The 131,003-nt window shown below is 43.6% G+C and overlaps 1 protein-coding gene across 2 annotated transcripts; it reads right to left on the reverse strand.

Annotated features, from left to right (window-relative positions):
- Positions 1-27,654: 27,654 nt before the first annotated feature.
- Positions 27,655-108,252, reverse strand: ITIH5 (inter-alpha-trypsin inhibitor heavy chain 5). Of its 2 annotated transcripts, XM_082450567.1 has the most exons (15): positions 108,065-108,252; positions 98,947-98,991; positions 87,652-87,815; positions 86,614-86,715; positions 84,538-84,788; positions 70,465-70,634; positions 66,970-67,086; positions 47,419-47,587; positions 43,930-44,239; positions 42,331-42,887; positions 39,669-39,722; positions 37,577-37,693; positions 36,479-36,856; positions 34,560-34,865; positions 27,655-32,820 (listed from the first exon to the last, which is right to left on the reverse strand). In XM_082450567.1, the coding sequence occupies exons 1-14, from the start codon at positions 108,152-108,154 to the stop codon at positions 34,576-34,578; spliced, it is 2,814 nt and encodes a 937-aa protein (XP_082306693.1). In that variant the 5' UTR covers positions 108,155-108,252; the 3' UTR covers positions 27,655-32,820; positions 34,560-34,575. The 2 variants fall into 2 exon arrangements, with proteins under 2 accessions (XP_082306693.1, XP_082306692.1); XM_082450566.1 differs by lacking the exon at positions 27,655-32,820 and having other exon boundaries at positions 33,223-34,865.
- Positions 108,253-131,003: the final 22,751 nt, after the last annotated feature.

Consider the following 131,003-nt stretch of genomic DNA (forward strand, 5'->3'; position numbering starts at 1 on the left):
AATCCCAAGAGTGTGTAAAACTAGGTGAGATGGAGAAAAGGCATGTTCACTTTGCTGCTTAGAATCAGATCTTTCTGTTGTTCACACGTAAGATACTTCTCATGATTTTTCAGTTTCCAGAATCTAGTAGATAATACACTTTTTTAAAATTGTGCTTTAAAAAATATGACATAGGGCTTCCCTGGTGGCGCAGTGGTTGAGAATCTGCCTGCTAATGCAGGGGACACGGGTTCAAGCCCTGGTCTGGGAAGATCCCACATGCCACGGAGCAACTAAGCCCGTGAGCCACAACTACTGAGCCTGCGCGTCTGGAGCCTGTGCTCCGCAACAAGAGAGGCCGCGACAGTGAGAGGCCCCCGCTTGCCGCAATTGGAGAAAGCCCTCGCACAGAAACGAAGACCCAACACAGCCAAAAATAAATAAGTTAATTAATAAAAAAAGTGACATTCTTTAGCTTTGCAATAATATTAAAAATATATATATATGACATAAAATTTACCACTTTAACCGTTTTTAAGGGTGCAGTTTGGCGGTGTCAGGTATATTCACATTGTTGTAGGGTCTGAAATTTTTTAACTAAAGAAATAAATAAATAATAAGCCTAGGCTGTGAAAAAGGTTGAAACAAGAGAAAAATCACTAGAATTTGCAGCAGAGTTACGTGAGTGCCTGTGATTTCAAAGTTCAGGGGAAACCAAAAGAGGGAACATCACTTATGGATGAGAATGAAATTGAGGGTCTCTGACGTCTGGAAATGTCCTTTCCCTAAAAGATTTTGATCGCAACAATAGCCTCAACTCTTTCTCACAGCCCACTCCCATCTAGGTTAGAAAATTGCTGCGTTTTTCCAGCTCCCACAAGGCACTTTCATGCTTGGTAATGAATCGCATCTTTTACTCAGCAGTAGAAAATAATTAGCGCCAGGTGGTATAAGCCTGGATCAAATCAGTCAGCATCAGGCGGGTCAGAGGTCTCTCAGCGGCTCACCTGCTCACCTTTGTACCATGGAGAGAGGATGTACCTATAGATGATCCAAAGAGTGTAGCTCTACTTCGAAGAAATGAAATGGGAAATCTATTAACAGTGGAAACAATATAGCTGTGCGTGTCATCTTCGGCCATGAGACAATCCACTGTCCTTTCTTCCTCTTATGCTTAATTTTCCCTTGGACTCAGGATGCCACACGACAATCATCCACTAGATGGCGCCATCCATCTGTTTATCTGTCAGTGCGCAGCCCTTCCACTGGGTTGAATCCAGTTTTGAGACTCGAAAGCTAGAGGGCAAGATTTCCTCAGAAATGACTTATCAATTAAAAAGAAAGTAAAATAAAGACCGCTTTGAATATAAAATGCCTACAAGGGTCCCAGTCTCCTAGCTGCAAGGCTCGGTTTGCCGCAAGGAAGCAACTGACGCGAGGGGGTTTTGTAACAAAGCCTGGGTGATGCCTTTCTGGAGGTGGAGAGAAGGCATCAAGGAAAGAAGATAAGATTCCATGGAACACCATTTCTAAGTTTCAACAAATGTTGTGGCTACCTGGAAAATGCATCCTAGACCTGTGTGCTTCATTTCACCTGACTGCCCACCAGGGCAAGAGGGTTTGGGTTCCCTCCTCCCTTGAGCCCGGGCTGTCATCTGGAAGTCATCAAGCCACTTTGGGAAACATTTGATGTCACTTCTGTGAATGGCGCTCAAGTTTCCAGGCCCTTCCCTGGGTTTGAGCTCCAAGGGCACATTGGCAAGAGGAAGAGAACATTTCCACACGGGGGTGTCCTGGCAGCTCCAACCACAGGGTGGGCTGGGCCTTCTGTCCGGTCCCTGGCCTTGACCTCAGCTGCCCTGGCTCTTTCCACGCTTTTCTTCTGACTCCCTCTGTCCCCTTCCCCTCTTGTCAGTCTCTTGTTTTTTTGTGACCTCCGACCAAAACAGTCTGCCACTTTCTTTTCTTTTTTCCTTTTGAAAGTTTCATCACAATTTATTATTATTATTATTAAAAACTAGGATCTGATTATTTCAGATTCACAAAGAACTGGACGTGTCCTTGGTGGGCTATGATTTACCACACCCTTCGGTGCCCAGGACCACCCCTCCACCTGGCAGTGGGGGCAGGGGGCAGGGAGGCTGGGGAGGGGTGGTCCTCCCTGTACTAGACCATCAGGCTGATGAGATGCAGGGTGACAGCTCTCCCCAGACCACCCCAGGGTGCGTCCACTTGCATTAACGTCAACATTGGGACGCTGATGCCTCGTAGCTCCTCAGGAAGGCGTCTCAGACGTGTTCCGGGAGGAATTCAGGCAAACAGGCCGCCCACCCCCATCCTGTGTGGCCTCACACACATTGCCGCTCCCTCGGCCCTCTCCTCAGCTCTCCCACTCCACCCCCTCACCTCCATCTATCTGAAGTGCCTTTACGGTAATTGTGACATTCATTGGGCAGACATGGCCTGAGTTTTCTAAAAGCACTCATCTAGGGTGCTTTCCAAAAGTGATTTTATTTTTTAAGTTGAACAAGGGAGGGTGTGGGGAAGGGAGGGTGAGGTTTCCAGCCTCAGTAGCACCACTGGAAGCGTTCATTGACTGTGTTCATTTTATTTAACCAAAAAGATGAGAGAGAGAGGGATGATTGATAGATTAGATGGATGGATAGATGGATGGATAGATTATGGACACATAGATAGATCTATAGACAGATAGATGATAATGATGATGAAGATAGATAGATATGATGGATGGATAGATAGGTGATAGATAAGTGGAAGATGGATAAATAAACTTTATACTCCACTTTATTTTTCATAGCTACAAAGGTAATCCAAAGAAAAGACACAGATAATTTATTAGATAACTTCACAGAGAAATTCTATTAACATATTTTTGGTAAAACAAGCTATAGAGCCTCCTCTGGTTCGCTGCAGGGATGTTGCAGTGTTGGGATAGCCATGAGCTCCGTCCACGGAGAAGGTGGGCAGCTGTTGGGAAGCAGGAGGGCTTTTCTCTGTAGCAACAAAGCAGAGTTAAGAATTCAGAAGCAGAAGAATAAATACAGCATTTATTCTGCCTTTGATGGCAGAGGTCCTAGGACGCTTCCAAGGGATGCAGTGTGTGTCTCCACTGCAAAGAGCCCTTGGGGTGCGGGCTAATGTCCTCCTGTGAGAACTATTCTTTGACCCAAGCGTGCTCTGTAGGTGGACTCTTGGAAGAAGAGAGGAGACTTTGATGGGAGGGCTTTACTGGTAGAGTTCTGGCCGTTTGGTTCATAAATGAAAGTATTCAACTTGAGGTCACATTAGAAAATGCTCTGGGACTTCCCTGGTTAAGAATCCCCCTGCCAATGCAGGGGACACAGGTTCGAGCCCTGGTCCAGGAAGATCCCACATGCCGCGGAGCAGCTAAGCCCATGCGCTACAACTACTGAGCCTGCGCTCTAGAGCCCGCAAGCCACAACTACTGAGCCTGTGTGCTGCAACTATTGAAGCCCATGCACCTAGAGCCCGTGCGCTGCAACAAGAGAAGCCACCGCAATGAGAAGCCCGTGCACCACAACCAAGAGTAACCCCCGCTCGCCGCAACTAGAGAAAAGCTCACACGCTGCAACGAAGACGCAATGCAGCCAAAAATAAATAAATAAATAAATAAATGTATTATTTTTTTTAAAAAGGCTCTTGTCAATTTCTCTAGCGGTCTTAGACACATCCTGGGACTTATGCATCCCTCAAGTCTGCATAAGTGCCCTGAAGAAGCCACTTTAAAAATAACAATGATTAATTAAGACCAGGTCCAGCCAGTCCTTCTGCTTTTTAAAAGGATCCCCCAAACAGCAGTTTGTTATTTTATGGATTGGTGTACATACAATGGGCTCACTTGATTACAATGCCACATGCTTTGAATATTTTTACTGAAACTGATCAGGCCCCAGGGAGATGCTCAGTGATTGGGGGGGTGGGTTATGCAAATGCCCCCCCAGGGGAGAAACGGAGATCACTTCAAAGGTTTTGATCTTGTGATTAATAACAATAAGAAAAAGGACTTTACACAGTTACAGGGTAGGTTCAGGTCTTTCTTCTTTATGTCCTTGTTTACAACTTTTCCTACCTCCGTGAATCTGAAAATATTGTGGTGGAATTCTGATTTTTCTTTTGCCTTCTCTTCTAGTGGAACATTTTAAGGAACCAAAGGAAGAAAGACGCGCTTGAGAATCTGGTCGGTTTTGACCACTTTTCATGTGTATCTAAAGAAGATGAAAGTTCCCAGTTTCCAGAGCATTTTCCTCAATGATAACTTGTAATCATATTACTTTTTTCTCCTGGATATTCCAAGCATGACCCATTTGGGGGGTATTTTTTCTTAGTTTATATAATAACCTCTAACACGAAATATGTTGTTATTCCTTTTAGCTACCACACATGGAAGTCAAATGAGATAAACCAAATATTTACCAAAAAAGCATAAAATTATTTCAGAAATACATTTGACTTTAACTTCATTTTATTTTTAAAAGGCCTTGGTTGGGTATATGGATGTTTTCCAGATTTTTAGTTTATCCAACTGTCCTACCAATTTGTCTGAGGATGTTTCTTAAACTCTCCATAATTTCCTCATTTTGCAAAAATAAAATGGATGACTTATCATCAGAGTTATCGTGAATGTAAATAAAATATTAATATCATAATTTAATTCTTCCATTGAAGTAATTGGGACAAACATCATAATGTATAAAGAACTGTAATATATTTATATTTGATGCCCATCTCATTCATTTCTAAATGTTTGCCCATATGAATAACGTAGAATCAAATGCATTTGCAAAGGTATGATATAGAACAGTACAGGGTAAACTATAATGGTATAATAAAATGATGAGATTTAAAGAAACCTATTTCTCGGTTCTATGATACCTGAAAGCAAATAACAAGAGCCTTTTTCATGCATCTCACCATCTCCCTATAACATCTTGTAGAACAAGACCCTAATCTCTGTGCGCATACAGAGTTCTCTAAAACGTGCCATTGTCTTTGCAACCATAATTATTGAATTTTGTCTACAAATAAATATGCATAATATAGCTAATTGTCACTAATTGCTGTACAGCTGGAAATGGGTTCTGGCTAGCAGTTAGCCATGCTGAGTGAATCTAGGATGGATATTCAGTCTGTCTGAGCAATCACAGCACTTTTTTGCCAAGAAAACCTGATGTCATGTTGATGGGCTCCTCCTTTTTTCTGCCATCCTTACTTCTTTGCCTGATAGCATTTCATATTAAATGAACACGTCTTTGGGAAAACAGCTCAATTCATTTTCACTGGATATGCCGCACTGCATTTTGCCTTTGATCTGTGAAAACGGATTGGCCAGTTTCTTTGAAAATTGTTGGCTAGATGGTGGTTGTCGGAAATGAGACAGGGTAGCATGATAGCACTTGATTTGACAGGTATTGCTTGGTACCTATCACTGCCCACGAGACCCTGTGCTGGCGGCAGGCCGTACAGAAGTTCATTACTTTCTGCCCTTCGCTCGTGGCTTTGTGAGAAACACAGACATCTGGTTCTCCTGCCCTGTTAGACCCTGGGTCCCATCCTTTTCTGTTCGTCCCTAAGTGCAATCAATGACTCAGCCCTCTTCCCTTTTTAAATGCATTCATTCATTCATTTGTTCTTTTGACACATCTCTACCTGGTCCCTCCACATGCCAGGCACTGCGCTGGGTACCAGGAATAGAAGGAATTGCAAAAGCAGCCCTGATTCCTGCTCTTGAAGCTCACACCTCATTGGGGGAGAAAGATGTCCGTCAAAGAATCGTCCTGAGCACATGTAACGTTGTAGGATGGGCAGTGCTGTGAAGGGGAAGGGCAGTGGGTGCTGTGAGTCATGTGAGCATAGGGGTGATAGGGGGGCACGGGGCTGGGATCCGAAGGTGGAGGAGGGACTGAGAAACGGGTGGTGTGACCAGAGCGGAGAACACAGGATGGGAGAGGAGAGCAGAGTTTGTGCAAGACCAGAGGAGAAAGGGGCCAAACCATGGCAGGGCTGGTAGGAATCATTCTGGATGGGGCGGTGACTCACTCAGGCTTGGATTTTGTAAGGACGTCTCTGGCTGCTGTGCAGTGAACACGCTGATGCACGCCTTGCTGGAGGTTATAACCCCAAAGGATTCGTGATGGCTGAGTGATCGTGAAAGGGCGCTCGTGCCTTGGTGCCCAGTGAAAGGCACTGTGTTGTGTGCCCTTCCTCACCAATCAAAGGGGTCAGAATTTGCTGGACTGGTCTTTACAATTCATTTTCCAGAAATAGACAAATAGCTCTGGGAATGAAGTGAGTTCCAGCGGAACAGTAAAAAACAATACGGATTTTATTCATTCTTTTGTTCATTATCTGTTCTGAGAAGCTGTGAAAACATGGCAGAAGAAAATAATATGGTGGCTTCCCGCACTCCTTATTACCTTGATAACTATTCTCTCCACAAGGGCAGAGACCAAGTTTCTGTTGCCTGGAAAGAATGGTGCTCATGTTTTTTAGCCAAAGAACTGTGGGAAAAGACTGGATCGTTTCAATAAAATGGGATTGCCATATAGAACTGGCCGCCAATATAAAGCCTTAGTTTTTTTTTTTAAGCCAATGAAAGAGAAGCCATGTTTCCCACTGGGGAGACCCGTGTATGGGTCTTTTTTGACGGGCAAAGCCTACGAGTGTGGGTTTAGCTTGAATTTTTTCGAATTTACACGTTTAAAAGGAATTTTCAGTAGGAAATAGATGGCCGGGTGATTAAGAACTGTGGCGGTGAAGCCATGTGTCTCTGAGCCCTGGAGTCTCAGCTCTGGTCACATCCCTTAGCCTGGGAGAGCCTGTGTCCTCTCATCTTTAAGGTGCAGATTAGAAAATGTACTTCACTGGATTGTTCAGAGGCTTAAAGGAGAAAACGCCTCACGAAAAGCACAAGTTCTGGCACACGGTAGGCCCTCCATGGATGCCGGTGAGTCTTACTTTGAATTGGAGAGGATCCACCGGAATTTCTTCAAGTCTTTGTAACTTTCTAGAAGGCCACTTTAACAGCCCATAAAACCAGTGTGACAAAGAGTGAGTGGGTATCAGTTGAGTTCAGGGAGGCCACCACAAATTATCCAATCCCCAGTCAGGGATAGAGCTGGAAGTACCGTCTGAAAAGTGCTCCCTTCATGGGGAATAATATTAAAAATAGATTCATCTCAGTGCAAATCTTATCACAAAGAAGGACCAAACTGACTTAGGGGGAGTAGTAGGGTGCAAGGCATGCCTTGTGCTGGTATGGACGCAGCCGAATTCGTGGAGTCCCAGCTGAAACCGCATGTGGCTTTCCCACTATGACTGCACGGCAGCTCCATGGTGGCCCGTTTCTGTGCTGTGACTTTGGGAGGAGTTCCTGGAAACTCAGCCTAGAGCTTCTTCAATTTCTTCAGTCCCACTGAGGATCCTGGGAGTCACGTAATGCCCGGTAATAAATCCTTCTCTGCTTAAGCTCACCAGAATGGACTGTGCTCTTTGCCAGGGAACCCTGATCAGTGTGGAAACTCCTGAAACCCCTACTGTTAACACAGGAGTTGCAGGGATCCCACAAAAACCTTCTGTGAGAACCCACACTGCGGGGGGAAAAGGCTGAAGCTTTGAGCAAACAGAAAGTTGACGCCAGTGTCTCTTTCTCTGTTGCAAAGATTAAATCCTCCAGAGCTGGATTGCATCTGTCACTCATTGTACTCTCCAATACCAGTGGGAATAATCCCGACATTCCACTAACCAGGGCACTAATTTCACTCCAGCCCATGTGCAGCATTGCATTCCCACAGAAGCACCTAAGACAAAATTCGCTGGGTAATTAAGCAAAGAGGAAAGGAAACAGGAGATGCTAAACCCACACTCGTAGGCTCTCCATGCCAACCTTAGCATTGCTCTCCAACGCCAACTTTCTGCTGTTCTGGGAAGGACTGTCTTCTCACAGAGGGCACTGAACATTTCTCTCTCCTTCTGGCTTCTGCCATCCTGCCATCTTTCAACGTTCAGCCACATCACCTCCCATGCCTTTCCTGGCTGCTCTGGTTCACAATACCCTCTCCCTCCTCTGAACTTTTACTCTCTATATCACTGGCAGAACCCTTCGTATACTTGCTTCTATTATGAGTTGACTTCCTTGTGTGTATGTTTACCTCTCGACTAGATACGAACACTTTGGCATCTCTTACACTGCTGAACACAGAGCAGGCATGCAATAAATGGTTCTTGATTAGATTATACATTCATTACATCATGTAAAATTAGTCTCCATGGGTTACATACCAACATGGAAGAAAGCTGCAGCCCCATGACCTATTTAAAAATCTGACATCTCATCTGAGTGCTGCGTTGTCCTGCGAAAACAAGAAAATAAATGTCAGATTTGTCTTCTTGCTTCTCTGATCTTCCTGCAATCCTGACTTTGTATTTCTGAAGATGGGAAGAATTGGATGTTTCATGATTGCTTGGAATTAAGCATGAAAAGCACTAGCCATGTAACTCTGGGGTGGTAAAAAAAAAGAAAGAAGCTGGGAAGGGTCAGAATTAATGGAATCTGGGGCGGGGGCACTCCTCACTGACTCCCTTTGTGCGGGAGGAGAGCAGATGGCCGGAGGATGGAAGAAATGACTATTTCAACTTGCTCCAAAAACTGGGAGTGGGTGGGAATAAAGTCACTGTCAGGCCAAGTTCATGCTGGTTCGACTTAGGGAAGTCAGTGATGGTGAGCCTTGACATTCATCTGTTTAGAAGGAGTTTAAAGGTCCTTTCAACAAAATCATCCAGCTCTACCTAATGTTACACTTATGAACTTTCACAGGTAATTTCCATTGACTTATTGAGGCTTAGTTTTCTCTACCGATGGAGGGCTACGCATCTTTCTTAATCTGAAAGCCCAATGGGGAGAGAATATGTATTTGTTCTCCTTGCATCTCTTTGCTTAATAACACTGCTCCCAGCTGTCTTCTGTTCTTGGCAGAGGGGGCAGGGCAGAACCACCCTCCTTGGGACTTGGAGGCTATGTCCTGATTAGAAGTGAGAAACAGACCACGGGCCGTGCTTCGCAGGGGTGGGCACCCTGGAGGCAAGAAGGAGAAGGACTGGGGGCCTGGGACAAGCTGTAGCCAGAACGAGCTGTACAGGAACGGAATGATCACATCACTTAGCCAAGAGTGGATCATCCAAAATTCAGCCCTTCTTTGTTTAGAATATAATGTGCTGCTTTCATGTCAAGTTCCACTTTTCCAGTTATGTTCTACCTGTTTAATTCTACAGTTGCTCTGTATTTGCCTAAAGCACATGCCAATTTGTGGCAGGGAAATTTGCCCTGGAAGCACATTAGTTTCAAGGATGGTGCAAGTTTGTACCAGGTTTCCATTCACAGATAACAGATGTTTTTTTTCTCCATCCTTAGTTGACAACTAACAACTATGTGATTGATTAAAAGGTGAGAAAATGTTTATTCTAATATGCTAGGCAACCATTTCACTCCCTCCCTATTTTTAAAGCAAAGATTGAGGTTCCAGGAGAAGCCTCATTTTATTTTTTTGCACTTTTGAGGATAGACGCCTGAGGGCAGAGACAGTTGTTCTCTTAGGAATAAACCCCATGGAGTGTCCTACAACACTGTGCAAATAGCGTATGCCTGGCTGGCTGGTGCTGAGCACTCAGTAAGACCATGTACAAAGAACAGGATGAAAGTCTGACATAAATTCTCCTCCTTATGTAAGGATAAAACTATATGTTATATTCCAATGAAGGATGAACTGAAGCAAGTCATGGGTCTTTTTTCTTTGTTTCCTGTGACTGTCTCTATAGATATGGCCCTTGGGGTAGCAGTCATTCATCATCCAAAGGACATGGAGACTTAATTCCTCCCTAAAATAAGATTGATTCTGAATGTGGCTGGTCCTTTGCCGTCATGTCTTAGACACACATCCAGCCGGCCATGGAGGCAGGCGTGGGGGATGTTATCTGTTCTGTTGCCATGACACCAGGCAGTGTTTCCATAACACAGCCTTCCCACTTTCTGGGCAAGCCAACTTGGACCGTTTGCCCTGCATGATGCTAGTCAGGCTGGAAAGGGATCGAGGGCCCTTGGGGATTGCTATTCTGATTTGTGCGTGTGAAAGTTTAACTGTGGCTCGAGCCAGGCATGTACATAGGCACAGGCTCAAGAGCGAAAGGGGGTGATCCCGGAGGAAGACACGGAGTTGCTTGGAAGGTATTAAATGAACACACTGTCTCTGCCTTCCTTTCCTGTGCAGGGCGAGCTGAGTGTCTCAGCTGCAGGGGTTTGCATGTCCGTGAGATCCGGGTAGCTGCAGAGAGCAGAGAAAACAAAAGGTGAGGAGGGGCAGAGAGCTAATGACAAGGGGGACATGCAAAGGCGAACTTCTGCAGCTTCAAGATTTTAGCCTTTTCTACAAAAGAACAAAAAGGGATTCGGGAATGTAATTTAAACTTGAGCTTAAGGAGAGCTTTTTGTTTCTGGGAGGTGGCAAAACACCCTCCATCTGGGGCTTGTATATGTCACGGAGAGGACGGATCCCCTCCTGTCATAAACGGAGCATGGTGAGTGTGGCTTGGAGTCTACATTGGGCTCAGATCGTACTTAAATAAGCAATTTTATTGGAGTAGCAAGTATCCAGGGAACAAAAGTCACTAACTGCGTTTACTCAGGATCAGAAAAAAGACTTGACTTGGGCCGAGAGGTGTCCTCCTGCTGGTGACTCTGCAAGGAACGTCTATGAAGACGGTCAGGCCGCTGTCACGGGCAGGCATCCCCTTCTCAGCGAGCCAGGGTGACCTTTTCCCCAAGTTGGCCCCATCTCACCATTCCTCCCTCAGTCCTGGTTGACTCCATCATCCATCCAATGGAGAGGAAATCTGAATATTTTGTCCAAGCTCTCCCATCTGGTAAAGTATGAAATAATTATATATCTGCTTTTCTTATCTTCCCAATTAGACAGCAAGTTCCTTGAGGACCGACTTCTCTTTTACCCATGTTTGCACTCCTACTAACACGTTTGTATTTACGTAATAAGCACGTGGTAAATATCTGTTTACATCGTGTAAGTCAAATAGCTTAATGCTTTCAGTATCAACTCCTAGGCAATGGTACCATTTCCAAATCCCTTGCCTTACCAGGAATTTTTTGGTGACCATATAGATGATTTTTTCCCCCATAGTACCTGACTCTTCTTATTTTTGGCTGTGTTGGGTTTTCGTTGCTGTGCAAGGGCTTTCTCTAGTTTTAGCGAGCGGGGGCTACTCTTTGTTGCGGTGTGCGGGCTTCTCATTGTGGTGGCTTCTTTAGGCGCACAGGCTTCAGTAGTTGTGGCACGAGGGCTCAGTAGTTGTGGCTCGTGGGCTCTAGAGCACAGGCTCAGTAGTTGTGGCTCACGGGCTTAGTTGCTCCACGGCATGTGGGATCTTCCCGGACCAGGGCTCGAACCCATGTCCCCTGCACTGGCAGGCGGATTCTTAACCACTGTGCCACCAGGGAAGTCCCTCTACATGTGTCTTTACATTGGATATTTTATGCACGACAGTGTGGTAAACACATTATTTCACTGAAATCTCACTGTCTGGGTTCATGCATATAACTCACATTCCTAGAAACATCTTTTTTTTTTGTAAGAACACACAACATGGGATCTACCCTCAACAGATTTTTAGTGCACAATACAGTATTGTTAACAGTGTACAGTGTTGTACAGCACAGTCTTAGAAGTTATTCATCTTGTGTACCCATTGGCAACAACCATTCTACTATCTGCTTCTACTTTATTTTTTTAAAATACGGAATGCTTCATGAATTTGCATGTCATCCTTGCACAGGGGCCATGCTAATCTTCTCTGTATCGTTCCAGCTTTAGTATATGTGCTGCCGAAGAGAGCACTATTTTAATTTCCTTATAGAAGTGGGATCATGCAGTGTTTGTCCTTCTGTGACTGGCTTATTTCACTTAGAATAATGTTCTCAAGCTTCATCCGTACTGTCACAAATTACAGGATTTTATTGTCTTTTTTTAAGGCTGAGTAATAGTCCATTGTATGTGTACATCACATTTTCTTTATTCATTCATTCATCAGTGGACACGTAGGTTGCTTCCATGTCTTGGCTATTGTGAACAATGCTGCCGTGAACATAGGAGAGCGTATCTCTCTCTGAGATCTGGAATTTAATTCCTGTGGATATGCATCCAGAATTGGAATTCTGGGTCATACGGTAGCTCTAGTTCCAATTTTCTGAAGAACCTCCATACTGTTTTCCATAAAGACTGCACTATATTGCATTCCCACTAACAGTGTGCAAGGGTTCCAAATTCTCCACATCCTCACCAGTACTTGTTGTCTTTCATTGCAGTCGCTGTTTTGATAATAGTCATCCTAACATGTATGAGGTGATATCTCACTGTGGTTTTAAGTTGCTTTTGACGGTAGTAGATTGGGTGAGTAGTTTGACTCTGGCCACTTATCTGCTCTGATGAGGTCCCCTATATAAAGGGCCTGACATACTGCCCAGTGTACAGGGGATCTGTAAATGCTAATACCTTTCCTTTCCCTGCTATGAAGAACTTAGCAACAAGCACGGGCAGAAAGTAGAGCCTGGAGCTTTGTGCTGGCTCTGACTCTGCTGCCTTGCTTAGGTGACCATCAGGAAATCATGTGCTAGTTTCCTTCATCTGCTAAGAGGGAGTGATGGCTGGTTTTGCACAGGAATAAGATGCTTTATTTAACACACTTTGTGATCCCAGAAGAAAAGAGTGCTCAAGACCCCACATTATTTCTCTATTGTTAATAACAAAATAAACGTGTGTCTGGTACAGGGACCCACACTTAGCAAATAAGCAGTAAAATGACCAAGTGAATGAACAAATAAAGCACCCAAACTATCAGTGTAGTGACATGTCATTTTTTGGCCATCTGGCTTCTATGGGCAGAAGCCCAACTTTTGGCGAATTCGCTTTGAGTGGTGTCTCCCATGTGGAAGTGTCGGAGGGCTTTATTTCTCGGGCCCACATTTCCACAAGCTGAATCGGAACGCTCTGTACTCCCTCTCTTATTTTTCTTTCTCCCCAGGCATCTCCCAAGAGGAGCTTGTTGGGAAGACAGAGTCTTAGGAGAGGATTCAGCCTTGGTCCTTTTTGCTTTTTCAAGTTCAAGTTCTGCAGTCCTGATTTTCAGAGGGAAATAGAAATGGGAGGTAGGGCTGATGGAGAAGGAAGAGGTTTGGACCTCACGACTCAGTGTGGTCCAAGGACATGGCCTAGGCCTCCCTTGGGGGCTGTTGGAAAACGGAGGATCTCAGGTTCATCCCCCTCCCCACTCAACACCAGGATCTACAGCTCGGCAAGTTCTCCAGGTGATTCGTAAGTGGTTAATGCTGGAGAAGAAAGGTTAGAAAAGCCCACACAGCCATCTTCAGAACTGTGAAAGAAATCTGTATTTGGCCGAGTCAGAAACAGTTTCAGCACCAAGAAAGACAGAGAATTCCAGATATAAGAGAGCAGTTCTACAGCAAACATTCCATCCTAGAAGCTTCTGGGTTCCTTTAGTTGCAAATCTCCAACAAATTAACCATCTATCCGGCCCCAGCAGGGGCAGGGGCATGTGGGCAGGAAAAGAAGAAAAGGAGAAAGATGAAACCATTTTCCCATTAATTTTAAAATGATGCATATCTATTACAAAATTTTATTTTATTTTATTTTATTTTAGCCGCAAGGCATGTGGAATCTTAGTTCCCTGACCAGGGACCCAACCCGTGCCTCCTGCATTGGAAGCACAGAGTCTTAACTGGACTGCCAGGGAAGTCCCTATTACAAAATTTTAAACACTACCTAAGACCATTAAAGAAATGGATTTTAGAACTGCCCTCTTCCAAGATTGTATTAATCATATAAAATTGGGACTTCCCTGGTGGCGCAGTGGTTAAGAATCGCCTGCCAATGCAGAGGACACGGGTTAGAGCCCTGGTCCAGGAAGATTCCACATGCCGTGGAGCAACGAAGCCCATGCGCCACAACTACTGAGCCTGCATGCCACAACTACTGAAGCCCGAATGCATAGAGCCCGTGCTCCGCAACAAGAGAAACCACCACAATGAGAAGCCCGCGCACCATGAGGAAGAGTAGCCCCCGCTCGCCATAACTAGAGAAAGCCCACGCACAGCAACGAAGACCCAACGCAGCCAAAAAAAAAAAAAAAAATCATATAAAATTGATCAAGAGCACAGACTCTGGAATCAACCTGCCAGGAACCAGCTCCAGAGCTTACCAGCTGTGTGATCTCCAGCAAATTAATTAACTTGTCTGTGCCTCAGTTTCTGTTGCTGTAAAACAGAGACAATAGCAGAGTTGCTGTGAGGATTCAGTTTTGTTACGTGTAAAGCTCTTCAAACCATGCCTGCACAGAAGTGTTCGTGCTAATGACTTTTCACATTTAAAACTTAGATCCCTTTGGCCTTTTAGTGTTAGGAGTGGGTAAGAAATTAAGGAATTCATTTTTCCCCTAAAGGTTCGCCAGTTATCCAAACATCATTTAGGGACTGATCTCTCTTTCCGCGTGTCTTATGGGTGGAACGGTGTCTCCCAAAAAGAGAGGTTGCGGTCCTAACTTCCAGTCCCTCAGAATGTGACCTTCTATGGAAATAGGGTCCTTGAAGAAGTAATTAGTTAAGAGGAGGTCATATTGCCCCTTGATTTCAGACTTTTAGCCTCCAGAACTGTGAGCCATTAAATTTCTGTTGTTTCAAGTCAAGCATTTACGGTACTTTGTTACAGCAACCCTAGGAAGCAAATACAGTCTTTGGGACCTGTAGTTGTGGTAAGAGATGTTATGGCAGCTGTGACAGCAGAGTCAGAGCAGGAGGAGGCCTCTTTCCACCCTGGACCCCTCCAGGACTCACGAGCGTCTGACAGAAACACCTTTGGGGACTTCCCTGGCGGTCCAGTGGTCAAGACTCTGCGCTTCCAATGCAGGGGGCGCGGGTTCGATCCCTAGTCGGGGAACTAAGATCCCACATGCCATGCAATGCAGCCAAAACATAAAAAACAAAACAAAAACAAAAACAAGAACACCTTGAAGACCAGTACAGCTTCCTTTCCAGGCATGTTCTGGCTCCGTGGCCTTGGGACTAGGATTCCAAATAACCTAGATCACTCCCACCACCCCTCAGCCAGCTCCCAACATAAGTAAAAAGAAGAACACAGAAGTTCAAGTGCTTTTATGGATTTCCATGCTTCTTAAATATTTAGTAGGAAATATGTATTAATTTTGCTGTAACTAGCAAAAAAAACTTTGTCTAAAAAAAAAACCAAAAAAGATGAGGTCATATTGGAATAGGGCGGGCCCCTTAATCCAGTATATCTGGTGTCCTTAGAAGAAGATGAAAAGATGGAAACACAGTGAGAAGACAGAAGCAGAGATTGGAGTAATGGTGCCACAAACCAAGGAAACCTGGGCTGCCAGAGGCTGGAAGAGGTGAGGAAGGATGCTCCCCTAGGGCTTTCAGAGAGAGCATGGCCTTTGACACCTTGATCTCAGACTCCAGCCTCCAGAACTGTGAGACAATACATTTCTGCTATTTGAAGCCACCCAGTTTGTGGTACTTCGTTATGGTAGCCCTGGGAAGGTAAAACAACATATAATGGACACACTTTTGTTCTTTTGACCTGGTGGCTTCTTCCTGTGCCTTCATGACATGTTTTGATAATCTGCAAATCTCAGAAGAAAGCGATCCTGAACATTTCCATGTTTGCCAATAGTTTTTGAGATAAAATTCGACATCTTGATATCCAAAAGGGCAAATCAGTAACTATTATCGGCCGTCGTGAATATTCTCATACTTTTCTGAAAGTCTGAACCTCCCTGTCAGCCCCACTGCTCACTTCTGGGCCCCCGACATGGAGATTTCCACTGGGACACCTCAAATAGAGTTTAACGTCTCGGCCACCATGTCTCCTTGTATTAAGTGAGGAAGGTTTACAAAGCTTAGCGGGGTACTGTTGATAATTCATAAAGTCCATCCACACGTTGCACTAAAGTCTGTATTTGTGCAAAATAAATCTTCCTTCCTTGGTTTATGACGATGTTAATTGCTTCTTAAGGACTGTTGGTGGAATTGGAGAGAGAATGCCAATGCCAGGTTCTATTTCACTTAAGTAAAGAAAATCAGATTAAAATAATGAATGACACTCCAGGAACTATGAGGTTTCCTGGGGGAGCGAATGACTGTCCACAGGGTCTTAGCCTGAGACCCCCTCTGTGGCATAAATAGGGATGCATTTCATAGCAGCTAAGCGTCAGGAAATATGCTTTTAATTATCACTTAAGATGTAACCTGTCAGAGGTCTTAGTATCACTTGTTTTTAATGAGAATTGATTTTCAGATTGCATTACCCAGAAAGCCTAGGATAATGGAAACCCCTGGTTCTTTCCTGAGACCTTTAGTCATCACATGTTTCTTTGTCAATCTCGCCGGCATCGGCAGCCACCAGACATCCGATCTGCCCACATGTGGCCCCGGCAGAGGGGCCAGCTTGTTAGCCTTAAAGTGATTCTGATGAATGAGATTCTACAAAGCTGAGCCTGGCTCATGAGTATCGCTGCAAAGTGGGAGCCCCAGGGAAAGCTAAAGAGGGGTTGAATTTTTCACTGTGGTCCACAGGGCGGCCTTGTCGATGCAAGGATGCAGCGCAGAGACAATGTGTTGATAGGAGAAGCACCCATCTGGGCCATGCCCACCTCTGGCTGCACCTTTCACTGCTTTCCTAACCTTTTCTGAAATGGCCAAGCAAGTCCTGGAAAGGCACGCCAGGTGCGGATGTGCACAAAGGCAGCGAGAAGAAGGAAAAGATGCCTGGTTGTCCAAGTTTTTCCCAACTTAAGTCATTCCCATACCATCTAGCACCTTCCTGTTTTTCTTGCCATAAACTGGTACTGCCTTTACAATGATTTCCTTAATATTTTACCTTAAGCTGACTTGGTAAACTTTGTAAGTTTACTTTGCAAAGAACACTAAAATCGGTACTGAAAACACATTAGTCTTACTGGTTTGGAAATAAAACTTTTCAGTTACAGATGGATATTGTTGCCTGCTGTTGGTTTTGCCTGTGATGGTTGCCTTTGCTAACAAGGTTATTTCTTTGCTAACAAGGATATTTGAGAGGTGTTAAAGGCATAGTAACATGATCTCGGACCTTGTCCTTTTCCTTGTCAGAATCAGAAAGATGGAAAGAGAATTGGACGGGGAATAACTTTCTCACTCTTCGATACCATATAATTGTTTTTTTATGTATAGAACCTAAAAGAATGGTGGTATGTGTCCCTTTATTTGGGAAATGATGATAGAATCCATGCATGATTACGTGCAGACCAGGTTGGAAGGTGATGTGGAGGGAAATTGGAGGAAGATGGAAAGAAAGGAGACAAAAAAGCAAGAGCAAGCAGGCTCTTGCTTCTCTCCACTATGCGAGAAACATAGTTTTGAAAAACAAAAATGATCGGAGTTAAAATCAGCCCTACTCTCAGTCCATCTATGTTCTTTTGTCTGTTCCGTGTGTATTATTTGCCTCCCGTGTATCAGCCGTGAGGACAAGAATCCCTGTCCTCCGGGGGTTGTTTAGTTCCACAGAAAACAGAGAGGTGTGTGGAGAGCTGTAGGGTCTGCTAGGAAGTCGCCTGAGTCAGATTCTGGAGTACCAGCAGCAGCAAAGGGGAGAAAGTGGTTACCGCGTCGTCACCCTGATGGAAGAGTCTAACACCTTGGGAAATGGAAAGTCATCACAATCAAACCAGCACATTTAGGAAAATAGAACACAGTGTCCCACTGCTTAGGCCCCCTGACTTTCTGGGCCAGGGGACAAGTATTTTTCCCTGCTTCACTATGTTTTGCTGACTATAAAAGAGGAATATCGGCGCTGGACGCCAGGTGGCACTGGTCATTAAAGTTCCAAGGCCCGGAAGTAGAGATGTCTCAGTTAGAAGTTAAGCTTTGAATTCACCAAAAATTTCACTGGTTGGCCTGATGTGATCCTGTGGGTGCCCCCAGGGTGGGTATTAGTCAGTGGTTACCACTGGGTTCATCCGATCCTTCCAGGTGACTCTCCCCAAGCCACGGCCTGGGCTGGGCAGTCCCTCCTGAACTTGCTGACCATGGTGTTTGTGAAGGTGGCCACCAACCTTGCTCTGCTCTTCCTAGGCTGGACCATGGGAAGAATTCTGGTGACATTTCTGACAGTTTTGCGGGTTGGTGTTCAAGGGAGTGGTGAGGTTTGGAGCCAGGATGACGATTAGATCTGGCCACCTCTTGGCTATTCAAGCACTGATTATAGGGATGCAACCTGCCACTCACATTTGAGCCATTTCTCTGGTCCTCCAGGGGAACATAAACCAGTCCATTTTATGCATTTTGAAGCAGTTTTGACCAAACACATATTAGGGCAGAAAAGAAACCTCAGTAGAGTTCCCTTGAGCCTGGGAGGATTTTGTAGATTTCATGACTTATCTCTGTGATTTCCATTGCCATGAAAAATTGAGAGTTGCCTCTACTTGATTTCGATTCACTGTCCCCAAAGCATCATTCCTTCCTTTGCCATATATAATTGTGAACTATATGCTTAATGATAATTTTCCTTCACGTTTCCTGACAATGGGGAGAAGCACAAGTTGGCCCCAAGTGTGTGGCAGCTGCCCGAACTGTGTTCACATCTCTGTGGGAGAAGCCAGGTCACCCTGATGATCATTTCCTGTGAGCAAGAAGCTATTCTTGGCCGAGACATGTTTAGAGCTCTGATCGCTGCAGAATGTACCTTCCTCCCCTCTTAACTAATGGGGTCAGACCTTAATAGTGATACTAACTTGTAGGGCTCTTAAAACATTTATTGCCACACTAGTGGTCTCCATCCAATTTTAAGGAAACCTAGTGGACCCTGTACATAGGACCTGCCTAAAGGTTTTCTAGCTTTGGTGGACAAGACAGGGATCCAAGCCTCCTCATTCCTCCCCGAAGGCTTTCTTCCCATGGTTAGTTGCCTAGAATGCTGTCAGCTCACCTGTTCCATGAATGACATGGATCTAGGAATGTAGAGACCGAGTTATAACCACATGCTATGGACTGAATTGTGTCCGCACAGAATTTATATGTTGAAGCCCTCACCTCCAATGTGACTGTATTTGAAGTAAAGAAGGAATTAAGGTTAAATGAGGTCATAAGGGTGGAGCCCTGATTTAATAGGATTAGTGTCCTTATAAGGGGAGGCATCAGAGAGATCACCTTTTCTCTCCTCCATATGAAGACACAGCAAGAAGGTGGCCATCTGCAAGCCAGGAAGTGGGTCCTCACCAGGGACCACACTGGCTGGCACCTTGATCTTGGACTTCCAGCCTCCATAACTGTGAGAATAAATATCTGTTGGTTAAGCCACCCAGTCTGTGGTATTTTGTTATGGTGGCCAGAGCTGACAAAGACACCATACAACAAAGGAAGTCTTAGCGCTGTGTATGAGAAATAAGCAGGGGTTCATGGAGGCACTAAAACTCCAATTTTAAGAACAAAACCGAGACAGGGGTTCAGTGTCGTCATTTATACAATAGAAAGAGTGCGGTCAGGCGGCCCCAACGGCGCAGGTGGCAGGGGTCCTATCCATTCCACTCTTGTCAATTACAGTACGTGTCAGACCGGATTGGTTTCAGCCTTGCAGATTAGTAGACAAAGGGTCAGCTCAGTCCTATCGCTGCATCTTGTTTTTTCCCGCCGGCAGCAGTAGCCTTTGGAACAATGTGTGGGGATAAAGTGTCTGCCACAGAATTCAGGGCAGGAGTGCAGTATTCATTCCCATCCTTGGAGAGGCACCTTCTAACTCTCTCTCTGGCGTATAGTCCAGGGAATCACACACTTTTCACTCCCAGCAGAGCAGAGAGATAGAAACAAGATGAGGTTTCCTCCACCCCCACGATTGGCACCTTCCCCCAAATCCCGCGAGTCTCATGGCACCAGGCAGACTCATGGCATCAGATGCCAAGTAAACAGAAAAAGATCACTTGGGAGCGAGCTGGCCACTCCTTGGATAAACCCAAGTCTTTGTTGTCTTATTCAGAAAGGCTAGTTCGGAACTGGTATCCTAATTACCTAGAGGCATGTGTGATGATTCAAGGCAGGTTGCTTAGTAGAGAAGCTCAGTGGCTTGGCTGTTTATCGGATACAGAGCTATCGCTTTTGAATACTTAGTATATGCCAGATACAGCCCCAGATTCTCTCCATGCATCAGCCCCTTGATTCTTCTCAACCACTGGGAGGCAGTCACTAAGATCTTCTGCATTTTACACGGGAGGAAACTGATGCTTTAGAGGCATTCGTGGACATTTCCAAGGCCACGTGGTCAGTTACAGCCCAGGGAGGACCAGATCCTTTACTGCTCACTGAGTGCTCTTCTCCATTTGTCACTTGTCTTTCTTGAGGGTCAGATGGACATTCATTGGAGAGGGACAGGAGTCCTTCTGCCTTTGTCACAAGCAGAAAATCCAATAATACAGGACTATGGGGAACCAATCTTTTTCTCAATTTTTTCTCAATTTTAAAGATCCTGAATCTCACTTTGGAGAATACATGTTCCTGCTGTTTACTGACATGGCTTACCTAAACTGTCAGAAGAGGTGTTTTATTCCTTGTAGATAATCTCCTGGAAATAGGTCTCTTTTGAAAACATTTTCCCCCCAAAAGGACCCCAAAAAGATTTTAAAAATCAAAAAGAAATTGATTCTTTGTGGTCTTCTCATTTTCCAAGGTGTTCTTTTTTAACAGTGAATGTGTATTATTTGCAATCAGATAACAATTGTGCTTTGTTTGTCATTGAAAATAGAGGGCTTTCAGCCCAACTGCCAGTGGGAGCACAGAGGGGCATTTTGCACTGTGTTCTCTCAAATCTCTCTTTCTCTCTCTCTCTCTCTCTCTCCCCCACCCCACCCCTCCCCTTGGAGAGCTTGCTTCATGGAATGTTCCTTTCAAAGTTCTTCCAACGAGGAGGCTAATGCAATGTCTTCTAGTGAAAGAACAAAGCACTTTCACACACATTATCTCTTGCCAACTACTCACAAGTGAAGCAAAGTCCTTCTCAACAGTTGGTAGCTTAAAATAATAGACTAGAAAGCTGAATATCTTTGCAATAATTGTAGAAGTAATTTTGGAGTATCTACTACTCAACTCACAGAACCACATCAACCAAGTACCTTCCTCTTTCTTTGAAAAAAATGATGTAAAATTGTTGAAGCAGTGGTCTGAAAGGTAGTCCATTTTGATGATTTTGAATTATGACAAATACTAGTCATTTTAAATGGTTTTTGTCTTCCAGGTTTAGCTTCTTGCCATGAGAGAGGTCAAGTGTCCTGGGTGTGTAGATGGGAAAGGGAGGTGACGGACACAGTGTCTGCCTTGGGTCAAAGAAGCCGATCATGTGATCAGTCACATGATCACCGGAATGTGTCAATCCCAGCATGCCTTCAGGTCAGAAATTAAATATATGTATATACATATTTAATTTATATATATGCTGTATGGCTTATGTATAAACACTTGGGTGACTTATGAAGAAACATGGAAGCAGATGTAAAGGATTCATATGGAGAATAAGAGGAGAAGAGGAAGGAAGAGGAGGAGGGGGGGGAGAGGCAGTGGGGGAGGTGAAAGGGGGGGAGGAGGAGGACGACGGGGAGGAAAAGAAAAGAGAAGAGAGAGGAGTTACCCTAACCCATCCTACAGAGAAGCGAGGTATTTCTTTTGAAAATTAAAAAAAAATACTTCTGGCTCTGTATTCCATTTGTACTTTTTCTCTTTGCCTCCTGCCTCTCACGAATCTTTTTGTCAGTACACGACCCTCTTCTTAAGGATCAAGGCCCCCGCTTTGAGGGACCTGGGGTCCCCTCTCACCCGCAGATGTTCACCGCCAATTGGCCAAGCTAAACCGTGAGTCACAGACATCCTAGGAGCGTGTGAACCTCTGGGCCCTGCCCCATTGTCACCCAGCTGAGCCGCTGACTGGGAGCCAGAACATTCTGGTGCCTGCCTGGGATTTCCCATGGTCATGGGCTTGGCCTTGATGCCCAGCTGGTCTTCCCACTTCACTTTGGAGCCCCTGAGGGTTTTGTTCTTCAGGTTGGAAAGTAAAGGACTCGGGGGTTTTAAAAAAAATTGTGGTAAAGTACATAGAACATAAAATCTACCACTTTAACCATATTTTGTAGGTTATTCTTTTAATGTAGTTAGATTCTCTTAGCCAACGTTGAAGACTTTTGCATCCATGTTCCTAAAAGTTTTGTCTATAATTTGCTCTCATTAAGCATTTTGTCAGGCTTTTCTATCAATGTTGCACTGACTTTTCTCCCCCACTTTTTTTTTACTGCGGAAAAACCCACATAGCACTTTGGGTGACAGTGATTTGTCGGTGAGGGTTCATCGATTGTAACAAACGTCCCGCTCCGGCGGAGGATGCTGATGGTGGGCAAGGCAGGGGCATGGGGGGCAGCGAGTCTGTGGGAAATCTGGGTACCTTCTCTCTACTTTGCTGTGAACCTAAAATGGCTCTAAAACTAGTCTATTTTAAAAAGTACCATGAAATTTACCATCTTAATCACTTTTAAGTGTACAATTCCATGGCACGGAGTACATTCACATTGTTGTGAAGTCGTAACTTTTTCCTCTGGCAAATGGGAAACTGTATCCATTAAACAGCAATTCCCCCCTCCCCCTCCCCCTCCCCCAGCCCCCGGTAACCACCATGCTACTTCCTCCTTCTATGATTTTGACCATTTTCCATAGCTCGTATAAGTGGACTCAAACAGTATTTGTCTTTTTGTGGCTGGTTTATTTCACTGAGCATAATGCCCTCCAGGTTCATCCATGTTGTAGCCTGTGTCAGGATGCCCTTTGGAAAGGCTGCATCTTATTCTGCTATATGGATGGACCACATTTTGCTCATCCAGTCATCCACTGATGGACACTTGGGTTGCTTGCGTCTCTTGTTTATTGTAAATAATGCTTCAACGTACAAATATCTCTTCTAGTCCCGTTTTGACCATTTTTTAAATACTCTCTCAGCAAATTTCAATTATATGATACAGTGTTATCAGCTATAGGCACCATGTTATACATGAGACCCTCAGACTTTATTCATCTTATAGCCCAGAGTTTGTACCCCTATATCAACCCTTCCCTATCTTCCCCCAGCGCACCCGCCACCCCAGCCCCTGGCAACCACTTTTCTACTTTCTGTTTCCACGAAATCTTTTTTTTTGGTCTTTCTTTGTGTGGCTTATTCCACTTAGCATAATGCCCTCCAGGTTCATCTACGTTGTTGCAAATACAAGATTTCCTTCTTGTTCAAGGCTGAATAGTATTCCGGTGTGTGTGTGTGTGTGCGTGTGTGTGTGTGTGTATGTACCACATTTTCTTTATCCATTCCCCCACAGACAAACACGTAGGGCCTTTCCATACCTTGGCTCTTGGCTTTTGTGAATAATATGAACATGGGGGTTGGGGTGGTGCTGATATCTCTTTGAGATCATAATTTCATTTCCTTCAGATGTATACCCAGAGGTGCGATTGCTGGATCACATGGTAGTTCAATGTTTGACCGCTTTTTAAATGTATAATTCAGTGGCATTAGGTACATTCACACTGTTGTGCACAGAGGCTGAGGCTTTTGGGATCCAGCACACAAGTTTGGGTTCCACCCAGCAGGGAGGCCACCCCAATCTCCAGGAGCCACGGCGTGTTTTTTAGGTGGGCTTCTCACTGTCCTCCGTCCCCAGCCTCTGGTCACCACCACTGCGGTTTCGTCGCGGCCCTCCTGGACTCGAGCCCTCCTGCTGCCCCCCTCCCTCTCCCCATCGCCCCTGCCTGGGGCCCAGCAGCAGGGTCCCTCTGGCCACGCACCTTCCCCTGCAGACCCCATTATGTCAGCAGACCAGTGCTGTCAGCCTGACCTGAGCACAGTAAGCCTCTCGCTGACCCCCTGGTGATGCAGAAAGCCCCCTCCCTGGGCTCCCAGCAGACCATCTCCCCCACCCCTCCCCGCCCCTTCGCTCTCCACGTGATGCTAAAGTTTCCGGGCCTGGAGGGGAGCAGGCTGGGTGAGGGGAAAGTGCCTCGGGGTTTATCAGGGTTCATCTGACCGTCTAACAGCAGGCGCCGGGCTGCCAGCATCCCCGACACTTGGATTTCAACCATTTTCTCCACTTGACACCTCTCCGCCCCCTCCCCTCCACACATAATAAGCCCCATTCTTCCCCAGCAGCGGCCGCCCGGGACCGCCCGTGTTGGGACCGCAGGTTCTGCTGAAGCCGCCCAGCTCTTCTCCCCTTTCCCGCCGTCCATTCAGCGGAAACCCTAGCTGCCCAGGCAGAGGGGCGCCCAGGCGCTGGCTTCTGCCAGGGGTGATAACGCAGGCCCGGCTGCCCAGACCGTGTGGTCATCGGCAGGTCACCAGGTCTCAGCTTCCACCGTGACCCCAGAAGCCAGAAAGAGTAGGCTTGCCTCTCCTGAACTTGCAGGGAGGGCTTGGGAACTGCTTTAGTCTAAATGTGAAAGTCCTGCAGAGGGAAGGAATTGAAGAGCTGGTGGGCGAAAACAACGACAACAGTTCTAAGTATTGTGCCTAGAATGAGGCTCTGCTCCCTTAAAGGGACAGTCAGTTGGGAGCAGACCAGGGTAACGAGGGTCACTTAAGGACCTGTCCTGGGTGAATCAGGCTGAAGTCACAGCACAAGGTGCTCAGGCTTGACTGCAGTTTGCCACCTGAATACGGCAGCAAGAGCGCTTCTGCTTTGGAGAGCTTTAGTAAGAAATTAACCTGAGAGCTAGTTTTTTTTTTTTCATATTTTAGACGTCCTATTTTGTCAGGTGCTCAGAAGTGCCTGTGACTCCAAAGATGTTAAACATAAAGGTGTTGTGATCTAGCAGGGTCATTCTGTACATTCTCTTCTGCAGCTTGGTTTTTAATTTCATGCACGTTACACAGCTTTCTGTATTTCACATTATATAATACATAGCTAGTTTTAATAGCTATAAACTGTGGTATTCATGTGCCCTTAATGACTGTCTTCTGATGACCATTTAGGCCATTTCTTTTTTTTTTTTTCAAGTTGATTCATTTACTATTATTATTTTTTAAAAATTTTTATTGAAATAGTTGATTTACAATGTTGTATTAGTTTCAGGTGTACAGCAAAGTGATTCAGTTATATATACACATATATAAATATATATTCTTTTTTTAGTTTCTCTTTCATTATAGGTTATTACAAGATATTGAGTATAGTTCCTTGTGCTATACAGTAGGTCCTTGTTGGTTATCTGTTTTATATACAGTAGTGTGTACATTTTAATCATGTAAGCCATTTCGTAGTGTCTATGTGTTTGTTTTTATTATTATTAGAAAGTGGCAAGTAACATCCTGTACATGTTGCTTTGTGAATTTATGTGAGTTTATGAAATCAATTCATAAAAGTAAAACAAAAGAAAAAAACCAGATGTTGTGAACTGTCAAGCTCTGTTTCGGCTGCCTAATGATTGGGAAGTTGCATCGTTACTTCTCCCGGCCCCTCCCGCATTCACTCTTCCTCCAAACAACAAGACTGCGGTGCCTGGAGCGGAAACGGAGCAAGCAGATCAGAGGTGATAGGACCTAAACTCCCCGGTGGGTCTCAGGCCCTGGGGCGAGGGAACCCCAGACAAACGGCAGGGAAGAAAGAGGGAGCAGGGGACGGAAAGTGCACCCACCCTGCATGGGTGCAGAAGCCAGGGCTGTGCCAGCAGGACCTCAGTAGAACCTCAGAATCTGTCACCGGTTCTAAATATGGGCAGGTCGTCCTTCAATTTTGCGTGGCTCATGTGATCTGCGGTGACAAAGGATGTGCACACGAGGTTGGCAGGGACCCAGGAGACCTTCTTTTCAAGTATTTTACCTTCAGGCAGTGGGAGCCCTCCCAGCACCTCCCATCCTCCGGTTCTCCAGCCTCTGGGAACTAAGCCTCCTTGGCCTGTGGACCCTGATCTTGGTCTGTGTCGGCTCTTTGCTTTCTTCCTGCCCGCCAGGTCTGCTTATTGCCTCCATGGAAACTAGGGCACATTGCCCTAGCACGGCGCTGAGTGTCTGACAGAGAAAAAGGAAAGTTCCTGGTGTCTCCACCTCCTCAGCATGAGTCTCTCTCTGCCAGGTGCGGCCAGAGGCTCATTAATCACATCAAGAGCTGCATTGCCTGTGCCTCTCCCAAGGAAGACAAGTGACAGTTAAAAGCCACCAGATGTGCACGTGAGTTCTGTCTCTCTCCACTTCTATTTAACCGGGTGGGGGGTTGGGACCCCCTTCTCCAGCGGGCTCTCCTCGCCCCAGCTCCCCAGATGTGTTTCTGTGTCCTTTGCATGGAGGGTGATTTGTTTCAGGAAGCTACCGACTGGGAGATGTTTCCTAGGATGTCGTTTCTAAGGAAGAGGGAGAAAGATGAACTTGCAGCAGTCCTGTGTCTCCAGCCCGCAGAATTCCCTGCCCACTTCGAGCCCAGACCAGTGGCAAAAAGCAGTCCAACATTCAGAGACACGCAAGAGAGCCCCCTTCCCCAGCCTTACTTCTTCGCCCTGTGATGCTCAGCTGATACACACAGGTGGGATCCTGGATCCGGTGTCCAGCAATCATGGCCATCACTGTGGAAGCTGCTCCTATTTTGTCCAAAGTGTGCCAGGGTCATGAGAAGAGCAGGCTAAGCCAGATGTCAGCTCTGTGATGAGGGCTGGCCATTCCATCTCCCTGAAATTTTAGTTCTTCTATACAATTTATTTTCCTTTCCTTTATAGTGTTTTTATTACAAATAAATAAGTTATTATATAAAATACTCCTAGACGTTTTCCCCCCTATCCTTACCCATTCTGTAGGACCCAGATCAAATACCAGTACCTCTTCCAGCCAGACTGAAAGCAGTCTCTTCCTTTTTAAACCCTTTCCCACCCACGTTTTTTTCCTGAACTTTTTAAAGGCACACTGCTGTCTCTGTTTATAAGTAATGACACACAACAGTATCTCCAGGATGGGCTAGGGAGGGACCTCTATCCCCTCCACATGGTTAGCACCCACTCCCTATTAGTCGAATGAATGAATAAGTGAATGTACTTGTTTTGAAGCATTTTCTCTTCTGGGAAATTTGCATTGAACAATTCAAAATGTTCCTGTCCTTCAATGGTATACAAAGTTTTATCCTATGTTTTCATCACAAGGTCTCAAAGTGTTATTTAGTTTTCCAGGCCGATGAAGAGATCAAAAGGATATGTAGTTGCCTCCAAGTTAGACAGGAGAACTTTTAGTTTCTAAAATACTCCTGGACTCTAGCCTTCTTCAAAAGCAAATACACTTCACGTTGGAGGTGAGCCTTCAGACATACTGTTTCTGCATTCCCCTGGAAAGGTCTGTTTCTTTTGTAACATTCTGTAACACTTAGAGAGCTTATGTTACCTTCATGGAGGAAAGAGCCTAGTGACTGAACAGACTTCCAGTAGGAAACGTCCCAGATGGAATAACAGTGCAGGTCTCCCATACAGACATTCATTCACGCTCAAGTATCTGCAGTATTGTATTTTCTACATTGCCTCTATACCTTTCAAATAAAATTTATTCGTTTCAAAAAAGCACACTAAAATGTATTTACAATGCATTTCATACTTGTAGTACAATGAAGTGATTTAATTGACACATCAATAAACTTAGGATCTGTGATTTTCTTCTTATATAACCAGAAATTCCCAGTGAGTAGTCAGGACATCAGCCATTCTCTTACACAAACACAGCTGTTGTTTTGAGAAAATAATATGATTAACAGAGAATTTTCAGGAAGAACTCTGTGTCAATAAAAATTAATTTTGAGTTGGCCTAGGAAATGTACCCAACACACACACACACACACACACACACAATTTCCACCTTTATATGCAACAGTAACAATTTTAAAAGATTGTGCTAGAACTTCTTCCTTTCCTCCCAGATCCCAAATCCCTCAAATATAAATACAGAGACTTTGAAGATGGAAAGTTTGCTTTTATTCCAGAGTTTGAGGTGATGCCAGAATAACGGAAGGGAAGTGTCCTCAAGTCCACGCAGGGCCAGATGCTGAGACCGTGAAGTGGGTGAGATTGCGAGGTGGAAGGAGTGGAGAGTATAAAGGACCAGTATGGGGGCTTCCCTGGCAGTCCCATGGTTAGGTCCGTGCTTCCACTGCAGGGGGCATGGGTTCTAACCCTGGTTGGGGAACTAAGATCCTGCAAGCCACATGGCGTGGCCAAAAAAAAAAAAATTTTTTTTAAAAGGACCAGTATGACCTTGGGGTTGTCCACAGGTTGGTAGGAGGAAAGACATGCAGGAAAGGAGACTAGGAAAAAAAAATTCTAATCTCTAAAGAGAAGCAAAGGGATCCAACATTTCAAAAAAGAGGAAGAGGGCTTCCCTGGTGGTGCAGTGGTTGAGAATCCGCCTGCCAATGCAGGGGACATGGGTTCGAGCCCTGGTCTGGGAAGATCCCACATGCCGCGGAGCAACTGGGCCCGTGAGCCACAACTACTGAGCCTGCGCGTCTGGAGCCTGTGCTCCGCAACAAGAGAGGCCACGATAGTGAGAGGCCCGCGCACTGCGATGAGGAGTGGCCCCTGCTCGCCGCAACTAGAGAAAGCCCTCACACAGAAACGAAGACCCAACACAGCCAAAAATAAATAAATAAATTCATAAAAAAAAAAAAAAAGAGGAAGAGGCCAAAATTGTCATGTAGTAGGGGCTGGAGACACCCATCGCTGGAACTGGATGTCAGAAATGGTAATGTGACGTCTGAGACACAGTTTGATGAACGTGGTAAAGACAGAAGAAGAATTTGATGACTTCAGCAACTGACTAGGAGGTAAAAAAAGTGAGGGTTCAAACACCGACCACTAGCACAAGCCTCACACTGAAATAAAAGAGAAGATGGAAGCCCCCAGGGGCCTGGCCAGGGATGAGCACTTCAGTCTGGAGGAGACTTCTGGAAGGGTGTCCGAGTCTATGGACATACCACCCTGAATGCGCCCGATCTCGTCTGGAAGGGTATCCAAAACCAAGAGGGAAGAACCTCTGGGGAGTAAGAGTCTGGAGATTCTAGAAAGAAGAGGAGTCATTGAGGCAACTGCCCAGATGGAGCGAGAAGGACAGAGCCTGGAAGAAGGTGGACCGTTATACCTCGAAGGCAGCAGGACGAAGATGCTATGAGACACAGTAAGCGAGGGAGCTCCTTCTGCAGTTTTCTCAGCACAAGAGGAGGCAAATTGCTGGGGAAAGCTGCGGAGTGAGGGGGTCTAGAAAGCTGAAGCAGAAGGCGGGAGCCATGGAGGCCAATGCACTTCAAGGAAAACAGATTTAAGTTTTGCTAAATGCCAGCAGGAGCCCTGCTGGTTGAATGGACCCATTGTGGCACTCTGTGACTTTCCCAATGCATTCTCCATACGTGGGGACAAGAGTGAAGGATGCGGGGCTGGAGACAGACCCAGGCAAGGGTCCAGGGAGACAGGAACCTGCAGATTCACTGAGTGTCATCCACTGTGGGTTCTCAGTAACCCCCGAATCTACAGGGCACAGATCAAAACTGATTGAAACTGAATGGAGTAAGACGATGGCTTCAATTCCTAAGCTGTTCCCAGCTGCTTAACCTTACAGAAGAAATATTTCACGTGGGTCCCTCTGTATATGCACTTCTTCCTTGCAGCTGAATAGTCTCCATCTTTGGAATGTTTTCCCCACCTCCTTCCTCCCTTCAGCTGGGCCTCTGCAGAGTTCTCTTGCAGGATTTCTCACACTCTGTTCCAATCTTTGCATATCTCCTGCTCTAAACTGTGGACTCCATGGAGGCAGGAACTTTTTTTTCCTCTGACTCCCCGAGCCTGGAACACTGGATCTCAGAATAGACTGGAGTCATTGACTGAATCACTTTGCATTTATTACTTAGGCCGTTTAGGACGTATCTTCATGTGCAGGCAGAAGATAAAGATCATGGGATCTGAGCACATTACCTTGTCCAGTCCCTTTATTAGAGACGAAGAAGCCAAAGCCTGAAGAGGTGGACTTCATGCCCTTGAGATGAGGAGTTGGCTAGTTTTCTCTTTAACACAACCTCCCAGTGATGTCTCTCTCACTCCTGCTCCAGGTCTGCTTTGGTTCTAATTCAGGATCTAACACCTAAGCAAGATCTGGCCTGACCACGGGAACTGGAGAGAGAGATGCCAGAATCACAATCGACAGAAAGGCCCTGTGCCAACGGAAGAAGTACCGAGCAAGGTGATGGTCAGTGTGGGCAAACAAGTGACCCAAGAAGAAGGTGAGAGAAGCTTTGGGATGCCTAAGTCCCCAGAAAATAAGGGACTGAGGTTTAAGACACTTCTCTACAAATTTGACAGTTTTGTAAAAGGTCAGAAATGGGTGCTGTACATTGGCTGTTCCACACAGTAATGTGCTGGGGTTTTGTTTTTTTAGCTTTATTGCTGGCTCTGTCACTTTATTTTTTTTTTTCAATTAATTTTTATTGGAATATAGGTGCTTTACAATGTGTTAGTTTCTACTGTACAGCAAAGTGAATCAGCTATACGTATACATATATCCCCCCCCCCTTTTTTTTTTTTGGATTTCCTTCCCATTTAGGTCACCACAGAGCACTGAGTAGAGTTCCCTGAGCCATACAGCAGGTTCCCAGTAATGTGTTGTTTTAACACGATTCTTCCAATATTACTCACTTGCTCCATTTACATATATTTCTATGGAATTCAGAAATTCCTACAAACAAGCAGTGCAGTTAGAATCAACAAGTTTTATTCTCTCTAGCCATTTCCCCTCAAAACAAATATACCAGTGTATTGTTTGTTTTTAGATGTCATTCTCTTACAAATTTTTGTTGAAGGAAAATGTCTGTTGAAGGTGAACTATCTTGTGCCCTACTTATTATTTTAAACTGACTAAGATAAATATTTAAAGTCACAGTTCTAAGTATTTGCTTAGCTGTGTTATTTTATTTGCTGTTTATTTTAGTTGGAACATGTGTGAATGGTTCCAAGAGTCCAGATTTAATAACAACATTGTTTGTATACATTCTGAGTAGCTTGAAGAAAAGAAAAGGAAGTTGTATCTTGAATGATTCAGCATCTTAGTCAGCTCAGGCTGCTATATCAAGAATACCACAGACTGTGTGGCTTACACAACAAACATTGATTTCTCACAGTTCTGGAGACTGGGAAATCCAAGATCAAGGTGCCAGTTGACTTGGTGTCTAATGAGAGCCCACTTCCTGATTTTAGAAGGCATTCTTCTCATGTTCACAGGGTGGAGAATAGAAAAATCATCTCTCTCAGGTCTCTTATAAGGGCACTAATCCCATCACAAGGACTCCACCCTCATGACCGAATTACCTCCCAAAGGCCCCACCTCCTAATGCCATCACCTTGGGAGTTCAATTTGGGCTTTCAGCATATGAATTTGGGGGGACACAAACATTCTGTCCATAGCACTCAGCTCAGCCAACACATACATTTAAAGAAAGGAATCCTGTCCCTAATTCACCTGTGAGGACACATGATTCAATTAAAGACCTAATGTTATGTCACACAGAAACAGAGGTGCTCTCTCCCATTCCCAGAGCCCTGCATCACACTGCCCGGCTGTGAGGGAGGGTCAGGGTGGGTTATTCTCCCAACACCCGCTCCCTCCATCCTGAACTAGTAAACCACTGAAAAGGCAAATGGAAGAAGATTAAAGTGCCTAGCATGAGTGGGTAGAGAACGTTCAGCCCATTTTATTTGGGGAATGTGAAACTTTACATTAGGAGACCCATAAAGACGACCCATTGAGATGCCTCTCTTTTTCGGATGAGGGAGTAGATTAGGGTCCCAGGGGTGGAGACTTGCTGAAGAGCCCAGCCAGTCAACTTGTTAGGACCCATTAACATTAGCGATGATGTAACTTGAGGTTTATCCCCTCTAATTGCAACGTACTTCTCAACCTCATTCGACTGCTCATTTCGTATCCCCGACCCCGCCTTATTTATAAATGCTCAAGGAAAATAAACGACTACCCGTATGGTGACATCGTGTCAAAGCTAACCAATGAGCTCTGGAGGCTCAGTCTGGCCCTGCTCTAAGTCTTTTATATGATGTGGGGGAAGTCACCCAACTGCACTCTGACTCCGTTTTCCCACCTGAGAAGAGAATCCCTCCTTGCCGCTGCATTTACTTGAAAAGACCTTGCTATTCACAACATGCGAGGCCAATCGAAAATATGACATTTCTCAATCAACTTAAAAAAAAAAACTGAAGTATGACCTTGGGGTGGAGTTTGGAGCCCACAGATCTCACAGCTTTTGGGTAAAACAGAAAATGCCCTGATACATACCTTTTGCAAAAAAAAAAAAAGATATACAATTGAAAAGGAGGAGAAAGAAAAGTGGGATGAGTCTAAAGTAGAAACACTAAAATAAAAGCTCATCCCTAATACTTTTAAAAATGTGCATTTTCTTTTTCTGAATAGGAGAGTAAGGGACGGTCACTCCATTGGAATATCTGGTCCTGCAGTAACATCTTCCTGTCTGCAGCTTTGAGGCCACACCTGGAACACAGATCCCGGCTCCAGGCGCTAACACAGCGGGCTGGCGTTGTGGCTGCAGGGATTTCTGCCCAGCTGGGCCCAAGGTCTGTGTAACAGGAAAGTCCCCGCAGAGCCTGCCCAGGTCCCGGCCAGCCCAGCTCCGGCTCCTCCTTTCCCTCTGAGATAGGGAAGCAGCTCTCAGCAGCCTGGGTCTGTGCATTCACACTGCTGGCATGAAAACAGGCAGCTGAGTTGAGTCAAAAATAACACAGCTGCTGGCCCTGGTCGGGTGGGTTCCCAAGGTGGAGAGAGACGGAGACTCCGAGACACAACCGGTTCCACCCCCCTACCCCCGCCCCCGATGGCCCTGGCACTCACTTAAACTCCTGCAGCCACCTGGTGTACAAAAACATGTGGATGTCATTTTGCTGCTCGAATGTTTCCCATTCGAAAATGGGAAGGCAAGGGCAAAGGCGATAAACAATTTTCTTAGCTCTGATTTCTCTCCTAGTGCTAAGTCTGCTTCCACATGGCATGAAAGTTCTAGAGTCACTCCCTACTGGAAGAAACGTTCCATGAAGCCAGCACAAAAGCTTTTATTTAATTCGGTCTCATGTCAAAATATTCCATTTCTCTGACCCAAACCTTCCTTTCCCTGCTGTGCCCCCCGTGTCCCGACCGCAGTGAGGATCAGCCTTACTGAACCTCCGCGGTCCAGCAAAGAGCCGGGCAGGAGGGGGAGAGAGGAGGTCTCAAGATCACCATCAACCTCCCTTCCCCTTGATAATGTGACGGGCTTTACAGGTTCCACAATGAGGAGGGTGACAGTCATTGACTTTTGACACCACCTTGGCCCCTGATTTTAACCTCTCCCTGATGGAATCAGATTTGCCCAAAGCCTCTTGCTCACGCTGACTTCCTGGCCTAGCATGTCTGGGATGAGGGAAGGCTCCTTAGATCTGTAAGCACGTCCGCACTTCCTGCTGAGAACATGCAGTTTGGTTCCTGTAGGTCGGCTCTGTGCTGCCAATGCCTCCCCATCCCAGTTCTGCAAGAGCCTAACTTATCACCTCCTGGGGGACCGAGAGCAAATCAGGTCGGAATCAGGACCAAGGCTGAAGAGCCAAGTGAAAGATGCATCACGCAGCTGGCCGACGCTCCAGCACTGAGACAGGCCAGTGAAATACACCCACGTGGGCTGCCCTGTTTATTAGAAGCGCTTAGCTTTCTGGAATAAATAGGAGAATCTCCAACAGCAAAGTTAAGTGATTTACAAAGCCCGTTAGAAAAATACCGGTATCTGGGATGCGGAGTCTCTATTTTGAGTCAATTTTTAAAAAACGAAAACAAATTTTCAAGGGCAAGACATCACAGTAGAAGAAAATCCTCTCCTAAGAAAAGACCGAATGGTTTACAGTGATCAAATCTATGTGCTATTTGTATGACTCGTGGCCTGGGTCCAAGGAGAGGTTCCCCTGAGGCAGAGGTTGGCCGCACATCTGGAGAACGCAGCGGACGAGGAGGAGAGATGCCTATGCATTAGTATAAGGCAAAAAGCAGAGTGCCCAAACCTGGCCATTTCCACAGAGAAAACAGACTTGATGGCCACCTTCCTTCATCAGAGTCACCTTGTGGTAGGCTGGGAGATGGACAAGCCAGCTGGTATAAGATAGAGACTTGCTTTTAACTGTGACTGGGCCCTTTGGTGCCACCACCTTTCTCTACTGGAGATGGGGGAGGGGGAGGGGAGGAGCAGGAAATCCCACTCTTGCTTCAACATCCTGACTCCACCCTTTGCTCAAGCAGAGGGTAGACCTCCCCGCCACCAGGGGTGAGCCATGGGCGGCGGCTACCTGCCAAGCGACAAGAACCACACCACGGGGTCCCCGAAGACGTTTCCCTGCCACACATTCTTGCCTTACGGCTGCTGGCGTCAGAGTCCCCGGGATGTGCCCGGGCCAAAGGTGGTCTCGGAGTCAAAAGGATGGGCCGCCAGGTAGTCTTTATACCCCCCGTCAATCAGGTTGGCGGCGTTGTTCCGGGCAAACCAGCAGTCCACCTGCTCTTCCCCGTTGTAGATTTTCCTCTGCTTCCACACCACCGGGACCTGGTGTCCTTTTACCTCGAGGACGGCCTCAGACCTCTCGCCTGCCTCGGGGACGGAAGGATGGGCAGGGTTCTTGCCGAGCCCGGTGAGTCTGGCCTCCTGGTTCAGGAATTGACCTGAGAGGACAAAAGAGACATCAGGTCTAGGTCAAGTGCAAGCAACGTGGTTGAACAAAATCTAACTTCAATTCGGGCACCGATGACCAGCAAATGCACGGGTGTGACCCAGAGGAAGGGGATACATGACATCAGAGCAGTGACTGTGTCCTCAGCTGGAGTCTCCCAGAGGTGCTCCACCTTTTCCAGTGTCCGGGGAGGGTGTGGGGAGGAGAGACCTGAGTGTATTGGTAGTGGCCCCCACTTCTGGAAGCTACCACGGGAAGGATGCCCAACCCACAAACAGAGATGCCCAGTCTCCTCCTGAGGTGGAAAGATGAGATGGGGGCAAATAACGAGGGAAGAAGGGTCCGGTCTTCCCCTCTCTCCTCCCTCTGGAGGACCCCTTCCACATGTGCACTTAGTGGGTGTGCACTGGGCGGAGGGTGTGGAAAGCAGGGTCAGAATCCTCCAGGTCGAGTGAGGGCATCGCCAAGGCCGAAGGGACAGCAGTCTGCGTCTGGGAGAGGAGCTTCCCAGGCAAGCTGCACAGAGACGCGTCCAGCTCGAGTGCCAGGAAATCCTGCTTTCTAAACCGAGCCCTGGCAGTGGCTCCCTCTTTACTTGTGGGAAAAACGCCCACATGAAATCGCACGTGGAGGAAAGCCAGGCAGAGTGGGCTGCCCGAGGCTCCCAGCCACAGGGGTGCCGCCCGGGGAGGGGCCGTGCATCTCCCGCCTGGTGCTGGGCCATGGGATGTGTTTGCATCCTCTCCCTGAGAGTAAAGAACCAGACCTGGGGAGAAGGACTCTTCATTTCTTTGCTCCCTTTCCCCAAAGACCTGTGCGAATTAGTTTATAAAGCCCATTCCTATTCTAGAAAAGTGTCAGGAAGCAAGAAGTATACTTTTCACACTAAGTTGAAAAGATATGTGCACCCCAATGTTCACAGCAGCATCATTTACACTTGCCAAGATACAGAAGCAACCTAAGTGTCCATCAACTGACCAGTGGATAAAGAAGATGTGGTACACAATGGAATATTACTCAGCCATGAAAAAGAATGAAATTTTGCCATTTGCAGCAACACGGATGGACTTGGAGGGCATTATGCTAAGGGAAATAAGACAAATTATTATGTCAGAGAAATTAGAAGTCAGAGAAAGACAAATACTGTATGATATCACTTATATGTGGAATCTAAAATATACAACAAACTAGTGAACATAACAAAAAACAAAAAGCAGAATCACAGACATAGAGAACAAACTAGTGGTTACCAGGGGGGAAGGGGGAAGGGACAAGAGAGGGTTGGGGGGGGGGTGGGAGGCACAAACTATTGGTGTCAGACAGGCTCAAGGATGTGTTGTACAACACGGGGAATATGGCCAATATTTTGTAGTAACTGTATATGGAGTGTAACCTTTAAAAATTGTATAAAAAAAAAGCAAAAAGAAAAATTGGCCATGTGCCAAAAAAAAGAAGACAAAAGAAAAAGAAGTAGACTTTTCATGAGCTACATAAAGACCACATTCCTGTGGAAACTCTCAACCAACTGAAGATACGGGCAGTATCCGCTTCGTTTTGGGAAACTGAATTCTGTGCTGTGAGCCGGCGTGGAGAGCAGCCACCTACCTAACAGGCCATGGCAGTTGCCAGAAAGGCCTTGGCCGTTGGCGACGTAGAAGCCCAGGTGGTTTCGCTGGTAGGCGGCTGGCTTTTTGTAGAGGTGGAGGAGGATGACGAAGGCCACGTTGCCCTGGATGGAGACGGTGACCTTGGCATTGGCGGACACCGACACCTCCAGCCCCTGGCTCCCCACGGCCGCGCTCTGGTTGCAGGGGAGGACCAGCCTGTTCCCACCATCCACGATGACTCTGGTGGGCGTGATTTCCAGGTAGGACCTCTCGGGCTTGTTGACGAGGATGGTGATGGTGCGGAAGTAAGTGCGCTGTTTCTTGTGGCCGTTTGGGGGAGCGGGGGCCCCGATCAACTCTCCGTTCACAGTCACGCCTTGAAGGTGGGGGCGGGGAAGAGAGCAGTGGTTAGAAAAACTACCCCCACTTTCACGAGAGGGCTTCTCATCAGAATTTCCTTCCTCTCTTGTACCTCTAGGACAAAGAACCTCCGCTCACACGTAGGGACCACTCAGTGCCCACTGAATGAAGGAAGGAAGGAACGAATGCATGAAGGTATGAGTGATTTTTGACCAATGTCCTGGGTAGGAGAAGCTGATGTAGGTTTGGGTGAAAATATCATAAAAAGGGGGTTGACATATACACACTACTATATATAAAATAGATCACTAATAAGAACCTGCTGTATAGCACAGGGAACTCTACTCAATACTCTGTAATGACCTATATGGGAAAAGAGTCTAAAAAAAGAGTGGATATATGTATATGCATAACTGATTCACTTTGCTGTACACCTGAAACCAACACAACACTGTAAATCTATACGCCAATAAAAATTTAAAAGTGAAAAAAAATAAGTAAATAAAAATTTTTTAAAAGAGGGTTGACATGTTTGTCTGCTTTCATTTCAGTGTCTGGTTATAGCTCCCAAAACCCTCGTGTGGCCCTGACACAGTATTTTCTTACCCATCAGTTTCCACTACTCCTGATTTGGAGACCCTGGGACACCGCTGAGCAGTGGGGTAGAATGCGAAGATTAGGATTTTTTTTTTCACTCCCAAAACTCAAGTCCTTTCACTTTCTAGGCAGAACTCACCAGAGTCCGCATGATCGGAGACCAGCCTCAGGATGTGCCCGGGCTGTCCATCGATGTTGAAACAGACCGTGAGGTTGCTCAAAGGGAAATCGACAACAAAATGGGGGTCTCCATCCGCTGCCAGAACAGGATGAGAACGGGAGAGAAAAAGAAAGAAAAGACATTTATTGGGCACCTTCTCTGTGTAAGCACTCTTCTTCTATTTTCTCATGAGTTATTGACTTAACCCTGTCAACAGTGGATCCTCAGTGTCTACACGAGGAAGGTGACGTGCTGCACCAGTTACGCAGTCAGTTCGTGGAAAGTAAATATTTGGATGCAGGTCCCCTAAATGCAAATATGATGCTCCTGTCACCACACTGCAGTCAAACATAGACAGCTGAACTTTAGAGGGAAGCGGGGCATCACTCTACACTCCCCATGACTACTGAGCCCACATTCTTCAATTCCCTGTGTGGCTTCCGCTAATCACTTTCTTCCCCTTTGCCCTCCCCAGTGAAGAGATGTGGATGAGAACTTCCTGTCCTGTGACCAGAGTGCCTTGGCCCTTGAGTCATTCACAGTGCCAGATGGACACAGCCCTTGCATGAGGAGTAATGACCAAGCCCAGTTTAGGGCTGGTGACAAGTAAAGGACACAGAGTCAACAGGAGGTCAGGTGGTGCATCCAGCGATGACCGTGGCAATCCCTCCTCTGGGTCCTGCTGACTTTACTGCTCTCAAATTTGTGTCCGCAGATAAGACCACAAAGTTTGGCTGGCCCTTTTTCCTTACCCATCCTCCTCATTTTCGCCTCTGCTAAAGATGAACAGTCTTGCCTCTTACTGTACAGACAAAATATCTCCCAAGAGTCTACGTCAATTCTCTTTTCTCGTGAGACTGGAGGGTTAGTTTCTCTCTAATTTGTACACCAAACACTGTGTTCCTGAATTCCTCTCTACTTTACGTGTACATGTATGTATACGCATTTGTATCTGGGGGGGGGGGTATGGGCCAGGAGTTCAGTGTTTTCAAGCTACAAGCCAATTAATGTTCTTGGTGGAACTGCTGAAAAACCCTCTCTGCCTCCAGCGTGACTCAGAAGGGCCTTTGGAAGAATCTGGTTCATCTCACTGTAAAGTGCCTCAAGCACCCAGTGAATGGCAACTTAATAAAGAAATACAAGGTACTGGTCTTTTGTAGATGAAAAAATAACGCCCATTATAGATAAAAGTCCATATTTTTGGCACTCTGTGGGTACAAATATAACTACGTGACAGTTCTCTGAGAGTTTCTTGTGTTCACACCATATTATTTCTACTCAAATCTTCCAAATCCCTTTATAAGGAAAGATGCTGCCTGCTCCAAAAAAGAGGGGAGAGGTCTGGAAGTCATTACTCCATGCTGCATCCAAGAGGAAAGTTTTCCTGGATTCCATAAAGCATGTGTGTTCAAAGGAACGACATGCTACCCACTGGAGACCATGTGTTTCCTCTCCCCAGAGCTAATCTCCAGGTTGTCCTGGGCTATGTGAACCTGCACGCCCAGCACATCGGCAGCAAGGCAATAGGAAAGACTTACAAAGGCAGATGTGTACATCTGAAGAATAAAACCCAGCCCTTGTGTCCTTATTCCATCCAGATTTTTATTATAATCCCAGGAATATGGCCAAGGGAAATTTTAGGGCATTGTTATCTGTTCTTCCCTTCTAAAGCCAAGGATTATGAAAATAATAAAATAATAATGCTTAAAAACCTTGCATTGTCACAGATATTTGTAACACCAGAAGCTAGAAGCAAGCATACTTCAGATCTCTAAAAACAAACGTCTTTCCAGCTCAATCATGCTGAATGTGTAGCTCTGTCCATCCACCCTTCTATCAGGGCTCCTGCCAGGCTCCTCAGGACTGTGTTACCCACGGGGTTTATGCGATGGTTTAATGACGATCCTGGTTTTGAGAACTGCCCCACGCTGCCGGTTTGCACTAAATAAATATGGGCCCTCACATCTCGTCCTATGAGCTCATGTTCTAACTGGCTTCGGGAAATTCCTGGTCATCCGCTTCCTAAACATTTCAACTCTCAAATCACACACCGGCACATTCTTTCCTTTACCTGAGGTTTTGGAGACTTTAATCCTTGGGTTGTATGGTTCCTTGAGAGCAGGCCCTAGAGAGGAGAAGGAAGAGATCCACCACCGTTATTCATTAAAGAGGAGGAAGCGAGAGGTACAGAGGGCTGAGAGGAGTCAAACACAGCTTTCAGATATGTTTGTGACAATTTAAACACATCTCTTTTAAAGGAGGCTCTTGGCCTCGCAACACAAAGTGAAGGTGTAAATGAGGAGGCGTAACTATTTTATTCCTCTGTAAATTAGATAATATTCTTCTTGTCTGTGATTTCTGTGTATATAATAGGAGAAAATATTCTATCATTCTTAAGGTATAGTTATGGGGGGAGGGGGGAAAGCAAAGTTGTTTAATGGGGACAGAGTTTCAGGTTTGCAAGATGAAAAAGTTCTGGAGATCTGTTTCACAATGATGGGAAGATACTTGACACTACTGAACTACACACTTAAAAATGGTTACGATATAGAGAACAGACTGGTGGTTGCCAAGGGGGAGGGGGTTGGGGGAGGGATGGAGTGGGAGGTTGAGGTTAGCAGATGTAAGCTTGTATATATAGAATGGATAAACAACAAAGCCCTACTGTATAGCACAGAGAACTATATTCAGTATTCTCTGATAAACCATAATGGGAAAGAATATTAAAAAAAAAGAATATAACTGAATCACTTTTCTGTACAGCAGAAATTAATGCAACACTGTAAAGCAAGTATACTTCAGTTTAAAAAAAAGAATGGAAAAAAGGGTTATGATGGTAAATGTTACGTTATGTGTTTTTTGCAAAATAGCAATTTAAAACAACCAAAAATATACAAGAATGTAAAAGAAAAAGATAATGCGACAATCCAGGTCTATAGCCATGTGCGTAAGTACAATTCACAAAGCAGCAGGCAAAAATAAACAATCAATTAAAGAATAACCTAAAAGTAAATTACTTTCTGTCAATAAAATAAAATTAATATCTTATTTCAAACTGTCTATATTAAGATTATGTTCCTCTTAACTGATTTTTGCCCCCCAGAAAATGAAGATCACAGTATCTCAATGTTTTTTAAGCTCCCCCTTCTCCAGCTGGTCCCTGGTCAGTCAGACACAGACAGAATCAGGCCGACCACGAAGGAGGAGCAACATATCAGTCTGAATGGCTGCTTTGAGGAGGCTTAAATTGTCACAGACACTCAAAAAAATCATAAAATTAAAACTAAAAAATCATCTTCAGGGAAATCCTATGTCTAACAAGCCTTTTGAGCAATCAGTCAGTTATTCCCTCATCTGTGTTCTTGGTCCTCTGAGTCTCGTGTCATTTGAGTTTGCTCTCTCCTGAAGCTGTTGAGATTTGAGTTGCTGACACTGAATCAAGATGTTACTCAAAAAGTCATCTTCCCTGGATGTGGCACGGATCTTGTAGCGTGACGTAACAACATCATGCAACTTACTTTTCATCCTTTTCATCAGAACGAATATTGTACCAGTTTTGCCAAGACAAGTTCCACTCTTTCTAAAGAGGCAACATATCATTTTTCACCCCTACATCAGGTCTGAACTTTTCAATAAATTTCTAGTTCTACACTCCTCATGGGAAAGGGTATCTCACATGTGTAGAACACTTATTATATACCAAGGCCTCTACACATTTAATCCTTGCAACAACCTTTCAGGGAAGATATTACTATCTACATTTTACAGGTGAGGGAATGGAAGCTCAGAGAGGTTCAGAAACCTGCCCCAAGCCACACAGCTGGCTAGGAGAAGCCGTGAGCTGAAACTCTGTCTGGATCCTAACCGTGTGCTCTCCCTACCACGCCCAGGTGATTCTCAGGGTTGAGAATATGAGCATCAAATGAGGCCCAGGGTTAACGTCAGTTCCCTCACCTTAGGACGTGTGAACCTGACAGGAAGTTAAGAAAAATGTCACACATAAAAAAGTGCTGTTTTCCATAAACAGATATTACTGAGAATATAACCCTCTGCTTTGGTTGAATTACTTTTCCTGCCCTTTTCCCATTCTTGGTGCTACTAATTTCCCCTGACAAATGGCACTGAGACAGATAATAAAAATTTCTGTTTAAACTCTGGATTCTCTTGAGAATCCAGAACTTAGTTCCTCCTATAGAATAATATCTATAATAAAAGTTTATTAATTTTTTTAAATTGTAAACAAAATCATTAAAATTTAAAAAATAAAACTTTAATTTAGAAAATTGTAAGTAAAATTAACAAAATATGAGTAAATAAAATATATAATAAAATTTCATTTTATTTTCTCTATAAAATACAATAATATTCTATTTTCTCAGGAAAATAAAATCAAGCATATGCATAAAATGACATAATTGAAGTACTTAAAATATAGAAAGGCATTTAAAAACGAGTATTTGTTTACTTGTCTGTTCATCCCTGTGCCTCCAATAACGCCTGGTTCACGGGAGACACTCAATATCGATGATTTATCGATAGACTGATTTTACTTTCTCGAATTTCTCTATAGAGATCTATGGTTTATAACAACACAAACACAAGCTAAGCCACTCTCTGAAGGCTAGGAGCTGCAGGTAGAGAACATTGTTTATAGGAATTATAATACGAGAAAGTAAGACAGACGACCTTGGCCTGAGAAGGAGCCAGAAGGGCCACCCCGAGAGTGCCCTTACCTGGCTGCAGGTGGGCGCCCCTCAGGCTCTGCATCGCCGTTTCGGGCCCCGTGGCCGCGGGTGTGCCGTAGGCGTCCTCCGGGGTCTCTGTCCGCGGTGCTGACTTGAGCGTCATGGAGGTGAATGGAGTGAGGAAGCGATGGTTCACGGCCAGAGCCTGTACCTCCTGCCTCAGCTGCTCTCTCTCCAGCTCCTCAACACTCTGCAGCCAGGAACTCAGCAGCTCCTTCAGGGTCAGGTAGCTCCAGAGACGCTCCAGGTGGTTGGGGTCTTCCTGGCCACCCGCCTTGGGCCTGGGGCTCCCCGGGACGTCGTTCCCCATCCTCCGGGGCTCCAAAGGCACGTCCTTCTTGAGTACGACAAACTTCTTACTGTTGCTGGCCGTGACCTCCACGTGCAAGCGGTCCATCTCCCTGTCCACCAGCTTCCCCGCGATGATGATCTCCGAGCCATTGAAGTAGTTGGGGAACAGGGTCCTGGTGGCATGCTCCACCAAGCCGGGTGGATAATCCACGCGGATGTCCGAGAGGAGCGGGGTCCTGATCTCATCGTAGAACCTGGAGAGGAGGAACAGAGAGGGAGAATCGGGGCCTGCACTAGCTACAGGCAGGTCACGTCCTAGAGGAAATCACAGGCTGTCTGGTGGGGTGGGGGGCGGATCTGATCTTAGAAGCAACCAAGTCCAACATTCCACCCAGCAGAACATCTCAGACAGGAGCCAGTGCAGCCGTAGCTTGAACACCACTGGTGACAGAGAACTCACTATCTCACAAGCTCCCTCGCCGTTTGCCAGACTTAAATTCTGGTTTCCTCTTCACCCCAGAACATAACACAGTCAGCGACCACTTTCAACTGGCCATTGTGCTTCAACATAAAAACACGATCATTGTAACTAGCACGCAACGCGGAGCTGACGCTACCTATCCCACCTCCCTCTCAGGGTGGAATTAGAGTAAATACAGGCATATACTGTTTTATTGCACTTCAAAGACCTAGCATTTTTTCACAAAATGAAGGTTTGTGGCAATCCTGCATTGTCAGATGATAGTTAGCATTTTTCAGCAATAAAGTATTTTTCAATTAAGGTATGTACATGACACTATTGCATGCTTAACAGACTACAGTGTGATGTAAACATAACTTTTATGTGCACTGTTAAAGCAATCCACCTGTGGGACTCGCTTTATTGCAATATTTGCTTTATCACTGTGGTCTGGAACTGACCTGCAGTATCTCTGAGGTGCGTCTTGAGATGAGGAAGTGCTTTGAAGTGTCAGGAAGACAGTTATAACCATAAGAGCTAACGGAACACCTAAGCTGTGAAAGCTGTCCTGCCAATACTTCACGTAGGTTTTCTCCTTAAATTCTATCATCTGACCAGAATCCTCATTTTACAGTTGGGGAGACCGAGGCACAGACAGTCTTAAAGCCTCAGGTCACAAGGCAGGACCAGAACGTGAACCCAGATCCACCCAGTTTCAAGGCCCATGGCGGTGTCTCCCACGAAAGGAGTGATGATCAGACTTGGGGTCCGTCCTCACGTCCAAGCCTCCCGCTGAGCCTGCCCCCCGCCCCGAGGACACAGACAGACCCACGGACCCGATGAGCTGGGCGCGGGCGTCGTGGTCCTCGTGGACGTGCCGTGTGAGCCCACAGTTCTCCAGGGACAGCTTCTCCAGCAGCCTGAAGTCCACGTCGGCCCCGATGCCCACGGTGAAGATGCAGACCCGGCCCCGGGCGGCCTCCTTGGTGTTGTTGAGGATCTTCAGGGTGTGGGTCTCCCCGGCGGTGGGCTTCCCGTCTGTCAGGAAGACGAGCAGGGACACACTGCGGTCCTCGATGTCGTTGTGGGCCACGAAGTCGTTGAGAAGCCTGATGCCCCTCTGCAGGGCCCCGTTAATATCCGTGCCTGCGGGACATAGAACAGGACACCTGAGGAGCCTCGCCACCTCCTCTACCTGGACACACCTTCTCGGGCCCCTCACGGGCACCCGCAGGAGTGACGTGTGGGGAAAGCAGCCACCTGCATTCATGGGGTGACTCCACGTCACAAAGACTGCTAGAAACTTGGCAAATGACTAGGAACGGCAGAGAATTACATAACCTTGTCCTGAAGGTGTCTGATGGCACCTCAGCTTAGGCGTCTCCACCCCTTTAGCGTGAACGGTTTCTACCTCCTTTTTGGAGAATCGCTTTGGAAAGGGAAGGAGGGTGTTGGGTGCAGGAATTCAGAGAAAGAAAGCGTCCCAGAGGGAAGGGAACGGCACAGAATGAGGAGGTGGGGATGTGGAGACCATCGCGGCGACCTCACTGGAGGATGCTGATTAAAGCACTCACTCATTTTTTTTTTTATTGCTGTCGCTGTCTTTCCTGCTTCCTGCCCCTTCGGGATCACCCCTGCTTGTTAGGACCCCACCAAGCGAAGGCTTTCAAGTTTACACCTCCTACCCCTGCTGTTTCTAATTCAGACACGCTTGTCATTGCAGCTCTGATTAAAGTCAGGGTACAGTGTCTGTGGGAGGTGCTGGACAGGTATTTTGCTTGGGGGATGGAGAGACGGATGGTTGGTGGAAGTCAAAACTGCCAACTAACGTGAGGTTTCTGGATTAGCTAAGAATTTCATTCAACTCTGCTGCTGCTGTTCTACCATCGCCAAGAAAAACTGAGAGTTCTTACTGCAGCCGTGAATACTTACTTCCTTTTTCTGACTCCACTGGGGGTTTTTTTAATGGCCTTATGGACATACCAAAAATTTCACGCATTTTGGTCACTAGGGATTTTCTTCTTTTTTTGCCGAGCTGCATGGGTATGCAGGATCTTAGTTCCCGGACCAGAGATCCATCCCATGCCCCCTGCAGAGGAAGTGCGGATTCTTAACCACTGGACCACCAGGGAAGTCCCAAAAATTTCACCCATTGTAAGTACACAATTAATGATTTTTAGTAAATTTATGAAGTTGTGTACCCATCACCACAATCCATCCCCCTGACTGGAGTGATTTTGATCTCCCTGCAAAATGTACCATATTTGAGTGAACCAGATAATTTTCCCCACTGCTTTACATCCTCCAGAACTTCTGGCTAAAATATATATGACTATGACTGTGCAAACACATTGATAATTCGTTCTAAGATGTACACATGGCCCGAACGTAAGGGAAAGTTACAGCTGAAACAGTATTTAACAATTCTTTGGGTTCACTCACTTGCCTTTCTGAATGCCCAGCCCAGTTTCACGCTGCCTCTGGATATGTGGGCATGAACCAAAAGGCAGGTGTTCATTTTCTCTTTAACCTAGAATGTAACAATAATGCCAAATCTCTCACTGCATTTTAAAGCCCAGGAGAGCCCAGGCAAAGGATGCACTTAGCTTTTCTTACCCAAGACACCAAAGCACAGCACAGCTTGGCATCGAATGTCTGTTAAGTTGGGGCATCTCCTACACACTTAACAACGGGGGGGCTTTCTCCCCAGGGAGCTGCCCCAACCATTCTGCCGAGAGCTCCCCCAGGGTCATCAAAGGACCCAAGTGCACCAGCAAGAGGGACCACTTGGGTAAAATGGCCATATCTGACACCTAGAGAAGACTTCCTAGTGCAGCCACTGATCTAAGTACTTTAAATATTTTAACTCATCTCATCCTAATAACAAGTCCATTATTATCCTCGCTTTACAGATGAGGAAACCGAAGTATAGAGAGTTTAAATGACTCATAGCTGGTAGAGCTGGATTCTGGCTTCAGGATCTATGCTCATCTCCTGAAATGACACTTTTCTGAGAGAAGTAGATTAATTTTCTGTTCACCTGCAGAGGCTGGGACAATGAAGTACCAAGAAAAAATAAAGGAAACCAATAAGGTTTCTATGGTTTAGATTCCAAAATACACACAACTGTTTTCTAAAGCTTTATCTCCACCTCCCACACACAAAGGATTCTCATAGTAAGCAGTACCATTAATATAATTTAAATAATTTTAATGCATATTCTTTGAGTATGCACTGTAGTTCGGGAGCTATGACAGGAAACGGGGGCTAAACAAAGATGAAGGAGAGTTTCTTCCCTCAAAGATTTGACCATCTTGTCAACTTCCTGCTGTAGATTATCACTATAATATTAAATCTAACCTTTCATTCCTCCTATCAACCAGTAAAACAGTAACTAGATCGTGTTGTTGTCGAGACTGGTAGGAAATTCCATTTATAAATCGAAATTCCATCCAAACAAGATCAAGTTCCAAACGAAGTTCATTTGGGAAACCAGAACTTCGCCTTGGATGGAAAATAACAAATATATGAGCGATGAGAAACTCAGATGGAAGAGGATGGACAGAAATGGGTGTTTTCTATGTTTCCAGGTATCCAAAGCAGAATCATCTGAGACACCCAGGAGATGGTGTCTCTACAGGGGCCTTTAAGAAAGGTGTCAAAGGGTCAGGTTCGGGTCCAATAAACACTCCAGTACTGAGCACCTGCCACGCATCCACTGTCCTAGTGATGGATGTAGCAGCAGAAGTCAGCTCTGTGTCCAGGGTCGAAGGAACTCACATCCAGCACGGTTGGTAACACACTGTTCTGACTCTCTAACCTTAGAGTCCTTTACGGCCTTTTCCCGCATCTGCGTACTTACCTCATCACGACCCCCCAGCCAAGTGTGCAAATCCTGAGTCCTCCCCTTTCCACCCAGAGCACCGCCCAGGCCACCTGGGCTCCAAGAGGACTAACGGCTCAGGAGGGCGGCTCCACCTGCTGCTTCCCAAGGTGCTCATCTTCAAACACACAAAACACTGAATCATCCATGTGGCTTTCATTCCCCACCCCAAAAAGCAATTTACAAAAAGAGCTGCATTGTTTGGGATCCGTGAGATAAACCAGGAAAGGCTCCAAAACCTATCAGGTATTTCCCCCCCACTAACTTACTTGACCATCTTAGTTTGGGGCCTGGAAGAGGAGAAACAAGCTCCTGGGAAAGCTCTCCCCTGTTATCTCCTTTCCTGTGATCAGCGTCAGCTTTCAAATCCTGTCTCTGGGCAGAAAGTTAGCTACTCACGTATCCCGTCGAGGCGAATGGGCAAAGCAGGATGCGCGTTTACCTCCGGTCGGTGACATGTGGTGAATGTAGACTTTGCCGTCTCTGATATTGTTGGGAGTAACTGACACCAAATGGTCCTTCCACACTTTGACCCGGTTGGAAAATCCAATGATATTGAAACGGTCCTGGGGTCGGAGGTCATGCAGAATCGTGAAAAGGGCATCTTTGGTCTAGGCAAACACAAAAGCAAAACCAGTCACGTCTGAGTGCATGAGTCCACGCGTCCCCTGGCTTGGAAACTGCACACCGGGGACAATCCCAGGGTTAAAATTAAGTGCCTGCTACGTAAAGGGGACTCGGATAAATGTCAAGGAACTTTGTCACCTAGCTGGAAAAAAAAAAAAACAGCATTAATATGTTACAATCTTATATAAGACACGAATGGGTGTTTCATATATGCACCATCACATCTGCGGGAATCCACGGTGCATCAAGCCTCTGTATCTTTCACCACTGCTATTCTCTAGACCTGGAATGTTCTTCCTTACTGCCTCATGCCTCTGTTTCATCTGACAAGCCCCTCGTCATTCAAAACCCAGCTAACATGCTATATTCTCTATTTGCAACATTTTCTAGCTTCTCTAAAGACAGTGCACATCTTCTCTCCTTTAGGCTACCACTGTCCTCAACACACTCACATAGAAAAGTGCGTATTACCCGTCATGACTACAGTCTGCTTCATGCCTCTTTCCCTTCCTCCAGCGTCAGCTCTCTGAAGGCAGGTGCATCTATTTTCTTATCACCCAGAGCAGAGGAGAACTCCTGACACATAGGAGGCGCTAGAGAGAAGTTCAGAGGATGAACGAATGCATGGACACTTATGAGTTATAGATGAAGGGTACGAATAATAAATACCACTGGAATTTAAAAGAGAACGAAGCACTGCAGGCTGGAGTGATGTGAGAAGGTGTCACAGAGAAGGGGGAATTGAGGATGAGACTCAAAGGAAGTGGGTAACTTGAGAGACGACGGAGGGCATCCCGAAAAGAAGCAAAGGAGGTCAGAGAGACGGCTGGAGGCAAGCAGAGAGGTGACACAGGTGAGTTCCAGAGATGCTGAGCGAATGAAAGGTGTGCAGGTAAGTCAGATGTGACTTGTGGAAAGAGGAAAGAAACCATCGGAAACTGAAAACAGAAAAGCTCCAGGACTGCAAACGAAGCAACCAACAAGGGATTAATCTCCACAATATACAAACAGCTCATGCAGCTCTATATCAAAAAACAAACAACTCAATCAAAAAATGGGCAGAAGATCTAAATAGACATTTCTCCAAAGAAGACATACAAATGACCAAAAAGCACATGAAAAGATTCTCAACATCACTAATTATTAGAGAAATGCAAATCAAAACTACAATGAGGTATCACCTCACACCAGTCAGAATGGCCATCGTCAAAAATCTACAAACAATAAATGCTGGAGAGGGTGTGGACAAAAGGGAACCCTCTTACACTGTTGGTAGGAATGTAAATTGGTACAAGCACTATGGAGAACAGTACGGAGGTTTCTTAAAAAACTAAAAATAGAGTTACCATGTGATCCTGCAATCCCACTCCCGGGCATATATCTGGAGAAAACCATAATTCGAAAAGATACACGCACCCCAATGTTCACTGCAGTGCAGTTTACAATAACAAAGACATAGAAGCAACCTAAATGTCCATCAACAGAGGAATGGATAAAGAAGGTGTGGTACATATATACAATAGAATATTACTCAGCCATAAAAAAGAATGAAATGATGCCATTTGCAGCAACATGGATGGACCTAGAGACTGTCATACTGAGTGAAGTAAGTCAGACAACTATCATATGATATTGCTTATATGTGGAATCTAAAAAAAGGGTACAAATGAACTTACCTACAAAACAGAAATAGTTACAGATGTAGAAAACAAACTTATGGTTACCAAGGGAGAAAAGGGGGGAAGTGATAAATTAGGAGATTGGGATTAACATATACACACTACTATATATAAAATAGATAACTAATAAGGACCTACTGTATAGCATAGGGAACTCTACTCAATACTCTATAATAACCTATATGGGAAAAGAATCTGAAAAAGAATAGATACATGTGTATGTATAACTGATTCACTTTGCTGTACACCTAAAACTAACACGACATTGTAAGTCAACTATACACCAATAAAAATTTTTTTAAAAAAAGAAAAAAGAAAAGCTCCAGGAGCCTGGACAAGAGTTTTTAAAACAATCAACTCGATATTGTGAGCAAGCACTGCCTTCTCTAAACAGCATTATTGCTAGACATTGAAAGAGATGCGGCATATGAGATATGAGGTAGGGTATGCTCATTACATAATTGCCATAGCAACGACCTCTGCCATCTTTCACAGGGGTGAAGAGCACTTCACTGTAAGGGCAGGAGGGCTGGGGTTCACCCTGGATCCATCACTTACTACCTGTGTGGCCCTGACAGATAAAGACAAAGAAATACTATATGATATCACTTACACATGGAATCTAAAAACAGAACAAAACCCAACCTCATAGAAAAAGCGATCAGACTTGTGGTTACCAGAGGCACCAGGTGGGGGCTGAGGGAATTGGATAAAGGTGGCCAAAATGTCCAGACTTGCAGTTACGAGATAAATAAATCCTGGGGATGTAACGTACAACGTGACGACTATAGTTAACACTGCTGTGTGGTATATTTTAAAGTTGTTATGAGAGAAAATCTTAAGAGTTACCATCACAAGGAAAAAAACCCATTTTTGATCTATATGAGATGAGGGATGTTCACTAAACCTACTGTGGTAATCATTTCACAATAAGTCAAACCATTATGCTGTACACCTACACATACACAGTGCTGAATCTCAACTGTATCTCAATACAACTGGGGGGAAAAGATTAAATGACAAAAAATTAATGGCCCCATCCTCTGAGATCCTCTCTCAGCACACACATCTATTTTGCACTTATCATACTGCATTATCGTTATTTCCTCAAGCCCTTTCCCACCTCAGGACCTCTGCACCTGCTGTTCCCTGTGTCTGGAATGCTCTTCCCTACAGTCTGCATGACCGCTGACCCCTCCTCATCCTTTAGTTCTGGGCTCACTCGTTTCTCTGTCCTCTCAAGCCCGGCACCCTGTTCTCTGCCTTCACAGCATCGATAGAGAGCATGTCATTACATATTTGTGCATTTACTTGACTGTCCAACTCAGCTCCATGCCTCCGAGTGCAGGAGCTTTCTCTGTTCCATCACTCCTGTGTCATACCCAGCTGTGCCTGGCCACACGGCAGAGTCTTGATACATTTTTCCAGAAAAAAGTGAATGGTGAATAAACTGTCCATCTATCACGCTAGACTCCACAAAACAGCTGTCCCCTTGCTCCTTCTCACCCTCCCAATACAACAGTTGGCGCATTGTGGGCTGTCAGTATGTCAGTAAATATCTGTTGAATGAGTAATTGAGACAGAAAGAAGGAGAGAGAGAGAGAGAGGGAATTCTATGGCGTGAATACAAAGGAAGTAAGAGAGACACAGCCCCCATCCTTGAGAAGCTAAGACAGGGAACACTGAGAAGGTTGACGTGCAGGAAACAGAGCTGAATGATGGATAGCATTAAAGCAAAAATAAATAGATCAGATCATGACAATAAACAGATGTGGGTGGAATGCCCTGAGCACTGATGCTGACGGAATTCCCGGAGGCTTGCCTCACCTTGACCCCTCATCCTTCCTTCCACTCAGAGCCAACACAACCCCAGCATGAGCAAAGACGGGCTTGGCGTCATTCTCAGTCCAAGAGTCTAGACCTCTGGGAAGTCTGAAGGTCCACAACTGGGAGGTGACAGATGGGACCACAGCAAGCGGTGGCCATCCCTGAGACGACACAGTTTGGAGCCCGACACTAAGGCAGGTACTTGGAAATGTTCCCGCTGCTGGGGCTCAGAGCTGGCTGGGCACCCCAGGGTGCAGGCTGGACCTGGGGAAACTCGTTAGAAGGCTGCCGTTTGTTTAGCTGCTGGCATCCTTAGGGATCCTTAAATAGCGTGCTAAAGCCCTCGAGAGGGGCTGGCCTGGCTCCTTTTTTCCCCATCATGATGGATGGTCTGCTTTAGGAATAGTCCTTCGAGCCTCTCCACCCTCCTCCCCTGAGCTCAGCAACGACGGGTTTCTTATGACCTTGTAAGGCCACAGCTGTAACTTATCCTCATGTGCACCAGGGCAGGCAGACCCGTGGGCTCCCAGTGGCTCTATTTCCTATTGCCTTAGAACCTTTGGTCTCCAAGTCCTCATCCCAAGAGACCTGGGCAGAAGTTGCCTGGAGCCACCACCATCCGTTAACCCTTTCCGAGCTCCGACCGTCTCCTTAGATGGCGGGTGGCCTGGGGAGCTCTGCATTCTGTAGAAAGCTGAACAGGCAGGAGGAAGGTAAGGGTTCAGATAGAAGAGTAAACATGAGAGGGCTTCAGCTGATAATTCTGCACCCTGCGTTTATACGCTGAAGATGAACAGAAACCTGGTCAGACTTTTTCCAAGAGTACAGCCCAGAAAACAGTGCATTCCAGAAAGATCAGAGAAAGCCCAGAAAGGCAGAGAATGTACAATCCAAGCTGGTTTGAAGGCCTGAGCTACCCTGAAGGCACCAATTGATCCGATCCACTCCCTGTGGGTCCCAGAGGGCAATCTGCAAAGACCAGTCTGTACATGTAACAAGAAGGGCTCCTTATGACATTCCAGGTTGTGTTTGGACTGAAGAAAGATACAAAAGGTACACAGATACAACAAATAGAGGAAAAACTTCTTATTATTCAGATAGTAAAGAAGCACCTTGGCCTGGAAGGAGCATTTAGACAAGATTCCTTTTAATCTGAGCCACATAGAATCACAGAGAACAGGGATGAGTCCCTGCTTGAAACGATTCCATGGTGAGGAATCCTTCTTCTTCTTTTTTTTTTCTAAATTTACTTATTTATTTTTTATTTTTGGCTGTGTTGGGTCTTCGTTGCTGCGAGTTGCGGCGAGCGGGGGCTACTCTTTGTTGCAGTGCGTGGGGTTCTCATTGCGGTGGCTTCTCTTGTGGTGGAGCACGGGCTCTAGGCTCGGGGGCATGTGGGATCTTCCGGGACCAGGGCTCGATCCCGTGTCCCCTGCACTGGCAGACAGATTCTTAACCACTGCGCCACTAGGGAAGCCCGGAATCCTTCTTCTTATAGGTGCTTTCCTTGGGTGGAAAGGAGGGGAAAGAAGTATTTCCTTTGAAAACTGTCTTAGAAGTTAATTCCAGTGCTGCCTTTGGTTTATTATTCAGTAAGCCTTCTCGTCTCTGTCCATTTAAATTCTTTCAGGAACAAGGCGCATGTGAATAAATAAAGACAAGCTCTCGGTTTCAGATTCTCTATTCGTTCAACATGGTTGGTGATCGTCCCTCTTGCTCTAGTGGGTCTTCAGGAAGCGGAACTCTGTAGGCTTCCCTGGTGGTGTCTGTGGAAAGGTGCAGGGCTGGGCCCCGGGGAGGTACAGCCCCCTTTTCACCCTTCACTTACGCTGCCCTTCACGAGGGCTGCTCCCAGGGAAGGGAGTGTCTGGGGGCAGCTCTGTCCTGCGGGCTCTGGGCCCTGCATTAAGCCGTCCTACAGACAAGGGATGGCCCTTCCTTCCCCCTCCCTGCAAAACTGAGCCTGAGCAGCCGGAGGCTCTTGGCACAGCCTTGGGGGGGGTGAGCACCACCTGTGCTAACCACTGTGTCGTGAACAACGCTTAGACCTCCCCCAGGAGACAAGCATCGTGCAATCACGCCCTCAGGCTGACCATCAGTGGAGCCCATGGAAAACCCAGCTGCCTGCCCATTCCATCGGGGTGCCCGCTGACGCAGCTTTCCTCAGACACTTCTGTGTCCCCGCCAAACCACACTCACCAGCGACTAACTCTGACACAAAAGGCTTCTGTACCACAGACCCTGGGTTGTGACATCATAGAGGAAATCCAAGTTCAAGGGTACTAGATACTAGCCACGCCATGCTTTCAGCAGAACGGCCTTGCTGTGCTCCGAAGCAGTCCTATCACTTGCCTTGCTCTAAAATGTCTACCGAGGAGCTGACCTTTTCTCTTTCCTGGGTCCACACACTCCTTCTGGATGAACCCGAGAGAAAAGCATCTATGATTTTTCTCATCGAAAACAAAAGAAATCTAAGACCTTCTAAAAGTCTTGCTTGAGCCATGAAAGAGAATCATCAGCAGCAGATGCATACCCTGAAAACAGCCCTAAGTTTCTGAGAGGTAATACTGGGGAGTAGAATACACCAAATAGGAACTGGGCACAGGTGGGCCTTCTCCCTTCCCAGGTGGGTGGAGATAAGGGACACGGGTGGGGACCAGAAGGAAGTGTGTGCAACTCATCCTCCTGTGAGCTGCAGTCCCTCCTGATGCCAGCAGGGGGACCCCTCTGTGCCCAGGACTGGCCATGGAGTCCTTCCAATGGAAGGACAGACAGAAATAAAAACTAGTCTGTTATCCCATCAAAGTCTGCAACATTAGGTGCTCCCTGCAACCTCAAACCACCTGTCTAAGCCGGCACTGAGGAGGACGGAGACGCCCACCATCCCGGCCTCTCTCCGCGCCCTCCGCAGGCATCCACCCCACGTCACCCTGGAGTCAAGGTCACGGCTAAGACCAGAGCAGCCACAACAAGCCAGCTGGATGCCGTCAGTCCCTGGGTAGCAATTATGCTTCAGCGGCAGTTATTCCAAGACCATGGCGTTTCACACGGAGTCTGCAAAAGGCAGCACAACCTTACACGGACATGCTACAGCTCTTTCAATGATTTGAAGGGAAGTTTTCCGAAATTGTATCGAGACTGACCCACCAAGTAATTAGGTTTTTTAAAAAAGAATCCTAATTTTAGGAGCAAGGCAATAAATTGAGTGAGAAAGACCATTTCTCCATCATATATCTGTGTCTATATCATTGTTACACTTTACAAGGAATCTAGCAACAGATTGGTTTCAGAGAAGAACCTGAAATATTAAAAATGTTACCCCACTGATGACAGTATAGGCACAGTTCAAGAGGTTATGTAAACTCATAAAGGAAAACAGCGATAACACAAAGGCTGGTGCCCTCCTGTCTCTTCTCTGCCGTAAATAGCTCCTGAAATGGAACACATTATATAATTTGTATTAAAAATAAAAACTTTAAACTGTAATAAAAGAAACATAAACCATCAAAAGGTGTCTCTGTCCAATATGAGGAATCCTGCTGAAAGAAACTAAAACTATTTTTCTCCTGGCCAAAGTGTTCCTTTTAGAGAAAGAGCAGAAACTCAGAAGCTTTCTTTATATAATTGGAAAATTGGGGATAGAAGTCATCATATTGGACTTCCCTGGTGGCGCAGTGGTTAAGAAGCCGCCTGCCAGTGCAGGAGACACAGGTTCGTGCCCTGGTCCGGGAAGATCCCACATGCCGTGGAGCAACTAAGCCCGTGTGCCATAACTACTGAGCCTGAGCTCTAGAGTCCACGAGCCACAACTACTGAGCCCGCGAGCCGAGAGCCCGTGCTCCTCAACAAGAGAAGCCACTGCAATGAGAAGCCCGCACATCGCAACGAACAGCAGCCCCCACTCGCCACAACTAGAGAAAGCCCACACGCAGCAACAAAGACCCAATGCAGCCAAAAATAATAAATAAAATTATTTTTTAAAAAAAAGAAAAAAAAAAAAGAAGTCATCATATTTTCCAATATTTTAAAACAGTTTAGTAAGTGCTAACTATTAACTTGAAATTTCACCTAGAAGTAAATGGAGAAAACTATTTCTTCGGTCTCTACATTGTCTGCACTATTATGAAGAGCATATTTTCAAAATTAAGCAAAATCATAAGGCTCCCGTATTTAAAAATACATTATTTTAAGCTATTTTAATTTCGTTTACTGTTTGAATTCTAATTTCAAATGCTCTTTCAATGCAATACTGTGCTAAATTATGTTATAACTCTGGTTCTGATTACCCAATCTGTGTAAAAATGTTAAATGGTTGTTCCTTCATAGCAAGAGAAAAGCACTGTTGTAGTAAAAGTTCAGATCTGAATTCCAGTATTACTTCAGGACTGGTTCCAAAAGAGAATAGTTGTAAACAACTAAATTCTGGCTAAATAAAAAAAGTCTGAATAGGTTTAGATATTAGAGCATCTTTTGCAATATAAACATAACTATATTTCATGAGTCTTTGTGTTTGGATAACATTATTCTAACTTGAGAAGCAAACTCTCATATGAATGCTCTGGATAACATTACAATCCATCACCTGATGTTTTGACTTTGCTTTGACAAATGTATCAGGTATTTACCTAACAATGTCAGGGTACATTTTTCTAAAAAGCTCTTTGCCAATAACATTTCTTTGATTCTTTACGATGTAGTAAGCGCATCTATTTCTCGTGCTTGATGTAGAAATAACTCAAGACTCAAAAGAGATAATATTTTTCACTTCTCTTCACATGCAAGGTTAGTAGTTATCACGATTTGCTCACATGGCTGATCCCATCCCTCTTACTCTGGCCAAGAATATAACCTCACCACTTCTATCCAGGTGGTCATAGGCTCCAGGTGTTCGTTCACAGGTATGGCTTCCTGCTCAAACAGGAAGTAGATAAGAGGATGTTAACCAAGACAAGTTCACCTAAGTTTACAGATCTTTGTAAATGGAGTCCTTCACCCACGTTCGGACACACCTACTGACTAAGAGGATTGAGTTCTTGGTCCCCGGTGCCAGGTCGAGATTCTGAAGTTTATATTTAGCCCAACTGCATGCTTGGATTCTGGAACCCTACCCGTTTCAGTCTACAGATTTTTTCGGTGTCTGACTCTCTGACCACCCCTTGACCCATCCAACTTTCCCTTCGGTATGAGTTCTCATGATTTCTGTGTCCCTGGCATAGGTCCACCTAGGCTACTCGCTTTAAAGACCCAGAAATGTGCCCTGACGAACATCAAGAACATAACAGAAGGATGTGGGGAGGCTGTGAAAAAGCCACAGTCAGTGAGAAACAGTGGAACAGTTATGAAAGAAGTATACACAGCACATCAGCACATGAGGATCGTACACACAAGGAAATCGAGGAAGTGGAGTCACCCTCCAGCAGGGTGGGAGAGTGGCAGTGTCCCTCTGTCACCACTCTGCCCCTTGGTGCCCCTTCCATGCTGAGAATCTGTGGTGTCCTCTGCTTGCTCAGCTGTGCACCTGAGGACTTGTGACAATATCCCTGCCTCTCCAATCAGAATGGTTTTCAAGTTATCTAATCCAAAATATTACCACAACCTTACGGCTATAACTTATTCACTCTTGCCTCATAGCTTTCTTCATGTTTTTCCCCAACCAAGAATTCACTCCGTCCTTTCCTACCATCTTCAAGGACTAGCTCCTAGGTCACCTCCATCATTAATCTTTTGTCAAGTACCTCAAGCCCTTTCCTTTCCACCAAATTCTTTCCACTATCTAGAATACATGGCATGTTGGATTTGATTAACACCTAATTATCTATATTTCTTTTCCCCAGCAGAATTCTAAGGTCTTTCATTAAAGTGACTTAAATAGGATGCTTTTCTTTTTTTTTTTAATTGAAGTATACTTGATGTACAACATATAAATTACAGGTGTACAATAAAGTAATTCACAGTTTTTAAAGGTTTCCTCCATTTATGGTTATTATAAAATATTGGCTATATTTGTGTTATACAATACATCCTTTTAGCTTATTTCATACCTAATAGTTTGTACCTCTTACTCCCCTACCCCTATCTTGCCCCGCCTCCCTTCCCTTTCCCCACTGGTAACCTCTAGCTTGTTCACTACCTCTGTGAGTCTGCTTCTTTTTTGCCATGTTCACTAGTCTGTTGTATTTTTCAGATTCCACGTATAAGTGATATCATACAGTGTCTGTCTTCCTCTGGTGCTTTTCTTATATATACTCTTCCTCTCGCCTCCGTGTTCTTGCACGTTATCTCTCTCTCCCTCTCCCTTCTCATCCCATCCTTGAATTAACTTCTGAAAGACTCAACTATCCCCTCCCCTGCGAAGCATTCATTATCCCCTACCCCACCCCTCAAAAAAACTGATCAGCACCCCCACTGTACCATGACTGGACCCTCCATGTACCTCTATCACAGGGAGCACTTGGCATACAATTTTCTACATGACTTTTCTTCTCCTCTGGACCGCTTGGGAGAAAAGGCTCTGTCTTATTTATCTTTGTATCCCCATGCCTCGTACCTCTCCCATAGCTCATAATCCACATGTATTTCATTCTTGGAGAATCTGAAGCCTGGAGTCAAAGCCCAAGATGCCATCCTGAGGGAGAGTGGGGTCCTAAGCAAGAGAACGAGGTGGCTGTGATGCCAGACCTGGGCAGGTCTTAGGAACTGTACCCCCTTTGCAGCTTCCATCAGCCAACCAAGCGGATGCAATCCAGAAATAACAATGCTTTCTGACACTCTTGATCATCATTCCACATTTGTTATCTCATTTAATCCTCTTTGACTTATAGCATTTATCTCGTTGTTACTTGTAGCGTAAGTTTCCTATCTAGCCCCTTACAGAGAAGGTCTGCTGATTGCAATCTCCACTGGAAAGACGTAAGTGCAAGGTCAGGATGCCAGGAAGGGGAAGCTAGGCTTTGGGTTATGCAAAGACCATGCTTTCAGATGCTGACCACAAGGCCCGCACTCTGAACAGATAATGCAAGAGTACTCGAAGCTCTGTATTGTTCATGTTTCCTTCCTACGACAGCCACATAGCACCTTCATTCAGAGGTCCTCAAAACTTTTTAAACATGACCTCATTTAGCTCAATCTTAACTGCCTCAACAAACTTTTTAAATGGGTGCCTCCAATTTATTTAAAATTATCTATATGATCTTTGTTGAAGAGCAAGTTTTTTTTTTTGAAACAAAAAAAATTCAAGTTTTCATAGGTGGCCCAGGGTAAAAATATTTTGCCCTCTGCCCATCATCTATTTCCTCATATCCTGAGTCTGAGCCAAAAGACACCAATTTCCCCCACTGCCTTCTATTCACGGCCCTGAGTCCCAGACCTCTGTTTTGCAATGTATTTCTGAGACATGCATCTGTTAGTGGCACTGTCTGGGCAAGGGCAGCTCAGGAGATGAGGATAAATGCCATCAACTGAAAGAGTATTCCTAGACAACACCATTAGCCGTCACTCTAGATCAGGGGTCAGCCAACCATGGCCTGGGGGCCGAATCCAGGATGCTACTTCTTTTTAATAAGTACAGTTTTATGGGAAGATGACAAGCCCATTTCTTTGCACGTTGCAACAGCTGCCTTTGCGCTACAACAGCAGAGTTCAGTCATTACGACAGAGACCATCCAGCCTGTAAAGCTTAAGATATTCACTGGTCTGTTACTTTTAGAAAAAGTTTGCTGACCCCTGTCCTAGAAAACTGGAAAGAGGGAAACTGGACATTGTGTTATTAACTGGAGCCATGCTTTCAGAGGCTAATCACAAGGCCTGCAGCCTGAAAGGTAAGACAGGAGGACCCAAACCTTATACTGTCCATTTTTTATTTGCATGACAGCTGCATGGTGCCAACCTCTGGAGACTCCAAATTTCTTAGACGTGATCTCCTTTGTACGCTTGCATCCCTCCTTTCTGAGCTCCTTCACGCGTGCAGGGAGCTCTCTCCTCCAACCAGATCACCTCCCCGAGGTCCTTCTGGGCTGGGCTGGCCCTGTCCAGCATTCTTCCAGGCTGCTCGGCGAAACTCAGACTGCTCTCCTTTGATCCCCACCACTTAAAAGGTACTCTCTCCACCTCTTCACGTCTTTCCAGCATCCTCCCTTTCTAACTGTGGCAGATCCACACGCTCCTGAAGAGAACGGCTAAAAGGAATGCACCAGCAGACACCACTGGACCTCATGGTACCCAGAGATTCCCCACTCTGCACCTCTGTGGTCTCCATCCTCGTGCTCAGCCGGTCCAATCCAAATCATAAGAGGGAAAGCGGCTGGCAGCCCTGCACACGCCCCAGGTGTGCTTAAAGCTAAACAAGGAAACGCTAATAGTTAATTCTGTGTGTCAGAGCAGCAGCGCCATTCATTTCTCACAACAGCACGCTGCTGGTTGAAGCCTCTCAGGGCAGGTGACCTCTGTGCACTCACCTGAGATGGGCAGCATTCACGTGGTCTCCTCACTTGGCATAAGAATAGGTATTGTATACGAAATAGACAACCAACAGGGACCTCCTGTCTAGCACAGGGAACCATACTCAATATTTTGTAATAATCTATAAGGCAGGGGTTGGGGACCCCTGCCTTATAGGGTGGGGAGTCTCCTGTTAAGAGCCAGCGGCACAGCAGGAGGTGAGTGGCGGCAGGCGAGCAGGCAAAGCTCCATCTGCCGCTCCCCATCGCTCGCATTACCGCCTGAACCATACCCCTCACCCCCCCAACCTGGTCCACGGAAAAACTGTCTTCCACGAAACCAGTCCCTGGTGCCAAAAAGGCTGGGGACTGTTGTTATAAGGGAAAAGAATCTGAAAAAGAATATCTATATCTGAATCACTTTGCTGTACCTGAAACTAACACAACATTGTACATCAACTATACTTCAATTAAAAAAAAGAAAAAAAAAAAACAGGAAAAAAAAAAAGAACAGGTAGAGCCTGAAAGCCTGAGAGCTGGCCTGAAGTTACACCTCATGATACAGTGAAGAATGTTATGGGGAAGAGCTTCACGGTGGGGTAGACAGGGCTTGACTCCAAACTTTTCTACATATAACTTTGTATATTTCAGTGCACTTACATCCCCTTCCTGTCCCTCACCTTCTCATCTACAAAATAGGGATAACCATGTCTGTTTCGATGGATTGCTGGAAGATGAAATGAACAAATGTATGGAAAACCCTTAGTGTGCTGGGTACCTGCTGGTCACTCAGGGGCTGTAGCTACTATGCCTTTTAAAATGCCAGTTACATTTAATAATTTATGCTCTGGTGGGTTTTGCAGCAAAAATCACTACCCTGCTACATGCCAGGTACCGTGCTAGGAGCTGGGACTGTGTACTCTAATGATCAAAACCAAGGTGGTTCCCAAACCCGTGGAGCTTACAGACCATTTGCCTATAAGGTTACACATAAAATGTCCAAATAGCACATGGAGGCCCAATTTTGCACAGAGAAGAAGAAAGTGAGGTTCTGGAGCATGAAGTAAGCCAGTGAAGGAAGCACGAATGAAATTCAGATGCGAGTTCTCCAATTCACAAGCTCACATTTCCCCTCGTTTTAGTTTGGCAATTACAGATGAGCAACACTGCGCTTGTTCTTTGCCCTCTAAAACTGTTGACTAAATTAAACAGAGAAAGGGAGACAACCTCCCAAAGCCACATGGGAGTCTAGGATTGGCAGAGAATGGCTCCGATTATGGGAGCAAGTCTGCAGAAAGTTATAGCATGAAAGACATCTGTTAACTCATATATTAGCCACTGTTTGGTCGCCAAAGCGGGTCCCTTAGCCACGCTCCTTAATATGAGGGCAAAATAGTAGATCTAATTATATAGATTAGGGGAAAGAAAGAGAAGAACATGTAGACCCTTGTCAAAGAAAACTGTATCTAATAGACACCTACTATCCTCAGTGTTCCCACGTATGTTTGCTTGTGCCAATCCATTAAGCAGGTAACCAGACAGAATAAAAAAGGTCTAACCCGCTCAAGGTTTTTGTCCCTCTTCAGATCCCCGTCTCACCAGGAAGTTTCACGAACTCAAGCTAGGAGGCAGAAATCTTGCCTGACCCAACACCAGAGCCATCTCAATATATTTTTCAGCAAGAGCAGGTGGAGAGAAAACAGAGCTGAGCCCTGAGCCGGCAGCTGCGGGAGATGCTGAAGCTGCCCCCAGGCTGGTTAAGTCCCGGCATCCAGGCTCACATTCCTACCAGGATGTGAGGACCAGAACCAGAAAATGTCAAATGCACACAGTTTTGGGCGCTCCCCAGGTACTGATAGACCCTTGACTAAGAATACATTTTAAGGTGAAATGACCTTTACAATTCCTTATAGATCAATTGTTTAAGTACTTACTCAATACCAACTATATGCCCAACATTGTGATAAATACAGTGAAGTATCTCGGGCCCTTCAAAGATGCGGGAGCCAAGAACATCCAGGATAAGAGTGAATGCATGATTCTTCACAGCATTCGAGTGGACTTGTGATACATGGCTGATGTTGCCACGCCTGCTGACATATCACCAAAGCCCTGTGCTTGGGGGTAATCTTCCTCTTCACCAGGGGACACAATACTGTGTACCAGACTCTACAAAGAGCCAGCTAAGCTGTTCACTCAGGGCTGTGGCCTTCAAGAAGCTGAGAGCTGCTAAAACAGTCAGCGATTTTCAAAACCACTCAAGGCAGCCACGGGCTTTAGAAATTGCCTGGAGGCTTCTGACATGTGTTTGGCTGCTCTAGGGTGGTTCTCCTGGAAAGTGGCCACACTGCGGCTCAGAAGCCAGCAGGGTGCATGCCAGACATTCAGTGCCTTGCAAGGAATGGGATTCCCTATCCAGGAATGAAGGAAGAGGGGAGAATAACAAACAGAGTGATATCTATCATTACACTGCACTTGGTAAGGAAATCCCTCCCTCTACGTGCAGCCTTCTCAACTGAGTCTTGAAATGTAAAGGCATTGACCTTGTTGCCATCTGCACATCTATCACTGCACATGGGAATGCTGTCTCATCACCCCGTTACTTTCACTGAGACCTCACAGCATCTTGGTTTGATTTATGGACTTCAGGGTCAGACCTGGCTTTGAAGCCTGACCCTGTCATTTACTAGCTGTGTTATCTACCTTTGCAAAGCCTTAGTTTCTCCATCAGTAAAATGGGGATGACAACCAAATCGTTATAAAGATTAAATACTCATTAATTAAATAATTCATGTAATTGCCTTAGCATATTGAAAATACTTCATGTTCCATTTTTAAGAAGTGCCTGAATTATGTTATCATTAAAGGTAAGTCTAGGAGCCCCTGGTTCAGTACATTGATTTTGTCTGCACAATTTGGGGCCGGATTTATCTTTCTGGGGGTTATTTGGTATGAAGGTTATTGATAGTTCTCCCATAAGAAGTGGGAGAAGACCCATGTGCACTGGAATGGACTGGGTTTGAGGTTAAATCCTGAAGTGACTCAGGCTCCTGAAGATGTGAGCCTTTCAAGCTGCTGTAGCCTTTGGGTGATGAATGGCCTTGTGACCATGCAGTAGAACTGATCATGCATTTTAGCATTTTGGTATTTCTCAATATTTATTAGGAAATCATTTAAATATTATAATTTTGTTGAGTTCTACAAATGCATACAATAGAAACTGTCATTATAAGTAATTTACATTATGAAGATGAAAATCGTATTTCTTTAAACTTACATTTCTTTAGTTACTAGTGCAATTGACTCTTTTTCATAATCTTATTGAATCTTCTTATTTCTTCTCTGTAAATTGTTTCACAGCCTTTGTCCATTTTCTTATACAGGATTAATTTCATTGATCTGGAGTAGCTCTTTATATATTAAAGATAAACTCCTTTCCTCTTCATATAGCACTTTATATATTAAAGATAAACCTCTTTTTGCTGCAAAGTTTTCCCCAGTCTTTTGTTCCCTTTTTATTTCAAATAAAAGTTTAAAATTTTTATATAGCTGAAGTTATTTTCTTCCTTTGTAATTACTTTCATTGCTTTTAAGTTTAGAAAGTCTTTTCTTACTTCAAAAGTAGTTAAATATGCACCTATATTTTCTTACATATTTTGACATGTGGTTCATTGATTACTTTTAACTGCTTAATTTATTTAGAATTCTTAGTCTGGTAACAGGTTTAAATGTTATAAATTGGTACAGTCTTTCTGGAAAAATGTTTTTGCAATATGAATCAAAAACCACAAATGGGTTGGTGTTCCTTGCCCTACTTCTAAAAAATGTAACTAAAGAAAATGATCAGGAATACAGCCACCAAGGATTTCTACTTAAGACAGTCATTCCAATGCTCCTTATATTAGCAAAAAATGGAAATAACTTCAAAGTCTCTCAGGGTGGTGGAGTAAATATTCTTTAGCTGCACTGTCCAATATGGTAACCACCAGCCACATGTGGTATTTAAATTTAAATGTATTAAAATTAAATAAAATTAAATATTCAGCTCCTCAGTTGCTCAAATGCTCAATAGCCACATGTGACAAGTGGATACCATACTGGATAGCAGTGGTACCAAACATCCCCATTCTCACAGAAGTTTCTGTTGAATAGTGCTACTCTGTGGCCATTAAAATCAGGTTTTGAAAGAATATTTAAAACCATTGGATAATTTAAAATATGATGGTAAGTAAAAACATCAAAATATAAAATATTTAATGAATTCAGATTGGTTGCAGCAACTTTAATCATCAATATCTTCATCAAATGATGTTTTCTACAGAGGAAACCCAAAACCTGCCCTCACGAAGTTTGTTGTCTTAAAGAAAAGAGAAAAAAAAAAACCCCAGAAAATCTGAAGTGCAATAGGTGCATAGGAATTTAATAAGATACACAAGGAAATGTAGCACATGGCACCTACTCTGTAGCTGTTAACTGACTGGAATTCCAAATGGGAATTATTATACTGGATCAGATACAAGGGCTAATTAACACTGTATTCTGTGGCCAACAGTGGTCTCAAAAGAAGCCATGATTATCCTTCTGTCAACATCTATTGATATTATCCACCAAAGGCACAAAAACAACTTAGCAAACAAATGGTATTTAAGAACCTGGAGTACATAAAGCAAAGAACTTTACAGAGTACTTAGTAAATATGGAAAGGTTATAAGGCCTCTGAAACATCAATAAATAATCAACCACAACAAAAGAATGCTTCACTTATATGTGAATAAAACTTTGGAAAATGATGCCCATAAGTAAAAGGTACACGCAATTTGTACTCAACCTTCCCACTAAGAACAACTGAAAAGTTAAACAAAATGTATATATTTTTAAATCTTGAAAGTATCAAAGAGTTAATAAAATAGTGAGAAAAATATCTGGGAGAAGATGAAAATTTAAAGAGGTGGACTCAGCATCTGGGATCACTTTTTGTCTTAAGAATCCAAGAGTTGATGTCCAGAGACCACCAAGGATAGAAATAAACCAGTTTTTGAAAGGACTGCAATCCAGCTCTGAGCCATCTGGTCTGCCCAGAAAAATCTCAAGCCCTGAAAATGGACTAAAATGATCCCAGATTGTTATTCCCCCAGGAACCTGATAGAAATAACTCAAAACTCTCTAGAGGAATAGATCCTGAGCCTAGGCCTCAAACTATTTCTACAAAACATTTTTAATATAATTTCCATCACACAATTGAAGATAACCAGTCACACTGGAGAAAAGATGAGTGACAATCAAAACAGCTCCTAAGTGGCTCTAGAGTTTGTAATTATCAGATATGGACTTTAAATTGCTATGTGTATTGTGCTTGAGAAAATAAAAAAAAATATTAAAAACTTAGTACATAACATTCTGAAAAGTGAGAGAGCAACTCTGAAAAAGAACCAAATGGAAATTCTAGAACTAAAAAACACAATACCTGAAATAACTCAATGGGTGAGTTTAACAGCAGATCAGACCTGAAGGGAGAATTTGTGAACTGGAAGACAGGTTTGGAATGAAGCATGGAAAGGCAAAATTTGGAATATACAGAAGACATCATGGGAAACACAGAGAATATGGAGAAAAAAATCTAACATTGGAATCCCAGGAGGAAAAGTGAGGTGAAGCAATTTCATGGATGACAGCTGAGGCCTTTCCCATGAATCCCCAAATTCATGAAGGCTTAGGAACTTCAGGGAGAAAAAAATAAGAAGAAATCCACACCTAGAACCATCATTTTAAGACTACAGAGAACTAAAGATGAAGAGGAAAATCTTAAAAACAGTTGACCATAAAAGATTACCTTTAGAGGAACGACAGTTTAAATTATTATTGACTTTTCAACAGCAACAATGGAACCCAGGCGACAATGGAATATACCTTCAATGGGCTGAAAGAAAATCATTGCCAACTTGGAATTGTTATCCCCAGTAATAATATCCTTAAAGAGGGAGAGGGAAATAAAATCATTTCAGACAAGCAAAAACTGAGAAGTCTGTACAAGCAGACCCACCATTAAAAAGACACCAGTGAACGTTCTTCAGGTGCAAAAAAAAAAAGGAATCCCAGATGGAAGGTCAGAGATGCTGAATGAAGAAAAAGTATTAGAAAGGAAGGAGTCGGCAGGCTGACTGTACAAGAATGTGATGCAGAAGAACCAGGAAGATCTGGCTTACAGGAGAGGTTATCTTCCCCTTATACAAGTTAGAAATTATATTTGTCTATCCTCCAAAAGAAAAGAGCTAAAACAAATCCTTGTATCACATTTTGGAATATATTTTTCACTATTTGGGGGTGGGGGGAAATCAGACGTCATGGAGAAAAGATCAATATATTATACTGGGAATTCCCTGGCAGTCCAGTGGTTAGGACGCCACACTTCCAATGCCAGGGGCCTGGGTTCAATCCCTGGTCGGGGAACTAAGATCCCACAAGCTGCATGGTGAGGCCTATATATACATATAATACTGCATCTTTTTAAAAATATAAATGGTGAAAGTAACTACAGAGTAATAACAGAAAATGTTTGCAATGATTTATCAGCTAAGATCAGGTTCAATTCTATGTGGAGGGGCACCTAGGGGTGGAAACAGGGGGGACAGAGGGTTCCTAAGAGGTTTCAGATACTATTTTACTCATTAGACCACATATTTATCATTAATTGCTAAAAACAGATAATGAATTAAGAAAGAAACCTAAGAGACCTAATTCTTTGTTGAACGTAGAGATATTCGTTGGTCTGGCAACCAGTACAGAAAAAGTTCTGTTTTCCACTATGTGAGCTGGAAATATATTATAAATGCAAATTTCTGATATTTATGACACAAGAGTAGGATAAGGAATAGCCTTTTCCTACGGTTTGTGAAAAAATGTAAATAGTTGTATTTTGGGGATAATTTAATTTTTCAGCACAGACTACAGGTCCCCTTAATGTCCCCCCATCCCTGGAATTCTAAGATTCATCCTAAATACTGTGAGAATATTAGTCCTGAATTACTGAGATACAAGTCCTTGGTTCTAACCACAGGCCAAGGGGGCTGCCAATGATTTTATTCCATTGTTCTCAAAGGACATCACTACTGAAAGGAATTATTCCATCAACGATGGTGCTGTTGCGTGGCCTTCTCGTTGTATTCCCATCTCACTCACATTATCTACCCTGCCAGTCCCCTTTATTTCAAGGTGTTTCTACAGCCCTCTGCTCTCCTAAAACCCCCAGGCTGAAATGATAATTTATGTCCATGGCTTAACTGAATCAGTTCAGGAAGGTTCCCCACAGGCAGGAACAGCTGAATGGTAAAGCAGACATTTGTCATCAGTTGAATTCTATTCACTGAGAACATCACTGTCCCAGGCAAATGTGAGAGAGGAAAAAATGGGCAGGAAGCACTCACTTACCTGCCGCAGTTTGGTTCCCACCATGGAGGCACTGCTGTCAAGCACAAACACCACATTCTTGGGTAAAGGAGGAAGGTCTTTGGGGGCAAAGTAGTGCACAAAATAGCCATTTAGAACCTGGTGGAGGGAAAAGAAAGTAAAAATGGTAGTACCCAGATTAGGTAGGAAAACAAACCAAAATGGACAGTTTATGGGATCTCTAATAAAAGTCAAAGGTAGCATGAAACAGAGTCTAGGGCCAGATTCCATACCCAGAGCAAAAGTATCCATGGTCCTGATTCCTCCAACTAATTGCAAATTAATTAATTTGTTTGTTTGTTTATTTATTTTAACATCTTTATTGGAGTATAATTGCTTTACAATGGTGTGTTAGTTTCTGCTTTATAACAAAGTGAATCAGCTATACATATACATATATCCCCATATCTCCTCCCCCTTGCATCTCCCTCCCACCCTCCCTATCCCACCCCTCTAGGTGGTCACAAAGCACAGAGCTGATCTCCCTGTGCTATGCAGCTGCTTCCCACTAGCTGTCTATTTTACATTTGGTTGTGTATATATGTCCATGCCACTCTCTCACTTCGTCCCAGCTTACCCTTCCCACTCCGTGTGTCCTCAAGTCCATTCTCTACGTCTGCGTCTTTATTCCTGTCCAGTCCCTAGGTTCTTCAGAACCTTTTTTTTTTTTTAGATTCCATATATATGTGTTAGCATATGGTATTTGTTTTTCTCTTTCTGACTTACTTCACTCTGTAGGACAGACTCTAGGTCCATCCACCTCACTACAAATAACTCAATTTTGTTTCTTGTTATGGCTGAGTAATATTCCATCATATATATGTGCCACATCTTCTTTATCCATTCATCTGTTGATGGACACTTAGGTTGCTTCCATGTCCTGGCTATTGCAAATAGAGCTGCAATGAACATTGTGGTACATGACTCTTTTTGAATTATCGTTTTCTCAGGGTGTATGCCCAGTAGTGGGATTGCTGGGTCTTATGGTAGTTCTATTTTTAATTTTTTAAGGAACCTCCATACTGTTCTACATAGTGGCTGTATCAATTTACATTCCCACCAACAGTGCAAGAGGGTTCCCTTTTCTCCACACCCTCTCCAGCATTTGTTGTTTGTAGATTTTTTGATGATGGCCATTCTGACTGGTGTGAGGTGATATCTCACTGTAGTTTTGATTTGCATTTCTCTAATGATTAGTGATGTTGAGCATCCTTTCATGTGTTTGTTGGCAATCTGCATATCTTCTTTGGAGGAATGTCTATTTAGGTCTTCTGTCCATTTTTGGATTGGGTTGTTTGTTTTTTTTGATATTGAGCTGCATGAGCTTATAAATTTTGAAGATGAATCCTTTGTCAGTTGCTTCATTTGCAAATATTTTCTCCCATTCTGAGGGTTGTCTTTTCGTCTTGTTTATGGTTTCCTTTGCTGTGCAAAAGATTTTAAGTTTCATTAGGTCCCATTTGTTTATTTTTGTTTTTATTTCCATTTCTCCAGGAGGTGGGTCAAAAAGGATCTGCTGTGATTTATGTCATAGAGTGCTCTGCCTATGTTTTCCTCTAAGAGTTTTATAGTGTCTGGCCTTACATTTAGGTCTTTAATCCATTTTGTTTATTTTTGTGTATGGTGTTAGGGAGTGTTCTAACTTCATTCTTTTACATGTAGCTGTCCAGTTTTCCCAGCACCACTTATTAAAGAGGCTGTCTTTTCTCTGTTGTATATTCTTGCCTCCTTTATCAAAGATAAGGTGACCATACGTGTGTGGGTTTATCTCTGGGCTTTCTATCCTGTTCCATTGATCTATATTTCTGTTTTTGTGCCAGTATCATACTGTCTTGATTACTCTGGGTTTGTAGTATAGTCTGAAATCAGGGAGCCTGATTCCTCCAGCTCTGTTTTTCTTTCTCAAGATTGCTTTGGCTATTCGGGGTCTTTTGTGTTTCCATACAAATTGTGCAATTTTTGTTCTAGTTCTGTGAAAAATGCCATTGGTAGTTTTATAGGGATTGCACTGAATCTGTAGATTGCTTTGGGTAGTATAGTCATTTTCACAATGTTGATTCTTCCAATCCAAGGACATGGTATAGCTCTCCATCTGTATCATCTTTAATTTGTTTCATCAGTGTCTTATAGTTTTCTGCATACAGGTCTTTTGTTTCCCTAGGTAGGTTTATTCCTAGGTATTTTATTCTTTTTGTTGCAATGGTAAATGGGAGTGTTTCCTTAATTTCTCTTTCAGATTTTTCATCATTAGTGTATAGGAATGCAGGAGATTTCTGTGCATTAATTTTGTATCCTGCTACTTGACCAAATTCATGGATTAGCTCTAGTAGTTTTCTGGTAGCATCTTTAGGATTCTCTATGTATACTATCATGCCATCTGTAAACAGTGACAGCTTTACTTCTTCTTTTCCGATTTGGATTCCTTTTATTTCTTTTTCTTCTCTGATTGCTGTGGCTAGAACTTCCAAAACTATGTTGAATAACAGTGGTGAGAGTGGACAACCTTGTCTTGTTCCTGATCTTAGAGGAAATGGTTTCAGTTTTTCACCATAGAGAACGATGGTGGCTGTGGATTTGTCATATATGGCCTTTATTATGTTGAGGTAAGTTCCCTCTATGCCTACTTTCTGGAGGGTTTTTATCATAAATGGGTATTGAATTTTGTCAAAAGCTTTTTCTGCATCTATTGAGATGATCATATGGTTTTTATCCTTCAGTTGGTTAATATGGTGTATCAGATTGATTGATTTGCATATATTGAAGAATCCTTGAATTCCTGGGATAAACCCCACTTGATCATGGTGTATGATCCTTTTAATGTGCTGTTGGATTCTGTTTGCTAGTATTCTGTTGAGGATTTTTGCATCTATGTTCATCAGTGATATTGGCCTGTAGTTTTCTTTCTTTGTGACATCTTTGACTAATTGCTAATTTAATCTGTATAAAGATAAAGTCATTCCTTAAAAGTATATCGACTACACTGACTAAATCAATTTAAATTATCTATCCCTTCTTGACCCTTGTCACTTGAGAATCCTGCTCCCTTCATTATCTGGTTTTTCCTAACCACCTTTCATGTTAAGACATAAAGACCGCTTACATTCTGGATGTACATTAATACATTTTGATATTCCCACCCTGTCTTTGGAGCAATATAACCTAAGAAAAATGAGCCATGGGCCAGTCTCTCTAAATTAAAATTAAAGACGAACTAAGTTCTAACTTCATCTAAAACACCACAGGGAAAATTAGATTATAGGTTTCATTTGCCTCCAGATTATTGAAGCAGGAAACAGATAACCCCAGCCTCCAGCAAGGGAACACTGCTGGTCTTCTTGGGAACATATTTGGGGTTAAAACAGACTTCCTAAGAATTGGTAGTTCTCTCTCCCTTAGGTAAATATTGAAATCCCTAGTTCTGGGTGTAACTAAAAGTATCAAGCAACTAACATGAAACAGCAACAACGAACCCATTACCTGGATGTCCCCAATGCTCTGTTCCCTATTAACATCATATCTAATGATGAAATCTCCCAAAATGCCATTCTGGGCAATCTTGGCTTGTTGGACCACAGTAGGTTTAAAAACGACTTTGGCAAAAGTTTCGTTTTGGTTGATAACAGTAGAAGGAGGTGGCCCAGAATCATCTGTAAGCAAGATGTAAAGATAATTAATAACTGAATATATAAATTTTTTCTGAAAAGAAACAAGATCTATTTTGCATGGACACAAAGGGTTAGGCTTTATTTTAGTGCAGGTTTATATTTCATATGAACTCCCAAAACTTTGTACAGATAACATATCACAATGCACCAGGTATGTTAGCATATATTTCACTTCTATGCCTCCTTTTAAATCTTTTCTTATAAGAATTTTTAAAATATGCAAAAGTAGAACAGTAAAATGAACTCCCATGTACCCATCACCTGACTTTAACAATTATCAACCTTTTACCAATCTTTTGCATCTGTTTTTATGTATCCTCTCACAACGGTTTGCTAGAATTTTAAAACAAATCTGAGCCATCATACTTCATCCATGAATACTTCAGTATATATCTCTAACTACAAGAACACTTTTAGTGTAACCACAAAACCACTGGCACAAGTAACAAAATTAATGCTCAGTGCTTTATTATCAACGTATAGTCAGTTTGTATTTAAATTTTCCTGAGTCTCTAGAACCTATCTTGGAACGGTTGCTTTGTTTGAATCAGGATCATAACAAAGTCCCCACATCACATTTGGTTTATGTTTCTTAAATCTCTTTTAATCCACTAGTGTCCCCCCTCTTCACCTTTTTTCTAATGCTACACATAAGTGTTGTAAAACACTGGTTATTTGTCCTATAGAGTTTCTTACATTCTGTATTTTGTGATTGTTTACTTGTCCTGTCTTTTAACTTGCTCTTCTGCAGCCCTGGTCCCCAACTTTGGATTGAATGTAGCATCTGGGGGAGTAGAAAACATACCAATGACCGGGCCAAAAGCTCAATTAATTGGTCTGGGACACAGCCGAGACATCAGGATGTTTAAATTCCCCGTGGGAGTCTAATGCTTAGTTAAGGTTGAGAATCACAGCTCAGTCCCCTGTAGTTCCTGTGTTCTGGTGGGTAGAGCTAGAGACAGGCTAGCTCTCAGCTTCAGTGTCATGGACAAGAACACTTCTTGGTGATGCTGAGACATCAGAAAGTACACAATATCTAGTTGTCTACTTTTGGTTGCAGTAAGATTGATGGTGGGTTCTGATCACCCATGATAAAGTTCCTCATCAGTCTTTCCCTTAATAGTTTTGTCAATCACTGATGATGTCTGCCTGTTCACTATTTCATTAGAGTCGCAGAAGGCTGCTTTCTAATTCTATCATTCCTTCCATATGGAATTCTTCAGTAAGGAACACTTTTCCTCCATCAATCATTTGGTCGCCCTAACATACTGTTTGTCCAGAAAACTTATGACTCTTTAAAGAAAATATTTCCCAAAGCTTTCCCCAGCATGAAACTTAGGATATAAATTAGAATTCCAGAAAGAGGATAAATGGATTTTATGTGATTTAAGAAAAATTAGTGGTGACAAAGAGCCTCTCGTTTTCCTCCTAACCTTCATTTCCTTTAGTAGGACACACTACAGAGAATTATTTCGTGGACTACCCACCTTTGTAAATCCATACAACACCATGTCTATATACCAAACAACAGAAATCCAAATTTTTGAGATCTGCATGCATCATGAAGAATATGAAAATAAAATTAGGAATTCGTAAACATCAGTATGTGGACTTTTTATCCAGATACTGAATCAAAGCCCGGATTAAAACTGCTGCACAGCATCTGATTCTCTTTTTAAATCTATTCAAGTTGATACCATGGAGTAAGCTGACCAGCAATTTTCCATCCCTAATTAGCAAAATAAAAAAGGAAATGAGGCATAATTTGCCCATGGGTAATTTGTGTTTAAGAATAAACTTCTTTCTGCTAAGGGCTTACTAGACAAAAGTCAAAGGAAGCTTAGACATTTCCTTCAACAGAACTGACAATTATTTTTTAGAGACCATTTAGGTGTAACCTTAATAGGAACCACCAGGCAGAACTGACTCTTGTATTATTTGTACTTATCAAGGGCAGGGATTTCAGGAGTGACCAGAGAGCTAGCAAACAGAAAGTCTGTTCTTACAGAAAGTCAGTTGTATGCAAGAGAACATACTTCCAACAGATCTGCTCATCTGAAGAAGGAGCTGTGAAAATCTCGAGGGCATGCTGACAAGTGCCAGCCTGTGTTCCCTGGAGTCAATCTTTCTTTGTCATTACTGGTAAAGCCCCAAGAGTGAGAGGTATGATAATACATTAGCTAAGAACTCAGGATCACAAATGAGTCAGAAGGACCTGCATTTGATACTGGGTCTGCCTCTCATCATCTCTGAGGCTCTGGGCAGGTTATTGAGCCCTGGTTATCTCATCTATAAAATGGATGAATGGTCTACCAAACACACTATTGAAATGGTTGTGATGTGATGTACCTAGCACCATTCTGATTCATGGTGGGCAGTCACGCTAGCTAACATTATCATCAACCATAAAGGGGTACAAAAAATAGAAGAGCCAGTGAGTTCTAAAACAACACAACATGTCAACCTTGGGATACTTCTTGCAACGAAGAGGAAAGAACTACTGCTATTCGCAACACGGTTGAATCAGAGAGTCATTTTGAGTGAAAACACAAGATACAAAAGAAAGTATTCACTGTGTTTCCATTTACACAAAGCTCAAGAGCAGGCATAACTCACTCATGGCAATTGAAGGAGCCTAGCAGTTCCCTTGGGGGGTGAATACTGACTGGTAAAGAGGATAAGGGGACCTTTCGGGGTGCTGAAAATACTCTACGTCTTGACCTGAAAGTAACTGGTTTGGTATATACATAGGTAAAAATTCATTAAATTGCACACATAAGATGTATACACTTTATTCTGGGCATAGCCCAATTTTTAAAAAAAATTAAACTCATTGAAAGCTGTATAGTCCAATAGATTGAATAAACAATCCCTGGGATGGAACACAGTATTATCTGCCAAATGAACCTCTATTTTAGGGTAAGTCTGTTTGTGTAGGCATTTATATGGGGATTAGGTATATTCACTGTAGTTCCGGCTGGCCGAATGAGGACCAGGGACAGAGTTACGAGGAAGCACTTTCGTGCAGCATCTCTAAGCTCTAAGAAAGATGTCCTGTTGGCAGAAGCAGCTTTCACAACTCATCTCGCTAGAAGTGTTCCAGCAAACCCTGGATGGGTTCAACCCCTGCAGGGGTGGTGCAGACCAGCTCTACCACGTAGTTTTGGACCAGCACCATCAGCATCACCTGGGAACTTGCTAGAAACACAAATTATTGGGTTCATCCCAGAAACTCTGAATCAGAAACCCTGGAGGTGGGACCCAGGAATCTGTATTTTCACAATCCTTCCAGGTGATTCTGGTTCCTGCACAAAGACAGTGGTCATGTGCCTTTGATATATGTAACTGGGCACCACTAGATTCTCTCTAACCTTAAAATTCTACATGAATGAGATTTGACTCTCTTTACACTGTCAGGACATACCTACTATTTCATGTTGCAAGTCTCTCTCATTGAAATGGTCTTTACAATTACCCTGAATTAATACCATTCATGGTTGAATGAAAGTACTGAGGATTAAAAAGTATAATTTCTCTCTTCATAATTCATTTGACTAGGCTCTTTGATATAAGCCATGAGAAAGGATACTGTATTATTATTTTTGTTTCCTACTGACCTCGGATGTTTGCTAGTGCATGATGAAAATTCATGAGATTCCTCTAAATAGGCTTATTTTATGTGCCCAACGAGTGGGGTGATTCCCAGTTGGGTTATTCACCAAGAAGCCCGGTTCCTGAGGTTGACCTCTACCCACTAAGTACAAGACAGTCAATGTGACCCAAGGAATTTTCCACTACCTATCAAAAAAAAAAAAAAAAAAAAAGGTCTGCTGGGAAAAATTCCAGAGTAGTATCTCCAGAAAATAAAATCCTCTTTTTATTAAAGAAGGAAAAAATCTTAGTAAAAAATTTATTAGAGAACGAAAAAAATCAATGAGATTAGTATAGGCTGCCCACAGTTACTGACCAAAATCTCAAAGCAGAATAGTACTATTTAGCTTTTCCTGACTGTGAACTGGGCCTCATCCTGGTGACCACCACAAAATCGTAAGCACAATGAGCTAATTTATTAGCAGGGCCCTCAGCAATCACGGGATGTGTCCTAAACATAATGAAGAGTGCAAGGCAACAGGTTGGGAGCAGACCAAGAGTGAGAATCTGACCTACTTTTCTAATGAGAAACCACATATTTTTTCCTCCTATTGGTTTGCCCTCCTTCGTGCCCACTTGGTCAGGGGTAGCAGTGAACTTCGGTGATTGCTCTGAATTGAAGGAAACTGTGTCTTCTCATGTCATCGCCCTGTTTTAATCCAAGCATCAGTGGTCTTGTGCAAGATGACCTTCGGGGGCACAAGACTGCCTCTAGAGCATCCTTGAGAAGATTCACCGACTGCTCTTTTCCCACCCACCGTTCCCTGCTTCTCAGGTCACCAGCATCCCCACGATGCCCTCTTCCTGTCTAAAGCCCCATATTTTCGAACAAGAAGATACGTGTTATTTTAGAACCCACATAATACCGAAGGAAGTGGGCTCTAGAGTTTGGGAGACTCAAAACGGTAGACTTAATATCTCTGAGCCTCAGTTCCACATCTTTTAAATCCACATCATAGAATCACAGTCAGAATTAAGTGACATCATATATAAAAGCAAGTGAGGATGGTGTCCGGCACATGATAGATACTCAATACATAATAGCCCCCAGCCTCTCCCCGTTCAGAAGTACCTTCTTATTCTTTTTGTCTAGGATGAAAGGCAACTCATGAGGGAAAAAGAAACTCTTTGGTAACACACAGTTTACATTTTCCCATAACAGGTTTCTCTACACCACTAAGAGCTTAGTAAAAACAAATAATCATTATTTGGAGGAAAAAAGGTACATCATAATGAACATTCTTAACAGGGAATTCAAGAATGTTGATACAGAGAACAATCTTTATAAAGTATAATAGAATTAGTAGCTTCCCAAGAGCTCCCTGAAATTATATACAGAATTTGGCATGAAAGTGTACATGTAGGGACTTCCCTGGTGGCACAGCGGTTAAGACTCCGTGCTCCCAATGCAGGGGGCCCAGGTTCGATCCCTAGTCAGGGAACTAGATCTCACATGCGTGCCACAACTAAGAGTTCGCATGCCACAACTAAGGAGCCCACCTGTCGCAACTAAGACCTGGCACAACCAAATAAATAAATGAAATAAATATTTTTTTCAAAAAAGAAAGTGTACATGTATATTTTTTTCTGGAGAGATGTCCGTAGCTTTCACCAGATTCTCCAAGGAGCCCCCATAAGGTTAAGAACCATGCATACAAGTGCCATTAAATATTCCTATTTTTCCCATTGATTCTATCTTGTAATGATAAGGCATATCATCTATTTTGCATAAAGCATGAAGAGAACAGGGATGTTATTCACAAATAAACATTCTCCTCCTAGACAACCACCTGGGGGAAAAGGGAAGCTGACTGCTATGTACAGTGTCTAAAGGTGAAAAGATTTAGGATCAAAGAACCACAGTCAAGGTCATCAGCTGAAAGCTACACTTCTTTGGGTCAACTGATGGGGGATTTCCTGGCGTCTGTTTCCTGTGGGCCTTGGGTTGGCCAACTGTCGGAGAAAAGCAGCCAACACCTGGTGATTTTACAAAAGGATTTCCAAACAAACACTGTCTACTCATTTCCCCTTGGAAAAGAGGCTAAACTGTCTATACTTGTTTATGTAACCTTCTCACCTGGGCTCCAGTGGGTAGATTTCTTCAATAAAGGGGAAGTCAAAAACATGTGAATAATTGGCCAACTATCCTTCAATGGTCACGATAAAGACAACATTCAAGCAAACTGGCAGAGTATTAAAAGAAAAAGTGATGGGGATGTAATTATGGCATGGCGACTATGGTTAATAATACTGTGTTGCATATTTAAGAGGTGCTAAGGGAGTTGATCTTAAAAGTTCTCATCACAAGGAAAAAAATTATGTAACCACGTACGGTGAGGGATGTCCGCTAGGTTTATTGTGGTCATCATTTTGCATTATATGCAAATAAATCATTTTGTTGTACAGCTGAAACTAATACAATGTATGTCAACTGTACCTATATTGGATAGGTCTCAGGGCGAAAAAAAAGTAGTAAAGTTGAGGCAATGAAGACAGAAAAGAATTTAAATACCATCGTAAGTCCCCTATTACATGTAGTTTTCTTATTGGAAGGGGGCTTTCTCCTCTATATTGATAGTTGGTATTTTAAATCCTTTTGGAAAATAGCATCATATAGATATGACAACATATAGCATAGAATGATAATGCAAATTTACAGCTGAAGGCGTTCAAATTCAACTCCATCACTGTATAGGTAAGCGGTGTTTGCCCAGATTTGTTAGCAAATTAGCTTATTACTTCACTACTTACTCAAAGCTCTTTCTCTCCCCAAAACGATACATTACTGAGTCTCAGTTTTCCGTTTGATTGACTTGCCCAGAGAAACTATGCATGAAAACAAGTACAGCTACCTCATACATTCTAAATGCAGATAACCCCTAAAAACATGAATTACCCCTTCTTGATACCATTTTGTGTCCATTGAAGACCTCCAACATTAGCTGCTCTAAGTGCTTGAAACTGGACCAAATGAAGGCCCAGCAAAAGCAGTGCTAGGGCAGCAAAGGAATATAAGACTAAGAGATTTCTGGTAAATTCCTCTATGTTGTCTTGTGGCACTCAGGCAGAACATGGCCCAATCACTGAGAAAACCTGGGTGGCATTTTATAGATGCAACCTTACAGAGGGTGTCCTTATACTACTATTCAAAACTGCCAGTTCTTCTTACCCATTAGGATGGTTACTACCAAAAAAAACACAAAAAACAAACAAAAAAAAGAAACAAAAAAAAACCCACCAGAAAATAGCAAATGTTGTCAAGGATGTGGAAAAACTGGAACCCTTGTGCACTGTTGGTGGGAAAATAAAATGGTATAACGCTGTGGAAAATGGTATGGTGGTTCCTCAAAAAATTAAAAGTAGAACCGCCATATGATCCAGAACTGAAAGCAGGATCTCAAAGACCCTACACGCCATGTTCATAGCAATACTATTCACAATAGCCAAGAAGTGGAAGCAACCCAAGTGTCCTTCTGCAGATAAATGGATGAACAAAATGTGGTCTACGTGTACAGTGGAACACCAGTCAGCCATAAAAAGGAAGGAAACCCTGTTGTGTGCCACAGTACGGAGGAACCCTGAAGACATGATGCTAAGTAAAATAAGCCAGTCACGAAAAGACAAATACTGTATGAGTCTACTTATACGAGGTCCCTAGAGTTGTTAAACTCATAGAGACAGAAAGTAGAATGGTGGTTGCCAAGGTCTGGGGCAGTGGGAGAAGGGAGAGTTGTTAAATGGATATAGAGGTGCAGTTTGGGAAGATGAAGACATTCTGGAGATTTTGAATAAACTCAACACTACTGAACTGTACACTTCAGAACGACTATGATGGTCAATTTAATGTTATATGCTTTTTACCACAATTTAAAACTTTTGTTAATTTTTAAATGAACTTATTTACAAAACAGAAATAGACTCACAGACATAGAAAACAAACTTATGACTACCAAAGGGGAAAGCCTGGGAGGGATAAATTAGGAGCAGGATGTTCACCAGTACCAAGTGAAAGAGAGAAGGCTACCCTCCCCGGTGTCTCTGAGCCATCCTGCTCAGAGCCAGCGCCGACCCAACTCTAGCCAATGTCCAAACAGAGAAGTAACATGGGTCCTCCTATCAGCATTAAAAACAAAACAAAAAAAACAAATCCAACTACGGAGCCAAATGATTCATACCTCAATAATTTCTGCACTGAACAATGCTGGAAACCCTCACATAACAACCAGATTGCTTCCTGGCAAATGTACAGAGGCCGAGAGGGGCCATGCCCTTCCAGCTGCAGACTGGAGACTGGATCCAGGGGAAAGACACACAGCAGTGGGGAACCGGAGCTGGGGGTGAACCATTAGTCACAACGCAGCCTTTAATAGGGCAGAGCACCAGATTTAGCAAATAAAAAGACAGGATGTCCGGTTACATTTGAATTTCAGATAAACCACGAATGATTTTTTTTAGGATAAGTATGTCTCAGATACTGCACAGGATATACTGTTTATCTGAAATTCAACTGTAACGGAGCATCCTGTCTTTTATCCGGCAATTCTAGAAAAGGGAGGGATCTAGATTCTTGTAACCAGTCTTCTGGAACCAAATTCTGTCTCCTAATCCCTCCTTCACAACAGAATAAGAGCTACACCCAAGAGCTGACAAAATTGACCAACTTCAACCAGGAACGTATTGAAAATCCAATAGCATCTTCATTGCCGACAGTTATTTATTCCTAAATTCTTTTAACAAATATTTATTGAGCACCCATTCTATGCCAGGCACCACACTACGTGCCTTGATTACAATCCTGAGAGCCTTCACAGCAAAAGGCAGAGTCATGAGGTTAGCAGACCAAGCAAAGAAAAAGAGAAATAAGGTTTGTAAACAGATTCAACCGACCCCTCATTGGGCATCTACGGATATGCAGGACACAGGCTAGTCTGCAGTCAAAAGTGACTTGATCCTGCAGGATGTGTAGCTGGTTTTTAGTTTACCCTCAAAGACCCCTGCAGTGTCAACAACCTCATCTGTCAACATAAACGGTAATGAAAGTGTATTTCGAGTGTTTCTCTTCTTCCTAATGAAGCTTCCTTGGTTCTCCGGATTCTCTTATGGGAAGCTTACCAGGAGCGATACAATTAAAAAGCAAGCTGTAAGCTGAGTTCCTGAGCAGGTAAAGGATGCAGACGTAACTCCTGGAGAGCACAACAAACATGGCTTCCAGAGCACCTGGGGGAAGTGGGATTCTAACAACCTAAAATGTCATTTTTTTCCAAAAAAAAAAAAAAAGATACAAATGAACTCATATACTAAACAGAAACAGACCCCCAGACATGGAAAACAAACTTATGGTTACCAAAGGAGAAAGGTGGGGTAGGGAGAGGGATAAATTAGGAGGTTGGGATTAACATATACACACTACTATACATAAAGTAGACAATCAACAAGGACCTACTGTATAGCACAGGGAACTCTACTCAATATTTTGTAATAACCTATAAGGGAAAAGCATGAAAATATATATGTATGTATAACTAAGTCACTCTGCTGTACACCTGAAACTAACACAATATTGTAAATTAACTATATTTCATTTTTTTTAAAAAATGGTTAAAAAATACATAAAATTAATTCATCTTTTTTTTAAAAAGCTGCTTCTGTAGGTCAAGATCCTGACATAGTTAACGTCCCCAAATTCTTCTGGAAAGTCCAAAGTAAAAGTTCCTAACTTTTACCAACCATCAGAATCACCTGGGGTGCTTTTAAAAATGCAGCTGTCTGCAAATAGAGACAGAAGGTAGATTGGTGGTTGCCTGGGGCTGAGGTGGGAACAGGGAGTGACTGCAAGTAGGCACAAATGCCTTTTCGGGGTGATAGGAATGTTCTAAACTTGGATTGTGCTGACGGCTGCGTAACTCTGCAAATGTACTAAAAACCACTGAGTTATAGACTTAAAATGAGAAAATTTTATGCTATGCAAACTAAGCTTCAACAAAAACTGCTTTTTCAAAAAGCAAAGAATATAAATGATAAACAATGAAAGTCATAGAACCATTATCTGTTTAGAGGTAGAAAAAATTTTCAACATTGTTCTTTAGCTTTACCAATAAATAAGCATGTTAAAAAGCGCTCATAAAAAATTTCAGTTTCTCATAGAAATTCAAATAATATCAAACCCCAAAAATACAGCTACCCAGGCCTCACCCGGATAAATTCTAATTCACGTGTTTGAGGTAGGACTCAGTCATCTGGATTTTTTTTTTTTAACCTCTCCGGGGACTGTAGGGTATAGCCAGGTTTGAGCATCACTGATGTAAAGCAAAAGGGGATAAAAGAGGCAAGGTACCTTATTTCGTTTATCTCATTTTATTTTACTCCTAGCCATCAGGGGTCTGATCATAAATGAAAGTTTTATGCCCCCCTCCAGTTTTTTAAATCATGGAAAGGGCAGTAATTTTGGTGCCATAGGGCCATAAGAAGTTTGAGATTTTAACCTAGAGAGTGAAATAACCAGCTTTAAACCAATCACATAGATGGAATATCTATCCTGGTATATGACTTGAGAAGATCACACATCCAGGGATGTTCCAGGAAAGTCTTAATTTCAAATACTCTGTTCCATTGAGCCCACAAATCATAAAAATATTTTAGAGGAGAGTTACTGGAGGAAAAGGGAGCAGGGTGATGGATGAGAGAGGGAGTCTGGTCTTGTACCGAATACCAATTTGTATCCTTTTAGAGTTTGAACCACGCACGTGAGTTAACTATTTTAATAATCCAGAAAGTATAATGCTTTGGCTTCCAAAGTACATCTCACCGAATTGGCTTTCACATTGAGAAAAAGCCCATTCATTTACAATTCAATAGCCGTGGGTCCAATCCCCATACATCGGACAAGTAAACTGAGGCAAAGGTAGGTTCCACTGCTTTTAGCCTTTCTCTTTCTTTTTACGTAACTAGGGAGAGACTCGGAATTGGAACTCACACCCTCAGTATTTTACAAAAGCTCCCAGAGAGGGTTGTTCTAGAGGCTGAAGGAGATAATCTTGTGTGCAAGGGCCGAGTCTAGCAGCTATAGCACATAGTCATCTTTATCTAGAATTGCTTCCGTAAAGATGTCAATGGGGTTTCCCTGGTGGCGCAGTGGTTGAGAATCTGCCTGCCAATGCAGGGGACACGGGTTCGAGCCCCGGTCTGGGAAGATCCCACATGCCGTGGAGCAACTAGGCCCGTGAGCCACAACCACTGAGCCTGCGCATCCGGAGCCTGTGCTCCGCAACAAGAGAGGCCGCGATAGTGAGAGGCCCGCGCACTGCGATGAAGAGTGGCCCCCGCTCGCCGCAACTAGAGAAAGCCCTCGCACAGAAACGAAGACCCAACACAGCCAAATATAAATAAATAAATTAATTAATTAACAAACATACTATTAAAAAAAAGGAAGTCAATGGGTCCAGCGGTCAGAGATTTGCTTAGAGAACATCCAGAGGTCTGACCTCTTAAGGACAGCCAGATCTATCAGAGGCATGTGCTGGCTCCGGCCCACATTCACACTATCACCGTCCATGTCCTGGTCTAAGTGCTACTCTAGCTGCATCTCTATCCTGGATGCTTTCTGGAAACACGCAATAGCGTCCAGACAAAATCACAACATCCTATGCCTCTGGCTCCTGGGGCTGCCGTTTTGCAGGAAGAGGAACAGCTGAGCTCTGGATGGGAATGAGGACCAAAACGGGCCCCGGTCCACTGCACCTGGCTTGGGTAATGGCCTGTGAGACCTCTCGCTCTGGAAGGCAAAATATCTACTCTGGTGCAAAGAGCCAGGAAAACAATTTTCTTAAAAATAAACAGATTCCCAAGAGATCAATGGTCTGGAAAAATTCCTCTGAGATTCCCACAGGCCCTGCAGAGAAGCAGTAAGCAACTTTACAACTAACCAACAGGATTCAGACCTGTCCCCTCCAAGCATAACCCGCACACCACAACGCAGACACCTCTGAAGAGTCACGGTGGTTCTGAACCTGGCAAGACACACGTCCATTTCATTCCTGCAACAGGACGACCATACTTCCCACGTGGGAAAATTTCCCACTGAATTGTGATTAGGGAGAAATGAAATTTTAAAATGTTCTTTGTTATTAGATTAGGTGTGTGTTTTTCTTTTTCCTTTCTTTTTCTTTTTTTCCTTCCTTTTCTTCTCTACTTTGCAGACACCTAATTAGCTATCTACTCTTTAAAAGGCATCGTGTTTAATACTGTAAGGAGACAAAGGTTAATCAGACAAAGACCTGCTTCAAAATCACTTATGATCTAATAGGGGAGATAAGATTTGCAGAGAAAAAAAAGTAAATAGAAGGGGATAATAATAATTATGATGATTAAGCTCTTACTCGGCACCACATGTACACAAATGCTTCCCAATGACCCTAAGAGACAGTTACTGTCCCTGTTTACAGATGTGTAAGCTGAGTCTCACATGGCCCAGGTCAGCTTTTTTCAAGGACATAGTTCATAACTGATTGAAAATCCACTAACCATATACACAGTGACCTAGATGACCTAAGAATGGTGTCATGTATCTCATGCCATTTCTGAATGTCAGGTCCCTTGATGATATCTGTAACTTTCTGACGAGATTGGGATGGACTGCCAGCCCACTGTCTGGAGTCAACTTATAACAGACCTGAATCCACACTCCAGTCTTTGAGGGTGAACGACTTCTCACGTCCAGAGTCACTCACTGAACTGCGTGCTGGGGGCAGAACGCTTATGTTCCATACTGTTTACTCTCCCACATACCAGCTCCGGCTCTTGACTGCTTTTGCATCATGTAAGATCACGACATTCTGTTATTCCTCGTGTCCAGTTACTTCTCTCCTCTCCTTCCAACCTCATCCCTAAATATTCTTGTACAAGAAGCCTTCTTGGGAGACTCTGGACCCTCCTTGCAGTCACAGGGGTTGAATTCAGATTCTGCACATTCCATGATCACTTAGCACTCAGCACTTCCCTGACCTCAGTGTCACAGATATCTGAAATCTTGCCATTCTAACCCCGGTGAATTTTGGGGCACGTCTATCTTATCACCAATTTGACATAAAGCCTTACTGATATATTTAGGATAAGGTACAATGCAAGTGAATATTTAATATAAACTATTAGTGGAAATTAATATAGTGGTTAAAATTAGATTGAATTTTTCATTATCATTTCAACAGAGTGCTATTTAAAAAATTAAAATTTGAGAAAACAGCAAATTGAGCAATCTTACTAATGAAGAAAAATGTCTGTGTCTTAAGTCAAACTGGCAGTACATATTTTTCATTATTTAAATTTAGAAAGATATAGCACATTATTTAGATGTTTACATTAATGTCAAAAGTTTGTTTTAAAAACAGAGTATTGAAAAATAAAACAAAATAATAAAAAAAAGTATTAGAAAATGACCACATACTCCCTTACCCCTAGTATAAAATGATTATTTTATATAACTTCCTGGTCTTTTGTCAGCTTCACAGTTAACATATTTAACATTAAAGTGTATGTACAACTGTGTCTCTTTTTTCTCTATCACGTGCTGAATTGTTTTGGTAACCCTATTTTACTAATCACGTCTGTGTGGTTGAATACTTAGGATGAAGGAATGTTTTTGCTACTACAAATATTATCAAACGGGTTTGTACACGTAACAGTACCTATATTTTAGACGTCTCACCAAGGTTAGATTCCCAGAAGTGATACGACAGTGTCAAATGATTTGAACATTTAAATCTCCTGATAGGGCTTCCCTGGTGGCGCAGTGGTTGAGAGTCTGCCTGCCAATGCAGGGGACACGGGTTCGGGTTCGAGCCCTGGTCTGGGAAGATCCCACATGCTGCGGAGCAACTGGGCCCGTGAGCCACAACTACTGAGCCTGCGCATCCGGAGCCTGTGCTCCGCAACAGGAGGCCGCGACAGCGAGAGGCCCGCGCACCGCGATGAAGAGTGGCCCCCGCTCGCCGCAACTGGAGAAAGCCCTCGCATAGAAACGAAGACCCAACACAGCCAAAAAAAAAAAAAAAAAAAACATCTCCTGATAGAGCTTGGCTTAAAAAAAAAATGTACAGGGCACTGTCTTTGTTTTGCTGCTGTCCTTCAGATTCTCCCTCCTCTTGGGGCCCGTGCTGCAGGGGTGCCATCTGGTTTAATGCCAGTGCCCAGCTTGGAGTCAGCACAGGACACCTGAGTGCGTCCGGCCAGCACCACTCACCTTGCCCCCGCCCGCTGCCCTGGCGACGGCTGTTCTGGAGCCCCAGCACCTCCAGCACTGCGATGCCCGAACTCTCCAGAATGGTCACCTCCACTGTCAGCCGCCCCGCCAGCTGCTGGGGCCGTACGCTGACCACGTGCTCGTACTTCCCCAGCCGCCGCTGCAGGAGCTCCTCGTAACTCAGGAGGAAGGCAGCCTTGTCCTTGCTGGGAAGCACCACGGAGGCTCTGAAGGTCTCCGTCCCCTTCTCCCTGGAAGGAAGAGAAAAGGGAACAGGGGATCAGAGAAAGCCATGTTCCCTCGAGTCCCCTAGGACCCCGGCCAAACTCTCTCAGCGAGAGGCCTTAGCGTGGACCACAATGTTTCCCCATCATCAAGCCACCAGCCACTGCAGCTGCCCCCATGATGCATCCTGAGGGGATTCAGGATGGAGAAAACCAGGAAACTGGCCCTAGCTAGTTAAGATGCGTATCTAAGGAATAATTTCAATGAGCCCAGACTCTTGCATCTTCCAATACACAGAAGCACTGAATTCATCAACTCGAGATGTCTGTTGTTTTTCAGTGTGTGTGATTAGCAGTAATCTTTTGATGTGTGACTACCTTTTTTTTTTCAGCAAAAACTCCTCTATATCCTGGCACCTGTTTGGAACAGTGCCTCAGAGCTGAGAAGCTGTCTCCCAGGCTATAGTCTTCAGTAATGCCTCCAATAAAACGTAATTCTTGATTTTTAGGTCATGCATATTTTTTCAGTTGACATTAGAAAGAAAAACTAGAATTTAGTTTTGGGAGGAGTAGCAAAGGCCTGCACTAGGGGAAGGTCACACAGGTTCAAGGAATTCTGAAGAGCAGAGAATTCAGAGACTACTGAACTCTCCGACCTCTCCTTGTGTCAGATCCGAGGGAGCAAAGGGGAGGGGGATTGACACAGGTGACCTCCAGGAAAAACAGATTCCTGCTGTGATCCAACTAAACGGAACTGTGGCTTGCCTGATTCTGAACAATTTATGAAGTGTAAGAAAAGATAATCCTCATAAAGCCCACACCTTTTCCTCTAGATACTAAGATCGTTTTTCTTCAAAGGGAACAGATGACTTTTTTTCAAATGGGCTGGTAGAGAGGGAAATTGATTCTCAGTATACTAGGTGGTTCTCTAGTTAATGTTATTTACGGAGTCATTAAAAGTGAATTGATTTATTGGTTTTCAGTGTTTAGATTCAGTTTACAGACAAAGAATACAAATACCATGACAGATGAGAATTTTAACGGTGATAACTCTGATTATGCAAAAGTAAATGATTAAGTAGGAAGAGATGAGTGCTGGAAACGGAAATGAAAAGGTAGGATGACATGAAGGAGTCAGAATATCATCATTGAAGATAACAGGGCTCGTCTAAGATGGTATAACTGCTTAAATTAACTGAAGAAGAAAAAGATAATAATACAAAAAACTGGAATGCAGAGAGAAAGCGGGAGTATTGTAAATATGCTAAATCCTCTTTCTTCACAGCACAGAATCAACAGATAATATCTGATTTTTATCATGAAATTTTTAAAAAGCAAAACTATCATAATATTTAGAGTGAGGGAGGTAACTACCAGAAAACTACAGAAATATCAGAAGTGGATGTTTCTAGAAAGTGAGAACTGGGGAATGGGAGTGATAAAACATTCCTTTCCATCATAAACCCTTAGCTACTATATTGTTAACCAGGTATATATATGTATTTTTTTTAAAAGATTTTTTTTTTTGATGTGGACCATTTTCAAAGTCTTTATTGAATTTGTTACAATATTGCTTCTGTTTTATGCTTTGGTGTTTTGGCCCCGAGGCATGTGGGATCTTAGCTCCCTGACCAGGGATCGAACCCGCATCCCCTGCACTGGAAGGTGAAGTCTCAACAGCTGGACCGCCAGGGAAGTCCCTAACCAGGTATATTTAATTATTTATTATGATGATAAAAAATAAAAAGATAAATTTTTGAAGAAAAGGGTGAGAACAAGATGGGTAGGCAGGGTAGAAAATTTGACACTTGGCTGAAGTGGACTTTTAATTCCTTAATTCAATGGTACTTACCCACTGTCTTCTGTGGTTTTATTCCTTTTCTCTTTTACCTTATCACCATTTTTCTTTTCCTTCTCTGTAATTTCTCCCTGATACACCTTGTCTCCAATAAGCCTGAAACACAAGACAGCTGCGTTGCCAGCTTGCCATCCAAGACAAACTCAAACATGGATCTCATAACAATGACAACCCTGGAAAATATTTTTATTTGCCTCTTGGGTGTGCAGAAAGAATGCATTCCAGCCCAGGGCACTCCCCTTGCATCACTCATCTCGTTACAGGGCAATTTTCAACAGGTCCAAATGGGAAGATCCAAGCCACGGGGCCTCTGATTCTCCAGGAGGAAATCAGAAGACCTGCTCAAACTTCCAAGAAGATTCACCAACTTGAACCTTGCCCAGACCTAAAATTAAACCCACACACCTATTTTGCATCTCTTTACCTCTTAGTTCAGGAGAAAAGAAGAAAGATATTCTATCTAGTACATCAAAGGTTTCATGGTGTCTCGTCCTTCAGATCTCAACTTCAACACTGACTCCTCTGAGCCACCTCCCCAACTAAACAAGCCCCCTCAATCCTACTCGCCATTTTTACAGCATTCGCTACTGTCTGAAGTTATCTCATTTATTCATCTGTTTGCTTATTTATTGTTTCTCCCCAGTGGAGTTTCTGGAGCAGAGCAACATTGTCTTTTTCACAGAAGTAGACCAATCACCTTGAAGCATGCCTGGCCCAGGGTGGGTACCCATTTGTTGGAGGGAAAGAAAGAGGAAATGAAGGTGGGGGGAGGAAAGGAGGGAGGAAAGAAGAGAGTAATGGGATAAAAGAAGAGGTAATAAAAAGGAGGAAGGGGGAGAGGGAGAGATAGAAGGAAGAAGGGAGAGGAAGTGGGGGGAGGGAATGAACCTTCTTTCCCACGAACTGTCCTCTGGACTGAGAATTTATAAATTCTCACGGCCAAAGACTGTGTCCTCACAGCATCTCAGGCTCCCCCTGACCCTCCCGCATAGAAATCTTCAACCCAGGGTCTCTGACCAGGGTGTCACCTACATAGTGAAGTTAGTGATGAAAGCTGCGGCTGGAATCTGCATCTGAAACGTGATTTCCTGGTCCTCAGATCCTCTGTTCAGCATCCTGCAGACAACCGTAGTGAAGGCATAACGGGAAATGATGGTGGACTTCACCGAGAATTCTGTCATCAAGGGTTTGGTTTTCTGTTGGAATCAAAACACACAGTATGCTGTGCACCTGGAACTCTCACAACATTGTAAATTGACCATACGTCAATAAAAATTTTAAAAAACAGTATTTTCAACGGCGCATGAAAGCATGATTCAACCATTTGGGGGTAGGTGTGGTTTTTTTTTTCCGTAAGAGAAATCATCTTCAATTTGCAAGCCCTTGACTTGTGATTGTTTTCTTCTTTCTTTGTCTTGTCCTGATTTTCCAGATTTTCCCCTCAATTGTAAAACAGTCATGGTTGAACAACCAGTACATGACAGAGAAACAAATTATTTAGCCCAGCTTTAAGAAATGAACACAGTAGGGAGGGATAAATTAGGAGGCTGGGATTAACATATACACACTACTATATATAAAATAGATAATCAACAAGAACCTACTGTATATATAGCACAGGGAACTCTACTCAATACTCTGTTATAATCTATATGGGAAAAGAATCTGAAAAAGAATAGATATATGTATATGTATAACTGAATCACTTTGCTGTACACCTGAAACTAACACAACATTGTAAATCAACTATACTTCAATATAAAATTTTTTTTAAAACTGTAAAGAAAAAAAAAAAGAAATGGACACAGTTAAGATTTCCAATTTAACAGAGAATATACTCTACTTAAAGAATTTAATAAAATATTGGAATTTTAGAAGTATGTGAAGTATATAACACTTTTCTGTTATAAATGTTTAGATCACATTTCTAGACTCACTGAATTGACCACAACATCAGATTACACCTAAAGAAATTCTCATATTTCCAAATTAATTTCAATATCCACTTAGAGGAACTATACTCTGGGGCTTTTCCATTCAGATGACAATCACATTATTGTAAAATAAGAATCAATACTGAGCTCAGGAAAGTATTTGGGGAATTAGAACCCAGAAATAGGGAAGTCTGTGTTAATTAAATTTATCCCCAAAACTTCTGATAAGGGCAGTAGCTAGACAGTGCGAATTCAAAAGCTGGCTAAACTAGTCACTGTTCTCTGTGCATCTATAGTACATGCGTTTGCTTCTACCTCATGGTATTATAACTCCTGCTAAGTGTCCTCTTCACCGCATGAGCCAGGCCAGAGTGTGGGCAGTGGTGGCGGCAGAGTTCCACCAGACTGTTCATCTGGTGGCTGAACCTGAAGCAGAAAAAAATCTAAACGCATCTGAAAGATTTTCCCCTAGAAAGAAAACAAGTTCTCCAATTCGGTCTGAGAAGGAGTTATTTCAAAACAATGGTTCTTGAGATGTGGTCCTTGGACCAGCAGCGCCAGCATCACCTGGGAACTTAGTAGAAATGCAGAACCTCTGACCCCATGCGCCAAACCTACAGAGCGAGCATCTCAGGGGGTGGGGCTAGAAGCCTATGTTTCAACAAGCCCTCCAGGGGATTCTGAGGGTTGAGAAGCACTCTTTTAAACTAATATAACTAGGTGACACTTCATGTATTTCTGCTAGAATTTTATATCTATAAATTGAGAGGGCTTGAGTAAATCACCTAAATTATGTCTTCTCCTGAGATCCAAGAATCTAAGTCAGAGCCAAAAGTAAGGAATAAAACTTTGGGTTTTAGGAAATTACTCCTGAAATCAGAAATAATCAATGATTATATATTTTATATATAAAATATATATATGATTTTATATATTTTTATATATAAAATATATAATCATATATATATGATTACACTTTTTATTTAAAAAAATATTCTTTTTTAAAAAATAAATTTATTTATTTATTTTATTTTTGGGTCTTCGTGGCTGTGTGCAGGTTTTCTCTAGTTGCGGCGAGCGGGGGCTACTCTTTGTTGCTGTGCGCAGGCTTCTCGTTGCGGTGGCTTCTCTTGTTGCGGAGCACAGGCTCTAGGCGCACGGGCTTCAGTAGTTGTGGCATGCGGGCTCAGTAGTTGTGGCTCGCAGGCTCTAGAGCACAGGCTCAGTAGCTGTGGCGCACAGGCTTAGTTGCTCCGCGGCATGTGGGATCTTCCCAGACCAGGGCTTGAACCCGTGACCCCTGCATTGGCAGGCGGATTCTTAACCACTGCACCACCAGGGAAGCCCTCTTTTTTTAAAATTGGGGCATAGTTGCTTTACAATGTCATACAGTGTAAGTCAGAAAGAGAAAAACAAACATTGTATATTAACGCATATATGTGGAATCTAGAAAAATGGTACAGATGAACCTATCTGCAGGGCAGGAATAGAGACACAGACGTAGAGAACAGATGTGTGGACACGGCGGGGGGAAGGGGAGGGTGGTATGAATTGGGAGATTGGGACTGACATATACACACTACCGTGTGTAAAACAGAGAGCTAGTGGGAACCTGCTGTATAGCCCAAGGAGCTCAGCTCGGTGCTCTGTGGTGACTGAGATGGGTGGGATGGAGCAGGGAGGGTGGGAGGGAGACCCAAGAGGAAATGGATATATGTATGCATATAGCTGACTCACTTCGTTGTACAGCAGAAACTAACACAACATTGTAAAGCAATGATGACAAAACATTCTTTATGAACATCTAGTCTCTTTAGGACAAAATCTGCTGCTTTAGCCACCGAGTTTGGAGAAGATTTTCATACAGCAACAGAAACTGGACACCTTCCTCGTACACCTTTAGACATTTAGACCTGGACCTTTAGACCTGGACACCTTTAAACATTTGAGTTTACAACCCTACTTTAGTGTGAGTTGCCCTTGAGCTGGATTTAGTCATTTTGTTAATTATTTCGAACTCTATGCTCTTTCTGATCTCTACGTGCTTTATTGGTTTTGTTTTGGGAACTAGACTTCTGCATATTAGAAACACCCTTGAAATGAAGAAGTTATAGTAAAAGCTATCAAGACAAATATAAAGAAAAAGCAACTCTCAAGTCCAATCCCCTCGCTTTACCAACGTTAAGACCAGGATAGCGTACTTGCCCCTGGTCACACAGGTGGGAGGTAAGAAATCCAGCATGAGAATATGGAGTTGCTGACTTCCAATCCTGCCTCTTCTGTAAAAGGATTCCAGAGGTGGCCTGGTTGATCAAGGCTTTTCCCAGCGGTCACTGTTAGACAGCCAGTAAAATACAGAACTGCAAAAACATAGTATATGTAATGCTGATTCAATTCAAAAGTTACCTGTAAACCTCAGTTATCCCCCCCATTAAATTGGAAACACTCCAGACAGGGCAGGGAGCTGAATCCATTCTGCACTAGTGCCACATTCTGACATTTTCTAAAAATTTTTTTCTTTTTTTTTTTTTGGTTGCACCATGCAGCTTGCAGGATCTTAGTTCCCTGACCAGGGATTGAACCTGCACCCCCTGCCATGGAAGCGCGGAGTCCTAACCACTGGACCACCAGGGAACTCCACCCCCCCCAATTTTTTTCTTATCAACTTATCACTTCTTTACACAAAAGTCGAGTACTACTAGGGAAAAAATCTTGTTAAGTTTAAGTCTTTGATAAACAGAGCATACAGCTCTAGCTGCACGGCATTCCAAACAAAACTGAGCTTCTTCCATAAAGAGTCCTTGCCCTGTACTATTTCTGAAGTATTTAAAGATCTTCTGCACTTGGTATCCTTGAGATTATCTTTGATGTCATGTTTATTTGTTCTCATTTATGAGATAATTATCACTTAAAATATCACTGCAATTAAAATGTGAAAATTAGAAGACGCCTGACAAAACGCTAAGTTTGACTACTATGGTATCTTCTTTTGCCTTAAGATTATGGATGTAGCAGAATTTTCCACAACATTACATCAAGAGGAAGCACAGTTTATGGTTTGTAGCCCCAAGAGACAGGGTGAGAAAAGTTTCAAGAAACTATTTTAGTTTTACTGCTTCTGGCCAGTTAGTGTTTTCCCACAGGAGCCCCTGTGTTATTTACATGCATAGCCCTTGCCTTTCCGTGACAGCGCTCTCCGCTGAAAATCTATTAACATCAATTATGTGCAACTCTATCCCCCATCCCCGAAAGCTACCCATCCCTTCCCCTGCCCCTCCTGGCCTGTAAACATGTGGAAAACAGGGGCCATGACTTATTCCTTTTTTCTCATCCACAGCTCTCAGCAGAGAATCAAAATCAAAAACATTTGTAAAACTGAATTTTCTGAATCTTGAACAATTAGAGAAAAATATATATCCTCCAAAGGGAAATAGTAATAAAGTAGTATTTCAGAAGCACGACTCTAAATTCTATGATGGATTGGGAAGAAATATTACACATGATCTGTTCTCTCAAGGTGTGGTGGTAAGAAAGTGCAAAAAAAAGAGAGAAACACAGGAAGATATAGGGAGATATATGTATTTACTTTTTTTTATGGGAATATAGTTGCTTTACAACGTTGTGTCAGTTTCTGCTGCACAGCAAAGTGAATCAGTTATACGTATACATATATCCTCTCTTTTTTGGATTTCCTTCCCATTTAGGTCACCACAGAGGACTGAGTAGAGTTCCCTGTGCTATACAGTAAGTTCTCATTAGTTATCTATTTTATACATAGTAGTGTATATATGTCAATCCCAATGTCCCAATTCATCCCACCCCTCTCCTTTCCCCCGTGGTATCCATATGTTTGTTCTCTACGTCTGTGCCTCTATTTCTGCTTTGCAAATAAGATCATCTATACCATTTTCTAGATTCCACATATATGCTTTAATGTATGGTATTTGTTTTTCTCCTTCTGACTTACTTCACTCTGTATGACAGTCTCTAGGTCCATTCACGTCTCTGCAAATGACACAATTTCATTCCTTTTTATGGCTGAGTAATATTTACTTATTGCCTAGAAGACTTTCCAGAACTCAGAAGGAAGAGAAAACAGTGAAGACCGTAAAAGTAAGAAAAGGCTTTTAAAGAGATGTAGAATTTATATGTGGTGAAAGAAAACAAAAAGAATATTCTAAAAACACAAAAGACATAGAAATGGAAATGAACCATAGCCCATTCCTGGCACAAGAATAGTGCAATTTACAAATCAAAACTACAATGAGATATCATCTCACACCGGTCAGAATGGCCATCATCAAAAAATCTAGAAACAATAAATGCTGGAGAGGGTGTGGAGAAAAGGGAACACTCTTGCACTGTTGGTGGGAATGTAAATTGATACAGCCACTATGGAGAACAGTATGGAGGTTCCTTAAAAACCTAAAAATAGAACTACCATATAACCCAGCAATCCCACTACTGGGCATATACCCTGAGAAAACCATAATTCAAAAAGAGTCATGTACCACAATGTTCATTGCAGCTCTATTTACAATAGCCAGGACATGGAAGCAACCTAAGTGTCCATCATCGGATGAATGGATAAAGAAGATGTGGCACATATATACAATGGAATATTACTCAGCCATAAAAAGAAACGAAATGGAGTTATTTGTAGTGCGGTGGATGGAGTTAGAGTCTGTCATACAGAGTGAAGTAAGTCAGAAAGAGAAAAACAAATACAGTATGCTAACACATATATATGGAACCTAAGAAGAAAAAAAAAAAAGGTCATGAAGAACCTAGTGGCAAGACGGGAATAAAGACACAGACCTACTAGAGAATGGACTTGAGGATATGGAGAGGGGGAAGGGTAAGATGTGACAAAGAGATAGAGTGGCATAGACATATATACACTACCAAACGTAAAATAGATAGCTAGTGGGAAGCAACCGCATAGCACAGGGAGATCAGCTCGGTGCTTTGTGACCACCTAGAGGTGTGGGATAGGGAGGGCGGGAGGGAGGGAGATGCAAGAGGGAAGAGATATGGGAACGTATGTATATGTATAACTGATTCACTTTGTTATAAAGCAGAAACTAACACACCATTGTAAAGCAATTATACTCCAATAAAGATGTTAAAAAAAAAAAAAGAACAGTGCAATTTAGTTAGAAAGGAGGGCACATGGGGCGAAGAATACTGGCCAGGTACATAAAATCGTGAGGAGATGCACCACCCCAAGGCCAAGCACAGAACCTGGAATGGCAGAGGTTTACGAAAATGTGTCATAAAAGAGAGGATATAAAACCGTGGTCTCGGTTTTTCCCAAAGCACAGTTCTTAAAAATCCAACACGCTTTCCATATTTGCATTCAACTCAGTATTTTGTTTAGGAATGTGGGCTGGAAAACAGGGGGCAGAAATCAAGTCTTCCTGTGATATAATAATGTCTTCATTATCTTTCCTGCAAAAGTGAAACAGATGGAAAAGCGTTTTTAGGCAGGGAGTGTCTTAATTAGCTGCTTGGGGGACCAGAGGTTTCTGTGTGACTCATGTGAGTCACTTCAGATCAATCCACCCAGAAGACATCCTGAATCCCCCAAGATGCCATCTGGAACTGTGACAGGGGAGTGTTTGCCACGGCCTTTGCCAGGAGCCAGGTCCCTTCCCAGAAGATTAAACTTCTGCTGTTTCATCCCGGTCTATGAGTTCTTTGTCGACCACTAGAAGAAACCAGCCCAAACGTGGGAGAGAACCTCAGAAACAACCTCAGCAGCCCCTCTCACTTTACGGAGCTTGGCAATGGGCTGACTCCCGTCCAGAGATCTTTACTAAACCTGAATGCTTCTTCCTTTTGAGAAAAACACAGCTCATGCTGTTATTACGTGAAGCAGAGGACCTCAGACCGGGCACCTCCCTGATGACTGTATTCACCACCTTGGGGAAATAATTTTCCCTCTGTAGACAGATGGTGTCATCAGCTCTGAATCGCCTATTTGCAGTAATACATTCTATAGGGCAATATTTCATTATGTTTAGAGAGGAAACACAAAATGCAATTATCATCTTTATGCAGAAAAAAAATTCCATTCTGTATACCCCCTAAAACAGATAAACCATGATGGCTAGAGTTGGGAGCAGGGAGACAGACATGTACGTAGCTAGCTCTCAGTGAGGTAATGGTGCCCAGCACCACACTACCTGCTGAACTGACTATATTTTCTTATTTTCTATATTCTTGATGCTCTGGCATTTGGGGCTTTGATCTCAGAGAGGCTGCTCCTCCCAGGGCCAGCTGATTCCTAGAGATAGCAAATGACGCCCCTGCGAGCACACCTTCGAGATACAACCAATCAGCACGGAGCCCTCTCCCCAAACCACCTCCTTTACCAAACTCTCACACACCAACCAATACTCCCCCTGCCCCGTATCACCCCAGGACCAGGTACCTGACCACTGCGGACCATCCCTGTAGCTCAGAGACTGCCAAAATTATTCCAACTACCCAATCCTAAGCTTACGCAGCATACCTAACCTGACTCATCAATTCCTTCCTGTAAAAACCCCAATAAAGGCTCTTAGCCGCATTCTCTCTCTGTCCCTGCTGCCCCCTGACTGACCCGGTGCTTCCCCGCATAGCACTGCCATGCCTCTCATCCCTCGGGATCTCTGAGTATAAACTTCCTCTTTCGTGACGATCATTTCTGTGTCTGTGTGTCTCACCACATCTGCTCAAAACACATCCCAGCTACAAATTTTAGAATATCTGCTAGGAAGGAGATGCCAAGACACGGCCCCTGCCATCGGGAGGTTAAAGGATGGCAGTGAATTATTTTAGGAAAACAGGCCAGTAGCTGTTAAGCACCATGGAGACTCAGAAAAAAAGATACTTCTGCTTTTCAAAACATACACATTTTTGGTGTCTGTGATACCAGAGAGCTTCATTAAAAGGGTATCTACTTAATTCAGAATAAAATCAAGCAAATCCCCAGGGGTCCATGAGCTGGCAGTGATAGGAGGGTACCAGCTGTGGTCACCACGTCCTCTTCATTAATTAGAGTAGAGAACATTCAGATTAGTGTGGTACGGCTAGAACACGAAATACAAGGAGACTCAGGTAAACGAGGGCTACAGAGGCAGGCAGGAGCCAGATCACAAGGGGCCATAGATGTCCTCAGAGTTAATCCTACAGGTGATACAAAGTCACTGAAGACATCTGCAAAAGAGAGTGATGCACCAGACCTATGCTGGAAAGATCATTCTGGTACTGTTTGGATGGGTAAATAAAGTCCACATGACAAAATTATAATACATGTATCAATAAAAGTGCGGCTTTTAACATTCCTAGATTTCTAAGAAAATTTGAGAGATTGTATAAAACAGTCTAAGGCAAAGGGCCCAGGAAATCTTTGTAACCAAGAATGAAACCTTGAAGGGTATAAAGAACAGATAAACTTATTTATTACTCAGGAACTTAAAGCTTTTATATGGCAACTATACTATATACAAAGTTAATAGACAAATAACAGATTTAGGGGAGAACTCTTCCAATTCAGAAGACAGAGTATGTATAGCACACAAAGATCTCCTACATACTGACAATTAGGGGATAAAAAAACACAATAGAAAAATGGGTGCAGAAAAAATTTCACAGAAGAACAACCCTGAATGGCCAATAAATATATGGGGAAAAGTCCAAACTCAGGGAAATGCACATTAAAGGAACAATGAGGTATCACTTTAAATCTAAGAGACTGACAAATCAAAAGGAGTAATTATAGCACTGCTGGCAGAAATGTACATATTCATCACTGCTGATAGAAATGAAATTAAGACAGAAGGTACTAGGTGTATTCAAAAAGTAGTCTGACTACATCTATCAAAATTAAAAGTGTATGTGCACTCTGACTCAGCAATCCTCTTACTGAAAAATCTCAGCCATAGAATTAAAAGCACCTACATATTAGAAAAAAAATTTTTTGTAGCAGCATTTATAGGGGCAAAAAAATTGGAAAAATATTGAAAGCTCATCAATAGTAGAATGCTTGATAAACCATCGTGTGCCAACAACCTGTAATATTTTTCACCATCTAAAAGAACGGATAGAGGTAGGCCAGGTGAGGCACTGTTGAGTGAAAATAGTAAGAAATAGAAAAATACAATCAGGTGAGAAGGCAGGTGGGTGTATGAGTGACAAGCACAGACTCAGAAGCTAGACTGCTGGGACTCAAAATCCTGGTTCAACCACCTCTTTTGGAAAGTGCAATCTTGGACAAGTGACTCAATCTCTCTGAACCTTGGTTTTCTCATCTGTAAAACGTCTCTATATTTGGTTGAGCTATGACACATGAGGCGCTCAGGACAATGCCTGGCACATGGTCAGCATGCAGGGAACAGTAGCTGTGGTTACATGGTCCCACTGTCTGAAAGCAAATACGAGAACTCTCATACATGCCAATGTACACGAGGGTCCCCCACCTGCCTCTGCCATGTTGTTTTTCTCATGGCATCTTCTCTATTCCTAACACACTTAACCATTTATTTACTGACTGTGTCTATCTCTGCCCTGCTTTAGAATTCAAGCTCTATGAAAGACAGGGTCTTTTGCCTGTTTCGTTCATTGCTGTATTCCCAGTGCCTTGAACATTTCTGGGCAGATAGTAAGGATTCAAAAAAATACTTGTTGGGAATTCCCTGGCAGTCCAGTGGTTAGGACTCAGCGCTTTCACTGCAAGCAGCACGGGTTCAATCCCTGGTCAGAGAACTAAGATCCCACAAGCTGCGTGGCTTGGCCAAAAACAAAACAAAACAAAAAAAACCTTGTTGAATGAATGAATACGTGTATCTATGTCTTGCTGGGAGACTACTGTCCATGAGTCTGGTATTTCTGCACATTTTCTGAGCGGAGGCACTGGCTACCTCTGTTTTGTACTACATTTTCCAGGATATTCGTATAATCAGCAGCTTGGGAAGAGAGAGGTGGGGCTTCCCTTCAGAGCAAAGGGCGGGTTGGCTTAAAGTCCAGAGTAAAAAAGAGAATGTCTCCCTCCAGGGCAAAGATCAGGCAGGCTTAGCGCACATTACAAAAGAGTCAGGTTCCCTAAGCTTAGCGTTTCTCTCTTTTTTTTTTTAACTAATATTTATTGGAGTATAGTTGATTCACAATGCTGTGCTCGTTTCTGCTGTACAGCAAAGTGAATCAGTTATACCTATACACATATCCACTCTTTTTTAGATTCTTTTCCCATATAGGTCATCGTAGAGGACTGAGTAGAGTTCCCTGTGCTCTACAGTACCTCTCTTGTGATAAAACCAGCCACGTGTGTAGGTGTCGCCTGGCCCTCTCTGTATCACTACATGAGAATGGAGCTGGAGGAAAGGCACCAATCCTGCCACTCTGACTTCTGCTCTTACTGTGAGTAATAAATCATCCTTCATCTCTGGCTCAGGAGTCTCTTGTTTGGTGCCAGCAACCATGAAACAGCAACAGACTAGCTTATTGGCTTGTAAGTAGGGTAAAAATCTAGACTCTTCACAATTCTTGACCCGTTTATGTTCACATATGTCTGTGCATGATGATGTGAACATGGACAAAAACATGAGACAATGAGGTCAGCAAACCTGGGGTATGGGGAGTCGAGATTGGGAGGATAGGAGAAGGGAGGGGAGGAAGAGGTCATGCAGAAAACGATGAGAACACAAAGTTCTGGTCCAAGTAAAGATGGTAATGATTGCGACACTGGTCATGGTCAATCCAGCCTTGACTCGACCACCAGCCAGGAGTGGGGAGGCCTTAGGTAAATGGCTCATTCCTGAGGATGTACACAGGAATCCATAGCCTCAGAGCCTGAAGGCATGTCCCCACATTTTGATATGTCACGGCACACACAGTGGGAAGGAAGGACTGAGATCATTTCAGATAAATGCTTAGAATCCTGAACATCTATCTGCCCAAGTTCCATCTGGAAACCTCCAGCATGCACTGAGAGCCTGGACCAACTTCCATTACACAAAGCTTTAATCTACAAATGTGAATTCTTTGCTTGCTTTAGCTGTTTACTTCACAACACAGCCTTTATTTCTTGTGTAAGAACATCATAAAAAAGTAAAGATTCACTTAGGTGTTGGGCTTTTTTCTAAGAAGGTCTTTGAAAACTTCACACTTCGTCCTTATAGTTCTACTGGAATAATCAGGTCTCTTTTCAGAAAAAAAATCCACTTTAAGAAAGCCTTATAAAAGCCTATAAAAGAAAGCCTTACAGAAGCTACACTGTTTCATGTTCGATTTCCTCTACATGCAATTTATCAGCTTTGGAGAAGCTGCGAACATAGTTATTGCCCGGTTCAAAATACACAGAACAGCGAGGGGAACAGATTTTTAAGGGAATATACGTGAATATACGTACCAGCCTTTGCAACAGCCTGACTTGCCTTGGGACCCTGAGTGCAACCTAGAAGAAGAAAAGAGACATAAAATATGATCGTGAGGTCATTCTCATGTGAGTTACATGAGGGGGGTTAAAACCAATTCGAATTCACGCAAAGGTTATCCATCCTGAAAAGCAGTTTTGACCTGTAACCAGGGAGCATCTAGGCCAGGATTAGAATTCATCCCTCTCAGACCTGGCTGACTGCTGAACCCACAATGTTACACACCCTCCTCACCTGAGGGTTCTTACATCTGTTAGGGGAAGACAGATGAAATGGCCAGGACACAGTTCATTAGAAAATATCTGTTTTTGGTTTCCATTCACTTTTGGCTTGAAAATCAGCTCTTTGCTGTTGTGTCTGTTACAACGAGTAAACCTGTCAGCTCAACGCTGATGGGCTCATTCACTCCGCTCAAAACTCCAGGAAACTCTGGAAGCAAAACTGAACTTACCTTGAACTTTCTTACTGTGTTTTTTGTGGATGATTTGTTATACCTTCCCACATGCAGAGGAGGGGCATGGGACGGTAATAACATCCTTATTTTTAAAAATCATATAATAATTAACCAGCCCCTCTGGACTAATTTAAAAGTCCTAGCTGGTTGCTGATTACTTCTCATGACACATCACTGTTTAAAGAACAGAAGTGTTAACTACCGCTGCTGTGAGTGATGAATCGGCCTTTCTGGAGGGCAGTTTGACAATGTCGATCACAGACTTGGAAAATATGCTTAGACTGTATGCATGCCTTTTTCAACAGCTTTATGAGGTATAATTTACAAACAATAAAATTCATTCATTTAAAACAATTCAATGTTTTTTAGTGTATGCACAGAGTTGTGCAATCACCACGACAATCAACTTAGAACATTTTTATTATCCTAACAGAAATGTTGCACCCCTTACCCACCAGCTCCCAACCCCAGCCTTTGCCCTGGCCCCAGGCAACCACTAATCTACTTTGTCTCTATGGATTTACCTACTGGGGGCATTTCATATACATGGAATCATACCATATGTGGTCATTTATTACTGGCTTTTTTCACTTAGCATAATCTTGTAGCATTTATCAGCACTTTGTTCTTTTTTACGTCTGAATAATATTCCATTGTGTGGATACACCACATTTTGTTTATCCATTGGCCAGTTGATGGACGTTTAGGTTATTTCTACTTTTTGGCTATTATTTATAATGTGGAACTTGCATGAACATTCACATAGAGTTCTTTGTGTTGGGCATATGTTTTTAGCTTCCTCAGGCAGATACCTACAAGTGGAATTCCTGGATCATATGATAAATATAACTTTTAAGAAATAGATAAACCAGTTTTCAAAGCAGCTGTAACATTTTACATTTCCACCAGTATGCACGTCTTCTAATTTAGAAATCGTAGTTTCAGAAAAGCATCATATGGGGGAAAAATCAATAGGAAAAAAATGAATGTACAAAAAAATTCTTTGCAACTTTTAAAACAATTGCTAATCATTGGAAATAGCCTAACATATCCTTTAAAAATGGTTTGGTTAAATATATTATGATACATTGATTAATTAGAATACAGCTATTGAAAATAATAGTATGGGCCTATATTTACTGACATCAATGTTAATTTTACTGGACTTCTGTGCTGTTCACCAAATATTTCTCCAACTCTCTGCCAGAAGGATTGCATTTCCTGGCCCCCTTGTGGGAAGACAGAGCCACGGGACTGGCTCTGGCCAGTAAGTTATGAATGTTAAGTGGCGTCTGTCACTTCTGCGCCAAGGATTTGATCGCAGGTCTGAGGTCCTCCAGAACTGCCTTTTCTCACCGGCATAGTAATTAGCAACGTTTGATATGGTCACTGCTCCATCAAGCCCAAGATCACACTTGCTGCACCGACAATCCAAGATGGACACGTTATACAAGCAAGAAATAAACGTTTGTCATTTAAGTCACTGAGATTTGGGGGTTGTTACCCCAGCGAAGACAGCCTGGCCTGTCCTCACTTATACATTCAGACATATTTTAAGTGATTAAATCAGGTAGCAAAACGCTATATTTAACATGATCTCATTTTTATAATTGTCTACATGTGTAGAATGTGCCCAAAATGCTAATGGCTGTTACCTCTGAGTGATTAAATTCTTTTTCTTTAAACTTTTTTGTACTACCTCAGTTTTGGACAAATTACTGTGTATCATTTCCAAATAGGAAAAAAACAATAAAGATATTTCCATTTTGTTAACTAAAAGTATAACAGAAACTGGTTTAATCACTATCCTCTCCCTGATCCCTCCTGAAAATAGATAATGCTACTGTAAATTACCATTATAAGCCATTATAGAGTCTCCTATTCTACAGAACATGGAATAGAAAGAATCAGTACAGGATTTAGGTTGACATCGGCCCTGGCTCCATATGAGAACCAAACAATGACTAGGAGGACACTGGTTTCTATTTCTAAAATGACATGGGATGATTGGGACCGTCCAAGGAAAGCCAGAAGAAGCGTCCTGGGCAAGGTCTCCGTCGGGTCTGCAGGCTCAGCTCAGGCCTCTCCCTTCCTAAAATTGTGGAATAGGCTGGGGACCACTTAAGATAGCCATGGTCAGAAGGGAAGCTCAGCCCTGCTCAGGTCTTATGTTCTCTGGTTGATCTAAAGTATTTCTTTGAAGTCTCCTCCTTTGTAAAATAGGTTTTCCAAGAAAATAAACAAGCATTAAGGAGAACAAGAGAGGTTGGTTTTTCATTTTTGAGATGACTATCTGACCTCTCAGGGGATCACGATGGCTACACTTCAGTCCAAATTTAGACTCAGACTGAACCAGAATCAAAACTTCCTGGTGCCAGCTAGGATTAGAAGTGGAAATGACAGCAATGTCATCTTCATTGTTTTTAGTTAGGAATTCCTGATCCCTTTTATTGTTGGAGAGTTTTCCCATTGCCTGGTAAGAACCTGGGAGTGTGGGTTAAGGACAGGTAAGTAACCGACTCCAGCTTAATGTCAAGGGCTGCCATGAAGAGTAATCTCAGAGCAGGGACCCCCAAATAACAGAATTAAGAGATGGCTCAAATAGGATGTTTTGCTCCTACTGAGCTGAGCTTACTTCTCCAGCATCAGAACAGATGTCCAGACCACAGTGTTTATTGAGAAATGTGAGCCACGATCTTTGCCATCAAGGACCATACTACCTAACTTGAAAGAAATACACTCAGGAAGACTTAGTAGACGAGGTAATTTTTACAAAGGAAATGGAAAACAGAAGAGTTTACTATGTTCTCAGATGACCATGAGAGTCTTTACGATGGAGGGATGGCTAGAAGTAGTTGTGTAGGATGTTTGTTGGAGTGGAATGAAAGGGGAAGAGAAATTTAAAAAGCATCCAGTTCAATACAGGAACCATGCTGAGAAGAAGCTCATCATCTGCCTCTTTAACTCACATGGACCAAGCAGCATTCCCTACCAGGATGTGCAAGAGTGGCTGAAGACTGCCTTTGCTCAAAGAATGTAGCAATAACACCATCAGAGCTGGGGGATTGGAATCTCCTCTACTCCATCATCGGGTAGTCCAACCAGAGGTAAAAAACAGCAGGCACTGCTTAATGTTCGTAATTTGGGTAACAGAGATGGTATTCTCCCCCCAGGATCAATCACAGTGTTGGATCAGGATTGGGAGGGAAGAGAAACACCGTGAAAGCATTCCAGAAAATCCACAGATGGGAAAGCACAGGAAAGGAGAAGAGGAGTGAACCCTAATTCCACCCAGGGTGAGGGATGTTGTGAATAGGCAAAACAAACACATTCCCGTTAGGGATGGATGCTTTAGTGACCCGGGTCCACTGAAAGAGGGACAGAAAGGCGGGGTTCATGCCCTCAGGCTGTACTTAGGCCAGCCTCAGCCACACACCGCCAAGCGGCTGAAGACATGAGTTCCCAGCGGGCTCTGTGCCAGAAATGTATCTACCCGCTGGGCTCCATCTTCTGAGGGCATTCTGAAAACCTGAAACCAAGAGCCAGGAGCTCAGGAGTCCGCTGCCTCAGAGATCTGATACAGGACCTGACACCAAACCCAGGGCTACAGGCTGGACAGCACGGGAGATGCCACCCATCACCTGGACCGAGGACACTTAGTCTGGGAGGATCCCATCTGGGTAATTCTCTGTCACCCGCACAAAAGTTCTCTTCCTTTGGAGAAATGTTGTTGCAGGTTGTCCTGCTATGAACCTCTTGCCATTTGGGGGGCCCATAACCTCAGCAATGGAAGAAGAAACTTCTTTTGGGGGCTGAAATTCCAAACAATTTTCCAGGCAGCTGGAAAAACAAAAACAAAACCCAAACCAACTAACCTTAGGCAAGTCACCTTGTTTCTTTTAACCTGTGAGAAACAAGGGAAATGGATCTGGCTTGTGGGAAGATAATCAGGAGGTTGGGACCACCCCCCAACCCCACAAAGAAAGCTCAGGTCTCCATCCTATGGCCCCATTTTCCTAAACGGACCCTCTGCTCCTTAGATACAGAAAGCTTACAGGACCTCCAACAGGACCTCTGACAGCACGGGGGGCACGGCTGCTTTATGTTAGCGCATACAGGACCTTGGGAGAGCGCTCGTTAGGAACACGAAGTCACATACGACTCATCGCCCAGCTCCCAGGACTCCCCCATCCTTCTCCCCACCTCCCCCCAAAGAAACCAGGTATAGCTGGTTCTGGTTCAGGAGTGAGTAAATCTCTGGAATCTCTCCCGTAATACCCTTCTTCCCCATCCAGCCTTAGGACTCCATTGCAACGATCACACCCGTGCACATAAAGGAGACATTATCGAGTGGTCTGGAGCTCACAGAATCTTTCCTTGACTTTACTTTTCAAAGCGTTAAAAAAAACCAAAACTGGTCTTGATTTTCTTTGTTTTCCCAAATGCAAAGGTTCTGAGTGAGAGACTATAAAACTTAAAACTGCAGAAATGCTCGATTCAGGGAATTAGAAATGTATCCCCACTGTGAGTGTGGTACCAGAAGCCTATGCTGAACACAATCTATGTGCCAGGAGCTACAAATTAAAATTGTATTTAAACAAATTACATTACATTGTAAATATGAAAGTGGCGGTCTTTGGAGGAGTCACTGAGAGCCTGGCTTGGCATGCAGCACTCCTGGGTTCTAATCTAGGCTCTGAAATATCACTTGCATGCATCGCTTCCCCTGGGTGGACGTCCATAGTTCTCCTGGAGCATAAGCTCGCTGAGGCCTTCCTTGCAGTGGCAGAGATTCAACCAGGCTGCACATAAACAACCCAAATAGCTAATAGGACCTGAGTGCTTACTATGTGTAAGTGCTGTGCCTGAATCAACTCATTTTATCCTCACAACAAACAGGAGCAGAAGTGGGTTTGTTATTTTTTATTCAATAGTTTATTATTGTTTAGAAGCTAATAAAAGGTAAGCGTCAGGATCCTTCACTTGCACGGTCCCTTAACAAACGGTGGTATTCGTAGTGTTTGTCAAAATGTGTCATTTGCTGTGATTTATTTATCATTCTAAATAAATGTTTATTTTAGCACTTTTAGCATTTGGCATTTTTCTTTAAGAGGGCTTTGCCCATTAGGTAAACTTGACTCCCCTCTCAAAACTTAGATCCACCCCCGTCTATGAGGTAGGAACCATTAACAACGCCATCTTGCAGGTGAGGAAACGGAGACCCAGAGAGGTTAAGTTACTTGCCCAAGTACACACAGCCAGTAAGTGGTGGGATCCAGATTTGAACCCAGGCAGTCTGGTTCCACTTGGGGTGTTCTTAACCATATACTTTATTGCTTCATATTATTTTTACATAGAGCTCCTAGCAAACTCTCCCTGACACTCAACACTTGGTGCCTACTATTATCCTGTAAATTAAAAACTGCTTTTGTAATAATGGGAACATAGCTCCATCCTTAGTTAAAGAAACCGTATCAGTTTGAGGGACTTCCCTGGTGGTCCAGCGGTTAAGAATCTGCCTTCCAATGCACGGGACGCGGGTTCGATCCCTGGTCGGGGAACCAAGATCCCACATGCCGCTGGGCAACTAAGCCCACGAGCCCTCATGCCACAACTAGAGAGAAGCCCGCGAGCCACAATGAAGACCCGACACAGCCAAAAATAAATAACTAAATAAATATTTTTTTTTAAAAAAAGAAACCATATCAATTTGAAAGCAGGCTGATTTTATACAAGAGCCTTGCTTTTTAATATTAATTTCCTGAAAGGTTCTTTCAAAGCTGAATTAGTCTAAGTGTGGTCCATGCATCCCCTGCATCAGGATCATCTGGGTCCCACCCAAACCTAGTGGATGGAAATTAATGGGGGTGGAGCATAGGAATCTGAATGTTTAAAGAGCCCCCGAGTGTCCTTCTGCAGGATGAAGTTTGAAAACCGCTGCTGATAGTGGGTTTATTACACTACGGGTAACACTGTTTACAGATGAGGTGGACAGGGAGGAAGGGACTTGAATCTAGGATATTATTAGTAATATTTTCAATTAAAGGTATATAACAAGCTAATAGGCAAGTTGCAGCACAAGAATTGCCACACAAGCTAATAGGCAAGTTCAGGTACGTTAAAACTTACATATTCATTGACATTTAAACATTGTTCACCAAATACCATATGATTATCACTTATATGTGGAATTTAAAACTGGACATAAATGAACCTATCTATGAAACAGAAGAGAATCAGGGACATACAGAATAGACTGGTGGTCGCCAAGGGGGAGGGATGGTGGGAGAGGTTTGGATTGGGAGTTAGGGATTAGCAGATGCCAACTATTATACACAGAAAGGATAAACAACAAGGTCCTACTGTATAGCACAGGGAAGTATATTCAATATCCTGTGATAAACCATAATGGAAAAGAATATGAAAAAGAATGTAAATATATATATGTATAACTGAATCACTTTGCTATACAGCAGAAATTAACACATTGTAATTCAACTATACTTCAATAAAAAATAAATTTTAAAAATTGTTCACATATAATTTTGAAGACCATAATTATTGAGACCAGAGCACTAACTGCATTGCCAGGCACCATTCTAAGTTCTAAGTATATTAACTATTTTAATCTTCAAAATCCTTTTAATTAAGTAATCTCATCATCCCCATTCTCAAGATGGGTAAATAGGGGCTCATAGATGTTAATTAACTCCCCAGTAAGTGCAGAGCCAGGATTCAAACCCAGGAAGTCTGGTTCTGGAGCCTGTGCTCTCAAATCCTACATCTTATACACACACACAAATTTTTTTTAATACAGTAGGGATAAAAAGGTAAAATCGCAAATTTTCACAGAACTTTATATTTGGAGTCTTTTCTGATTTAGTCATTTTCCAGATGAATAAATAGTGCCGTGAGTTGACGACTGCATGAAGTCACTAAAATGGGCTAAACCTGTGTTCTTCTATTCAGGGAAGTTCAGTGTTAAGCCTACTTGGACTCGCAGATGTCAGAGCTTTAGTCCCTCCTCCTAGTTCACAAACAGAATCTTTGTTTCAGTGCTTCCCACATTCTTCTCCCTCCGCCCCCTAAAAAAAGTTTTAGGATCTTTACCCTAAATTCCTACCCTCAGCATTTCAGCTGCCCAAGCCTAACAGCAGCCACCAACATTAAGTGCTGACACCGTTCCCGGCACCTTAGGTGTATTAACTATCCAATCCTCATCACCCTATTCTCTCCCACTTTTCACAGAATTGGAGATTGAAGCACCCAGGACCTTGCTCAGCGTCACAGAGCTGGTAAGTGCCAGAATCAGGAATCGAGCCCAGGCACCAAGTCTATGCCCTTAACCACTGACCAAAACAGCTACCATTTCTTGAGCACCCACTGTATACCAGGTCCTTTACATAAACTAGCAGCTGGATCCTTACAAGTATGCTCAAGAGGAGGTGTGTTCCGTGCTGTGATGGACAGTAAAGGAAGGCTCAGAGAAGGTAAGCAGCTTGTCCAGGCCACACAGCTGTAAAGGGCAAAGGAGAGACTAGCCTTTCGCTCTGGATCCCAAGCCTGCATGTTTCTCCTCCACCGCACAGCCTCCTGGAATTTTTATGGGTTATTTCTCCTGATAGTCCTACAAGAGAATGACCATTTCTTCCATTTCACAGATAAGCACATCCTTGAGGGAGCGTCAACATGAAAGTAACTACGGGATGTTTAGGTAGATTCTGTTTTCCAGATCTGCTCTTCAAACCAAAGTGCTGGGAAAGGGGACAGAAAGTATACTTGCTTATCTCTTCTTCCCATCCTGTGAAAGCATGCTATCAGCTAAACAACTTAAATACGTGTGTGTAAACAGCACCAGGAGCCTTTAATCGGGACAGAGCCATTTCTCCCTATAAGGTCTGCGCTTTGAAAACTGTTCCAACCTGTTTTATATTCGTCAAAGAGCTTTCCTATCCATGGGGCATTGTACTGAGATTTCATATTTGCAGGTTTCATTCACCTGTGAGGTTAAGCCATTTTAAAAACCCTGGCAGATACACAGAGTATTAACCAGGGTAACTGAGACCCTTTGGTTCTTGATCCTCTGCCCATCATCTGGCCACCTTTAAACTGCTAAAGCATTGATAAGAACCTGATGGAAAGTCGTGTTCTCCCTGTTTTCAGATGGGAAAAGCAGAGGCTTCCAGGAGTTTGGAACTTTTCCTAGATGTGCTTTCTCTCTGGAACAACTAGGAACCGACAGCAACAACACACTACCCCACACACGAGTCTTAAAGAATCCTGTAGTTAACCTGGGGCTCTGGCTCAGAAATGAACAACAAAAAACTAGCAGAAACCCGCGCAGGTAACAGGAGCCAAGGAGATTTGGTTCTGCAGGATTTTGAAGTGGCAGACACAATTCTGCAAGAAACTTCGCCAGCCAGACGCTCTCCTCGAGGGACCAGTAGATGGGGAAGTTCCCGAGCAGAAGGCTGGGGACAGAGAGGAGGTGGAGGGACGATGTGACAGGAGATGGGGGTGAACCCTCCCTTCCTCGCGTCCAGGAGCCTGTCCGGCAGCCACGCGCCCGAAGGAGGCGGTGGGAAAGGGCGGCAGCCCGCGTCCCGGGCCCGCCCTGCGGCCCCCCGAACTCCACTTACTTGCTCCGAAGTGTCCCCCCAGCTCTGCGCCTCTTCCAGCGACCCCGCGCAGAACGGCAGGGCCAAGCACAGCCCGAGCAGCGGGAGCATGGTGGGGCCGCGGCGGTGGCACCGGGACGCGGCGGGACGCGCGGGGTACAGCGCTGGGTACAGCGCTGGGCTCAGCGCTGGGCTCGCGGCTGCGAACGCGCGCGGCCCCGCCCCCGCGCCCTCTTGCCCCGCCCCCGCGCCCCACAGGCCCCGCCCCTGCACGCCCCGCCCGGGCCCCTCACCACCACAGACCCCGCCCCACCGCGCACCTCCCGCCCGCGCCCCGCGCACCCCGCCCCGGCCCCGCCCCCGCGCCCTTCGGTCCCGCCCCCTCGCCCCTCCGGCCCTGAACTCCCGCGAGCCCCCCGCTTCCGGCCCAGCACTCCCGCGAGCCCCGCCTCCGTCCTTCCCCGCGCCGCTGCACCGGCGCCGGGTATCCCCCCCGCCGTCCAGAGCGCACAGCTCGCACCCCCTCCCTTGTCCCCTTCCCCACCACCCATAAGCCCCGCCCCTCCCTCGGCTTCTTTGCCTCCCTTCTCCATCCAGCCTGTGGCACCTGCCTCCACCTCAAGGCCCCCAACCCTCTCTTCCTTTCCCGCTTCTTCATGGACTCGCTTCATTCCTGTCGCAGGAGAACACGGTAAGGGCCAGCCTGACCCTCGGTACACAGCCCACCCCTTCACCTGCTATATATACCCCCCATATATACCACCCTCCCACTGCTAATATATACCACCCCCTCACCTACTGTATGTACCACCACCATTCCCCCACCTGCCAGCCTAAAGGCAACAAGAGACCTTCTGCCTTCTTCCGAGAGAACAGCGCATTCCCCTTGGCATCCAACTCTGACGCTCACAGGCCCAATGAAGGGGTGCTAATTTGTAGTCTAATGCAGAGTGGCATTAGCAATGTGGTCCCGTTTTATGTGGCTCTGGCATAAGGGAACAGAAAAGAGGAAGCTAGGATTGGCACCATGTCGTAGTATTTCTGATTTTTTGGTTGTTAATCATGAAAGTGAATGTCATTGTTATCGTAGTTAACAAACTATCGGTGATGTTTCTGTCCTGTCATAGATAGAATAATTATCTGGCAACCACTCACTCACTGACTGGCCTTTTAGAGTCTGGGCTCCATCTTTGTACCTGGTAGACACACAATGAGCTGGAGCTGTTTGTTTCCTCTTCCAAAAGACAAACACCTCAAAGACATTTTTTATGTCTCTGTAAAAATTGCATCTAAATCAATACACTGAGTAATAGAAGTTGGCATCAATCTCGGTGGCCAAGAACAGGGAAATGGTTAACTCAAATGATGGAACGTCCATTCTGTGGAATATTATGCAGCTATTAAATAATAATAACGAGGTCTATGGAAACGGAAAATGTTTACAGCATAATCTAAAGGAAAAAGTCAGATCACATGACGTATCGAGAGTATGAATGTAATTAGGTAAAAATACATATGCACAGACATCAGAATCAGGGAAAAATGAAAACAGTGGGTGTGTTAGCTTATGGTGATATCTCTTATTAAAATATTTTATTTACTCTTGTTGAAATGCTGATTGTTTAAACAAAGACATTAAGAGAGGGGGAAATGTTGCTATGGTAAAATAAATGAAAGGAAAATCGTCATTAGCAGTTGAACATTTAATAGCCTAACCACTGACTAATTTTTTAAAATGCCACCAACACGAAGTGACAGTAGCTGGGCCAGCGGGGTTTCTGCAACAAAAACACTGGTAAAGGAGAAGGAAGTCAAAGGATTTTTATTTTTAGTTCTTTACTAACCGTGAGTTACAGATGTATCCCAGGCGCACTTAGAAACTTTGCAGCGTACAAAGCCTGCCTACCCACCTCCTCATTTTAAAACTAAGGAGGAGAGCCCCAAATCTGGAATCAAGTTTTGCCTATTCCCCCCACCACCTCCTCGCCGCCAAAGGGAAATACCTACTGGTGAACTGAAAGTTGAATTTGGACAAAGCCGGGTTATTTGAAAGGAAACAATAACAGCCACTGTTATTTCCATCAATCCTCCAACAGGACTGGGACCCGGTCTTTGTCTTTCTACCATCCCTCTCCTACTGGACTCTATTTTTGACCTTATATCTGCTCTTTGTCCCAATTTGTCCCAGCTGGTTTCAGCAGAGGTCAAACAGTCAAGAGAAGAGTTTTATTTTCTTCATCTGGTAGGACTCTCCAACTCTACTCTAGGCTGTGGTGCTAGTGCGTTGTTACATTGTTTTGTGGCCCCTTTGACCAAATGGATCGCACCTTCCCTGAGGGCAAGCATCTTCCACAACTTGTAACACTGTGCTGAGGGTATAGTTAGCATTGAAGAAGCAGTCCATGAATGGAATTAGGAGACTGGAGGCCTGGGGGTGCCCCCCACCCCTGCCGCCGAGCTGGCTGTGCTGGGGCAGAGGAGGCCTGGGCTGTATTCACTTTCTAGCTATGCGACTTGAGAGAGTTTCTAAACTTCCCAGTATTTGCAGACTGTAGTAGCCTAGGCTTCTGTGTGATGTCAGAGCGTCTGCATGACCAGATAGGGATGGTCTTTAAAAACTAGGTAGTGTGATACAAATAAAACCCAGTGAGACTTCCCTGGCGATCCAGTGTTTAAGACTTTACCTTCCAATGCAGGGGGTGCAGGGTAGATCCCTGGTTGGGGAGCTAAGATCCCACATTCCTTGCTGCCAAAAAAACCCACAAAGAAACCAAATAACCCTATGAAAGGTTTGCAAAACTCTTGATAAGCATAGATAATTATTTATATTGACCTTATAAATATGGATGAAAAAAAATTTAACTGTCCTCCCCCAGAAGGGACTGAGGTGTCCCCACGCCTGTGTGCTTTGATGCCAGGAGTTGCTGACTTTGCAGTTTGAGACCACAAAGCTTCTAAAACCTCAAAGCCAAAACCCTATCCTGACTTCTCCAAGGAGACACGTCAGGGGCTTACCAGGCCCACACTCCAGTTAGGCACAAATCTCCAGCCAGGACCCAGGTGCTCATTGACAGAATCTGGGTCTAGGGCTCAGCAGCAAGGGCTTCGTAGTGCAAGAACGAAGAGGAGCTGCCGGTCAGAGAGGCCCCCGTGCCGACTCTTGCCAGGAAATGGCTCCCCTGTGTAACTGAAGAATGGGCCAGGGATTCCAAAATTTTAGAATCGGACTCATTAGGGTTAGGGGCTTTCCCCTGGTCCCCTACTTGAGACCACCAATTGATGGGCCCAGCTAGCGTAGCCAGGGCAGAGACTGAAGAGAGAAGGCAGGCTGTCCATTTGGTTTCTTTTCTTCTCCCTTGAACTTACCCCCGATGGTCACCCCCTGGTCCCTCTATCCAGCTGCTCTGAGATTCAAGCCCTTCCTCCGGCCCCCACCCTCAGTCCCTCCCTCGCCTGTGCTCCTTTCTGAGTGTTTGCAAGGCCATTGTTCTATTCTGGGCCAGCTCTTTCTCACCTCCTTGGTCTCACCTTTTTATCTACTTACATGGCCTTGTGTTTCTCCTGGACCCCTGACAACTTTGCATAATCCTGACAGTTTCTTACAACTTGCCTTTTTTTTTTTTAATCAAAAAGACTGGGGAGGAAACGGATTCCTTTTGGCTTTGGCTTCACGGTTTCTCAGGAGCCCTTGATATCTTGGGAGTCTAGTTATACCCACTGTTCACCTAGTTTACAGACAGTGAGTTTTACCCAGACAGAAGATTTGTGAAACTGGAAGCAGAGAATACAGTTTTCCAATTTCTTCTGATTGATGATTTGCTGAATTTATCAACTATTCACAAAGTGTAACACATCATACTTTATTTTAATTATCTGCTTACAGATTTGAGACCCTAATTAGACTTGATTTGCTCATGGGCAAGGATTGTCTCATGCTCATTTTTATATTCCCAGTCTGCCTGGAATAGAGTCGACATGCAGTGTGTTTGATGGATGGTTGAAAGAATGTGTTTCTGTCTTTATGATGCCCTGTGCTAGCTGTGTTATAACAGGGGTTTTAGACACGGTCCACAACCTGGAAGAATTTACCATTTAGATATGAAGGTGGAACTAACAGACAGCATAATTTGAGCTCAGTGGTGAGATGCTAAGTGGAGAGGAGGGTGAGATTGTGATTGTGGTCTAGAATAATTAGAAAAGGCTTCGGGGAGGAAGTGGAAATTATTCTTTGCATGAATCAGATTTGATTCCAGGTGGAGAAGACAGGGCATTAAGGAGACAGGGGAAGGAGAAGGTGCAAGAGTGGAAAAGGCTTTGACATCGAGGAAAAGAACACAGAATGCGGGGGGAAAGGTCCAAGTTTGGGGAGTTACCTGTAGAATGTTCCTGAGCTAACAGGTGGGAAAGGAGATCGCAGTAGTCCCCAAGGGCAAACCTGCAGACCAGTGCAGTCTCGTGACAATGTTTTGTCCAGCCCCTTGCAAAAGGAGATAAGTAAATGGAGGCATTATGCTATATTTTTTTCATCAAGCTAATTTTTTTTAAAGAACTGTCTTTGACTTCAAGGTTTTTGTCACCCCTATTAGTGATAGTGTCTCACTGGGGGTCCTTGGGGTGGCAGGGTGAGAAGAGTATGTCCCCGGGGGTGGTGCGGTGGAGGAGGTGGTGAACCAGAGCCTCAGGAAGGCGTTGGGGGGAAAACATGCCATTTGGGAAATCTCCCAGATGATTCTGAAATCCCGCCCACACCCTCCACAAATGGTACCGTATACCTAGGTGTTATAAAAATTATTACTGTTGCAGTGACCCATGCTTGCTGCCATTATTAATACTATAAAGTGAGTAGTTAAATGTGTATTTTTTTGCTTTTTCGAATAAACCTTTCATGTTAATGAAACTTTAAAAAATACATTTTTACTTGATAAACATGTGGTCTAACCTTCTCATGTAAGGAAAAAGTACAATTGCAAATCAAATAAACTTGACATTTCAGTACAGCCACGTGAAAGTGAGCAACCAGTTGTAAATCAAGTAAGTTGTTCTTAGTAAACCATTAAAGTTAAATTAAATGGCTCATTGCCACATGCTGTATTGATAGGTTATGTTGTTTAGGAATCTGACAGAGACATTTACACAGCCTCCAAAGCTCTCAGTGTAAATTAGGCTCAATAAACATTTCATGTGATGCACTATGCATTTGAAAGAGCACACATACTTTTTAAAAAATTTATTTTATTGAAGTATAGTTGATTTACAATGTGTTAATTTCTACTGTACAGCAAAGTGAGTCAGTTATACATATCTATACATTCTTTTTCATATTCTTTTCCATTATGGTTTATCACAGGATATTGAATATAGTTCCCTGTGCTATACAGTAGGACCTCGTTGTTTATCCATTCTGTATGTGACAGTTTGCATCTGCTAATCCCAAACTCCCAATCCACCCCTCCCCCACCCACCCCCTCCTTGGCAACGACAAGTCTTGAGAAGAACACACATACCTTTTAAGGACACCCATGCTGTGGACTCCCCACCTAGGATTCATCTGGGCTAAGTGACTGTGACGCCAGTCTATAGTAACATATATGTAGAACTCTCTCTAGATTTACGTGGTAGGCCCACTAGTGAAAAGCCAAAGAAACATAACCCTCTGTCAGCAGTCTCTACCAGATCTGGACATCCATCTACTCTTTGACCCATCAATCCCACTTTGGGGGATTTATCATACAAATAAACCTGCTCACATATAAAATGGTGTAGGTACAAGGTTATTCATCACAGCATTGTTTGTAATGCCCAGAAATTGGAAAGAATCCAAACGTTCATTAACAGGAGTCTGGTTAAATATAACATGATAGCATGAAGCTGGAAGAAAGGATGAGGCAGCTTTCTCCGTGTTGCTATAGAAAGATACCCAATATATTATAAAATTAAGAAAAAAGAGCAAGTGTAGTGTGTGCCGTCTTTAGTGTTAGAAAGGAAGAAGATAAGAAAGCATATTCATAATCCCTTGTATTTGCACAGAGAAATTCTAGGAAACATAAACATAGAAGAAGCGTGTTTGGGGAAGGCAGAATGGTGAGAGGGTGGGAACAGGTCAGAATCCAGGAGAGGAAGGGAGGAATTTTGTTTTTACACATAATATTTGACTTTTTTACTTTTGAACACTGTGAATATATTACCTGTTCGGGCTTAATTAATCAATTAATTTAAAATTGTAGCTGCAACAAAACAACAATAATAATGGAAAAGCTGACTCCTGAGGGTTCTCTCACATCAGACTTGATCTCGCTTGGGCTTGTTGGGTTAATGCTAGCCTCAGTAGCACACATGGGAGGGACCTGTACGCCCCAAAACACAGACACACATACACACACACACACACACCATACTCAATGACTTCTGGTTTCCTATACACGCTCTTGTTCTGTCTTTCTTCCTTGCTTTGCGTGGATTCATCTCTTTGCTGGAATGCATTCCACTGACTCACCAGGTTGGTGAGTGCGGTTTACGCCTCTAGTAGAGACCTCATCTCTTTGTTTACACGTCTTTCTTACTAAACCAAGACCCAGTGGAGGGCAGGCTCTGTGTTCTGTTCATCTTCGTATGCTTCGTCAGCCCCCAGCATGTCCTCCAAGCTTGAGAAATATTTCTTGACTCAGTAAGGAAGGCTCAGAATGGCCTGCTCTGCACGGTGTGCCTTTCATTGGGAATTTCTACCACACCAGCCTGAATGGCCATAAGACCTTAGACAAAGTGTTTACCTCTCCGGGGGTGAATATTTTCCAAGAAAGAGCAGAATATTGACTTTCAATGGCTGAAAATGCTTTTAGCCCACAATTATCTCTCTTTATTATTTATTCATCTTTGTGAGAGTTATAATTAAAAGAACAGGGGAAAGGCAACTGAATTTGACCCTCAATATAACATTCTATCCAATGTTTAATCTTCTCTGAGAGGATTAGATCCTGATAGGCTTGAGTTCTCATGGTGAGAGAAGCGAGTTCTAATCTGTCACTTTCCCCACTCCTACCTCTATTTTTCTATGCTGGAGACCCTTGCCCCTTCAAGGATCCCCCCAAAAAATCTGCTCTCAGAAATTGCTATCATCTTTCTGCAAACATACGGACTAAGGTATCTCCTTCCCTTGAAAAATTTTAAGGATTATATATAGTAATATATTTTTATTATTCCTGAGGTCATCAGAAGGCACAACTAGCATGAATTTGGCCTTATTTCCTGAAATGCACACACACACACAAAATCAAAGCCAGTTCCTCACTCTTCGGCATTAGCTGTGGATGGCTGTCTTTACTTTTCTGCATCTGTGTTAAAGAGTAATCCAAAGCCAGGCAAATCATTCTGAAGAAATATTTGTTCGTTGAGCAATGGTTTGTCTCTGTAGAAGTGCTCACTAAACACCGAACAAGCTCAGTGCAAAGTTAGGAATTAATCTTATCTTTTGGAAGGATGCCTAGGGCCCCGAGAGGTGTCCTGGTTTTCTGGGATTTAACCAGGGACCACAGAAGACTTGAAATAGCACAGAGACTTTGCTGATGCTACAACAGGGACGGAGGATCAGTTCAACCTGCCTCAGTGCCCAACGTGAATGACCCACCAGGCTTTTTCTTTCTCTCTGAGGCACTGAAGATGGAGAAGCCAGCAAAACTTGGAGTTCATCCACAGCGTGAGTTTTCTCCCTGATGACCTGCTGGATCCTTTCCAGACAGATGTTGGGAGATGTCCAGAGAACTTCACTGAAAGCCACAGGTATGTCTTTGGAAGGGTTTTGACTAAAGCAAAACAGTGTTGGGTTTGTGGTTGATGCCAAGAGATAGATCGCACTCTCTGAAATCAAGACTTAACAACAGAGCTGTCATTGAGTTTTTTCTCCGGTGCTCACAGGCTTGCTGCCTGGCTAGTGAAGGAGAAATTCTCTTGTCTCTGTAACACATGCAGCAGGTTTGAATCTCATGGGTGCAGACTCGCTGAACCAAAATATGTAATCCTTTTTCCCCTGTATCTCAAGGTTTTCTCCATACTGAGTTCCCATCCTCCTGTGTAGAATGAACTTTACACTTGCCTATTCATGATAAACCATACATATGGGTCTTTTAAAAATCAAATTACTGTTTTCTTAGTCAATTTAGTGTTCTTTGCCTTCCTTCCTCTCCGTTGGATGGGTCCTAAGTTCCATCAAGTCATTAGGGAATGGATTGGGGGTATAAGGAAGGGTCCACTGGTCCTCAGTCATCACCTGTGTTATAGACTGAATGTTTGTGTCCACCTAAAATTCGTATGTTGGAGCCCTAACCCCCAATGTGATGGTATTTGGAGGTGGGGCCTTTGGGAGGTGATTAGGGTGAGATGAGGTCATAAGGGTGGGGTCTCCTCCTTATAAGAAGAGGAGGAGACACCAGAGCTCTCTCTCTCTCCACTCTATGACGACACAGTGAGAAAGTGACCATCTTCAAGCCAGAAAGAGAGCTCTCACCAGGAACCAAATCCGCCGGCACCTTGATCTTGGACTTCCAGCCTTCACAACTTGAGAAATAAATGTCTGTTGTTTAAGCCCCCAGTCTGTGGAACTTTGTTACAGCAGCCTGAGCTGACTAATACACCCATTAATGTTGGCACGTGCATCATCCCATCTGGTTGCCAGGGTCTAGGGATGCAGGGAAGGGCTGAGCGATGGAGGGATTGGGTGTAACTATAAAGGAGTAACAATTCAAGGGACACCTTTGTGGTGATGAAACTGTCCTGTATTGACTGTGGTGGTCGTTACACACGTCTACATGCGTGATATAATTGTAAAGAACTAATCCCCCTTCACACACACACACACACACACACACACACACACGTGTATATAAAACTGGTGAAATCTAAGTCTGTGGATCGGACCAATGACAATTTCCCTGATTTTGATCTTGTACCGTAATTATGTGAGATGTTACCAACAGGGAAGTCGAGTTAAGGGTATGTGGGACTCCACTCCCAGGGTACCCACCTTAGGATACTGGCATATAGAAAGTATTCAGTAAATGTGCCTTGCTCGACTGGCTGATTAGTTTACAGTAAGTAATTATCCATATCTTCTGTTTCCTAAGTGCAGCTCCTGAATAAGACTTAGAAGTGAATCTCTCTTGGGTATTCATGAGTTTTATGTGTTATATGTCAGGATCAATAATTTTTTTTTTTTAAGGACACCAATTGTACTTGAACACATGTTACTTTTTTTTTTAATTAATTAATTTACTTGTTTATTTTTGGCTGTGTTGGGCCTTCGTTTCTGTGCGAGGGCTTTTTCTAGTTGCAACGAGCGGGGGCCACTCTTCATCGCGGTGCGCGGGCCTTTCACTGTCATGGCCTCTTGTTGCGGGGCACAGGCTCCAGACACGCAGGCTCAGTAGTTGTGGCTCACGGGCCTAGTTGCTCCGCGGCATGTGGGATCTTCCCAGACCAGGGCTCGAACCCGTGTCCCCTGCATTAGCAGGCAGATTCTCAACCACTGCACCACCAGGGAAGCCCAGGATCAATAATTTTAATACATGACGATGCCAGCGTTTTTGGAGGGAACACTGCATGGTTGACTGGTGATATTAGGCGTGTGCTTATGCAGTGCCACTACAGTAGAGTGCCTATGATTATTCTAGAATGACACGGGAGTTCGTTTCCACCCACTGCCTGGTCAATGCTTTACTGTTCTTGGTCCCTATTTTGCCCAAGGGCCTTTGGATCACCTCAAAATAGGTGAGCACCTTGCGCCATCTAGTGGAGACACATATGAAAACATTTCCGGTTATTTACTGGCTGAGATTTGCAGATCCACACCTTCCAAAAGCCACTTTGGTTAGACTTAGGAATCGCGGTAAAAACAGAAACTTCGAATAAAACTAAAATCTTTTCCCCAGTAAGCAGGAGCTCTAAAATCATTCTTCCAGACTCTGCCAGACTGTTCTTCCTGATTTCGCACAGCAGCTTCCTACTGAAAACACCCCCTATGTGTCCTAGAAGAGACCACTTTGCTGATCATTTGACCCCAAAGATTTCTTTCCTTCACAGTGTGGTGAAGGGGCTCCTGGCAAAGTCAGCAGTGCTGCTGGGTGCCCAAGGGCGGGTTGCAGGGTGTGATGGGAAGTGCAAATTCCTGATTCCTGGTCACCCCTTGTCAGTTACTCACCTTTGCTGATTGAATGTGCTGTTCCATGCTTGATGGGAAATTCAAGGGCCTCCCCAAATTTCTGCAAATTCTGGGCCTTATTCTTAGGTTAGTATCTACTTTTTATCCTGCTGAACCCCCAGTCTCAGTTCTAGCTTTCCTCTGCTGGTAGGCATTATTCTATACCAAAACCCAGCTTCCTTCTACTTCCAGGCATAAGGAAAGACTACAGTTCCCTGCCCCACTGAAATTAAGCCTAGCCATGTGCCTTCCTCTGGCCAGTGAACTATGGATGGAAATGACATGTGTCATTTCCAGATAGAAACATCTGAACAATGTACTCCTCCTCACTTTTTCATTCTCCCTACCATTCCTCTTTCAGCAGGTTGTCTGAGTGAGGCAACAGGGAGCAGAGCCCTCTGCCCACCCGCAGTGGACAGGTAGTGAGTGTATCCATGAAGCACACAAGATTTTGTTGCTTTACGCTACGGAGATTTGGGGCTTGTTTGTTACCAAAACATAGCCTAGCCTATACTGACTAATACACTCCCCAAAGCAATTCTCTCTCTTCTTCTCGCTCTCTTTCTCTCTCTCTCTCCTTCTCTTCTGTACTGATCTATTCATGGAATATGTCTCCCTCTCTTTTTAAAAATTCACCAAAATGCCACTTATTAAAACCTTCCATGAGTATAGGGAACTTTTTAAAATAAAGCATTATATATTCTTGTTATTGAGGATTCTGTGTCCACTCTGTGGTGACCTAAATGGGAAGGAAATCCAAAAAAGAGGGGAGATATGTATACATATAGCTGATTCATTTTGCTGTACAGTAGAAACTAACACAACATTGTAAAGCAACTATACTCCAGTAAAAATTAATTTAAAAAAGGGAATCAGGAAAAATTTTTTTAAAAAGATTCTGTGTCCACTCTCCCATCACTAGAACCATCCTTCCACCTTTTTCTCTTCTCCCCTCAACTCATGCTGCACACACAGCACTTCAGCAATTCCTGTGTCTGTCTCCTTCTAAACCAATGGTTCTCAACTCTGGCAGATCCAGTATTCTGTCCTTTATAATAAACATTTTTAACACTCCCTTTACTATCTTGAAATAAAATTCATAGCTAATATAGCTTACCTACACACATGATTTTTAAAATTCAATATAAACTCTTCCCTGTAATAGAAGGGAGAAATAATCCATAATAAAATATGATTTTCAGTAAGTTCATGCTCAGAACCAACCACAGGAGAAGATGTGAGGAAGGAGTCAGATGCTTGCACGCATATTGGTCACTGTGACCTTCACACTATGGAGTCAGGCTGATAAAGATACAGATTCCATAAGCACCATTGTCATCGATGATGCTGTTTTCCAAAATGGTGCAAACTTCTTGGTTCAAAGTACAATCATTCATTAATTTGCACAGTAGTTGCATTCCCACAAATTCAATTACATTAAAACATTTTTAAACTATCGCATGAAATAGAATTAGGTTGGAAGACCAAATAATTTTAAACATGCTTTTCACTTACACAAATGTCTGGTGGGGCATTCAAATGCCCTGTGGCCCTCACTGTCCTGCGCAAAGCAGGACACTTGTTATTCTTGACCTCACCCACCAATTGCTAGCAGCACCTTGCAATCATTAAGACAACCAAAAAGTGCCCCCATAAACTCCCAAAGTAGCCCCTGATGGAGGCCCACTTCATGGTTCTAAAACATTCCAAAGGGGGCCCCATTTTTTACCATAAAGCAAGCTATCGTGTACATGTGTATGTGTGTGCGTATTTATTTTTATTTTCATATTTACACACACACAGAGGTGGTCCTCACTTTGCAACGTGAGACCATAAACATGACCCTAGATGCTGATACTGTGCAAACCAATCAATAATAAATGGGAAAAAATGATGATTATTCCTTGACCTTTAAAATTTTTTTGTCAAAACATTAACAACTCTCTTACTGTTGGTTAGAAATGCATAGGAAAATTTAAAAAGAGTAAAACTAGTATCTATTGAATGTACCATAAGTTCAGACATCAAAAACATTGAGAAAGTGTTTCACTTTTTGGTAAAAACTTACCAATAGTAGTTGAACAGTGCTGGCTTTCTTCTTCCCACTGTGTAACTTCTGACATTAAGTGAGCATCTTCTCTATGCCTCGGGGAATTGCCCTACCTCTTTCTAAGTTTGGGTTCACTTCCAAAATTTCTTCCTTTGAGCTTTCAGTGCTGTGAAACACCTCCAAGGGTTCCTTTAAGTGTGTTTTTTTGGCGGTGTCACTTTCTCTAAGAGACATCCTTCTTTCCATCACAACTGCTTTCCTCATTTATGCAATAAATTCACCTTCACAGAATTTCTCTGGCTGCCCAGCTAGAGTGTCCACATCCCCCATGTCAGCTTTCGTTGTGACTCCATTTACGTTCAAATCCAAATTCCACTCCCAGCATGATTGCTTTTCATTTTCTTCCTGCACTTTCATCTTTTGGGCCAATTCTCCCTTTCGATCATCCATGTTTGTAAAATGTCACATGGGTTCATCACCGGGAGACAAGGCGGAAACACAAGTACATGCTTTGCTGTCTGTGTTTGAACCCAATAACAGACGCTTAGCGGCCAATCACAGGAAGACCGTGAAAGAAGTGACGTGATTGATCATTGATTATGATGCACCTGCTGTTTACAGAGTGGAATTCTTTCCCTTGAATCTGAGGAGCCTGGAGACTCTCTTGACCCAGTAAAATGCAGCAGAAGAAATGTGACTGTGTAACTTCCATGGACGGGCCTTACCCATCTACAGCTCCCACTGTCACATACCAGGAATACTCCTGTGGAAGCCGCGCAGCCATGCAGGGAGAAGTGCAAGTCACGTGGGGAGGCCACAGAGAAGAGAGTCAAAACGCTCTGGTCAGCAGCCCCAGCTGAGCTCCAGCCAGCAGCCAGCACTGCCTGCCAGCCGTGTGATGATCTGTTGTGGATGTCATAGCCCAGCTGAGCCCCGATCGACCGCAGCCCCAGCCAACACCACATGGGGCAGAGTCTGCCCATCAGAGCCCCGTCAACCCACAGACTCAGGAGAGAGGTTAAACCCTTGTGCTAAAGCACTGGAACATTCCAGGTTCTGCCCTGTGGGAAGACAGTGAATCATCCATCTCCACAGGGCAGTTAGGTCCAGTTTGCCACCAGCAGAACCTTGTCCTGGCCCAATGAGTCCTGCTGAACGGCGCCTCCAGGGAACGTGCCCACAGGCGCTCAGTGGTCTTGGGGTCAGTTCCAGAATGGCCCAGCTCCATCCACTTGACCCTCCCTCTGCCCACAGCCTCCCTGGGGCAGGATTGGTCTTGCTCATTCTCCTGCCCCAGAGATCGGCCGCCTGCCCAGCTCCTTCCACTTTGTGAATTCTTTTCCTGGGTTCTGAATTTTTCTCTCCATCTGGCATGGCATCTCCGTAGAACAATAGCCCCATGAATGAACCTCCTCTCTGGCCAGCAGGCTTCAAACTTGGCAGCTGTCATATCCATGCCTTCGCCTCATTTTTGAGCAGCTCTTTTCCTAAACGATGTATAACATCAAGCTCTCTTATGACACAGTTTTCGAATCTCTAACAATCCTGACTACCCTCCAGTGGTTTACCTTCCAATTTATTAGGATCCCTCATAATATTCAGAATTGAATGCAATATTCCAAGTAGAGTCTACATTGGTGAATGCACTGAGTCTTCACTGCTTCTAGAATTTATTTTGGCCTATCAAGATGTCTTTGAATTCTCGATCTGTCCTCCAGAATATTAGGCATTCTTTCCAACAACCTGTCATCTGAAATTTTGTCCAGTGTTTCATTCAAGTCTACTTCAAATATATCTTATTTGAACAAGTTCTGTGAGTTTTATTTTTTTTAATTTTATTTATTTATTTTTGGCTGCGTTGGGTCTTTGTTGCTGCCCACTGGCTTTCTCTAGTTGTAGCGAGCAGGGGCTACTCTTCGTTGCGGTGCGCGGGCTTCTCATTGTGGTGGCTTCTCTTGTTGCAGAGCACGGGCTCTAGGCGCACGGGCTTCAGTAGTTGTGGCACACGGGCTTAGTTGCTCTGAGGCATGTGGGATCTTCCCGGACCAGGGCTCGAACTTGTGTCCCCTGCATTGGCAGGTGGATTCTTAACCACTGTGCCACCAGGGAAGTCCCTCTGTGAGTTTTAGAATGCTGTTTCTCACCACAAAATCCATTCCTTCAATTTAACATCAATCTATTCATCAAAGCTCTTCTGCTTGGATTTGTTCAAACAATGGGTTCTGTAATTAAGCAGTTGAAAGCTCATTCGTTTTCATTTTCCACCTCATCCATGATAAGCACACTGGAAACCATCTGTGCTTATAAGAAGTCTGGGTCTCTAGCGTAGAAACACTGGGGTAAAAAGAAGTGAAATTAGTTCAATCAAGCACTGCATAATCACTGATCCTTTAGGCAGGAAATGGCCCTTTGCCATTCACAAGCTCACAAATCAAGGGGAAGAATTAGGCTATGATACACTGTACGGGCATGTTAATGGATTATGTGTCTGTGTTACCAGCCCCTGACTCTGCTGACAAATTAGTTTGCATCTCAGTGCCGGACTAGGCTTGGGCCCATGCCTCGGGTTTCAACTCCAGCCAACATCAGCATGCACCTGAAGGTGGCTGGTTCCTCCTGCTTCCTGACCCTTGAGAAGGTCTTTACAGTACTCTTGCACCTTCCCGTGGTTTTCAGACTCCCCTTCTGCCTCCTGGGTGCCCACCTCCCAGGACTTCAGAGCCCAGGCTGTCTTCCTCTGCCACCTCTGGTCCGTCTACCCCCGAATCTCACATTGATTCCTCCCACTTTATTCCTATCCCATAGAATCTAGCGAGCCTTAGTCACCAAACCCCTTCCACACACATGACTTTGTCAAAATGCTTCCTTTTCAAGAGTTCTCAGACCCTCTTTTGAATGGTTTCATTCATTCATACTTTTTCTAAAAAAAATAAAGTCAACCTCAAGCTCCCCAACCTATAATTTATAGAATCTAAATGGCTTCCTTTTTGGAAACTGAAGGAACCAAATGAGCATCATTTACAAGCTCTTTCTCCAGAACTTCTTTTGGTTCCCTGGCATGTAATTAGTCTTGGGCCGAGACACGATTAATTTGAATTAGTTCAGTGCAGCTTTATTACTGGTACATTCCTCCTGGGTTTTACCCATTGCTCATGCTACACCTTCCAGTTGATGATCCTGTTCCAAGGAAAAACCAAGCTAAATAAACTCCTAGTTAACATTACCCCTTCTTTCCCCGGCTGTAGGCCTGGTATTGTTCTTCATTGTCCCCACACGCTCCAAACACAGTTGTTTTTTTGTTTTTGTTTTTGTTTTTTAACACCTTTATTGGAGTATAATTGCTTTACAGTGGTGTGTCAGTTTTTGCTTTATAGCGAAGTGAATCAGTTATACATATACATATATCCCCATATCTCTTCCCTCTTGCGTCTCCCTCCCTCCCACCCTCCCTATCCCACCCATCTAGGTGGTCACAAAGCACCGAGCTGATCTCCCTGTGCTATGCGGCTGCTTCCCACTAGCTATTCCAAACACAGTTTTAAAGGTGCATTTTGGTGTTGGTATCTCTCACACATCTATTTATTCTTTTAGACTTCCTAGCGCTGCTCTCACATGTGTGCTGGTCCTCTTGGTAATGACCCCTTCATTCCACCTCTCCTTCCAAGTCCCTTTCACCTTCCATCTCATTAGAAAAGAGAATGAGAGTTTGGTGTCGGTGCCCCGACACCAAACTGCAAGAGGTACGTTAGGGATGAGAGTGAGGGAGGCTCATGAGACCCCTCCTTGATGCAAGGCTAACAGGACAGCCTTTCTCCTTGGCTGTGTTCATTCCATTTGAAATGCCCTTGAGACACCCTTGAGGAGACAAGAGATGTAACATGAAGTGGAAAAAAAGCACCGAGTACTTACCTGGAGATCAGAATTCCTTGGATTAAATGTGCTTTGATACCACTACTAATCATCGCTGACATTAACTGAGCACTTAATGTGTTGCAGGCACTGTTCTAGGCCCTTTACACATGCTCAGAGATGAGTACTATTTCTTATCCCCATTTTTCAGATGAGAACATGGAGGCACGCAGAGAATTGCCCAAAGTCATGAAGACAGCTGGTGAGTTAGCAGGCTAGGGTTGGGGTTGGAAATGAGGAGGAATCAGTCTGCCCAGTTCAGACACCGTTGCCACTACTAGTCTATCCCCCACCCTACATAACTCCTCTGTCCACGACCAGCTTGTATCACTCTAGCCCCGGGCTTAGCTTCTCAAGCTTCACTTTCATCATCTTTTAAATTAGACTCTCAGCTAGATGACTTTGAGCATCCCTTGTGGCTCAGATACCCACATACTCCTTGCCCTATTTACACCTCAGAGGCAGCCACAATAACTCATATGAAGGTGCTTCCCAACCTGGGACAGCAATACCAGCTGTCAGTGTCATGGTGAGAACAGCTTCCAGATGTGGTCCCTTCCCCGCCAGAAACACCCAGATTCCCTGGGAGGGATGCAGGAAGCCGCTACACTGGAATTGACCTATAACGTCTGGTCAGTCCCCAGGCACCCATGGACCCAACTGTCTCCCTTCTGGCAATGGGTTTGAATGCAAACTTCTGAGACAGGGAACACAGAGCAGAAAATAATGGGAATGACTCAACTGCAAAGCCAAGTTTTTGTGGCTCAAGAATTAACGAATAGAAAACCATAATTTGAAAACATCACATGCACCCCAATGTTCATTGCAGCACTATTTACAATAGCCAAGACATGGAAGCAACCTAAATGTCCATCAACAGATGAATGGATAAAGAAGATGTGGTACATATATACAATGGAATATTACTCAGCCATAAAAAGAGAATCAACTAGGACTTCCCTGGTGGCGCAGTGGTTAAGAATCCGCCTGCCAATGCCTGGGACAAGGGTTCGAGCCCTGGTCCGGGAAGATCTCACATGCCTCGGAGCAACTAAGCCCATGAGCCACAACTACTGAGCCCACATGCCACAACTACTGAAGCCCACGTGCCTAAAGCCCGTGCTCTGCAACAAGAGAAGCCACCGCAATGAGAAGCCCGTGCACCGCAACAGAGAGTAGCCCTCGCTCGCCACCAACTACAGAAAGCCCGTGCACAGCAACAAAGACCCAACACAGCCAAAATTTTTTTTTAAAAAGAGAGAAAATGAAATAATGCCATTTGCAGCAACATGATGGACCTAGAGATGATCATACGAAGTGAAGTAAGTCAGACAAAGACAAATATCATATGATATCACTTATATATGGAATCTAAAAAAAATGATATAAGCGAACTTATTTACAAAACGGAAACAGACTCACAGACTTAGAAAACAAACTTATGGTTACCAAAGGGGAAAGGTGCGGGGGAGAGAGAAATTAGGAGTTTGGGATTAACATATACACACTACTATATAGAAAATAGATAATCAACAAGGACCTACTGTATAGCACTGGGAACTCTACTCAATACTCTGTAATAACCTATATGGGAAGAGCATCTGAATCTGTATATATACATATATACGTGTATATATATATATATATATGACTGAATCACTTTGCTGTACACCTGAAACTAACACAACATTGTAAATCAACTATCCTCCAATATAAAATAAACAATTTTTTAAAAAGAATGAACAAGGAAATCAGCCCCCCACACTCTAACTTTGTGTTTTTGGCTCATGAAACCTCTACCCAATGTCTAACATTTTTCTTCTGAAATCTCTTTGTGTTCTGGTCCCAAATTACAGCAGCCCACACCTACACCTAAGAGAGAGGAAAAAAGATGTGACAGAATAATGGAATATCATCTTGAGAAATTAAAACAAATAATCTTTGAAGAACCTAAGACAGAACATCTTAACCTGACTACTCGAAGGAAGGTATGAGAGTTCAAATACGTGTAGACAACAGACCTGCTCCATATCACGCCCCATCTGAACTCGCGAAACAAGCAGGTAAGGGTCAGATACAGCTATTTGTACGTTAGCTCACCTTTGACTTTGGACTTTTAAAAATAGACTCTTTCACAATGATAGAACTAGAACTGGATTTTGTAAATGTGCGATAGTTACCGCCGCACCGTTATCTAAGCCACAATGCCTTACACCCAGAGCCACAAATCCCAAGTGTATTTGATATTCCCGAGAATTCTCATTGGGCACGAAATGAGTTATTCTTTTATTTAAACATTATGAAGTGTACTGAAATTTTTTTTCTCTTAGATTCCTACTGATTCTCACATCTATGAAAGTGAATATTCTGGCAGCATTTGTGGTAGCGATTTCCATGCTATAAATCGGGAGAATGTAAGTACCAACCGATACTTTCCAATCACCAGTGACAGCCGCCCAGGGCCAAGGCTGGTGGAAGGGCCCCAGGTGCAGGACCCCGTGACCTGAATACACACCTGCCCTGATAGGGAGCCTGGCGCTTCTGGACAGCAGGAGAGATCAAACGTGGTGGGTTTTTTCCCAAGACCTTGGAATTTGGAGATAGGCTATCAGCATAAAAAGAGAAGCGTGACCCAGGCTGCCCTTAGCTTGGCTTGTCCTGAGGTCATTCCAAATATCAGATAATAGTCATCAGAGATGAAATGACCAATGGAAGGGGCCAGAATATTGGAAATCATCCTTATATTTGCAAAACATGCCATAAGGTCTTTTTTTTTATTAGACCAACAAAAATGTTCCACATTATCCTTGCCCACAGCCAACCACCGCCAACACACTAGAAATCTCAGAAAACAGCAAAGTGTGCTAAGTAACTTTCTTTTAGACCATGTTAATTTTACTTTCTCAACTTCAGTATCCACAGTATACTATGGAATTTATTTCAACATTAATAACTGTTAAAGATATCCACCGAGAGAGTATCTTGGACCTCTTAGTTGAGAAAAAAAAAGTTGTGAATGGTTTTGTTCAAATTTTGGAGATTCTGTTTGATACTCAACCCATAAGGTCTTAATTGTCTTTATCTCAGCAGAGAATGCAAAGCTGTGACAGGGTTTTTCCGTGAGGGCTAGGCTGAGGCACCCACTGGGCTGGGAACTCCCCCAGCCCGTCCTACACAAGGGAGGGGAGGGGTGGTTTTCCCACTTCCGGTATCCAGAAGATACATTTTTCCAGAAGGTATAGCGCTGTGCGATTTCAAAGGCTGAAGGGAAAACTTAGGCAGAAAAATAGAGACAACTCTCAGTTATATGCCCTTGATTCTGTTTTACATTCCAAGCTGGTATTCTTTTGCTGTTTAGAACAATGACAGTAATGATACAAACACAGAACAGCCACTAGATTTGCGCCAGGCACCTATCTCGTTCTTCACTTACTCTTCCTCACAGCCGCCCTATGACGTGGATGGTATAGCCCCATCTTACAAGTGAAGAAACTGATTTACAGAGAGATAAAGTAACCTGCTGCAGTCACTAATCTAGTAAGAGGTAGACACTAGATTTTGAAGATGGCATTGAATATTATGTTCCATTATTGGGAGCTAAATAGCTCGATGTGAACATATTTTGAAAAGGACAATGTATGAAAGGAAAGAATTATTACTCTTGGGCCCAGGTCACCTTCCAACAGTGATTCAAGTCAGTGTTGATACTTAAGGGCCAGTTATGTTCAAAGGCACTGTGGTGAGTACTGTCTGCAGTGCTGGGCACATAGTAGGCTGTCTATAAAGAGTGGGGTTTTTAGTTTATTTTACTGAAGTATAGTTGATTTACAATGTTGTGTTAGTTTCTGATGTACAGCAAAGTGATTCAGTTATACATATATGCATTCTTTTTTAAAATATTCTTTTCCATTATGGTTTATCATAGGATATTGAATATAGTTCCCTGTGCTATACAGTAGGACCTTGTTGTTTATCCATTCTATATATAATAGTTTGCATCTGCTAATCCCAAACTCTGAATCCTTCTCTCTCCCACCCCCCTCCCCCTTGGCAACCACAAGTATGTTCTCTATGTCTGTGAGTCTGTTTCTGTTTTGTAGATAAGTTCATTTGTGTCATATTTTAGATTCTACACATAAGTGATATCATATGGTATTTGTCTTCCTCTATAAAGAGCGTTGAAGGAAGGAGTGTGTGGTCTCTACACTTGAGAAAATGTAGCAAGGCATGGAGGTGTGTGTTGCAATTATGCCCCCAAATGACATGAATGATGAGTGTCAGCCAGAGGAATCTGCAAAATGTTGGTGACGGAAGTCGCAACTAAGACGGGCTTTGAAAGAGGGATGTGGTTTTAATAGAGAGACATTGGAGGAAAAGGTTGGAATTCCAGACAAGGGGAACTGTGTCAGGGAAAGCACTTGGTTGAAAGGTTTGGAGGTGAGCCAGTAATCTGGCTTTGTGGTGTGAAGGCTGGAGCTCAGGCTGAAAAGGTAGAGCACTGACCACCATGAAAATCAGTCTTGGCTGGATCCTGTATAGAAAGAGAGTGAAAACTTTGGAGCAGGGAGTAAGCGCTTCACAGCTGCATTTGGACGCTGCTTCAGCCATGGTGTGATGGATTCAGAAACAGCAGCCAAGATGTCTCTGGAAAACATCGCTATCGTTCCAGAAAAATTCATGAGAGTAGTGACAGTGGGAATGGAGAGAAAGTGCAATCCATATTGGTTGGTATGTCCCCAGCAATGCTTACCACGTTCACTCTTAGCTGAGACCAAGCATTTGGGGCGGGTGGGGAAGGGGCGTGTAAATTCACTACCCAAATCATGCAGTACACACTTAACAAAACCAAATCAACGTACACGATCTGAACCCACGTCATCTTCATTCGTAGTAAACGCCGCTCTACCTTCAGCTAATAGATTTATTTGTTTAGCTTAGATCTCTATTCTATTTATACAAAATTAGGTGGCACGTAAAACAAGGGATTTTCTTTATTCCACCAAGTTTACCTGTATTGCTTGCTGAAAATATTTTTAACTGATTTGAAACTGATTTTTTTTTGCTCTTTAAATTGTTTTTAAAATGTTTAGTTATGAAGTATTTCAGAGAAAAGTTTAAAAATACACTTGTTTAACAGACGCAGCCTAAGTGTCCATAGCAGGATGAATGGATAAAGAAAATGTGATATATACATATGATAGACTATTATATTTAGCCTTAAATAAAGAAGGAAGTCCTGACAGGCGTTAACATGGATCGACCATGAGGACGTTATGCTAAGTGAAATAAGCCAGTCACAAAAGGACAAATACTGGATGATTCCACTTATATGATGTATGTAAAGTAATCATACTCATAGAAAAAGAAAATAGAATGGTGGTTGCCAGGAGCTGGGGGAAGGCAGAACGGGGAATTATTGTTTAATGGGGAAAGGGTTTTAGTTTTGCAAGATGAACAATTTCTAGAGAGGTACTTCACAGCAATGTGCATACAATTAATAATCTTAGATTTAATTCTCTCTTCTGACTTTCTTTTTACTATTATTTGCTATGACATCTATTTTAACCCGATACCAACTTTGTAACCCCCATTTTCAAGTATTTGAAATAAATAAGACAGATTTTAATGCTATCTCAACTTTCAGTCTGTTTTTGTCTCTTGGAGATAAAGTGTAATTGTTAGAAACAGCATACAGTTGAACATTTTTAAAAAAATCATCAGTAACCCTTCATAATCTTACAGATAAATTTAATCTATTTGCATTTTATATTACATTTGAACCAGCACTTCCAGTTATTTGGGGCATGTGCCTGGGTTTAACAAATAAATTTGTAGTTTTTTAAAGATCATTTTGCATATTTTAATATGTCAGTTTATCTTTCTTAGCATGGTTTTTGATTTCCTCTTTTCACTTGCATTGTTTTTGAAATAAACTTTAAACCGTGTCCCTTTGACCAAAATCAGAGGGCAATCTCAGAGAAGTGACCTATTTGTCCTGGGTTCACTGTAATCTTCAAGATGAGTGTCTGAGATCCACAGAAACTAGCTGAGTCTGGTCGGCACGGATCTGGTGGAAACAGCCCTACATCACCAGGTTTCAAAGGCCATCACAGGCTTCCTGTTTGCATGTGGGTGCAAGTTCCCCTGTGGGAGTAAACTTTGAGAAAGTAGAGGTTTTTTTCAGCAGCAAGACCCGGACCAGGTGATGGATCAGGGAACCTTGGGCAGGAAGCCGTAGTTCCATCCTGGCAAAGGAAACTACCAGAAAAGACACGGGAGCTGGCCAAATTGGGGTCCACAGCATGGCCCTGTTCAAGCAGATGTCTGGAGTAGAGGGTCAAGGAAAAGTTTCATCAAGTACACTGGCCACCCAGCTTGGGAACTACAGGTAATTGTTAGTCTAAATTCACACTTGGAACACTGATCCCAGAGATGGACCCCAGGCTGCCTTTCCTGGACGTGGTCATGAACAACAAAGGATTTGAGGTCAGGCTGACCTTGAATTAAGTCTCCACATGCTAACTATGAAATGTGGAATCAGTGATTGTTACTTAACCTTACTTTCCTCCATTGTGAATGAAGATAAATGTAGTACACGTCTCACATGGCTCTTTTATAGTTGAAAAAAAAACAGGGGGTTAAAGTTAATGTAGGTAAAAGTGCATGACACCACAAAGGGCTCAATACATCCTAGTTAACATTGTTATTAGGATTCATGACCATGAGCGGGAAGGGATTCCAGGCTGGGCTGTCTCTGGTTCTGGGATGGGGAGAACTGATTTTCCGCTGACCTGAGTGAGGCTGACCAGGGGCAG

This window comes from Balaenoptera physalus, assembly GCF_965194825.1.
Source record: "Balaenoptera physalus genome assembly, chromosome: 2".
NCBI classification, from domain to species: Eukaryota; Metazoa; Chordata; class Mammalia; order Artiodactyla; family Balaenopteridae; genus Balaenoptera; species Balaenoptera physalus.

What these genes read in the sequence shown, in the direction of transcription:
- ITIH5 (XM_082450567.1), bottom strand. Translation starts at nt 108,154, where the DNA reads ATGCTCCCGCTGCTCGGGCTGTGCTTGGCCCTGCCGTTCTGCGCGGGG. An exon ending in GGGCAGCGGGCGGGGGCAAG is followed by an intron (nt 70,635 to 84,537) that starts GTGAGTGGTGCT and finishes TCTTGCTTACAG; the next exon opens with ATGATTCTGGGCCACCTCCT. An exon ending in GGGCGCCCACCTGCAGCCAG is followed by an intron (nt 39,723 to 42,330) that starts GTAAGGGCACTC and finishes TCTCCTCTCTAG; the next exon opens with GGCCTGCTCTCAAGGAACCA.